Source organism: Notothenia rossii, assembly GCF_949606895.1.
Source record: "Notothenia rossii genome assembly, chromosome: 3".
NCBI classification, from domain to species: Eukaryota; Metazoa; Chordata; class Actinopteri; order Perciformes; family Nototheniidae; genus Notothenia; species Notothenia rossii.
In genome coordinates this window covers 84990665-85134843 of record NC_136901.1, presented here as the reverse complement: position 1 = coordinate 85134843, position 144179 = coordinate 84990665, and the positions used below count along the sequence as shown (strand labels likewise).

Here is a 144179-nt window from a genome sequence, read left to right as displayed (position 1 = left end):
CTGACTTGGTTGTGTTCTTTCCCGTAAACCAGACTGCATGTCACCTGTGTTTATAAGCAGCCTCAGCAGCAGTATTCCTCAGTAAACAAGGAAGTGCACGCCAAGTGTCAAGTTGTTTGTATGAGCGGTTCTCAAGAAACCTGCAAGCAGCATTGCCACAGGCAAAGCATTTAGCGTGTTCCCACAGGCCTGTGTGGCACTTAGTCAAATCCTGCTAAGTTTTAAGTATTTTCACAGGGACAATTCACAAATCATCTCAGCAGCTGTGTCTCTCTTTTTTCTAAATTGGCATGATTTATGACTTATCGTATATCTTTATACTAAGACTGAGCTGCGGTTTCTAGGACTTTCAATCATCACAATACAGTTTATTAGACAGGTTATAATAAACATACATACAACAATAAGGTTGTCAAGGGTGTGTTTGTCTCCATATTTATGTTGTTGTGAACACACCTAACTCATTATTGAACATGAAAGGTTTTATGGTTTAATGATTGCCCAATGAGAAATGTGTATTCCCATGTGATTCAAACTTTTGAGGCATGGCAAACTGTCACAGACATGCACATACAAAAACATTAACAAATATAAACCCTCAAACTAAAAACAGGTAAATAAACGTAATTTAATAGTATTTGTATTCAGCTGTTCTGGGAAGATACCTGTTATATATATATATATATATATATGTCTTTAAATAATACAAAAGAACAAATGTTATCATGGTAAACTGTTTTACGGTTGTTAGATGACAAGTTACTGTCAGACCTGCCACGTGTTTTCAAGCAGTTATTGAAAAATGATTCAGCTTTATAAGGAGTTTATCAGTTACCAAGTAGAGCCTCAAGTAGTATTTGAAGACATGTAATCCTTCCTAAGGCAATTTCTTTAAAGCAACAAAAAATTTGTGCAATTACTCTGATTACTCGTCATGAGGAAAAGTCCTCGTGTCACATTTACAGTGTTTTTTCAACAGAATGAGAGAAGACAATCCTTATGGAATCATTGATGTCTGTACAACTTTTTCTGAAAGTCCAATCCATTGTTGAGATGTTAGTGGTGAACAATTTGATAAACTTACCCATTCAGTTTGTATAATTGTATGAGCATAACAGGCTAATGAATGTGTTTGAGGCAAGTACTGCGTTTAATAACTTGCCCAAAGTGTGTGCAGTATGTTTTGTATACACCTACTGTATGACAGTTATTTCATTATTTTGATTTAATAATTTTCTTTTTATTGTTTCATAATTCAACATAGTTTTTGTGTTATTTTGTTATCTCATATTGTTGATTTATAGTGTTTTCCATGCATTTTGGACCACAAGCCAAGTCATTCAATCTTTGACAAAAGGGACTCCCAGAGCTTATAATGACACTAAATAGCGCACACTGCTTTGTCCTGCACACATAGTTACTTATCACTTTCATTAGCAGGAGTGTACAGGCTAGAGCCTCATGTTTGAATACTTCAAATATCAAATCATGTTTTGCTCATTTACATTATACTGTACCGGTTATGTATCATTGGAGGTAATGTGGAAAGAAGACGATCTGATGAGCGAAAACAGAAGTTAACAGCATGAAGTGAAATCACATCTCTCTCTCTCTCTCTCTCTCTCTCTCTCTCTCTCTCTCTCTCTCTCTCTCTCTCTCTCTCTCTCTCTCTCTCACCCCAGGGCAGTGCCATCTGGCCTCTCCACCACTCTGCTATCACACACATACATTACATTTGCCTGCCTAATCTAACTCCTATATGCCCGTGTTATACTGTATTTCATATAAATAAATCCATCATCTCTAACATCTTAATGGTGCTTAATAGGATTTCCTTTTTTCTTTCTTCATAACCAAACAGATGTAGTATCAAATGTTCTGGAGCTCTGTGTTTCTTCCCTGTTTCCACAGCAGTGCTCTCCTCTTGCCGTCGGCTCTGTCTTTAATCACAGAAACATGCACATGTATCTTGTTACTGTTTCTCTATCGGTACAAAACAGAGCTCATTACGGTGCTGCAGCCCAGACAAGAGCCTGTGTGTGTGCATGGATGTGAATTGTGAAACCAGAGGACATTATTCTCAGTGTTTGCCAGTGTGTTACGGCCTGGTGGGTTGTTTTTCCAGTGGAAAAGTTGTACAAAAAGTTATTACCTTCTCCCTGCAACAGGTTAAAATAGCTTTGAAGGTATTTAATAAGCCAAGGATCAAAACACAATACCGGTACTGTTGACCGTGATTGTTTTTGATGACGCAGTCTAATTTGTGGCTTCAGTTTTGAATTTAGGTCCTCCTCAGAGATCTCAGATGAAACTCACATTACAGTGTGCTAGCTTTTTGGCCCTAAAGTCCCATTTTGTTCACAATGTTACGTTTCTTGATGTTACTGCTGCCTGTAGATCAGTTAAAATACTTTAGGCTTTCCATGTTATTGTAACAGTTAATATACAGTAGTATATATTAATATTGTGTAAATAATCCAGCGCCTAAGCGTTTTTCCTCCCTTTCATCAGACAACACACAAACTCTCTCCTTCTCTCTCCAGCTCCCTTTACTTTTAATCGGAACACATTTGCAAAAAATAGAAAAAACCCACAGTAACTCAAGTTAAAGATTGATTTTACTGATAGTTATTTGTTCACATGTCCTATAGATTCAGAGATAATGTAATGAACGTGAATTATCTAACACTAAATAATTACAAATCTGATATTGTGACAGCTGAAGAAATAAGCACCGTACAAATGTAGCACTGCAAGAAATAGGTTTGGGTTCGTATTGCAATCCAGTACATGCAAACTTCACTATAGAACATAACTATTAACAAGGACTATTTCTTTTTTAGAAAGACAGATGACAGAAACCAACAATAAGAAATGTCATCGAGTTACAGAAGCAAATGTAACAGCAGCACTTCAGCTCTCTGTCAGCATGCACTGATTGCTGCCATGAGCATTCAACCCAATACACATCCTTTTATCTTTTTGAGATACAGGACAAATACAGCTCCGGGAAGACTATAATATCTCTGTTAAAACGTTTTTCTTTGACATCACGCAGCGTTTAGTCTTGTAATATTTCCTCAGCAGGGGAGAGGGTCTTGTGTCACATCAAACAACCTCTGAAGTCAGACGATGAGTTACATAACAACTGCTCCGGATCCGAAGTGTTTTCCTCGACTGTCATCACTATCTGGAGAGGGATTTGTAGCCAGACGATGACACAAATTTGCAAGTTTGTCTGCACACAGTATTTTTTCATGTTTACCTTTTATCCTTTGTCTCGTGTGTGTATTTGCATCTTGTCAAGAGTGACACGGCATCCAGCAGGATTTGTAAATGCAAATTAGGAAAACTAAGAAATGGAAAAGTGTTGCAGAGCTCCTGTTTTAGTCTCTGTGTGCATACTGCGTGTTGTGTTCATTCACTTAAAGGTCAGGCTTGTAGAGGAAACTAAACAGGAGAAGGTTTTCATAACTACTGGTCTGCCTTGGAAGTTGGCAGATGGATTACACAGCTGCTGTCAAGGCTCCCTTTCCAGTTTTCCATGTATTCCTCTCTCACAAGCTCCTCCGACTTCATTTACAATATTTGTTCTGGCTTCATTTGCATGTGTAGTCTGTTTACATTTGTCCCAGATGAGCGTTCGGTAAGACAGCTTGGACCACACACACACGCGTATCCAAGAGGAGAAGGAGAATAAAATAGAATTTCAAAATGTCAGAGTATCCCTGTCATTTTCAACAAACCACCCAGTTGGAAAAATACAGATATCAACATGTCACTGCCTTCAATAAAGTGTGATGGATTTCAGTCTGACCCCAAAGCTCTCCTCCTCCTCCTCCTTCCTCCTGCTTATCAGAGATCTTTTCATCCATTTCCAGAAGCCTTGATGGCCTGAATGATGATAACAACTCTTATTTACCGGGAAGAATATCTCATGACTGATTACTAATGTGAAGATTGAGTGTGACTTCAAGCAAACATCCTCAAAGAGTGCGAAAAAAGTCAATTTTAATCTAAAAGGAATGTTGATGATTTCAGCCTGTATTTCCAGTTTGAGCCGCAGCTTTATTTAATCGTTCAATACATTTCACCCTGTACTAGCTGTGAGTATTTCGCACCTTTTTAATGCTCCTTACTTATACATAAATATTGCAAAGTATCGGTGTAGAAAACCCTGATAAGAGGTGGAAAACTCTTTGAGGGATTATTGTTATTGTGATTAAACCATAGAGTCAAGAAGGAATTAAAAAATATACCTTCCAGTTCAAACACATGTCAATTTAAAATGATTCAATCACAATATTAAAACATCTAGATCGAGCAAGATACTTTTCAGGGGAGGAAAAGGTTATAGTTTCTGGTTTAAAAACAAGGCATATTCACCCACTTCTGGCCTCACCAGAGTTTGTATTCTCACTTGTTTCTCTTTGTTTATGTGTGTTGCCTAACCTGTGTTTATGGCACAACCTGTTTTAAAAATGGCTTCTAAAGTAAATCAAACTCGACGTGATTGTGCAACATATTGTGCAAGCAAACCAGCACTGGACAGTTTATCCATCTCTTGCCCGTCCTGTTTTCACTCTCCTGCATCTGTCTCTGTATCTGTGTGTCTCAATAAATGTGCTTTCTTGCTGTTTGATTGTTGTTTATATCAGTCTGCAAAGTGAAGCTGAAGCATACACATCATTTATTTTAGACAGTCACATTTCTTTGGCATATGAACCACAGAGAAATTATGATTTGCTGTACCAGATTGTAGTCATCAGGGCCCAGGAGTTCAAAACTTTGAATCCCTATCTGATCAAATCAGATTTGGATTTTGGGGAGTTCAAAACCAAACAACAGGATTAGGATCACTTTTGTATCCGATCAGATCAGGGAATCCAATCCAAGCTTTAATCTGGATCAAATCTTCAAAATGGGTAGTTCAAACCAACAACACAGGATTGGGATCAGTTTGATCCCAAAAAACTGGATTATCCGGATCCCACCAGAGGGGTGGATTTCCAGTGGATTACCAGAGCAAAATGTACAGTACAATTTATTTTAAAATATGTTTCAATTTAAATAAGATGGCAAAGTTACACAATTTTTAGCATTTTTTACATTTTATTTTTCCATTTTTGCTCACGTTTTTGGTGGCCTATTTTGTTTTCACAACACAGATTGTCAATCACAAATGTAATTTAGATTAAAGTAAATGTATCTTCAACAAAAAAAAGTCCATCATCTGTCATCACTTTTCAATTTAAAAAATATAATTAGACTTTATAGATGTCTCTGCGATGTGGTCTCTTGTCTTCCTTGTATTATTTTTCATGTCCACTAGATGGCGATCGGTCGGATTAAAGCACTGATATTCAGGATCTAGTAATCTTGAAAAATCGTAATCTGGATCAGAGTGATCCTATCCTGAATTGCTTTGAACTACAGGGACAAAATCTGTCCGATTTGTCTGATCCTGGATCACAAAAAATGGGATTTCAAAATCTGATCTGATTGAGATTCAAAGTTTTGAACTCCTGGGCCCTATTACAGTCTTGGTCCTTCTGTATTAGCTGATACTGTGTGGAGTACATACAATATTAAACTCATAAATGATGCGAACAAATGCAAGCTTGTGTTTGATAAATAAAGGTTTTCTCTCAGACCATCGGGCATTTAAAGTTTTAGCTGGTCGATATTTTATTCAATTTTTTCTATTGAAAAAGAAAGACACACTGAACACAGGGTGGAATACTTCCCACAGTTTACAGACAGAGAGAACATCTCAAACTGGAGCAAGCTGTCTTCGGCAGGCTCTTAAAACTCAACTTTATAGACTGGTTTTTGTCTAATTACTTCTTAATCGGCCTCCATTTCTGATCCTACTTTGATGTTTCCTCGCTCATTCAACACCTTTTTCTGACTATTTAGGTGCTGTTTACACGGGAACGAAACAGGTTTTATCCGCTTCTTTTCTCCTTCGTATAGCCCGTTCGTTCACACGAGGCCATAACGGAACCGCGGAAACAAACCCCTAAAACGATAACGGGTCCCAAGGTGGATAGATCTGCGGACGGAACGCTCTGGGGGGCCAAACGGCTCTGTGTGTACGTCCTATACGATCATTTTCCTGATAACGATGAAGCCATAGCCCCGCCTCTCCCCACCTCTGCTGCTCACTGCTGTGGCATGGTCAGTAGCTACTGTCCAGGGTTGGGTTGTAACGGAATACATGTAACGGCGTTACGTAATCAGAATACAAAAATCAAGTAACTGTATTCAGCTCGCGTTACATTTGAAAAACGAGTAATCTGATTACAGTTACTTTCGTAAACCTGAAGTGAATACATTTTGGATTACTTATTGGAATTATTGGTGGAAAGATTTCCTCACAACATAATATTCATTACTAAAGGTACAGCCGAATCATCACAGCGCACAAAACCTATTACCGCCGCAGATGGACCAAAAAGGGGAGCGTTTGAAAAAAATGTGCGGGTCCGCTCAGTGAAACAATAACAACGTAACATGGAGGAAAAAAAGTCTGCGTTTAAATTGTGTGTGTGTGTGTGTGTGTGTGTGTGTGTGTGTGTGTGTGTGTGTGTGTGTGTGTGTGTGTGTGTGTGTGTGTGTGTGTGTGTGTGTGTGTGTGTGTGTGTGTGTGTGTGTGTGTGTGTGTGTGTGTGTGTGTGTGTGTGTGTGTGTGTGTGTGTGTGTGTGTGTGTGTGTGTGTGTGTGTGTGTGTGTGTGTGTGTGTGTGTGTGTGTGTGTGTGTGTGTGTGTGTGTGTGTGTGTGTGTGTGTATAGAGGTGTGTGTGGTTAAATCACATCAGCCTGCGGTCGCCCTTTAACCTTATGATTCTGAAGGTAAACACAGTGAAGGCGGTGCGTGAAAGGCACTGCGCGCTCGTCTTCTCAGAGACTGAGTTAACCCTCCCGCTGCCTCCTGGTGCTGCAGAGATTTCAGGAAGTGAAGGAGGTTTTCCGTCTATTAAACAGCTGTGGGCTGCAGATACTGTGAGAGTCACAGACATGAATACATCAAGGCAGACTGGTGCACACACTCTCCTGTTCTGCCAATTCGATGCTAAAACAAATATAGCTCTACACCCCTGGCCGAAATGTCCTTAAAATGAAGTCCGAGTTCGACATTTTAATTAATGTCCTGCCTGGCAGGACAAAAGGCGACACGCCGTTTCTAAGCCATGTCCTCACATCCCAAGCTGCATCCCCAAAAAGTTTATTATGTTGTTACATCGTTTCAGATGTTGTGTTTCAGTTGTGCTCTTGATAAGCCATTAAAACAGTAAAAACACGTTCAGTTACCTTTTGCTTTTTGTGTCTCCTGTACACCAAAACATACCATCTGTGATGGAAAAAGAAAGTAATCCAAAAGTAATCTAAAAGTAATCTGATTACGTTACTTTTTTAAGACATGTAACTGTAACTATAGAGCTCCTGCGGATGATGTCACATATGCTGGTCACGTGACGAGAAACGAAGGGGGCAGCCATTTTGGCAGTAATCGCGTCAGTAAATTCATTGGCAGGCACTGGCAGACTGTCGAGGATGGTGGATAACTGCTGTGCACCAGGTTGCACAAATAGGCGTGGGAAGAAGAAAGGTGTATCTTATTATCGCATTCCAAAAGACGCGGAGAGGAGGGAAAAGTGGATCGCAGCGATTAAAAGAGCCAGGAGCCGTCTGAACAAGACTGAAAGATGGGACCCCCGGCCGTTTGCTTTCGCTTATGCAGTGATCACTTCATATCAGGTGGGTGAAGGAATACAGTACAATGCTACAAAAAGTTTTCAAAAAGCAAAAATACAAACTAGTTTCAGACGCACTGCAGTAGCTATCCAAGCTAATAAACAAACATGCTAACGTGACACTGCCGTAGCTAGACAAGCTAATAAACAAACAATGCTAACGTGACACTGCCTATCAAACTGGAATAATTTAATACTTACCCTTACAGTGATGATGCCGAAGTTTTTGGATGTAAGACTCCACAGTTGAATGTTGTTTACGAAGCCGGACTGACACCATTTGTAAGCCTCCAAGCTTTTGTAAGCTCTGAGGGAGTCTCCTGAGTACACTGATGGAAAGCTTACAAGATAGCTGTGGATGTCCGCGTAGCGCAAGTCGGGTACATCGTCTTCAGAGCAGGAGGTTATGCTCTTGAAAAGCACACCGGGTGCATTATATGGGTCGCTTATATTTAATCTTTCTAATTTTGTACTATAAAGCCGAATTTCACTTGAATTAAAATGAGATGTATACTCGCACGGCAGGAAAACGCTGGCGCCGGTCGTCATGTTTACTGCCAAAATGGTGGCTGATAACCAAAAGTCACGTGACCGCAGGAGCTCTATTAGGATTACTTTCAGAGCCATGTATTCAGTAATCAGTAACTGATTACATTTACAAAGTAACCCTCCCAACCCTGCTACTGTCAGTAGCCACTGCTACTGACGATGCTACAGATGCTAGTGCAAAATCTACAGCTCCTCTACCACAACCATTAGCAACAAGTGGACATGGAGAACTACATGAACTACATGTTGCTAAATCTACCGCGGAGGATAAACAGACGGGCAACCAGGAAACCATGGCAACCATGCTCGGGGGTCTTCTTCGCTGCTTTTGGTGTATTTTGTGGCGGAAGTGCAGCGCCACTTACAGGCCCGGCATATGTACTACAGCATCTCCAGCAGGTCAAGCGGTCCGTGTGAACAGAAGATTTTGTTGATATCGAATTAGGTTAGTTTGCAATTCGTTTGCGTTTGCGTTCCCGTGTAAATGGGGCCTTACTCATTCTGTTTAATGAATGCCAGAGGTAGTGATTTCTAAAGGTTAGGTGTGGCAATGCCACTCATGAATAACAATATTCTGTCAGTTTTTATTATGGGCACAAATACTTCCAACCCAAAAAGGAAATTTAATTTAAATAGTAGAATCAGAATGACGATTAAAGAAAATGGAAAATGACAGTTCATCACAGTACAGTCTGGGCATGGGAAGACATACATATGCATTTTTAACAATACATGTACTGTAATGTTAAAACTAGTTTAATGTTAATACATTCAAACCAAATTAACCAAATAAAAACAATAGGATCAGGAACTAAAAATTTGTTAGCTACACAGAGCTAACTAATAACTAAAGAAGTAACTAATGTTCATGCTCTTTAAAGTCGACTTGTTAGAAGATAGATTGTTTAAAGTTTCTCTGCTGTTACTTTAAAAAGCAGAACGACTGCTGGGTGTCTTTGGTTCAGATTTTTCACCTCCTTCTAAAGGCCGTGAAGCAATGCTCTCATTAATCACTTAAAACTAGACATTCTAGCTCAGACAGTAATGTAATGGATTCTCTTTTTTCTTCTTGGATTAGTCCACTCTCTCAACATATTGATGTATACAGACAATCAGCACAATAAAGGTAGATTTATCCACATGGCCGACATCAAGCATGCAGCCTTTTCTTTGGCTTTGGTGTTTGGATGAAGCAGAGTTTTCTGATGCTCTCACTTGGAGTTACCAAAGTGTACTCACTGGTAGAGAGAACAAGACCTGTCCATGTCTGACTTCATTCATCTCAAAAATATCTATGCAGTTTCTAAACTCAGTGGCGGAAAGCTTGTCTCAAAACATCTGAGTATGTGATACCTGAAATATACAGTATCAAATAAAATACAGTAATCTCATGAGCTAATAATCGTATGAAAAAAAAACACAATGGTCATTCTCATTGGCACTGAGGCTTTATTGACCGTTGAAAAATGTAATTATGTATATGACAGGAGATTTTGAAATTATATCCATCTCTATGTTGATGTGGTTACAACTCCAAGCAGGAGGACAACATCTTGTTTCCCAGCCATTTGGGCCAAACAAACCACAACAAAAAATAAAGACAGGAAATGCCACAAATAAGCAGAAAATCCTGGATTATGAAATGCAAGCCACAGTGTCATGAGCCAGCGTTTGGTTTGCACTTCAGTAACCATAATCCTGCGTGCATTGTTGTCTGTATGTCCGTACACTGGGTCTAATATAGAAGAAAATAAAATGAGAGTAGTGAAGGAAAGTGAAGAATATTTGAAAATGATTGGAGAGGACATAACAACAGCAGAGGATAATAGGATAATGATAGCGGGAGAGGAGTATTGTGGTGATGCCGGGGGGGGGGGGGGGGGGCGGAGGCGCTGCTCAGTGCACGTGAGACTGCGTGGGGGGCGCTCAGAGAGGATGAACACGCTTCCAGGCAATAATCTGTAAACTGCGTGTGCATGTAGGGAAGAAGTGGACAGCATCAGCGTGTAAAGCTCAGATCTCATGGGACGGGGGGACGGGGGGGACTGATGTGGAGGCACGTGAGGTGGGCTTTTATTTATTTATTAATTTTATATTTCATGTTCAAAAAGTGTATTGTTTTCCTTGTAAAGAAAATATGTTATTGTTTTACTTCTTGTAGATGTCTATGAACTTAAAAGTGCATTCCAAATGTATATTAATGTATAGATGTTGCAATGTCATTATGGTCATACTGTTTGAATTGAATTGAGAAGAGAGTAGAAGAGAGGAAGCTATTGAGGGAAGTGGGGAAGAGTAAGGCTCACCATGCTTTCTAAACTGTGTAATGTCTTGGATGAATATGAATTTACATAATGTGCCAGAAATTAGTATTTTTCTACTTTATTGTGTTATAGATTTGCTCCAATACAAAATAAATCAATACAAATGTTAATCCATCTTTATCTTCCCTTGTGTATCATAGCTGAAAGTAACATGAGCTCTTCTCTTTGTGTAAATTCATTAGTCCCTCTAGGAGAGGGTTCCATAATTACTGACCTTGTTATCGTTCATAGACCAACAGATGTTGGATAATTGGATAAATTCAACAAAAGGTTTCTGCCTTAGAAAATCTTTAGCAGATCCCAGGTAGCATCTTTCATGTGGGGCACTTACTGAATGTTTTTAAAATCTTCTTTTGTATGGACTTCCTTTCAATCGATCAATCAATCAGTGTTTAATTATATAGCCCAATATCACAAATGTTACATTTGTCTCAGTGGACTTCACAGTTTGTACGGAATATCAGTATGACAATACGACACCCTCTGTCCTTAGACCCTCACATCGTACAAGGAAACACTTCCAGAGAAAACCCACAGTTTAAAGGGGAAAATGGGAGAAACCTCAGGGAGAGCAACAGAGGAGGGATCCCTCTCCCAGGACGGACAGACGTGCTATAGATGCCGTGTGTAAATCGAAGAGATAATACATTTACAACATAGGTAGACCAAATGTTTGGAAATGCGTGTGTCTATAATAAGAAGATGAATCCACGAGGATATCCATCCAGGACTTATGATCCAGGACCACAGCAACAGGCACAGCCACGACTCAAGTTCCAGGGCTCACGATCCAGGACTCAGGACCACAGCAACAGGATCAGCCACGACTCCGGATCCCGGCGTAGATAGACACCAAAAAGAAATGTGGGGAAGCTGGGTTATTCGGAACATGAGAGTACACAGGTACAGACAGACAGAAGGAAGAAGTAAGGTGTCCCCCGACAAACTAAGCCTATAGCAGCAAAACTAGGGGCTGAATCTAATCAGCCCTAACTATAAGCTTTATCAAAAAGGAAGGTCTTAAGCGCACTCTTAAAAACGGATAGGGTGTCTGCCGCCCGAACACAAACTGGAAGCTGATTCCACAAATATGTCTCAAAGTGTTTGCTCATACAGGCGGATGTTTTCTTACCTGAACATCTTAGCAACAACGAAAACATTGCCAACAACCTCATGGAAGATATCTAGTGGTATAACCAACCAAGCGATAGGTAATGAAAAGGTGGATAAAGTATAAGCTCCTTTAAGTACAAGGCAGTTATCTGTGTGCGTCAAAGACATCTACTCCTGTGATGGACTTTTGTCTTTTCAGGAAAAAAAACTCAGGAAACAGGAGAGTGGGTAATTATCTGCATTCAGACATGCGTTGACGTGAAGTTTTTGGAGCAGCTCTGCAGAGTCATCTCGATGACAGCTCTGCTTAACGGCAAGACTTGAATATAATAATAATAATAATATATAATCTCAGCCACTCTCTCACGTTGTTTAAAGATGAAATGCCTGGTGGTTAAACCGTCAGCAGCTTCTCATTATGACTGCAACCTGAAGTTTATAAAAGTTTGGCTTCTTCACATTCCAATGCTTCAAATCAATCCTTTCTTTGTAAAATAGATTATTTTTCTACTTTGCCTTCAGAACAAATATTCCATTGTTCCTTGGTCTCCAGGATTGTAGCTGACATCCTCGTGGATTCATCTTCTTATTACAGACACATGCATTTCCTAACATTCGGTCTATATGCTGTATAATTTATTATCTCTTTGATTTACACACGGCATCTATTGCACGTCTGTCCGTCCTGGGAGAGGGATCCCTCCTCTGTTGCTCTCCCTGAGGTTTCTCCCATTTTTTCTCATACTGATATTCTGAACAATCTGTGCTGTTGTATTTGCTGTAAAGTGTCTCTACTGTGGGCTATTTTTATTATATGTACACCACTTTGGCTTGACCAAAAATCGTTTATAAATGTGCTATATAAATAAAACTTGGTTTGATTTGATTCATATTTTCCATATATGTTGATTTAACTGTCATTTTAAAAGGTAGCAGATTATTTAGCTCTAGAACCTTATATCAATATATCTTGTTTATAGTTGTTTGTTTAAATCAAACAACATGGAGGAAAGTGCATTATAGCATTCCACAACAATTCACAAGCATACCATCAAATGTTAAAAGGATCACCACCATCAGTTGTTTTTATCTACCTTAAAGAGCATGTTGCAAAATATGCATGCGTTTAGTTTTAAATGCGGTATATCCTTTTTGTGGGGGAAACTTCTGAAGCAATTGGAAACAGGACTCAATAGGCACAAGGAGAGCTGGAGCTTTGATGGCAAACACTGACAGTTTATTTGGAGCTTCTGCCGGAGAATTCACAAGACATGTCACGGGCCACGGTTTGACCACACGGTCGAGATTGCCACAATCAATTCTGAAGAACTCTACCCCGGACCCATGTATTGAGCTAGTTCAGAGACAATAATCAACATTGAGCATAACAAGATAGAATGATAACACCTCTATCAGCTGACGCCAACAGGCAGGAACAGGGAGACAAAACACTGAGAGCATAGCAGCCAAGGTTACAAGTGCGTGTGCTCAGTCAGGACAGTATGAACTGATAAACTGGCTCAAAGTTATGGGCCTTGGGAAATATTTCCCCAACACTTTTAATTATCTGTCATTTTCTCTCATCTTTCTAAATGTTCGTACAGGTCCAGGCATCTCTACCTACAATATAAGAGACAAACAAAACTCATGTTAATCACTATTATTATCTCCATAATGTCACACACACCCTGACTACTAGGTGGATATTTTCAAACACTGTCTCTTCTTTGTAAAAAAACAAGCCGAGTCTCTTATAAGAGTCTCTCTTGAACTCAGTCAGACATTCTTACGTTTCCATACTCACTAATATTAGATTTGTATTGACATAAATGTACATATTACTCAGGATATAAAAAAATATGATGCATATGTCAAATGTTAGATGTTGAATACGAAGTCACAACACAAAATCGACAATTTAGTTTTTATTTGCTATTTTGAATCAGTATATTTTGTTGTGGCTGGCTTCTCTCAGTGTGACTGTGACTCACTTTTTCTCAGATTTATTCTGCTTGTTAATTATTCATTGGCATTTTTCTTTTGGGTCACAGATGGTCATGATGGAGTAAAATATGGCATCTTTGGATTTTGATCATACTGGAGTACTGATCTGGCTCAGAAAAATGTCATATTTTAGTCATTATAAAAACCCATGAATCTGAAAATAACCAATGCACTAAAGGTTGTAGATATCCAACATATTGTTTGTAACATTTTCGTTTGTAGTGATACATTTCTGAGACCTTTTTCTGTAACTTTCGAAAACCAACACACCTACTTCACGCTGTGATTTGCCGGCTGTGTGGAGGTGAGAAAGTATGCTGGGTTCTTGAACCCTTAGCAACCCTTTTCATATTTGAAATATCTGTTCCTTTCACTTTTTTACACCAAGTAACACCATGAATGCCTTTGGAAGAGTGTCTGAAAATAAGCGTTATAAGCCCTTTATTTAACTGATATTTTCTCTTATATATATATAAATATATATAGCCATACTGATACACTCAGGCTGACAGGTACACAGCACATGTGATAATAAACTTCAGTAGCTGCGGTAAATCTCTGATTCTGTGTTAGGAAACAAAACCTCGGATCTTTACACTAAGAGGATTGGGAGACTGTAATATCTGAGAATCACTGTGAGAGATTACAGTATATTCATTCATCCCTCAGTGCACGAGAGGACTTCCAGCATGTAAAGTTCATCCAATATTTTCCCGTAAAGGCTAAAATGAAAAACACGTGGCAGTGCAAAGCTTGTAAACTTTGTAAACAGTAGCTACAAGTGCTCTCTTCTTTCAGGGTGACTGTGGCTGCGACAGAATGCGGTCGACTTTCAACCAGAAGGTTGTGGGTTCGATGTGTCCTTGGGCAAGATACTTACCACAGATAATTAATCCTGAGTTGCTCCCGATGGCATGGCCAACTGTGTATGAATGTTAGTTCCCCAGGCAAGTGTTAGTGCTGTGTGTGAATAATGTGTGCATGGGTGAATGACTGTATGTAAAGCGCTTTGAGGGGTCGAAAAGACCTGAGAAGGCGCTATATTCTGAAAGTACAGTCCGTTTACCTTTTCAGGGCTGCACTCTAATAAATGATTTTATTGATTATTCTATAAGTTTTCTGTCTATTAATATAATTTGTAAAATTGCGATTTTTCATTGAAAAATAACTCTTATAAAAGTTCAATATTTGTGTTACAGATCTACAAAATGTAGTCTACAATCCAACATTTTAATCGGAGTAATAATATTTAAATACAAATTAACAGGATGAGTATCCATTAATATATTAGGTGATTAAGTAGCATATGTTAACTAATATATAAGTAATTTCTTATGAAATCTTAAATAATAAAAAACACTTTAACAGCATTTATACATATATGACTGTGTGTTACTGCCTTTTTTATGTAGTATGATAAGTAACGGGCAGAAAACATCCCTATGATCAATACAACTGAGCAATGTTGAACATGACAACTGAGTTACACTCTTTAAAACAAAGGAAATCATCTTTATTCAAACGGGGCAGAACATGGATGATGGATGTGAAATGGAGGGCCGTCCTCTCCTCATGCTGCAGCTCCCTGAGGCGATCAAAGCCCCCGTCAGGTGGCGTCCTGCTCTAGCAGCCGCCCCCCCTCCCCCGGGACAGCAGGATGGATGGAGCTGTCTCCTCACTACCTGGCGACTTCCTTCACCTTGTCTTGTTCCCCAGAGCCGACTGTGGTGTCTCTGAAACGAGGCAGTGATGCATCTCGTGCGCCTTCTGTTTGGAGTCATGGTGTTGTGGTTGAACTCATCATGTGTCTCTGCGGTGTGCTAATCAACAAGAGGGATGGGAACTTATTCCCCTCAGTCATTTCGCCATTCAACTAGAAGAAAGTCTACTTTTTCTGACCTCGATTTGGTTGCATGATATACTGAGAAACCTGGAAGTTCGTCAGCTGTTTGCATTCTTCCCATTCTGGTTTCCAAGAATTTGTACCGTGAGCTCATGGCCTCTGTTGGCTGAATCTGGCTGATATCGGATATTTTAAATCCCACTCTGCAATGAAACTCTCAAGAATTCTCTGCAGGGTTTTGTCTGTCAAAACCACATGCTCATGTGGGTTGAACTTCCTTCCTTCAGTCAATACCCTGAATGTCGACATGCAAATATGGTGGGAATATGATGACAGAGATAAGACGGTGAATGACTGCGTTGCTATTAAACCCACTGTGACTCAGCGAGCAGCTATAAGTGTATCATGAAAAGCCATGCGTGCTGAGTAGGCGTGGGCCGATTCTGAAGAACGTCAATCGCTTTACACGAACGTCGTCCCCAGGGGGAAATAAAAGGGCACTTTGTTCTACGATACATTGTTTCCTATACAGCAAGAAGCCACATGAAAGCATTCAATTTAATAGAGATGCACAGCCAGTCATAAATATCAGAGCACTGAGTCAACACAGAGGCTGAGTCTTTTGTTCGTCCGCATTCTTCAGACCTTTTTGTGCTCTTTTGGGCCTCTCATGACTCATGGTAATGAACTTCAGCGGCAGATTATGGCAATGTTGTGCTCTTTTGGAGCTTTTGACTTATTTTGTTTTAGATTTTTGCTACTTCCAGTGCAGCTCTGTGGAGTTAATTAAACCCAGCAGGAATTATTTATTATTAAATCCCCGATCTCAATGATTTTGCTAATCAGAAGTAATAGCCCTATTTAATATAAAACACAAATCCAAAACACATCACTGAGGCGGTGGTGGCAAAGTCCATAGGGACTTGGCTTGGCAACTGGAAGGTCACCAGTTCAAGTCCCGGCAAGACCAAGTGCTACCGAGGTGCCCCTGAGCAAAGCACCATTCCCTACACTGCTCCCCGGGCGCCGTACATAAAGTAATGGCAGCCCACTGCTCCTAACACTAGGATGGGTCAAATGTTATGTTGTTACATAGTACCTGTAATGTGTAGTGATAATACAAAAAAAAGAAAGAAGGATTTTTGCCAGGAAATATGGTACCAAGTTTGCAAGAGATAAGCGGGGTATTAAGTTCACCATCAGCCTGTGGAGCAGACCGCTCAATCTTTAGCGGCCCCTGGTTGGGGAGATATTCAGAATGTGATTGAAGATTAATTGAGATTGATGAAAGTAAAGAAGTATTTAACGGAGCAGTGGCCTATGGCTTTTTGCTTTTACTTTTAAGTTATTCCCAAAGTCTGTTTTTCTTAAAGTTTGTCTCTCGATTAAAGTTGGGGTAATTCGGGTTTTTGCCAGTCTAGTGTACAACAGGTTTATTTAAGGGAGTCCTGTACTGACACTGCTCTAAAGCAATATGACAATTAAAAACATATTGTGTTTGATTATAAACTGAGTGATGACAATTTACAATTCACTCTGTTACTTTGGTTCATCCGTCTAATAGGTGAGTTTTATTTAAGATGAGCATTAAACCCTAACAAACCCGCCAGTGGACTTATACTTTATTTACCAAAGTTTCCCCAATCTATCAAACAGTATAGACAGTAATGCCACATGTTGTATTTCCTAGTGGTTATCATTGCTGCTGCTCTTCCTCTCCTCCTGTCTCAGACAAACATTACTGGAAGTGTTCAAAACATCACTTTCTGTGAACCAGAGGCTACCTGTGTATCCCTGGAAAAAGCTACCTGTCACCAGGTTATGACAGAACAAGGCCAGATGCTCAGTTCACAGAGTGTGTGTTTTTCCACACGTCCGTCAGTGTACACATTTCTGTCGGTGAGTTACCGCCGTCACAGTGAGGCCGGAGGACATCTGCCCGGCCCGTGTCTGCAATCCCAAGTAGCCTGAGCCTACCAGCCACATAATGAGGGGACAAAGCAGCTGGGCCCTGTGTCGATGTGTGAGTGCGTCCTTGCTTTAAAATGTGGACACAAAGCAGTCATTAGGTGTGTGTGTGTGTGTGTGTGTGTGTGTGTGTGTGTGTGTGTGTGTGTGTGTGTGTGTGTGTGTGTGTGTGTGTGTGTGTGTGTGTGTGTGTGTGTGTGTGTGTGTGTGTGTGTGTGTGTGTGTGTGTGTGTGTGTGTGTGTGTGTGTGTGTGTGTGTGTGTGTGGGGGGGGGGGGGGGGTGGGTGTGTGTGCGTATTTAGGAGATAGTCAGGACACAAAGCAGCCTTTATAGACAGAAAGCAAATTGTTCCATTCCCTGCTGAGGGGCTTTCTCAGGACAAGGGCCTGTGTGTGTGTGTGTGTGTGTGTGTGTGTGTGTGTGTGTGTGTGTGTGTGTGTGTGTGTGTGTGTGTGTGTGTGTGTGTGTGTGTGTGTGTGTGTGTGTGTGTGTGTGTGTGTGTGTGTGTGTGTGTGTGTGTGTGTGTGTGTGTGTGTGTGTGTGTGTGTGTGTGTGGGTGGGTGGGTGGGTGGGTGTGGGGGTGTGTGTGTGCAGTTAAAACTAAATGTCTTCGCAAACCAGACATTTAGATGCAGTGTGAGTTTCAGCCGTGCAAGCATGTGTCGATGCGTACATGTGTCAGTGGGGGGGTTGATGTGCATTTTTGTGGGTTTCTCCATGTGAGTTTATGTAAGTGTGTTTGTGTGTTTGTGTGCGTCTTGGGACTAGGTGTCTCATTCACAAATAGTTTCCACCATTGGTAAATAGCAGTTTCTTGGATGCAGGTTGAATTTGTCCGCCAGTGGACACACTCTCTCTCTCTCTCTCTCTCTCTCTCTCCTTGTCACACACACACACACACACACACACACACACACACACACACACACACACACACACACTCACACACACACACACACACACACACACACACACACACACACACACACACACACACACACACACACACACACACACACACACACACACACACACACACACACTCACCTCACTCTGACCCTGAGCAAGGAGCTGAAGTTTAATACACACACACACACACACACACACACACACACACACACACACACACACACACACATACTTGCTTATAGCCCAGGCTGAAATGTTTTATGCCAAATAAAAAATGTCTGCACAGCAAGTGGTATTAGACTTGTTTCAAAAACAAGCATTTCTGCAAGTCCAACTTGTGTGTGTGTGTGTGTGTGTGTGTGTGTGTGTGTGTGTGTGTGTGTGTGTGTGTGTGTGTGTGTGTGTGTGTGTGTGTGTGTGTGTGTGTGTGTGTGTGTGTGTGTGTGTGTGTGTGTGTGTGTGTGTGTGTGTGTGTGTGTGTGTGTGTGTGTGTACACACATACAGTATGTCCTCCGTGTGTGGCCATGCTTTGTGTGTGCATGTGTGTGATTGACATGTTCAATAGGCTCTGAGTGACATCCATCTGAAGTATGACTCATATACCTCAAGGTCACTGTGGTCACAGTTAATAAGAACTAAATAATTAACCGACCTCATTAATATCTAATGGATATATTGCAAAGCTGCCACATGCCCATCGGCCATAGATCACACTGATCTGTTTTCTCTGATGAATTACATGTTCAGATTTCGAGTGAAGTTTCTAAACGCCTGCACTTGAAGTATTTATTCATTTTGTAAAGGCAAAATGTGACACGAAGCTGTCAATATGAAGATATGACAACAAATGCCAAAAAACGTTTTCTTACTTTTTTCCGGATAAAAACAAGCTATGGAAGTCATTTGATCAGTTATTACGAGACCTACATTTGAGACGACATGTGATTAAAAGTGATTTTATATATATATATACATATACATATATATATATAAAAATATGCCTTTGAAATCTCTAAGCAAAACATGATGTGTGGATCACAAGGTTTTTTGTCAACTTTTTCCCATAATAAAAACCTTTCGTAGTTATTTAATCATTTTTCTGTCAAAGAAAGCATTTATTTTATGATTAAGATGTTCACAATTTGTGTTTCATTCTGAAAAATAGGTAAGACTGTGCTCCAGTCTTAGGAAGCTGTTTTATTCCAATATGTATGGAGTAGAAAGCTATATAGGTGGACCTGCAGTACATCAGAGATCTTCCTCTCTATCCATTCATTTTCTATGGTCTCATCTTTGTCAACAATATAACGTATATCCCAGGGCTCCACAACGAGCATCCTTTATGTGCCGGAGATCCCGGGGCGATCCCTTTACATGTAATGTTAATTATTCAGGAGTGCGATCACGTTTCCATGGGTGTGCACCTCATCTCCTGCCAGCATTAGCTTAGTGACCTATATTGTGTTCCCAGCCCTTATGTTCACCATGAAAATACATCTGACATTTTTGTTGAGTATGTTAGAGCAGATGAGCTACTCCGACTCTTCTCCTCATGTTTGATAACCTTCACAACTCCTACATGTTTTTGTATCTGATGCCTCTGATTGTCTGTCATGATGGTGCATTTCACTAAAGATACCTGGAAGTAACAAATACAAGATGACACATGTCTTTCCGGCTTATCTCTAAGCTCTTGCGAGTTGTGCAAAGCAGTCAGGAATGTAAAAGGATTTTTGGAAAATGGATGTGTTGGACAAATCACCAATGGCTCCATAATTACACTTAAGATCAGACTGTTGTCCTTTTACTGCTGAGGGCAGCTTAGAGGTGTTCCGTGTTCTTTGAGAAGTCAAAATCTGCTAGATTTCATTTGTTGGGTTATCTTTTTCCACTTTTATTCTGAAAGCAATTTAGGATTTGTCTTCCCTACATGCAAAATGTATTGACATAAAAATGATCAAGTCTGTAAAAATACTGCATACTAAAACGACACTGTATTATTAGAGGAAAATAAAAATTATGTTTTTAAAGACTTGATTTACTTGACATATTTTCAATACTGAATTTCGGATATTTAAATAAAGTTCCTCCATCAAAAAGTTCAAAAATCATCATAATCTCTACAAACCCCATGTTGAAGAACACTGAAGATAATATTTAAATGTGTTGTAAAAACGTACATAAATACAGTATATCTACGTATTAAACGATAAGTACCCTAAATTATATTCTAACTATTGACACAGCTGCTGCCTTTGACGTCTCACTGTGTGACAAGCACTTCCTGGTTATTACTCACCGAGTCACAGAGAAAACATAAAATGATTTTGTTTGATTTTGAATGATGGGGAATGACCTCAGCCGAATTACTTTTTAATCGGCATCAATCACAGTATTTTGGTGAATCGTGGACTTGGCATACTCGAGCCAAACACTGACACATCTGGTTACTGTTGAAAATAACAGATCAGACGATTATTGATTGTAAACTGGAGAATTGTGAACTACAGTGATGAGGGCAATTTGATTCTGACACAATATCTTTCCTGTTATCGTGAAACTGAAGATGTTTTAAGGGAGAATAAGGAAAGGAGTACATGCTTGTCTTGTCTAAATCATGAATACTGTAGAAGTTTAAGAAGTTCAATATGGAAGGATGGCCATTAACCTCCACCTTATTGTAGTTATCATATCTACGCATCCAAGGGATTTAAAAGCTCTCAAAACTCTTGTGTAGATGAAAGGAGTTTGTATCATGTAACAATAAATGTTGCCAAACTCTAAATCTAGCAAACAAGATCATCTATGATTCCTGTCACCATTTTAAAGTGGACCAGGTAAAAGTCTGCGTCCATTGTCAACAAGTTAGAGCCGTATCAAGGTCTTGCATCCCTTCTAAGTTTTGAGGACTAAATAGACTGGCGCAATGATGACGTATTTCTATAGGCCCGACCCTTAAAGTGGACCTGTCATGCTATATTTGAATAATATAGTGTAGGACCATATAAGGCATATTTATACTTCATGCATTTTAGCCATTCCTCATTTCGCTCAATTTAAAGGTCCCATGTCATGCTTTTCTGGTTATTAACCGTGTGTAATGAAGGTTTTTCTGCATGTAAACGGTCTGCAGAGTCACAAACCCTCAAAGGACACCCTGTAGCGAGTAAAACTCTAACACAGAAAATACCTCCCCAAAACGCCTCGTTGGAGATACGTCATTGTCAATTTGATTCTTCCGGGTAAGCATGATGTCAACCGTACCCGGAACGAAATGGACCAATCCGTGGAGCCATTACGCTAAGCCCCCGCTGATTGGTCCAAATTGACCAATCCACGGACTTCCTCACACACACACACACTCAGTGCAGGCAGCTCTGCTGATTTCTCCTCCCTGGCTGCAGGCTGATAACAGACAGTTGGGATCGCAGCGAAATTCTCTCTGCAGACCCATTCTCACAGCGTTTATCCACCTTCTTCTTACTCAATATCAAGCCACACTTATTGTTTTTACTTCGGCTGTGACTTTGTGTGTGCTCAGTATGAGTTTGGCTGTGTTTCGCTGTGTATCGCTAAACAAGGAAATGGAGGAAAATAAAGAGGGTTGTGTTTTCTGACACTTGGTGAGTTCCCTGGAACACCAGGGACACATATTCATGTATAAAAGACGTACAAAAGTGCATTTTGCATGATAGGTCACCTTTAAGTTAGCATCGCAAGAACTCCCTCGACCAAAAGGAATGGGAATTTCCCATTGGATTCCTTCATATGGAAGAAAATAAGCTTTGTAGCAAACACACGTTTATGATACCTAACACGTTTTGTTCAGCAGGATACTATCCATACAGTATATTGTGATGAATGCAATTGGCAGAAATAAAAAGCTAACATAATGCTATAAACGCACTACTGTACATCAAAATTGCATGGTTGTGCTAACCTTAATCTGTTGAACCCCATCCCCCCGCATCAAATGCAGGAAACAGCGTCTGAGGGCTTCTTAATATTTAATAAACTGTGAATGTTTCATATCCATGTAACGGGAAGAAACTCAGCTAACTGACCTTTTTTTAACGCTGAGCCTCTGAATTAGCCACGGGCAAAAAAATGCTAACGGCGGTTGCACAGAAAACACGGTATAACACCCTTATTACTTATCATAACTGCAAATCCAACCCATCGATTAGCATTGTGAGAGTACACAGAATCTATAAGTATCTAGATCATCACTCCGTGATAAGAACTCGCGACTTTATAAACAAAAACAGACATCACAACACATGGCGCTAGGTAGCGAACACGGCATTATGTCTTACGTTCGTCGTTGTCTGATCAAAAGTTGTCTTCAATGGCATTAAAACGATAAAAACGCTGCTGAAGGTTAATCCATAGGTTAGTCCAATCCAAGCCTGTGTCACTTTGAAATGATTTCTGATAATCCATCAGCAATAAACCTACTTTTAAGTTTTCAGATTTCAGAGCGTAAGACAGGTTTCGCTTCAGGCAAACTGCATGCGCGTAGCCCCCACTTCACAATGGTAACGTTGGTGTGTATGTGGAAATTCCCCTTTGATTCGATTGGCTCTAACGGTTAAAAAGAGATGTCAATCATCAAAATCGACCAATGGGTTCCAGAGAGGTGGAGTTTATTTTGCTAAACCTCTCTAAAAAGGTCAAATGTCACTTGTTTTGCATCAATCTTGATACAGGGGACTTATTATATATTGTACTTTGGATTCCTAAAGCTTTAAGTCTTCCTTACCATCATCCAAGGGTGGTTTTCACTATACGTAAAAAATATTTTTTGGACAAACACTATAATTTACAGTTTTTTACTATGTTCAATCTGAATTTTTTTTTAAATAAAAACATCTATATTGATTATGAATCTTCTACATCCAACTCACAGGTTTATCATTACTTTGAGAAAAAAGCTTATTAATTTTCCCCTTTTAGAAGTGTAGTTAATATGGTCATTTGTTCTGGAAATGTCATTTTCGAGCCTGAGACCTGAAAAACAGGGATGGGGTTTAACAGGGGGTCTAGTGTTGACGTAATAACATCTAGTACTTTCATTTTCTAATTTGTTAGCAACCGCCGTTTTGATGACACACAGAAGCTACGGACATTCAAGTGGAGTATTTACTGACGTATTTATATTTTTCAAATCTCTTCAGCATGTGTTAACCACACACCTTATTTCAGGCTTCTAGCCACAAACACTGTTGACTTTGATACAAGCGAACAAGATGGTGAGATGCTAAGTCTTTTTCTGGTTTCAGGACTCATTACTCTACCACTTAATTATCTATAAATAATATTTCCTTGGAGTTTGATTGGATCACCGTTCTCAATATATAAATCTCTTTACAGCTACAGGCGATGTCAAATACTTCAAATCTTCTGCCGGGCTCTTTTTTTATATAAAACATATTTTTAGCATGAAATGTCTGTGTGTGCCATGTTGAGCAACATGGGTCATGTGAGGGCATTTTATTATTTTCTTTCAGGGGGGGTCGTCACACAGGAAACACATGGATAACATCTCGCCTGCATCTGTTCCCTGAAATCTTCCATCTGCCTTGGCAACAACAGAGAGATCCAGAGGAGGGAGAGATGGGAAGAAGCAACTCCACGGTATTAAAAGTTAGAGAAAAAGAGTGTGAACTGCAGTTCATGTCAACGGACATGCCTTTATCTAATATGTCTGCCTCTTACTGTGGAATTACTTGGCGTGCAATCGGCAATATTTCTATCTGCCTTTTTCTGCTATTTCTGCCCTCAACTGTTTGGATTATCTGGCTTACAATTGGACATATTTCTAAAATAATATAATAAACTATCAAATAAAATCTGAATAATTGTCTTTTGTTTCAATATTTAAAGTTATCTGCAAACCCTTCAGCCTAAACAGCCTGTCCTCCTACAAAAAAACACCAAATAGGTCGATTGTTTAAGCACCTTATATTACGACCCATAGCCACGTTTTAAAGTGTAGCACCTCTAGTGTTCGTGTAAGAAACAACATGCTCCCGTTTATTCACAAATAACCCTCTCTGGAAAATCCTAAATTGTAGAATAGTTTGGCCATTAAAATGCTTTTTGATTAGATTTCTAGCGAGAAGTGTATATTGTACTTTTAGAATCCACGTGGAGTGGATGTGTAGGATCTATAGTTTGATAGATATTACGAAGATGATTTGAGGTCTCGCCAGGATAACGTGTATATGCGGCAGCTTCCATGTAAAGTTAGCGTGGGTGAAAACAGTTTTTCCGGTCTTGAAGTTTTCATGATAAAACCGGATATATTCCCCTCACTTTCAAATGATTACACAGTGATATCTGCATTACTCATCCACTAAAAAACATCAGTTTATCCTGGTTAATTACACAATATTGATTGGTTTAAATTGTGTACAATGCTTTTGTGTTTTTAACCTTTGATTCAGAGAAACAAATAGTTTTTAGGAGTTTAGACACTACAGTTTCTGAAGACACTACACTACCCAGAATCCCCAGCTATCGTTTGGGACTACATCCGCCTTGCTTTACAAACCCCGTGATTAGTCATCAAGCCCTGTGATTGGATGTTGGAGTGGCAGTGCGACAAGGTTACGCTGAGCGTCAACAGCTCTTTGAAATGGAATGAAACCACGGCAGACTTTCCAAAACTGGAATTGGACGGGTCCAGCCCCCGGCTCCAGGCTGCCCCCCCCCCCCAGAACTGTGACCCCTCCTGTTGTTCATTGATAAGCCTGAAACATGCACATGTCAAGGTTCAGAGGCAAATTTTGCAAATGTGGCAGTAGCCATCGATCATCTTAAGATAAGATAAGATATACTTTATTGATCCCAAGTTGGGAAATGTTTTTGTTACAGCAGCATACTACTTTGTTCTACTCCACTACAATTCAGAGGTTAACCTGATATTTTTACTCCACTACATGTATTTTAGTTACTTTGCAGATTCTGATTAATGATGTGAAATATAAACAACCCGTAAATCAGACTTTAGTTACACCTGACTCTAATTCAGGTAAGGTGATTGTAAAGTGCCAAAATAAACTATGCAATATATTGGACGTTAAGTACTTTGTCAGACTTCATATTTATCTGTGGATAACCCCAACGTTTTTTTCTTATTCAAAAGAAGACTTTAACTTAAAGTAATCTTTAATGTTTACATAAAGCCTAGTTAGTCTGTTTTGCACATCCTCCTGTTAATATATTTGGAAGTCCTGCACTAAACTGTTTTATTGTAGAGATCACTACAGTATCTTCTTGATATTTTCAATTTTGTATGTAGGCTACTCTTAATATTTAAATGTTTTCATCCAATAAAACGTATTCAACAACAAAATTCAATAACGTGCTTTAACCACTAGGCGGCGCGGGTTAAAAAACCAGTGGTGTAGTTAATAAAACATAATAATATCAAACATAATATGACTATTAACTTTATTGTGAAATTAAAACAGAACGGTAAAGGAAAATACAGTTTCAGTCTCTCGATTTGAAGCTTATGCATTGTACCATGAACCTGTATAGACCTGTAAAAGTCAACTGCATGAGGAGTTGTAAAGGTAATGACTTAATTAATTAATTAAAATGTCGAACTCGGACTTCATTTTAAGGACATTTCGGCCAGGGATTTAGAGCTATATTTGTTTTACCACCGGATTGGAAAAACAGGAGAGTGTGTGCACCAGTCTGCCTTGATCTATGTATTCATGTCTGTGACTGATTGATTGATTGATTGAAAAGTTTAACAGCTTGTATATTGGGTACAGTACAGTACAGCTCAAAACATACAATTGTTAAGGGGATGCAGACCAGAGAAAGACTTTCGTCTTGTTTACATCAGGGTCTCCCATTTCCAATTCATCATATCATTTAAGACATACAAGACATATTTGACATACAGATGGCTTATTTACAATTTACATACAGGTGTTTTTTTACATACAGATGGCTTATTTAAAAATTTCATTTTAGATTTCGTTCTAACAGTATCTGCTGCCCACAGCTGTTTTATAGAAGGAAAACCTCCTTCACTTCATGAAATCTCTGCAGCACCTGGAGGCAGCGGGAGGGTTAAGGCCCAGATACACCGGCCCGAAATCGGCAGTAAATGGGAGACGGGCCGAACATGAGCGTGGGCACGCCCTATTCGGAGTGGTGTGCGCCGCACCGTCGAGTCTTTTCTGCCGACCTGACGCCTTTTCTTGCCGATTCAACATGCGTCTGGAACACCACCGGAAGTCGGACAAAGGGATAACACTGATTGGCTGTTCAGCTAGCGAATCAGTGCATGAGAAGCGTTAACGGGAGTGAGGGAGGTAAACAAATGATTTAAAATGGAAGATGGAACACACACGGACGGCTATTTCACCTCATCGGTTTATAGAGCTCCTGTTCGTTCATGTTTTCAATGGACGAGAGTGAATATGGATAGAAAAACGCTATTTGTTGTTTGTTTATATCACGGAGTCTGTTCTTCTTCTCTGTCTTCCGGTTGTTGCCTCTTTTGAATGATGAATACACACTACCGCCGCCTGCTGGTAAGGAGAGTTATTGCCACTCACGCATACGCAGTTCATACGTGCTCGGCTCGGATTTGCGGTGTGTTCCAGTGCACGAAGTCGGCAAATACGCAGGAGAGTCCGGCGACGCAACAGTCGTGTGTCGGCGTCGGCGACTTCTCAGGTGACTGGCCGGTGTATCTGGGCCTTAAGAGCGACCACAGGCTGATGTGTTTTAACCACACACACCTCTACACACACACACACACACACACACACACACACACACACACACACACACACACACACACACACACACAATTTAAACGCAGACTTCTGTTTCAAACGCTCCCTTTTTTGGTCCATCTGCAGCGGTAATAGGTTTTGTGCGCTGTCTATCAAACTATATATCCTACATATCGACTGGACGTGGATTCTAAAGGTACAATATACACTTCTCAGCCTTCGCAGCCTAAAATATGAATCAAGTGATTTAACGTATATTCCATGAATCATTTCAACATTTAATTGATATTGGATACATTTGTATGGCAGGACTGAACTCTCAAACTGTGAGGCACTACGTTGAGGCACCTACAATCGAAAGGTGTGATTAACTATGCGTAGCTGTTAGCTTAGTTTAAGCATTTAAACTGAGCCACCATGACAACAGAGGAACTGTTGTTTAAGTCACCAAATATCATTGTTTCTCAAGCAGACAGTGAGGCGTCATGCTCAACACAGGTACTGGGTCACGAAACATAACACTGTAAAGTTTGCATTTTTCAGCAGAAATGCTAATCTTTTCATGTTCTAATACTCTGTAGTAACAGAAAGATAAACAAAGGGTTATGTTAGCTGCAGCTGTGCCTGCAGCTGAGAGTCATTTAGACCTCAGGGCGAGTCGTGACAGCTCTCTTGGCTCCAACTTTCTCACAAACAGATTATATTTCCACTTCTGGCTTTGATCTAACATCCATGATCCGTGCTCCAATCACATTCATTTCATAAATCATATCAGTGCACGCTGTGTATGTACACTTTGCGTGAACTTGATCTACCCTCTCCAGATAAGACTTTTAGATGTATATCATGTTATAATACAGGGTGTGTGCACAAACATGAACTGGTCATAAAAACTTAAAGAGCAACATAAATTAATTTGCACATACCGATCAGTTTCATGGCATAGGGAGTACTGCTCAGGAGATTAAAACAGCCGAAACATACTTGGATGTGGAGGAGCTCTGGCAAATCTAAGAAATATACCCTGAAGATTGCAGTTACCTTATAGCCTGCCTTAAAAAACAGGGGCATAGAGTTTATAAGATGAGGGCATTAACCGGGCATGGAGGGCTTAACAAAAGCTATCATGCTGTATGTATGGGATATGTAGGAATCAAGAATCTTTACAAATTCAATTGTATTTCTTAATCGCATTGTTGGAGGAGCCTGGAACAAATAATGTGTCTCTACTCTGCAGCTGTTATCCCTATGACAATAAACCTTTGAATCTCTGCAGGCAGACCCAGATTGATGCCATGTCTGTACACCATCTTCTCTTGTATGATTTGCTAAAACTAATTTTACTTCAGCACAAACCTTGTGCCTTTTAGAATAAAATATAAGTGAGGAGTGACAAAAATCAGACCATAAATGTCGTGTCATTTTGTGGTATGTATTAGTGGACCCAGATGGTGTGATGAACTTCTGGTTAGTTGAAGCATTACGGTGTTATTGGAAATAAAAAAATAAAAGCAGATCAAAATAGACATTGTGGCCAGAGCATTGACAGCTTAATATATCTAAAAACCTCCAAGGGTCATGGACAGTGAAAATAAGGTGACATTAAATCCTAAGAAGTTATTTTTTGGTACATTTTTTGTGGCTTTCCTTCAGCTCACCATTGTGTTTTTCATAATTGCATGTCACATTTTGACAACATTTCTCTGATTATCAACTTTAACAGAGATGAAACTTTCATCTGCTTAAACTCTTCGCCCTCTCATTGCTCGCCTCACAACATTGTTGGCAAACCACTAATAGTTCACTGGTTTCCTAAATTGTCATTGTAACAATGGAAAAGCAGCTCAATGAAAGCATGAGGGAAGTTTAATTATATGGTTTTTGTTCGATTGTCAAACTCTTACCCGGCTTGTTTAATACCAAAAGTCAGACTGGCTTGATTTCTATATTATTCAACCCACAATGCTTATTAAATGTCACTCTTCAGTTTCCACTCTTTATCACCTCAGTAAACCTTTTCCTCGTCGGTTATTGGTCTAAATCTTTAGTTTCAAGTGTTCTTTAATACAGTTGGATGTATGTTGAAATATAGAGACCTGTGATTACAAAAAATATCTTCAGCAGGAATCATGTGTTCAAATGTATATGATTGATTGGGGTCAAATGAAATAAAACAAAGCCCCATGTCCATGTACATTTTCCGGCCCCTAACCAAGCAGATAAAGTGAAGTCAAATGTTTTCATAAAATCAATGTCGACTGGATGAATAAAGTGAAACAACATGACGATTTAGACTATTTAATAAAAAGCAACAAATATATAAATGTATTTGTGTTATTTTATTTCTTTAATCTGCTGTTTTGCTATTTGTTATATAAATTAAGCCAAATGCAGTTCTTGTAAACCATTTTATTGACAACGCTATGGATCTTTCATTTGAATACAAATTACCTTATTTAGTCCATGTTCTTCTATCTTTTTTTCAGTGGCACTGCTTTTGTTTTATATTTGTGATATCCATGCTCCATTTGCCGTTTCATATGTAACCTAGATGTTAGTGAATTGAGCAGTCAATTTTAAAAGCTGGCCTTAATGTGGTGTAAAAAAATGACATAAGCCAGGATCAATGTCATAAAATATCTGAAAATAGGACACGTCCTGGGACCTAACATATGCTGCCTTCATGTGAACTCGATTTGCTTTCCTGTTGACCTAACATCACTGTGATCAGGGACCTTTAAACACATTGACACACTTACAGGCATGTGAGTGCGCTAAGGTGTCTTTCACATCTCAATGGTTGCATAACATGATGTGCCATTATCTGTTCAGGCAGTTAATTCTTAAAGGGAATAGGTCAACATGATTCCTTTCATTGTAATATTACATTTTGTTATGTACGGATTGCACAAACTAGAGCTTTACAGCTTCTGGTCAGGTTAGCTGTTTCCAGTCTTTATGCTAAGCTAAATGGCCTCTGGCTATAGCTTGACATTTGATTGACAGGCATGAGAAAGGTAACGATCCTGTATTCTAACTTTCCCAAAATATCCAACTCTTCCTTGAACTGACTGTAATTGATTAGTTATTTAGTAGAGTCCTTGTTTTACTCCTTATTTTCCATGAATGATAGATAGTTTACTGTTGTGCTATGTTTCTGTTGAATCACCATAGTGGGCTCCAGCCTTGTCGACATTAAGTGCACTCACATACTTTTCTAGAGGTGTATGTCAAAACAGATCGACAGAGAGAGCTCAGCTAAACACTAATGGTCCGTCTGTTTACGAGCTAGCTGTAAGAATCTCTTCATGCTCTCACTCTCTCTTTCTGTAAAACCATTTACTGGCACTTACTGTAAGTCTATGTTAAGTTTCTCTTGTAGAAGCCTTGCAAATCCAAACAACATCTGATGGTATGTGTTTGTCTCTTCTCTTCATGTCCTAGCAGGTGATTTTGCGTCACTGCCAAAGTGAAGCCTGCAAAATATTATTTATACAGACTCTGCACGGTAGAGAAGTTATCAGTTTTGACAGCCACATGACTTATTTGAAAGTCAAGTCTTTTAAGTGTCTATAGGCAAAAACTACATGAGTAATGTAGTAGTGTAAGGGTGGGTTCAAACTGTATGTAAAGTGAATTATAGACATTGCACAATTACATGCATTTTCAGTGTAAACATGAAAGTGAATTCACCCAAGATTGGTCAAATTTAGCTGAAGATTCATGACGCAAGTTGAGAAGTGTAAACATTTTAGGGACAGGAGCAAAATAACAAACATCCTTTTAATTCTGAGATCATTCCATACCTTTTCAGATAGATAAAGACACACCCAATCATGTTTGTGTACAGTATATCTTAGCTGCCAGTACAATTCTGCAAAAACAATCATGTGCAGCTAACAGAAAGGAAGTGGAAAATCTGTTTCAGTCTAAATGTGCCTTAGAAGTGTAGGTGATGTTGTTTCCTTTTCAATATAAATTCAACAATAAACTTCAATAGACACAAAATAGAAAAAGTCCAAAAACATGGCTAAACAAATACTTATTACAATGGCTTAAAAGGGAACAAGAAGTGGCCACAAGAGAAAAGCAATGGCGCCCTGGAGTACAAGAGGGAAAAGATCCAACCTCCAGTTAAACCTAGCTTGCCGCCACTACTTAGCCTGATGGCTGTGAACTTATGAAAGCAGCATGATGTGAACATGACCGTTTAAACAGCAGTTAAATCTCCGCCCGGGGCCATTAGCCTCGCCCTCCTCCTGACTTAATTCGCTTGTGAGGAATTATCCTCTCACACCTGTCTGCCTCTCTGCACCTTTGCATACCTTCCTGTTGGTCTGTCCACTTTCCTGTGTGTCCGCCTACTGCTCACACACACAGATGTGTATATGCACAAAATGGTGTGCTTTACATAGAGAAATATTCTGGTTCTTCTGGTTTATAAATGGCTTCTGGAATAACCAACAGCAGGGAAACGGCCCAACATAGTCACAGTTAAGCCTCCCATTAGTACCAGCAATTATTTCCCAGTATCTGCCCACCCACCTGTGTGTCTGAATACATTGTTCCTACATGCCTGTACTCCCTAGTATAGAGCGTAATTATTTTCTGCAATTACCTCCAGCACCTGCCTCCCTGTCTGTCCACGAGCTGACCTGTCTGCATGCAAATCTCAGAGTTGTTTTTCTCTCAACGTCCTGTGGGAACATACGCTCCTGAATGAAACCCAAACAAACAGGCAAATACCTTCTTTTTTTTTTTTAAAGTTGAACTATACGATAGATATTGGGCAACTTTCTGAAGCTAATTTGTGGAAAAAGTAACAAAATATTGGGAAAATCGTGTAGATAAATACGACATTTCATCAAGAAATTACATCCTGTTATTTTACATGTTTACATGGTTTAAAGCACAATATATTAAGGCTTAATTTCCACCTATTTAAAGTCACTTTATCAAGGGTTTTATTATTGTTATTGTACTTGAAGCAACTATTCTTGATAGCCCTGTGATTTATCTGAAAGCTTTGCTACAAAAAAAAAAAAACAGTCATTCACACAGGTTAATGTCATTTTACGTTTGAGGTGTTTTTGTTTACATCCTCCTCACACTCACTTACCCCTCTAATCTCAGCCCTCAAACTACCCTCAGAAGTGACATAGATACCCTCATCGTGAAACAAGATAACATGTTGGCTCCTGAGGATCCGGCCTCCATGTCTTCAGACAGATGAAATCCTTCCTTCATGATAGATTTCAAATATGTGTTCAGTCTAGCTTGTTTAAACCTCATCATTAAGTGTATAAGGCTCATGAAGGTGTTGTTCATTCATGTCTAAAGTTAATTAAAGTTAATTTGGATGCTTTGGAATTGACTTCTTAAGCAAGATGTATGAATAGTTTTTTTTCTTTTTTTTTTTTGAGGGTTTAGGGCCATGGTTCATTCTTTACAATTATTCATAATGCATCCCCAGTCCAATACTCCATAATCAGACTATACAATTTATGGCCTAGCTTTACTTTCAGTGCTGTTACGTTAGCTAGTTAAAGGAGGCAGGAAACGTTTGTCTTGAGACATGTTATTTTTGACGAATTTCTGGTTATGGCTGACACTGTGACAGAGTTAGCAAACAAATAGAGAAAATAATTGAACAACAGAGGTTATAGCACGGATAAAAACAAGAGTCTTCCTTTATAGATCATTCACAAACAGAAAGAATTGTGGGATATAATGATCCTTAGTTGGCCATTTTCTTTCTAGACTGGTCAAAACATATAACCACAGCATATATTTTTAAGAAATATGCTATTCAAACATTATTTTTCCCTGTGCTTCCTGAACAATTGCATGTGCTGGGGGCGCCAATGTCGACATAAAAAAACGTAATCGTAGTTTAATTATGGGTTTTGTTTCGCAGCAGTTGCATGCAGAGATAGTTTATGCACTGATGGTTATAATCAGCCCGACAAGGTTTTTGTGTGTGTTAGTTAGACTGCAGCCTGTATTTATATACACTCTGTCCGGTTGCAAACACATCACTCAAAATGTACTCTCCTGTCTCTCCTCACATTTTCCCAAACATCCTTACAAAGTAAAACAGCCCCAGCATATTTTACACCCCCTCTGCCATGTTTGACTTTGGGGTAAACTGTGCAATTTCCTGTGAATTAGCTCTGCACCTACGCCGCTGCCAAGTGCACTTAGAGCCACCACACACTGTGCAGGTGGGAGAGGCAGATGGAGTCCAGCACGCAGTCCTTCTCTTTGTGATAAATTCACATTGAAAGACTTAGAGAGACTCGCAGCTAACCCAAAGTATTCTGACAACCACTTTCACAAAACAGCTGTCTCACTTGATGAAGTGATGGAAATATATTTTTATTCTGCAACATGTCAGGATGTGAAGTGTTTATTGGCTAAATGACAATGATCTATTTTCAATTTCTCGCTGATGCCTCAAGCTGCCAAAAAGATTTAACAAGAGTTTTTCTGTGTTTTTTAAAATGACACCTCGCCAGCAACAGACAGCAATATATACTGTGAAACAAACATATACATATATTCAAGTATTGAGATATTCCTCGTGATGTTCTGTAATTCAGAATTTTCAAAACCTTTTTCTGAACCAGCACCATGACTGATTACACATTTCTTTAAAGTGATGTAATTTTCGTCATCATTTCAAGGCAGATTCCTTCAGGATGCAATCCTCTGTATTTATTCAACATCAATTTATTTCCTTTCTCTAGTATTCAGTGAGGCTGCAGTGATCTAATGGATGGAGACAACAGGCGTCAGACTGATTATCAGTCCCTGCAGCTGAAGACTGGAACAGACAGCTCACCGATGTCTTTTATCTTCAGAACAAAATGAGTAGAGATGGATTCACGCAGCATCAGTGTCCTGCAGCAGTCACATATATCTTAATCTCTCACAGCTGGCAGTAAATGTCCTACTGATGTTTGCTGTTTAACCAGAGCACCAAAGGAAGGGAAGACAGGCGCTGAAGTCAGGACAGATTTCCATTGGATTCTTCGCTGATCAGGCATCAGCATTTTACAAATATGCTCATACTCACGTGCATACACACACAAACATGAATATGTAGGGCATGAACAAACTGTATACACACACACACTAAATGCATGGTGCAGACAGACATTTCATGGCCACTGGTTTGAGTAATGACAGCAGCTGATTGCATCAGAGTTCAGGGCAGGGAGGTGAACACACACACACACACACACACACACACACACACACACACACACACACACACACACACACACACACACACACACATGATGCAGGACTGTGATGAATCCTATTTAATCCTGTGGTCAGAGTGTCCCAGGTGGGTGGGGTCAGACCTTCTTCTCAGGGCTATCTCTTACTGTTTCAGCCTGATGGCATCCTCAGATACAATGGTGGCTTTTATTCACTTTCACACAATACAGTGACACTCTACTGAGGAAATTATTATTGATTATATGATTGGTTATTCAAAGGAGATTCTTAATGTTTTAGGAAGTTTGGTTAGGTTCTTCAACTAAAAATGTATGTTGCTACTTTTTGTGTGAGATAATGATAAAATTAACTTATTTTGTACATATTTTTACAATACTTCTGATATCCTTCTTTTAAACTAGTCAACATTTGTAGAGTATATATGTTGATTTTTATATGAAAAAGACTACTGATCCACTTTTTCCCCAGGTTATTAACACTCGATAAAACACCGCTGCTAAGCATAATAACATAATTGTCGCTAAGGAGGATCAAAGAACAGAAGGAAAGAGGTTAAAAGACAGCATTGGATGTCAGATATATCAACAGAAGAAGACAGACGGGAGGTAAACAATGACAGGAACAAGGTATGGGCTGCTCTGGGATTGTTTAAGGACTTGTTAATGGAACAGAAACTGTGAACAGACTTCACTCGGGCTCCATGATCAACCTGTCGTTCTTTTTTAATCAATGACCGCTTCGCTGCACATCATCCCCTTACTTATTTACTTACTATAATTAACTTTCAACTAAATATCCATTCAGAAAATGTGGCTGAACCTTGGATGTTAAATTATTACGTTTGCAATCTTCTCTCTTTAGTACGGTGGCTGGGAAGTGCAATGGACAATTACAAAGTGTGAAACACTTTAACAAAGCTTGAGACAAATTTACATTTTATAAAACAAAATTACATTAGCAAAAACACTTTTACCAAGGATAAAACAATTTAACATTAACAAAAACAAATTAACAAAATGCAAAACACTTTAACATTTCCCGAAACACTTTAACATTTCCCGAAACACATTAACATTTCCCGAAACACATTTACAAACCAGAATTAAACCGGAAGTGACGTGACGTGACGTGACGTAACCATAGGACGTGACGTGATTGGCTCAAATTTAAATTTGTTTTGGCGGAAAGACCGAAGGTACGAGTGTGTTTCATATACAGTCTATGGTGTGTTTACGTTCGGTAAACATGTTTTGTCCGTTTTGTGGAAACAACCTGGAACAAGTGACACGGTTTTGCCTTTCGTGTGGAGGATCTCTGGAGTGTTTAAAGGACACGGGTCAGACAGAAGGACCAGATATCTTGCATCATTGCGTGCAATATTTTAATGAAGGTCACTCGTATGCTGTAATCGTGGACATTTTGTCTACCTTTCACGGTGTAAAAATCAGTTTGCGGACTCTTAAAAGCAAACTGAATCAAGCCGGGTTTTACCGCAGAAAGGGTTATTCCTCTCAAATCGCTGTAATTAACGCCATCAGGTTGGAACTTCGTGGACCTGGACAATTGTTTGGATACCGAACAATGTGGCAGGCACTAAAACAAAAGTACAGTCTTCGAGTGAAGAGAGATGATGTTATGAATTTGCTCCGGGAGCTTAACCCTCGAGGCTGCGAGAGGAGATCTCGCAGAAGGTTTATAAGGAGAACCTACCACTCAATGGGACCGAACTATATGTGGCATGCTGACGGTTATGACAAACTTAAGCCATTCGGTGTGGCCCTTTCAGGATGCATAGATGGATTTTCACGTAAAGTACTATGGCTTGAATGTGGTCCAACAAACAATAACCCAAGAGTTATCGCTCAATATTTCCTCAAATGTGTGCGAACCCTCGGTGTCATCCCCATGAGGCTGCGGACTGATTGTGGCACGGAGAACGGAATTATGGCTGCAATTCAGTGTACCCTACGTCACCATCACCATGACTACTACTCTGGAGCGTCCAGCCACATGTATGGCACATCCATGACTAATCAGCGCATTGAGTCCTGGTGGTCCATATTAAGAAAGGGAAGGTAAGTGTTTATCATTATTTTCTATTACTTGCCAACCCTGTCAGACAAACAACATTTGCTTAGCTAAAGTGTATCAGTTTTTATTATAATAGATATAATATATAGCCTGTAGTCTATGACCCAGACTATACAAGGCCTTTCTTTAGAACTTCTTTTTGGCAGAAATAAAGTTAGAAACTGTGAACATCTAAGCGTGGGTTTTGGATTGAACAGCGGCCCCTGAGGGGACGTAGGCCCTATAGGTTGTGAAGCAAATAAATTATGAAATAGACACTCAATGATTTGTTGTTGATTTTACTGGTAACCTTTTAATGTAATTTGTAGAATTGTTGTATATTGCTTAATAATTCACTTGAAAATATATCAATTTCTATAGGTCTCAGTTCTGGATGGAGCTATTTGCAGACCTCCGAGATGCTGGATACTTCAACGGGAGTCACGAGCATCAGTGCCTTCTGAGATTCTGCTTCGTTGATGTTATTCAGAAGGACTTGGATGAGTGTGTGAGACTGTGGAACAGTCACAGGATTCGCCCTTCCAGAACAGCATCATGTCCAGGAGGAGTGCCCAATGAACTGTACTACTTGCCACACAGGTAATACATTGGTGATGGATTGATACTTCTTTGTGTTTTTATCTTAAATGTAAATAAATACTATATCTTCTATTTAACATAGATTTGGCTCCAGGGACTGTGGATTTGAGATTGAACAGGCAGAATTGGATGCTGTTCCTGAGACAAGCCTGTCAATAGCTCCATGTGGGGACCAAAACATGCAAGAGTACTTGGACTTTGCTATGGAGCGCAATGACCTACAGAAGCCAGAGAACTGGGAGACTGCATCAGAACTGTACATGAAGCTGAAAGAATATGCTCAGTTATAAAGTAATCGAAAAGGTATTCAGAAGTACAGTAGCACTGTTTCACCACTCCAAATCAGATTTCAGGGCTCAACAATGCTTGGTTTCATGGTTTGTCAGACTGCATTTACTCTTTCCCCTGTGACGTATCCAAATGATTATGGTACCTGTTCATCCGAAGACTGGTCCTATTTAGAAAAAAGATATTCCCATACATTTTTAAATAAAAACAGCATTTTGAAATGAACATTGTTTCCAGCCAATCACCATATTTGTTTCAATGTCATTTATACAGCACCAAATCACAGCATAAATATCTTAATCATTATAAAATATAACCGGAATAACAACAAACAACGCTCCAATTAGCAAGCACAAACAAGGTTATGTTGTGTGTGTAATTGTGTGCAGAAAGAACATTTCTGTATAAGTCTTATTTCAACCATGTGGACTCACTGGAAACCTGAGAATGAATGACTGATTTACAACAAAGAAGCTATGGGTGGCAATGTGAAATATGTATAGCAAAGTTCAGAGTATTTATAAAAATTGTATAGGTATAGAACAATACTTTGATTTTGTCCCAAACTAAATGGACAACATGAGCTGTAAGAAGAAAAAAAAACACGTTCACATCCAACAACAACTATGAACAACCTTTATAGAGTGTTTACTCTATGAAAAACCTTCATAGAGTCTGTACTCTATGGGTCATCCAGTCACATGACTTAAAAACAGCCAAATCCTGGAGAATTTTGCATTCCAAAGTCCATTTGGGACTTAAACGCATTGTATGCGTCAAGGAGAGGTAGTTTTAATGTGTTGGAACATGTGTTTGCCATTGGGAATGGAGAATCATCAAGGAACTCTATTCCTGGCGATGGTTCAAATCCAGATGGGGGAAGTGAAGTCAGCCCAGTCGCAAACATCAAAACATCTTCCAAAGACACAGCAGTCTGGCTTTCTGCAAAGAAAACATGTTCAGATACATTTTGGCAATGTGTTTCCTGAAATAGTTATAAAAACAGCGATTTACAAACCTTCACAATCGAGGAGATAGTCTGCCCAGTAGCCCAAAGTTTGACTTTCCCTAAGCCTCCTGTTACTCCCTGGTGGACTGAGGTCAGGCTTGAAGAGTCGCTCAAGTTCCAGAGCAGTAAGTCGCTTTTCAGAGTGGCACAGGACCGGGGCCAGCAGAGTAGGGTGCTGCTGTAGTGCGTTTAAAAACTGAAGGGCTGAAAGACCCTCCTTGAATCTGAAGAGTGAACAAAAAAAATATTTCATCACAAAGTCACATTTAAATAACCTAATACCTAAAACAAGGGGGGGGTGGCATGAGCACTTAAAGATTGGCACAAGACAGGCAGGGAAAGGAGAGACGGACGTCCCATATCAGTTATACTACACAGGCACACATTTTGACACTGACTAATTGCTAACAGATAAACATAGAATAAACCAAAGAGGGGGACCATGAGGAATTTTAAACAAAAAATTCTTACATACATTAAAAAAAAATCATATGAATACAAATATGATCTTACCTCTCAATTACAGAGGAGTTTCGGCCAATAATGTACCACTGGAGGTAGTCTGACACAATATCATTCTTTCCTTCAACAGAAGCCACATGTCTCAGACAACCTGCTGTCTGTAACATTGTGCTGTGTCTCATGGTCATTTCTCGCAAGGCATCCACTGAGGCAGCATTCTCAATCTGAAGATTATAAAATGGATATAAACAATCCAGTCAATAACTGCATGTACTGTATATTCTTGCCATTTTTTTTCCATTGCAAGATTTATATATTACTATTACTACTATCCTTGTACAATATATACCTGGCTGCTAAATCCTCTATTACAGGATGTGTTTTTTGTAAATTGTGTTTGTGTATCTTTACTAGTTTTTTATCATTCTTCTTAGGTAACATTAAGTTGTCTTTGGCTCTATTCTGCTCCAACAATGTAAATGTCCCCTCTGTGGGACTAATAAGGGTATTCTGATTCTGATCACAAAACAAAAAATGAAGCCAATTCGGTGTATGTGATAAAGGTAAAGTAAAGATGTCTCAAAACACTGCAGGAACTACATAATAATCCACCCTACCACACTGTTGCTGTATGCAATTCTCACCTCTTGTAAAGCTTTCCCTACTTCTTCATCAGTTATTAAATCAACTGTTGCTTTGAATGAAGGCTGGCCTGCAAGATAATGTACAAGATCTTCTGACAGAAAATGTGGCCCTGGACCTCCATGCACAACTGACACTGCAATCATCTTTCCTGCCAAGTAGTATTCATCCTCCCTAACAGCTGTGAATAAAGGTATTCATATTGCAAAATTAAAACTTTATTTAGTATATACTTTAATGTACTGTAATGAAACTCAACGTTTTGGAAAAAATTGTTCAAGCAACAAATCATATGTCATGTGATATATATGGTTAATGATCATTAACAATTGTATTAGTACACTTCTAACCGTATGCATACCATTTGCATTGTAGACCAAGAAGCGGCGTCCGTCTGGCCCATCAAAAATGGGCCGGTCTTTCAGATTCTTCATCAGTAGAGATAACAACTCTCTCCTGGGACCACCTGAGTCAATTCCTTCTTCGAAAACACCAACATCATCAGTGAATTTTACCAGCATGTCACAGTTTTCTGAATACGATGTACGCTTGAAACCTCTGACTGCTCCATCCCAAACATTAGCCCTTGAAATGTTGAACCGGCTGACTCTTCCATGATCAATAGGCTGTGAGAGGTTAGCAATAATGGCAGGTAATGTAATGTTCATCTCCTCCCTGTAAAGGAAAAAAAGTGACCTTATTAGTGGATATTCCAGAGAGTGCACAAACAGTTTAAAAAAAAAAATGTTGTACCAGAAATATTGTACAGAGAAAAAAAATGTAATGTCACTGTAATAGCTGTCCGTTTACATTTCAGTGTCCAATAAACTCGTCATGTTGACTGCAACCAGCTCTTCGTCCTCTTCTTCAACACATGGTGCATACAGGTCTGTGTATGTACTGTTAGGAAGTGATCATTCCCATGTTAAAACATCTTACAAACAAAAATGTCTTTCTCGTGTAAGTGAGTTACTAACATTTGTACTTACCTGTAGCAAGTAGTCTTGTCTGTATTTGTTTTGGGTGGACCCATATCCTCAGCATCAGATATTACTATCTGAAATACAAATACAAATTTCTGTAACAAAACAACACTGAACATTAGAAACATCAGGCTTCCACAATCTGCCTCAATACCTGTCCAGGCTGAGTTGTGGATGAATGTCCAAGTGCCTTCCTGAAACATGATAAAATTGATAAAATTATTAACTTCATGATACAGGGTATAGTTGAGTTTTAAGTAACATTTAGAGGTAGGAGGAACCATAAGATTTATAAATAACAGATTATTTTTGTTTGAAATTAGATTAAACATGACATGTATGGTATTTTTGTATCCATGTTCACCAGAGAAAATGCTGTGGCCTATTCTTATCATCCACTTAAAGATAAATTACTTATTTTGTAAAAATAAGTACAAACTTACCCTTCATTTTCCGGTTTGTGTTTTGGAGTACTTTTGTTTCGTGGTTCAAATTCAAATACCTGAGAGTAAAAGTGTACAATTATCAACAGCTTCCATTATTGTTCCCTTACCACATATGTCTATCAACAGTGAAACGTTGTGAGTGTTTCTGATAGTAATTGTAACTGCCAAGTTGGTTCTTCTAAAATATTTACCAGAATACAGATTTCCTGCTTAAAATCAAATGTATATGAAAAATAAATAAATGAACATTAAAATAAAATCATTTACGCACCACAGTGTCAGCCTGATTGAATTCAGCTGTGCTCCTAGATGTGATGACAATATCCGAATCAGAGTCTGAGGTATCATCCCCTGTAGTAAAAGCAAAACGTTCAACACATTATTATGTATGCTGCAGTAGAGGATGTTAACATGTAAACAATTAAAATATTGAATAATAACATCCACAAACCTCCTCTAAAATGTTTCTCAAGGCAAATGAAAAGGGTGATCCTGGCATATGCCTTTCCTAAATCCTTTTTATATTCTGCCAATGTGAATGGCTTTTCTGAACCAGGCACATTGACAACCTCTGAGCAGTCTGGATACAAAAGGACGTACGGTCCTTCATCCATGTCCTTGTTAAAGGCTTTCATTTTCTGGACAGCTCGTTCCAGTATAGCAGGTGCTGCTACCTCCGGGTCTGTAAACAACGGGAGTGTTTTCCCTCTCCGAGGCTTTAAATCAACTCCTTGTGGCGACATCATTCCTATGTTTATCTAGTAAAATAGCAGAGATATAAGTAATGACACACACAGAGACACTGAGATTTCTATGAAACGGTTAATGCAGCTTACCTGGACTCGTCTCTTTTCTTGTTTAAGTCTTCCTTTCCCACAGTTAAAAGACTGTTTCTCTTTTGACTTTGAGTTTCTGTACTCCATGAAAAGTTTATAGGATCGGCCTGGTTGTTCTGCTATGAATAGTTCCAATAAAAATATAATAATTAGCAGCTCCAACAATCAGCAAAAGCAAGTGTGCATTAAAGTTTACGGAAAACCTAAAAATAAAAACTAGCATATTAGCTCAATGCGTTGCTATTCCGTTAAGACATGGATTGGTATTTGACTGATATGAAACTGTGATTGAACTTTTATTTACTGCATGTCTTACATTAGCATCACAAAGCTAGCGCAATACTACACTTACTTTGTTTCGCATTTTCCGGCTGTTTCGATGTCCCCTGTGCGCTTGGTACACCCGTCTGGTCCGTGTCCTTTAAACACTCCAGAGATCCTCCACACGAAAGGCAAAACCGTGTCACTTGTTCCAGGTTGTTTCCACAAAACGGACAAAACATGTTTACCGAACGTAAACACACCATAGACTGTATATGAAACACACTCGCACCTTCGGTCTTTCCGCCAAAACAAATTTAAATTTGAGCCAATCACGTCACGTCCTATGGTCACGTCACGTCACGTCAAGTCACTTCCGGTTTGATTCTGGTTTGTAAATGTGTTTCGGGAAATGTTAATGTGTTTCGGGAAATGTTAAAGTGTTTCGGGAAATGCTAAAGTGTTTTGCATTTTCTTAATTTGTTTTTGTTAATGTTAAATTGTTTTATCCTTGGTAAAAGTGTTTTTGCTAATGTAATTTTGTTTTATAAAATGTAAATTTGTCTCAAGCTTTGTTAAAGTGTTTCACACTTTGTAATTGTCCATTGCACTTCCCAGCCACCGTACTTTAGCCAATCAGAAACGACTATTGTATGTGGCCATGGTAACCCCGCAAAGTGCTAATGAACTGATACCAAACCTGGACTTATCTCATGAACTCTTTCAAAACGTGTGCCGTTTAAGTGTTGACCAACATAACTACACACAAACAAACAAACAATAGAGCAAATACATTCCGTTGTTGTAGCATTCAAACTATGCGCAATGTAGCCAATGGTCCTATTATGACGTTACTCAACTTTCGGATAAGGTTACCGACCGTCAGTTTTAATCAGGACAGAAGCGGATCTGTTACAGCATAAACTGGTCTACCACAGCAGACGTCATTCTACCCTCTTTTTGGGGAACAATATGCGCATTTCCCCCTCCTACCTCCTTCTGTCTCTTTCCATGTTCTCCACTTCTCCCTCTCCGGCCACAAGTGTTTGATTCGCTGTCTGGCCGTGCATATTAATGAGGAGGGGACAGCGGGCTGCTTTTAAAAGAGCAGGCGTGAGAGAGAGAGGAAGAGAGAGAGACCTAGAGGATAGACAGGAGGTTCATCCATGCTCAGGACGCACAGACGGAGTTCCGATCAACTCCAAGGAGACTTAAAGAAAGCACCTCCTCAGCTCCTTCACTTCCGCACCCCAGCAGACACTGCATGTGGATGTTATTTCGAAAGACTTTTGTCGATTGATTTTCGAGGAATCTGAGTTTTAGGAGTTTGTTTTTAAAGAAACATTTGTGTTTGTTTGTTACCTTTGAAGATGCATCGGTGCACGGCGGTGCTGCTTTTGTTAGTGGTGGCCTTATACGTCTTTAGCGCAGAAGGTAAGTTATCTTTGTTCAATTTTAGTAGAAGTTTATTTATTTTTTTAATTGAAGGTGTTTTGGATGGAAGATGTGGTGATGTAACTGACTAGCAAAGATTGGGTGGAGACAGATTTACATAATGTACTTCGTTGTTGTGTGCATGAACGTTTAAAAGTAGGCTAGTCTTTCCATCCAGAGTTATTCTAAAACAAGAGTAAAGTTGATGCCAAAGATCCCCAAATCTCCAGCACAGTTTTGGAAAACAACAGCCTAGCTTAAGTTTCTCAGTGGTGTGTTCACTTGCATACTTGTGCTCACAAAAACACTTTATGTTGATAATATGCCACCTGCTGCATGCAAACTTGTAATTCAGCAGTCTTTGAACAGCCTTATTTTACCATACACTTTTATACAAGTAATTATGAATACCATCATAGGTTACATCATATTATTGTACTTTGAAAACTATGCCAGTTTTCATGGGGCCATGTGGAGGGGGGGCTGTTGTTTTTTGTGAATAACATATTTAATGAAAAATAAATGTTGAGCTTAAAACACCAGCTAAACTTAAACGTTATTGAAATATACATAGGAAGACAACAACTTTTAAGGAAAAAAACGATGCATGTGTTTACAAGGGCACTTTTCTTTCTTTGTCAGCTCTTTTGAAAGCAGATATTTCTCAAATGCACTCAACCAGCTTCATAGTGTTGAGCAAAAACAAGAGAAACCAGTGAATTACAAACCAATAACTTTCACTCTGCTACTTATAGACGGTTAGAAACCATATCACACAGGATGGATACATAACCTTCAGCATTATGAGTTTGTGTATAGTCCGGGGTGTCTGTGTGAATCCTGACAGATTTAGTGGTCGGGGTGAGGACAGTTAGACGTGATGGATGAAAGAAACCTTGGACTATCCAGGTCATCACCCGCCATCACAGATTTACAACCAGGAAAAACTATATTCTGCAGCGTAAAGTCACAATAACTTGAAACCTGCAGGAAGGTGTTAGGCTGAAACAAATAGATACAAATATCTAAGAGGTGTGTTACCCAAAAATAAAATGAAGAGCGTTTTTTCCATTCAATCCACAGGTTCTCTCTGTTTACCTTGAATCCATTCAGTGTGAACTGCTGCATTGATACACTGCTATTGTAATAATTGGACAAACATTTATTTGGAAGTGGCTTTAAACGTATGTTCAGTTCAACATTTGCAAAAGTTTTACATGCAAATTAGAATAAAAATCTACTAATTCTCATTCAGACTTGAATGATGTATTTATTCTTATTTTTCAACATGTTTCAATGCGACCTATTGTACTATTTTGTACATGAACTAAGGAGTTTGTTAGAAGCAGTTTTTGTAAAGCCTTTGATGATTAAATATTGGTTCTGTCAATCTCCCCTTGTCGGTCCCCCTTGCATTTGCAGTCAAATCACACCTACCTCCTGTCTGTAGAGGTAGTGTTTAATCTAACTGTATTAATTTGTCGGACAAAAGACAGTTTCCATTATGTTTTAAACCTCCAGTATTACAAGTTCATTGTGTTACTTGTGTCAGTCTAACTTGTGTGTGTTTGATTTCTCTGCAGCCTACAAGTGCAAGTGCACCAGAAAGGGACCAAAGATCAGATACAAGGATGTGCAGAAGCTGGAGATCAAACCCAAACACCCGTTCTGCCAGGAGAAGATGATATTGTGAGTGAGACATTTCCTCTCTTTCACTCTCTCATTCTTCCTTTCTCTCATCATTTCCTTTTATTTCTTCTCTTTATCTTTCATGTCCTTTATATGATTTTTTATATGATCATGACCTCTTTCTACCCATCTTCTCTATGCTTGTTTTTCTCTACTCCCCTCCCACCTTTTCTCTTCCAAATCTTCTTCCCTGTGCTGGCACGCACTACATGTCACAGTATTTGAACCTGTTTGACTCCCAGGTATACAACCGTGACTGTGCAAAGGCCATAAGAATATTTGGCGTCCGTACAGGCTTTATCAAAACACTCAGTCGCCTGTGCTCAAAGCACTTAGGAGTATTAACAGTGTGATGACTAACTGGTGATTTACACATACACATGCTGTCAGGAGCATGAAAGTATTTATACGTTGGAAATGTGGGGAGAAAAGAAACAACTCTTTCAAGAACTTTAAACAGATGACAATCTATACGAGCTTTAGTGGAATTTCCAGGCATTTAATGATAGAATATCAAACATTTTACATCCTACTACTCATATGTTGTGTTCAATGTATCACATACACATGCATCTTTGGTGAGATACAATAAGATGTGATAAACCTCTATTCATTACGTAAGAGTAAACATCCATGATTGGACAGGTAAGATTTTGCAAGAATAATTAGAATATAAATAATAATGGAAATGTAAGTAACAGTGTAAATAAAAATAACAACAATAGCATTATTTAAAACAGATTATTTGGTACATTGCCATATCGAGTATAAAATAAAGACCAAAATATTTGATTTGTTCACTTGTCTTCCCCTCTATTTTTGTTTATTGGAATTATTACATCTCAATGGCAGGGTCAGTGTGCAGTTTTAGCATATTTGTTGATCCATACCCCTATACTCTCACTCTGCTGTCTGACCTTTGACCCATACAATCAGAGCTGTAGCAGACAGACAGCTAATAGTTAAATGTTAATGTTGTGGAAACCAGCTTGATTGTTTGGTATCTTCCTCCAGAGGGATTCAAACTCAAACCTTTGAATAAATAACCTTTACAATTATTTATATATACAGTCTATAGTATATCATTTTTACAATGATCTTGGGTCATCTCCTGCGAGCTGAGTCTCAAACATACAGTAGCTAGAAATTTCCTTGAGGGATTCATTTGAAGTTTCATGTCAAAGCTTCATGGAGGAGCTGCAGATGGGATGTTATGTCAGCCTCCCTGGAGACCGTGTTATGTTTTTAAATACAAAACTCTGCTGCCATCTGCTGGCAAGTTACAAAATCACAGAGAGAACACGATGTGGTCAACAGCATTGAGAACCGTATTCTGAGAATGTGAAATATATCTTGTTTTGGTTTATTTTAGGGACAACAATGAATTTCTGTACAACATTACATTATAAAGTGAAGACTTGTTTAGGGTAATGTATTAAAGTGGATTAAGGTCAACACCATGAGCCCGTCAGAGAAGGAAATCTTTGTTTGGGCTTTATGATGACATGTTTAGAAAGACCACTGACTCAACTCCTAATGTTTAAGATATGAACTGTACAATTAACACTAAATCTATGTGAATTTTTTTATATTATTTTATTATAATTATTATTTATTTATGTTTTCTTCCTTCTCATTTGCTGCTTTTAAATGTATAGTTTTAACTACATTTCATCTTGTTGTCTATGCCCTGAAATAACATAATTTCTTAAAATGAATATACATTTTTTTATGAATAAACGTCAAACTATACTATGAGACTATTTAAAACATTCAGTTTGGGTAATCTTTGTGTCGGGGTTAACAAAACGGTGCTAGAATTGTGTGTGTGTGTTCCCCACGACACAGCCAGTATTTAAGGCCTCTATTAGCATGAGATGGGTGAAAAACGAACCTTAGCGGGCTCCGGAAAGCTCCGGAAAGCTCCAGAAAGAAAGAGAGCGGGAGATAAACGAGCGAGCGAGTCCCCCTCTGGCCTCTGCTGCGGCCGTTTGGCTTTCCGAGCTCAGTTTGGCATTCAGAGCACCCTCTCCCCAAATTGCCCACAAGCCCGGAGCCACAAAGTGTCCCTGTTTTCTCCGAATTTCTCTTTTCTTCTCTTTTCTAATCAGTCTTTTAACTACCTTTTCTCTTTCATAACATTATTCACCATCTTTTATTTCTCCTATCACATTTTTGTTGTTATTGTGCCCTTTATTTTTCTAGCTGCCTCTCTAATAATGCCTCTATTATTTACATTATTAACGGATAATAACATGACAAGAACAAGCCCTTCAATCTCTAGAGAAGTAAAAGTATTATCAACAAAATGCACTTTTTATCGAATAAAAGTTATGCAGGATAGCCAATGAGTGTATATATATTATATTATATACAGTATAACTTTTTTATTTTGTTGCTATGAAGGTTAAGCTTATGTTTGTTACAGCAAAGTAACTTGTTGCAGCTGTCTAATACATTTGATTCAAAATAAATGGATGATTTCCCCTTTAAATGTGGTGAAGTAGTGGTTTAAAGTAGCAGAAAATGGAAATACCCCAGTAAAGATCACCTTCTTTCTCTTCCCTTTTGCCCTTAAATACCTCCTTTAGCTTTTTCCCTTCCTTCTCTTCCTGACTCTGTGCTTATGAAACATTTCACAGACCAAATTAGAGCCAGTCTCTGCAGTCAGCCACCCAGGTGAATGACAATGAGGAGGAACTAAAGCAGTAATAAGGATTACATTTCCCCTCTCTATGGATAAACATCCTGTGTGTGTTTGTTATTGCAGCCTTGCAGATATGAGTCCATTGGCGTGCAAAAGCACTTTAATGTTCTCATGCACTCAAAGCACATTTCTTCACTAACAAAGCATGTACCGCTGCCCCTCAAACCCACACAAAGGGACTGAATGAGCAGGAGAAAAGATGCAAAACTTTTTAACTTAAAGCCTTATAACCACTGAATGCTGTGTCTTTATTTAAAGACAGGTCTTTTCTCCCCCAGTCAACTTATTAAGCATTCATGGTTTGGCGAGCCTTTGAGTGTGTCACTGGATGGAGAGGCCCCCCGGCATGCTGGGTGTTTTTCCCACAATTCACTTGTTTGGCCTGAATATGCCACATGCGGGCAGACTGTCTCTACCATTGCCTTTAGCAGAGCAACTGATTCAATGAGCTTGGATGTCACATTTTTAAGTGGCAGCTCCATAATATTACTGCTTTGCCAAGTGGCTGTCGGCCCTGTGCTTTTCAATGGGAAGGCTTTTAACTGCGGGAATGTTATTGAGGGCGATTTACAATTGAATCTAAGATTTGCTGCAAAACATGTCAAATGTGCTACGTTTTGATAGCCTCTATTCAAAATAAATCAGAGTCCCTTTCAGATCATTTAAATACCCCCTTAAATCTGTATTTCTACTTGATGTGGTTCTTTGAAATTCATTCAAAAACATTTCTCCTGTAGCTGGACTCAGACTTCTCTCAGACTGTTAAAGATTACATGGTTATGTATTACTCCAAACATATAATGCAGCCTGATAAAACTACCTTATGTAGCCGAATGATTGCACTGAATTTCAAATTTGTATTGTTTAATCTTCACATTTTCTTTTCTTAAACATATAACTTATTATGTCATAACCTGTGCAATTCCATCATATGCGAAAACATTTAGATTTGATGTTTAACGCAATATATTTTGGTTTTCAACAGTTTACTAATTCATTATAATGTTGTTATTCTCTCATTGTTGAACTATTCATTCAATGCAAATGTACCTGTTGCGACACTTATAAATTAAGGATTACCTTATCTTATTACGGTAGCAAGCATATATCGCTGTCCCAGTTTAATGAGTGAATATTTGACATTTTGGCTTGCTATCCTCTTATTAGTAGAATAATGGTGTATAATATTGGATTATTATTTGAGATGTTAAGCTCCCTTTGAAGAAGGCTTACATGAATGCATAAGGTTAAACATTATTTTAATATTTTTTAATAATAACATTTATAGTATTCTTTTTAACATATGTTGGTTGTTGTTTCCTCTCAGTGTGACGATGGAGAACGTGGCTCGGTTCAAAGGGCAGGAGTACTGTCTTCATCCCAAACTTCAGAGCACCAAGAATCTGGTCAAGTGGTTCCGCATCTGGAAGGACAAGCACAGGTAAAACTCTCATAATTCACGACTAAACTAGATACAATATTTTGTACGCTTGAGTTTTAATTCCTGGCATTTTTATTTTACATCCTATAATTATAATGTTGATATGTCTTTCCGGCTGTTGTATTTAGCTCTATTCAGCATGTACTGCAGATTGCAAAATACCTGTCTCCACCAAGGCTGTTTGTGAAAATAATGTGTGTACCTTCCCCCTGTTGAGAATCTGGTTCAAACGTTTATGCTGTCTTCCTTGGCCTATGCTGCACCCTTGACCTTGTTTCATATAATCAGAGCAGTTGAAGTGCAATCTCCTCTCACCTTTCCTCAATCACAGGAAGGTCAGAAGTCAGGGTTAGCTGTATTTTATTGAGTAAAATTAACATTTTCTCAGGGACTCTGTTGGATACAGACTGATTAAATGTCTGTCCTTCCACCTATATACACAACAACATAATAACAAGGAAATGAGACCAAAGGAAAACACCTTAATGGAGCACGCTAGAAGGAAGCTAAAGGAAACACTTATCAAGAGTATTTCATCACAACAAATAACTATGTGTTTCTTCCTCAGGGTGTATGAAGCCTAAACCCTCAGCCATCCAGCACACGTGGATCAAGTGAGACAAGAAAAGACGATAGCACCACCACAACTGTTTTTGCGGAGTACAAGATGTTATCTACAATCAAACTGTACTTCTTTCCTCTTCTGCCTGAGACCTGTCAAGCACATTAAGAGATATCCTTAGTTCTTATAAATATATATATGGTGTTGGGCTCGTTGTAGTCGGCCATCACTGTAGTTACAGTCACTCACCACTCCAGTCTCTTCAACTGTAGTTAAACTTGTCCAAAAGTGGAGGAGACTCCACCATTTGTGTTCAGTTGTTACTTAAAGGGATTTGATTTTAGGTTTCTTACAAAGTTAAGAATGTGTAATTCTGAAGAAACAGGAAAACTTTCCTTAAGAATACACAGTGGGGGTGTTTCAAATGTTGCTTTTTTCAATCCTCTGTATTCAGTATGACAGGTAGGACATTTGTACAATGCCAACATTTAGGATCTGGCGTTTGAGAGGTTTTAGTCAAAATGTAGCCATAACTTTTCTAAATGTGATTCTCTGTATTCGCAGAGGAGCGGCAGTTAGTGTACAGTTACATATAATACAGACGTTTCTATTGTTCAGTCAGATAGAGGCGATCTACTCTCGGCGCCCATTGTGTCAAATATTATCTTACTAACCGGCAGGGTGTAGTTTCAGTTGATGAAAATACAAATATCAGATGTGTGTGCCATTTATTTGTACAGTACAGTCTCTGGGTTGGAGGACAAATTTGTTTTTAAAAGCGTATCATATAATTAATAATTATACTAAAAAAGCAATTCTGACAAATAAACTATATCTGGCAGGGGATACCCGGACACGACTGTGTAGGATTTATTCATTTTGGGGTTTCTTTTGACAACAAGCACTGTACAGAATATGTTCAAACTCATCCTTCAAAGTAGGCTTTACATTGTGTCATTCTGGTATGAAAAAAGCATTTGAAGGCGTCTGAAATACTCCTCTAAATACATTTTAGTAATTTTATCTATAGAAAATCACACAATATAGTGCAACTGTCTCTTAAAATCCTACGTTGCTATTCATACTCTTTTACACCTTATTTCTTTTATTAGATCTGAACAATCGAAACATGTTATTATTCTGTAAACTGTTGATACACTTGGTTATTATATAAACTGCTGGGTGTTGATTTGTTGCCATGGAACTGAATTCACACACAAATATATATCTGCATATATACAGAAACAAAACATTTTATTTACATTTTAAAGAATGTGTATTTCTCTTGTTTTATATCTTATGTGAAAAATATATAAAGAAGCATTTTGTAAATGGACCAGTATAGCCTATATGTTAGAGAGAAGGATTTCACCTTAAGACTTTATAGTGTCGTGTATATTGTATTACTGCATTATTAGTTATGTTTTTGCTATTTAAAACTTGGTTTGGTAACAGAAATTGGGAGGGGGAGTGTTTGGTCTGGCCCAAGGGTAAATATTGAGTGTAAAAACAATAAACAGAGCAATAAAGTGTCTATAGAACAGCTCCTGTTTGCATTCATTCACTGAAGTCACTTTTTACAATCATACAATTCTGTTTCAGATGTGTGAGGAGGAAGATGTTTAAAATCAACTGCTGTGAGACAAGCAGTCCACCAGGTGGGGGCAAATACCAACCAATATTTATCATGTGAAAAGCAGGCAACAGTATTATTATGCATGTTTACAGTAAACAATGCAGGGATAGTTTACCTGTAAACATTTAAGCCGTTGGGATTTAAAAGTGAATGATTGTGCATATTAACATACAGATTCTAAAGTTACTTTCCATACAAAGAAGGACACCAATTCCTACTTGCATATTGGGGGGCAAAAAGGCAAAAATAATAATATTTTCTCAAGTCAATATCATAAATGATATTTGTGCATTGATCAAATCTTGAATCATAGAATGGTGCGAAGTTTCACAATATAAATAAATATTGAAAGTTTTTTTAAAAAGGGTTCAGGTAAGTACACACTTCAGTTGAACCAAAACCAAGCCTCACAAAGCGTGTTTAAGACTGACATAAAGACACTTTCGCGATATCTTAATATATTAAAATGTTGATGTCACAATGGCAGCTGAGCAAACTCGTCTGCAGATGAAGACGGTGAGATGAAGATTATCTCTATCTGATTATATTAGAATTTTGAGAAATGTAAACAAGTTCAATTGTGTATAAACTGTATGCGTTCTTCTAAAATAATTGGTAAGAAGCCCCTTTATTAATCCAACTAAAGGGGAAATTCGGTGTTAATGCAAATTTGGAATCAATATTATGCCATGCCCTCTGTCAATCAATACCTATAAAATGGTTGCCATAAAAAGCTTTTCCTCTGGGCGTGATAACGATTTTTTTCATAGAATGTATAACATATATGTCAATACCATTTATCATCACAAGGGATCTTGGTCGCACTTTTTTAGGTTACCTACTCTACATAAATTACGACATAAAAATGGAGCTGATTAAACTAGTCAATAACGACAACACAAATCATTATCAGAGATAATTAAAGAAACAATTATTTTCAAGATTCAAAGGTTTGGTTTTCATGTGCACAGTAGCTACAGTGTCGTTATGGCAACGAAAATGTTTAGTCCCAAGCTAATTTAACAATGCAATATGAATAAGACATCAACAATAAAATAATAACAAATAGTGCAAGAGAATGTTGCACGTGACCAATATACTAAATGCGTAGGAAGATGTCAAATAGACTAAGATGAGCTACAAACAGAATGTTACATAACAAACGTTACATGTAGTAGTAAATACACATGTGAAAAGCAAACAGATGAATGCTTGATGTTTAATTATCATATGTTGTGTCTGATAAATGCCACCGTCTGCATTTCTGCTGTCTGCAAGGCGGGGTCAGTATTTGGCAGCCGTCCCCCGCTGTGTTGCTAGTGAGAGAGGCGGGGCCAGTATTTGGCAGGTTCGTCCCTTGAGGGTGTGTAGACCAACTCGCTAAGCAACGACCTGCAAACGGGCATCCGAGCAAAAAAAACAGGAACCACATTATTATCGAGTGTCTTTGCAATGTTCCCGACGATATTTCTGCACCGTCTTAACTGATTTCATCGAAGTCACCGTCTCTCCAGACATCGGCTACAGAAAACAAACAAGAAATTAATGCATCTTGCTGCGCGGTGCTGTTTGTTTTGACCTGGTAAGATATTGACTGATTAGCTTCCCTTTGCTAACAGCGCTTCCTCTGGTTCACTCACAGCATCTCAGAAGCTAGCTGCTAGCATGCTAAAGCTAACTGTGTCTGACGCTCTGTGTTGTCTTTTATGACCAAATATTTCCTACGGGTTTGTTTTGAATTTACGTGCTATATTGGTGTCTTGGTTTAGAGGCTATCATTGAAGTGCACAGTAGTTATTATAAAAGGTGTATTAGTTTATTTGTGTTCATTGGGAGCTAGCGGCTAACGGCTAGCTACGGAGGCAGTTCCATCACATCTGTGGCACCTCCACAGGCTCAGCGAGATCACTCGGAGACAGAAAAGGGGAAAACTGGCTTGAATAATTAAACATTTATGTTTCTTATAGGTTTTACAAGCAAAACTGAATAATGCCACTTGTTATCAGTTTGGCAGACATTTAATATTGTTGTCGAATACAAGTATTTATTATTTGCTTTTGCATCCGGACTGTAAGACACACTGTAAGACGAGTGTTTTTTGATATTCAAAACCGAGTAAAAATACACAATGTTGTCTGAAAGGGCTTTTGAATTGTGGCCGGTAGTTTCATTTTCTGTCCTGTTTCTGGAAAGCTTCCTAATTTTCACAGATGCTCCAACAGCTCGGTTGTATTAAACTGTCTGTGCAGGAATGTTCTGGTGTTTTCTGGCAGACAGTGTTTGCCATTAATCTGTTCTGTCTGTGCTTTTTTCTGGTGAATAGATTTTCTGTGTAATAATTGTGTCAGACACGTCGTTTTAAAGGATTGTACAGGCTGGCTTTTGTTTCTGGGTTATTTGAAATCTTCTGCTCATTGAATAATCGTATCCGGCCATTGCCTTGAATGAGGACGGATTGTTCTTCATATGGTGTATAATAGGCAGAAGTGTGTCTTACAAATATACTGAGTGTGCTGGGTGCCCACGTATAACATAAACATTTGTAGTAAGTACATATTGACGTTATAAAGCATACATACAAATCACTGTCAATAATTCATAGGAAGTAATATTGGAAGATTTTTTTGCAGCATTTTGGAACTGAAGCATTATATTATTGGTCGATCAATTGTTGAGTAATTTCTAGTAAAAAAATACTGTTCCATTGTTCCAGCTTTATATATGATATTAATAGGGAAATATGGATGTTAACTTAAAAAAAAGAAGCAATTAAAAGACCTAAGCATATGATTTCTTTCACTATTTTTAGACCTTTTGTGGACTGAACATTAATCCTATTTTTGCTATAACAATTGGCACTTCAATGGCTAATAAAAAGTAATTGTTCGCTGCAGTCTTACAACATTTCCAATATCAACACATCTATTAATGATTGCAGTTTTTATAACAATATCTTTGCATTTATCAAATCAGAATTTATAATATGATTGAAACATGAGATGCAATTCAGAAATAATATTATAAGGTGTTTGATGAAATATGCAGGGGAAAGGAAACCAAGCCAGTATTGGAACTGGAGTTTAAGTAAAAGCCCTCTTGAGAAAAGTACGTTCAACATTGACGTAGAGGAAGTTATTAATGTACTATAAATAACTGTCCTGGCTGGATTGTCTTGCTACAGCCTCTAGCACTTCTGCACTACATGCCTATTAGATAATGAATTTAACAATATACTAATGTACTCTATGGATCTCCCAGGAAGATTGGATTTTGTAATACAATGGGACTTTCCTGGCTAAAGAAAGAGAAAACAAAATAATACAAAGAGCAGGAACCCTTTATTATCTGAAAGAAAAAAATCACTTCTGCTGCCGCTATCAGGACATACTAATGACTCAAAGTGCTCACTGCTGACTGGTCTCTTTTGGACTGTGTGCTTTTGGCTTCCTGACTTCAGTTTCTCAGCAACAAACAAAACAATCTGAATTGAACCTGTCTTTGTGGAGTACACATGACCTGTGCTCTTATCTGAGGGTCTTATGCAAAACCTGTCCTATAGCTCACTAAAGTTTAACCTGTTAGCAAAACAACTGGGTTGTTGTGTAACAGACAGCAGATATGTCTATAGACAGACTCAAGTCAAAGGTCAACTTTGCAGTGATGCTGATGTTGGAAACATATTAGAAAAACTGTTGTTGAGTCAGCTGCTGTAGTACACTGGAATAATGGATTACACTTGCTTCAACTAATGCAGTCTTATACAAGAGTCCTGAAATACATTTGACCTTCATTTAGGTTTTAGTGTACATTTTTCATTGATTAAACCATTTAGAGGTTGCCGTTTTTGGTGCTGGCTCGATAGTGGATATCTGCTGTACAACTGTATTTGTTTTAGGAACTAGCTTCAACTATTTTTACTTATTGATTAGCTAGTCATGTACCACATAGCCTCAATGTCCTCGGTCGATTCCAGCTCTTATCTGCCTTCTCCAAAAATGACAAATCACAAAAGAGAAATTTGCATTCTTTTTTTATTCATCATTTGTGTGAAGTATATTGTGAAAATATCTTCCATATAATTCTTCATTTTCAAGTAACTTATTATGCTGTTTTGCCTGACCAATCAATCAAACCCAAAATATATTGAGTTTCCTTTCAATCGACAAAGACATTTGAGAACAATTGATAAGTTGTAAACGTTTTAAAGGATTATACAGTGAAGCTTTAGCTATGTGTGCCTAATTAACTGCTAACGTATGTTTTTGATATACTTTCTTGACTTCCCAGACTATTTAAAATAACAACCGATACAGATTTGTTTACATTTATTGGATCCCCAAACTCTGTTCCAGAAGAACATTGTTCTCCAAGAGTTAAATGATATATTAAATCCCTTTATCTCAGTGACCTTAATTACATATTGCACTGTAGTGAGTCAGGCTTGCTGTGATTCATTCTCATTAGACGTACCTCAGCTGAACCGGCTGCCTTTTATGTGAAGGATCTCACGTATGCACATACCAGTGGTGTCAAAACTCTCCAGCCTCCTGCCGTGTGAGATAAGACCGTGTACGTAAGACGACCCACCGTTTTTATATGGAGAGAAAAAACACACACAGCGGTTGCAACAGTGTCATAAGCACACAGCTGCCTGCAGTGTGGGATTGTTGTTGCCAGGTCAGTGAACGGTTGTTTTAGACTCTGTGGACCGGAGCCAAACCAAACCAAACGGTCCAAAGCTGGACCCTCAACGCCAGAAATTCACCAGATTGAATCCGTCTGCATGTGTTCACACCTGTATACAAATATGTTTCATGACCACCTTTTTTATTGGTTTGAATATAATTAGCTTTTTTACGATTTAAGCATTAAACCATTGCTAGTTTGCAGCGTATGATACACTGAACAAAATAATGAGCTGGCAGTCATTTCAAATATAACCAAGCAGTGCAATTATACAGAAATACAACAATGCAGACAACAAAGGAAAAGAGAGTATCTCGTTATCTTCTGGTGTAAATGAAGCCAAAATTGGCCCAAGGCTGTTTCCCGCCGTGTGGCGCTGACCCGGCCCAAAGATTGTGTAAATGGAAATTGTCTGTTAGGCAGCTGAAATAACAACAGCTTCTACAGAAAAACGTTTTTTTATTCATGTGTTGTTATTTTTCCTAACGAATATCAGGGGCATTCAAATCACATTGCAAACGAAAAGGCCATACGTAGAAATATATATATATACACAATATTTTCATTCATTATTTTATCTATCCAGGAGTTATGTAGAGCATCACTAGGTTAATCGATTAAATTAATCGGTAACTGTTTTGATAATCAAGCAATCGGTTAAGTCATGATTAGATTTTCAAGCAAGATTTTCAGCTTCACAAATGCAAGTATTTTTAGGTTTTTCTTGCCTTTTTATGTTATTATATTAAATAATGATTTCATTTAATTGAGTAATGATCTAAATAAACATTCACTTTGAAAATGGCAACTCGTGCTTTGTGATGTTGCATGTTTTGTTCTATTTTCTGAAATATATCAGCTTATTGACAAAACAATGGGTAGACTTTCCACAGTAAAAATATGTGTTGTTGTTAAATCAAATGACAGGTTTTTGTATCAGTTGTAGGATATTCCTTGGTTTGCCAGGTATTTAATAGATTGTGCAAAGCGACTGCCATCTGTTTCCGTAAATTTCTTTTCAATTAACACCCATTGCCAAAAGGATGTCACAGTGTAGTGACGGGGGATCTGGGGAAACAAGCTCTTCATTTAGCTGTAGATATCTAACATCATCTTTATTGTGCCTGTAAACTGCTGCAAAATGTTGGATATGTTTTGTGTTAAATTTAACAGAAACGGAACAGCTGTGCTTTGAGTGTCTGTTGGGTTGAAGTAATCGGGGGGGAGAGCATGTCCTCAGTATGGTCGAAGGCAGTACTCTAACCGTACAGCATCAGCTGAATGTGTCAGGCCACAGGAGAGTCTGCACAGCGATAAAAGTCACATGACTGGAAATACAGCATGAACAACTGTCATAGCCTTCATCTGTAACCTCAACCACCATTTTCCCCCTGGTTGGAGGATCTATGCGTTCGACTAAATCTGTGGTTTTCAGTTAAAAGATATTAAAAGTTATCGGAAATTCCCAAGCAAGCGCTAAATATGTTTCACACATTGTTCTCCATATCTTAAATGGCAAATGCCCACTCAAAAGTGAAAAAACGTAGTGAAAATGAATACCTTTTTAGATTGTATTTTGCAGATCAGGCAATTATTTGAATGTGTTATATATTTGTTAATACATCCTTAAAGGTGGGGTAGGTAATTCACTTCAGAAACACTTTTTGCTATTTTCCATGGAATGCTCTTAACATCCCGATAGCAATGAATATATGAAATGCTTTGACAATAAATACATAAAAAAAATGTCATCTGTGGAAGCCGTGGCGCTGTAAAAAGCACGACCAATCATCTGCCTCGGCCCGGCTAAAATAACTGGATGGCCTACCTGCCTGTCAGACTTTCATCTGTGCACAAACTTATATCGTGCCCTTATTGGTCATGTGCGCGCTTGTGTTGGAGGAGGGGCTCTATAAGGAAGTCTGAAGGAAGGGGCAGATTTTTTTCGGCTGCATACTTTCAAATTCTAGCGCACTCGAGCTGGTTTCTCCATTCTTACCTACTCTACCTTTTAAGTTTAAAATATCATTAAATGTTTTTATAAATTACCAATACAAAACTACCTACAGTGACCAAAAAAATAAAAAGACCACTCTGTTTTTCAGTTAATAACTTGTTTATTGTATATGTTTTATATAACCAAGTTGTCCTTGGCTGTATATGCGAATACTCTCACTGACAGATGGGCTAAAGTTAATGACTACATTTAAAGGTTCTTGTTCAATAAAGAAGAGAAAGGACGACAAAACAGAAATCTCATTAATCTAGTTTGTTTGATCTTCTAGTTTAATGATTTCCAACCTAAAGAAAACGGAGCCAAAATCTGTAGAAACAATCTACCCTGCCAGTCTCAGATCACGGTCTATGTACTTAGTGATCTGTTCTCACCTTGTTCCTAAAACTAATGCTCGGCAAATGCATGAGCTGATAGATTATTTCGACCTTGTCCTCAGAGCGGAGCTTGGATTTGTCAGTATAGCGCTCGTTGGCTTGAGTTGAAGAGAAGAGTTATAAAGTCTGTTTGCTGGCAGCATCGAGTGATTTAAAGAAAGCTGCTAACACTGCTCTGGAGCCATGTATCTCAGACCCAGGACTGCCCCCTAAAAGTCAATGTTTCCTGTCATTACTTGAGAGCAACCCAATCCCCAAAACAATAATTTAGTGCTTTAAACACTGCTCCTTTAGCCGTGTCATAGTACACAGAGGAATACAGGAGCGACTATATTGCGGGATGTTAACGAGACAAACCATGTGCTGTCATCAGCGTTTCTGCCAGGGGGGCGTCTTGCCGTCATTTGACTTCCAAAGAAATAAATAATTTGAGTTTTTATCGCTTGAAATGAGGGACAAGGACATCCCTCTGTTGGAGGGGCAAAGGAGTCTGGTGGGATTATTTTCGCCGCCAGCAAAGCGTGTTTCTGTGACGGAAAGTGTACTGCCGGCGAGCCTTGACGGGAGGTGCTAGTGGAGCACGCGAGTGAACTGCGAGCGCCGGAGCCACACAGCGGCGAAACTGAGGCTCCGTGGTAAACTGGTAACATGAAGAGCCGTTTAGGAGCCGAAAGAGCCGGCTCTTCTTAGTGAGCCGAGCCAAATGATCCGGCTTACTAAAAAGGGCTGTAATTAGAAAGGAAATAAATAGTAAAGGTAATAGGTAATAGGAAAGAGATAGAATCTATAACTTAAGGGACGGCTCAATTCAAAATTCAAGTCACGTGACACGGCAAAACCGCAGAGACTACAGCTCCACATCATTTAAGAATAGTGTTTCTGAATGAACCCAGCACATCCGAGATACTTAGGCCTCACAAATCCCTATGACCTACAGGCTTATAATCATATTTGAAAAAAAAAAACATCTGTAAAAACTAGAATACCCTGTCATTTCTGGTATGCTGAGACAATCCTCTGTCTGTCAGTCTGCTTTGTCACTGTTATGATGCTCTTCTGTCTCATTTGGCAGCGTGCTTACAGCTGGTGTTTTGATGTATTGTTTTAACACAGATGGAAATGACAAGACTAGTACTATCCTGTGTAAGCTTTTTGTTCCGTGTCAATTGAGCCTCATTCAATCCTCGTATAATAGAGCAAAGACAGTTGATTTAACAATGTTCAACCAGAGGCTTCGGGATTTCCTCATTCTATCTCTGTAGTCTTACTTCCTTATTGCACCGTCTCGGTTTCCAAAGCACCGTCAGAACATAAAGACAACTTATGGAGAGGGATACTTTACTTAATGCAGCAGAAGCATACTGTTTGGTGTTTTAGTGAGCAGTAGTCTGGACATTTCCATCAGTGTGAGACAGAGCAAGAGACGTAAGTGATACAGATCAATACTAAATCAATAAAGCTCAATGTCATTTCTCAGATCAGGCCGGCAAGCTCTGCTTGGGCCGCTCTGTGTTGTAAATAACATTTAAACACTTTGCACATTTGATGGCGAGGGAGAAATAAAGATTTACTGTAATTTTTAAACATCAGAGTATCATGATCCTGGATCCTCAGCTGACCCTCATTTTACATTCTTACTTCTAAATTAAAAAAAATTCATAGTTAATAGTGAAATGATTTATTTGTGAGATGTTTTACTGACAGAAACATTTCAAAGCCTTTTAGAAATGCCCTTAAAGTGGTCTAAAATGTGGGTCCAGAAAAGATTAGAGCTTTTTTAATTAATATATTAAGTTGGGCGTTAAGGTTATATATATATATATATATATACATACAGAGATTTTTCAAAACTGTTAATCCTGTTGTAACTGTTTCTTTAAACACCCTGTTTTGGATAAGACCAATGTGGGCAATGTTGCAAATAAGTGTGAATTATAACTTCAGTCATATTAAACTGGAAACAAGCTATGCATGAATGTGTTGAAGTGCGTTGAAAGAAAATGTACTATATCAGAATAATTCAAAATAAGATGAAATAAATGCTGCAGAGGCTTTGGCTGTAAAACAATCGCTAATTTATGCACAGATAATTCATGCAAACATATTCAGTGTAATCGCGGCCCGAGTGTCAACAACAACTCTGGTGCAACAAAAGGATGAAACGGCGCTTAATTACTTTAAGCCCTTATTTATAGTATTTATTAGCCATTCTTCATCTTTTTCCTTTAGTTTTAAGTCGTCTGAAACTCAACACAACATTATATTGTGAGAAAACCAATAAAAAAGGTTTATTATTGAAGCCGGTGAGCTTGCAATGATGTTTTGTAGTTGAGCGTGACCTCTGAAGAGCCAACAGAAATAATAACACATAGTTTTATTATGTTGCACATCAACATTGCTTATGAAGTTCACACAAAGACGATGACTTTAAAGACCAAACACAGAGCTCAATTACAAATAACAGAAACAGACATTTTAAAACGAGTTGCAATAGACATTATCTTAAGCTTTTCTTTTGACTCAGGTTCTTGTTTTCTGCTAACTATGTGCCCGTTCACCCAGATGGCAACCAATCAAACTTCATGCAAATGTCCGAAACAAAACACTCCACTCACACATTTGCCAACACAGAGGCGCACTTGTTTCCACTGTAGGCGTTCAAACTTTTTTTATGCGGAGTCACAGTCCTTCAGGTCGGCAAAGAATGGATCTTATTTTACCGTCTGCCCTTTGGAGCACTTGTATGGAATGACAGCACTTCGGTGAAAGGAGGTGGAGAGTGACGTGAAACCATGATAACCCGGAGTGCACTGAGGCAGGGAGAGAATATTGGACCACCAGTTCAGAGAAACAGCCTCCTCCTCAAGCCGATGCTATTAAACACGGCTCTGAACCCCGGCAGTGGAAGTGCACAGTGCCAATTAACCACAAGCTGCAGAAGTGGTGGTTGCATGGGATGAAACTACACATTATGCAGGAAGTGTGAGTTTACCTAATTAAAGGGCAGGCATATCTTTCTTAAATGATTACAGAAACTTCAGAAATAGACGTTAATGTGCAACCAACATAAACAAACATTCGAACATTCAGTACATTTAGTTCTTTAGTTTGCCAAAAGATGGAAGATTTCAATTTCCTGTCAATGAAAAAAAAAAAATCAGCATATCTCCGTCTTGAACAATGAAGAAACATAGACTGTTTGACAGTTTTGCATGCGTAAATAATCAATTATTCATTATTTAAATGATGGACGATTATTTTTCCTGGAAATCCTATTATTTCAATGGTACATAAAATATGGTCGGCTGGATTATACATAAAACAAGCTTCAGCTCTGTTCCTTCCCTTAGGCATATTGATCAGATACTCAGACTTCAAAGAACTTTCCGAATAGAGCTTTAAAGGTGCAGTCCGTTTACCATATCACGGTATAAACTAAAAAATAAGTCTTTAAAAAGGATCATTATTTTTGTTTGACGGTCCCTTCATCTTTGAAAGTGAATAACGGTACGTCTACACTACAGGCATCAAAAAATGCTTTCAACGCTTCGCCCATTCACTTGAATGGGGTGACGTAGAAGATTTTTAATCTTCGCCGAACTGCATTGTGGGGAGCATGGCTTTGCAAGCATCACGAGCATCTATCGGCATCAAAAGTTGAACAATGTTCAACTTTTGAGGCTCGATGCTTGGCATCAGCCAATCAAATTCCGTTTATGCAAATCCCGCCAGTGCAAGCGCAGCCAATCAAACCGCGTGCAAGCTGGGAGAGCCAGACCGCAGTTCATTTCCTCATATTCCAAACGAGATATTACGGTAGCAAATCACCCGGTTCTTTACGACCGGAACTATTTACCGGTATACAAACCGGAGGAACCAGGCATGGAGGGAGGTGGCAGAGACAGTGGGTGAAACTGATAGTTTTTTCGCCTGTTTGGAGAGTTTATATCCAGTTTACTTCGTTTTAACATTGCTATTGCTTTGTATTTCGGGGGCGGGAGATTCATGTGATTGGTTGCTCGCAAAAAATCGCCAAGCTTCAGACACGCCCAGCTTCAAGATTTTTTCATGCCTGTAGTGTAGACGGGCCGTAATGGGAAGATCCTGATAGTTTGGTCGGAATAGAAGATGGCAAGGCCGGAAAAAAGCCTATGCATGTCCCCCGAAGACATGTGCTTATTAATTTATCACTGACAGCACTGAGCGAGGCTGTGGCAGCGAGCTGCTGCTGCTGCTGATTCAAGGGCAAACACCGGCTTTACTACCCCCATATTTTATTCCCCCTCTCTTCACCTCATATACTCCTCTTCTCCTGCCACCTCCTTCCTCCCCACTGCTTCCTATCTTCTAATCTTCATCTGCCATTATCGTTCTGATGCTCTTTGATTCTCCGTAACGCTGCCTTTCCTTTTCTCATTTTCCCCCTTCATCCATCTGCATTCACGCCCCCCAGCCTGTCTTGACATGCTGCTGCTGTTATCTGCCTTTAAGATACAACCAAGGTTTTAAAAGTGTAAGCAATAGCCGCTTTCACACCAAGTACTTTGCCGTACTTAGTTCCCCCATGGAACTAAAGAGCAGATCGCGCTCACACCGGAATAAGTCCCTGAGGGAAGATTACGCACATGAAGCCGCTGACAAAACACTTTTCTGAGTTTTACGGGGCGTGGTTTGCAATTCGCCCAGCCAATCAGAAATTGGAACTTTTTTCTCCCCTGGAAAGTACCACCTCTCTAGCAGGGACTGAAAAGGGGGGAAAAGTTCTCATGAACTAACTTCTCTTTTTGGTGTGAACGCAAAATCCCTGGAACTATCGGAACTAAAAGGGAAAAGTACTCCGATGTGAAAGCGCCTAATAATGACCCACTACATCCTACAAAGCCTCAGAGGTATCAATTGTAAAATAAATGTGTGCAATCAAATCAATAATTGATTGTGTAATTATCAGTAGCTTCATTTCATTGATCAATTATTGACCCTACATGACGAAATTGCTGACTTGATGCTAATTGTGCTTTTAATATTACTGAATTATTTATCTGAAATAATAAAGTAAAAGGCAGTTGTAGTAACTGAATTTGTAGCTGTATGTCAATGGTTTCCTAAGATCTTTGGCGTGTGGTGCAGTGGGTTGTGTGTTGGTGTTCGGATCAGGGGGTCACAGGTTCAAACCCCACTGCAGTCAGCATGTTGTTGTGTCCCTGGGCAAGACACTTCACCCCAAATTTCTCAAATTGTACGTCGCTTTGGATAAAAGCGTCTAACAAGGGACATGTAATGTCATCTTTATTGAATTATGGTATTTGCTATTTATATTGAAGTGTCAACCTTGCTCCGCCCTTTTTCCAACTTCATTTCCACCGCTTTTTAGAGGAATTGCTCGGATGAAGCAATCCCCATGACCTTTAAGCCAAAAAAAAAGGCATGTGTCAGAAGGTGGCCAAGCCATAGCTTTAATGCATGACTATGGCTGTCGTCTGTACGCTGACCTGCATATTCTATCAGGAGAATCTGCATTATGCATCATGAATATCAAAAGACAGGAGTAAGAACCATTAGTCAGTCAAAGAGAAACATGTTAGGATATCAATGTGAACAATTAGGACCATTTAAACTTAAGTCTACTTATCTTACTTATCAAGCTCAGTGCCAACGTCTTACAGTTAAAAATGTGCACCAGCAGGTTTTAGCTCGACTTTAGGGCGTGTTAGGTGTGTTTGTGGGTTTTAACGGGTCAGTTTCCTCTTTGTATTACTCGCTTTACACCGCAGTCTCATTTGCAAACATTTCCTTCTTTGAGCGCCTGTCTATAAGCTCTTAGTCCACAGAGAGCTGTTTATTCGCTGCTCACACTGTGACATTAAACACTAGTTTCATATTAAACTTGTTATTAATAGACTTCCTGTAACTCAACTCCTTGCAGTTAGGCAGTTTAACATCCGGAATGGCTAACCACCTAATGTCAGCTGAAGATTAACTATCTTCCCATCCGGTGACACTTTAAGAAGTGTTGTAGCCTACGTTTGAGTGAATGGGGAAGTTTCAAGGTAAATGCCACTATTTTGTGCACAGAATGGCATTGTGGTTTCACATTTCAATTAAATATGTTTACCATATTGCCCTCAATGTACGACAACCTTCATTACAGTTATTGGCTGCTTTAAAGATGAGTGGTTGTTGAGTTAAGTCCATGCCTCATATCTGCAGATGCATGCAGGCAGTAAAGATTTCTTCTTATTTGGGATCTGATTGTGTCTGTTTGTCTCTTTGTTCATTCATATACTAGTCACACTCCCACTTTTGCACACTGTGTGTTTTTAAAGGTGTGTCATTGTTTGGATCTGACCAGTCATACCAGAGAGAACAAGGAAGTCATTTAGTCGAGTCACAGGTTGTACGTGAGGTTAGTGCTCCTAATAACCCAACACAGAGTAGACAAATACAGAAATACATTCGATCTGCTGTGGACTTTACGACCAAAGGTCAGTGAGTTTATGTCTGTTGCTTAGAGCTGTTGTTCTGCTTGTTCAAAGATTTAAGTAAACACACTTAACTCACTTCTCTATGGATTTGTTTGTTTGTGAGGTTCTCGTTTGTGAACTGATATACACTTTTAATCATCCCTTTACCTATATATTTATTACCCTCTGGGGATCGTCCTCTTTGAAGCAGGAATGTGATCGATGTTGACTTCTGAAGATAACTCCTGCGGTCCGACCTTTCTCTCTTTGACTTTAAACTCCTCTGATTCAAGTTGACCAGGACAGTCAGCCCACTGATGATAAACTAGGCAGAGTTTAACCGCTTTGATCTTTTTAGGATTTCATAACATGACCCAACTCGGAGGAAATTTGATGATTTATTTATGACCTCTTTTTGAATATGTAATCTTCCGTTTTTTGGTTGTGCACATTGTTGTGATAGCACTGAGGCTATTTGGCAGATCTCAGATTAATCCCAGCAGGGTTTGTATTCTCATATGACTCTGACTTTATTCTCATAAAGCTGCCTTCATGAAATATGAGTGTACTCTTGTTTGTTCATGCAGAAGAAGGTATTGCTTACTTCTGCAATGTTTTTCTCCAATAACTAATATTAAGTGAATTAGTAACGGGATCACTCAGTTAAATTAAATTATCGAGGACGCCAGGGTATGTTTTTGTTTTCTAAATCGGCTTGTTTTGCTGCTGTGTGTTTAATATTAAGTATTTTTTAAGTATACCTCACAGGTTCAAAGTGTATTGTAGTTATTGAATCAGTGACCTCTCCGTTAAAGCACATTTGCGCTAACTGCTGCCACCCTGCAGAGTGCTTCATCTCCGGGTATGTGCAGGTGCCGCTTTTAGAAGCAAACTGAAATCTGATATACGGTAGGCTTATTTAAATTGACTGCCGCAATTACTGTGGTTGAGCCATTATTGAAAACTTAGTGCGAATCAACATCAAGAATCAAGATACAGGTACCCTTCCATACCAGACAATCTGCTTTCTTTCGTCAAGGTTTTTTTCTGTGTCCTTCTACCTCTTAGACCTAGAAAGGTTTATTAACGCCTTTGTTACCTCGAGGTTGGCTCTGTACGTGGGTATGGACCAGGCGTCAATTAAACGCCTGCAGCTAGTGCAGAACCGAACGCAGCTGCACGTCTACTCACTGGCCACAAAAAGCGTGACCACATCACCCCAATTCTGGCCCCACTGCACTGGCTTCCAATTCGGTTCCAAATTGATTTTAAACTCCTTTTATTTGTTTTTAAAGCACTAAATGGGCTGGCTCCGGCCTATATAGCTGAACTCCTCCATCGCCACACCCCAGCCAGAGCTTTAACGTCTGCTGACCAGCTGCTGCTGACAGTGCCCAAGACCAGGCTCAAAACCCGAGGGCACCGAGTCTTCGCAGCAGCTGGCCCCAGGCTCTGGAACACTCTGCCCCTCCATGTGAGGTCGGCCCAGACCCTGGGGGGTTTTAAATCTACTCTTAAAACACACTTCTTCTCCCTGGACTTTTAGTCAGAGCGGAGCACGACTCCTGACTTTTCCCTGTTTTTTTTATATATCTGTTGTAATTGATTGTCTTTTATTGTGACTGTAGTATTTATTACATGTACAGCACTTTGGCCCAACCAAAAATCGCTTTTAAATGTGCTTTATAAATAAACTTTGATTTGATTTAGAAGCTCAAATATCATATATATATTTATTTTTGTCATAGACTGGAACAGGATTAAACAAAGCATTTAACCTAAGACTATTGGAAAGCTTGCACTAACCTGTGGTGTCTTTGTTAGGGGTAGAGAATCAGAAGTTTGACACTGTAGTCCTACTGAGTGTTCAGGCCAATATCAGCACTGTGTTTAGAAAAAAGTGAGTGTCGTGTATTGCTTTATTTCCGGTGAGACAAAAAAAGTTTGGAGTTGTACATCCAGGAGATTGAAAGCTTATCAGATGCCAGAACACAGCATAGCGTTTATAAAGCTATGAGCAAACATTTGACAGCTCTAGATGTCTTGTGACAGTTTATTGAGCTTTGATGATTGCTATGTAAAGAGTAGAAGAACCCTTTACCTGGTACAGAGTAATCGAACAGAAATGAAGGAGGTTTACAAACCCTTTTTACAGACTTATGTCTGAACATTCTTTAGTTATATGTCTTCCCTTATAAACCTTTCTCCGTATTCTCAAATTCCCCATGGGCTTTTTGCTCTTCAGACTTTAGGTTTTCTCTTTCTCACTTACTTTCTCTTTCTCACTCTTTAGTGCACCGCCTCAACTTTCTCAGTTTCCCTTCTAACAATGGGCCTCATTGTTGAGCGGGAGGTCGTCAAGCATGATATCGGGGATTAAGACACACAGACAGACAGAAGGAAACACAGACAGAGCTATTCTAGACTGTTCCATTACTGACCTCACTACACAGGCCTTTTTAAGGTCAGTTTTCAATGCAGACGAGACGCTGGTTTGGGAACATTGAGTTCCTTAATCTCCGAGTGTCATTGTCCTCTTCTGTCTGCTACAGCCCAAGTGTGTCATGTTTTAAAGTTAAAAGACCACCCTCGCTTAAAAGAAGTCTGCACTATGATACTGTGCTTTTTAGGTCCCTTGTTGGCTGTTATAATCAACAGTATGTAGTTATCCTTTTTTTCTTATTTATTCAGTTAGCTGAGAACAATGCTATCTGGTCTGTGGTACCTATTTTGGGTTTTAATTGTAAGGGACCTCACAAATACAAGAATTTCTGCTCCAACAGTGGGATTTTCTTTAGCTTTTTTAAAGAGGCTCAGGACCCGGCAGTGCCAGTTCAGTTGGTCTTGGAAAGAACAGAGGCAGCTGAAGAATGGCTTTAGAGGACTCAGAAATCCTCATGAGCAAACACAACATTCTTTAACCCCCGTTTAATAAGCTTTGGTATTAACCTGAAAATGAAATTCAGTTCTTCAGCCGGCTAAAAATAAAAAGTTTGTTTACTCCTTCTTCATTTCTCAGAGTTCAGTAAGAGGCCATATCATTTATAACACTTCTCAGGTATTCACTGAAAGGATTCACCATATAAGACCGCGAAATGGGAACATAGCGAAAAGGAAATATTATCCCAGAGATGGAAAATCACCCATATTGGTGAGAGGTGAAGATTAATCCTGCTCGGGTTAAGTTAACTTCATATATAACACACCGTGCAAAGCAATATATGGTCCTAACTAGGGCTGATATACTAAACGTGTATCTTCCATTACTCAGACGATTCTTTTCTAGACTGATGAAATAATGGTTGTAAACAATTTTCTCAGAAAAAATAGAGAACATTAACTATTTCGAGTGTCTCGTAGTCCAATGTGATTTATCTACAGTGAATGTATAAAAAGGTCAAAGATATTCCAGGATTTTGTCCAAACCGGGTAACAGGGGGGCTGCACCCTCTTACTTTCAATGTGCGCCCTCATACCGAAATGCAGATTTCCCCCGTAAAATGTTAAAGTGATGCCAGTAAATAATATTTCTGCTGGTCAAAAACTGTATGATTAAAAAAGAATATATGAAAATCGTGCCGAATAGACCGTCAGACAGCATAGACAGCTTTGTTCTCCGACGACACGGTGTTGTTTACGTCTGCGGCACCATTTTGTATCCGGGCGCCATCTTCTCTCGAGAATTTATATATCTTATGTACAAGATCAGTGCCACAGTATTGCCCTCGTACTATATTTGTCAAAAAAAAGAAGATATTCGGCATTTCCTGCCACTTTCGCATGGAAAAAGTATTTTTAATATCATTTGTAATTTTTAGCTTTGAACAATTCAAATCACTTGATACTTAAATACTAAATCAATATGATTTTTCTTCACTCCCTTTTATCACATTTCTAAATCACTGTCTCTCTGACTCTTAGAAGAAGTACTGTCACTGTGTCTTTATTATTTGACCATATTATGGCCACACTCTCAAACAGGCAGGGAGTGTTTTTCTCTTCATGCACACTGGGACCACCTTTAATCTTATCTTGCATATAACACCCTTCTACAACGCACACTTTTGACAGCCTTATCCATCAAACACATGCTCATTCACAGGTATACCGCTTCCATATGAAATAACACACTCTCATTCAATTTGCAGCAAACAACACACCTAACATACACGGATCCGATGTGACAGTTTTCCCCCACATTCACAAGGGCATGTACGGACATGCCCATGAAATGCACAACTCACACACACTCACACACACACAGCGATCACACTTTTTGTTGTTTCTGGTAATTATCATTTCGATGTTCGCCTCGAGCTGACGCTGAATTCAGACGACATGATATCTCGTTCCTCGAAGTAGGAGGATAAGATTAGATCAGAAGGAGAGGAGTGGATAAAGGAAAAGACAGGATGGTGCTAATGGTTTAGTCATTGTCGGATCAGAGGCTTTTTTTCTACTTATCTATATTTTGCCATAAATACCTTATGTTAGAATTAAAATGTTGTCAACGCTCATTCTGTGATGCAATCCTTTGGCGTTATTTGTTGTCTCTTTGGTCACCTGCCTCCAATTTGTATAAATGTTTAATAAGGTTTTGTTCATAATTAATTGTACCTTGCCAACTTGACAAAAGGCGTTGAGAACAGAACATATATCTACATGGAACATCTTTAAAAACTGCATTTTATTACAATAGAAAGCACTAACTAAGCAGATGTTTGGAACTTAACAGATGTCTTTTTTTTCTCCACCTCTGTCTACCCTCCCCACCTTCTTCTTTTCACCCTATTATCTCCTTGTCTTTTGTTCCCCCTCCCCTTTCTCGTCCCCCTCTGTCTCTCCTCAGTGCAGATATTAGGGAATCCTGCAAGGGGGATTAGCGGTCCGTCAATGAGGAACTACCGGCTCATCTTCTGCCACAACCTGAAGCAGCCATAGAGGGTTTGGTGGTTCACTGGCTAGAGGGGGAGAGCATAGGATACACTTTCACTGCTGTACGGTGAGTTCACACACACACACACACACACACACACACACACACACACACACACACACACACACACACACACACACACACACACACACACACACACACACACACACACACACACACACACACACACACACACACACACACACACACACACACACACACACATAATTTGCTATAAAAACGATTTGTATATTACAGTTAGGGATGCTCCGATCGCCAATTTTGGGGCCGATCGCCGGAATCAGTATCGGCCGATACCGATCGCGTGGGCATCCATTTAATGTGATGTTTAAAACAAAACACAATATTTTATCTGAGATCTTGTGTAACCTTAATTCAATTGAAATGAGACCAAACATTTGCTAATTTTCCTCCTGGACTCCATCTGCCACTGTTTGTTTTGCGATTACTCACCAAGCGACCATCATCAAAGTCAAACTGAAAACTGAAATGAATGTTGCCAATTCTTTCTCGCTTTGCATCAATTTACGTCTCATTCTCTGACTCAGCTTTCACAGCATCGCCTTTGCATGGTAACTAAGGAGTGATGATGACAAGAGGACATGACAAATACTGTATGGATAAGACTTCAATTAAAGTAATGGCCTTTGTATGTGGATTATATAACAACTGACTTTCACCCACACTGATTCATGTTTATGTAATTAAATCATCCACTTTGAGAGCAAATGGTTGTAAGAAAATGAAATAATACTACCTTGTGCAGAGGGAAATCAGTGTGTGCAACTTTAGCCAGATAGTGTCAGGATTCAGGAAAAGGTAGGACCCAAAGGCAGAATTAAAAAAAGGTCAAGGAACAAAAGGCGAGCTTTATTTTGTAAAGCTGATGACTGAAAAAACATGACATAAAATAAACAGGTAGCAGCCAAACAAAAACTGACCGTGAGCAACATGGAGGGAGACAGGAAAGACAATGAACCGACATGGAGCACAGGGGAAGACAAGACTAAATACAAAGAAGGGTAATCACAGGACAAGACACAGGTGGGCAGGGGAGGCAGAAACACAGGGGCAACAGGTGAACACAATCAGGCACAGGAGAGAAAACACAGGAAGGAAGACGAGACACAGGGAATTGCAAAAATAAAACCCATGACAAGACATACAAAACTAAAATCGTGACAGATAGCTTATCAATCAGACTTCCTTGATAAAGCACCCTTCAAACAAATGAGGATGATCAAAGTAGTAACAAGTTAATAAAACAATCTAGAAAAAAACAAGTCACAATGTTCAACAGTAAAGTGTAAAAGTATACGTAATGAAATAAATAAATGATCATTTAAAACATGACGTAAAAGCCAGACCAGGAACATAGACAGAATTCCTGTCAGACAGCACCCCCCCCCCCCTTACCTGATTCTGTCTCCTTCTCTTCCCGCCTTCTTTTCCCGCCTGCTCCCAAAATGCAGCACTACATTAAGTCTCGAGAATGAATTTTCTCGTCCCACACACTGGACCTTTGAATACGAGAATGTCATTAGGGCGTTGTTCACTATTTTAGAAACAACTTTTTTATTTTGTTATTTTATAACAGCCATAGACTTCCCCATTCCCAGACACATAATTAACTTTGTTTTGCACTCCTCCTCCTCCACCTGTTCTTCCTCCTTTAAATCATTTTTTGGGTGCTCTCTATTCTCCGGTTTCCCTTCCTCCTTTTCTTCCCTGGTTTAGTGTGAGAAAGGTAGGTTCACACACACGTAACAGTGTGTAAAACATGCCACTCCCACATTTTTGCCGGTGCTGTTTCTAATTATTTTGCTTGTGAATAGCACAGCAACTTGCACGCAATAGGTTTCTCTTTTCCATTATTTGTGCAAATGACTGAAATGTCTTTACCACGCTGCACTTTCGAATAACCCTCCTTCTTTTTTCCTGAAGACGTGAGGTCTTGGCGGGGTTGTGGTGAGGAGGAGGCCATGAGGAAGAGCGTGTCTCCGTTGCCAGGCAACGAGGGCGGGAGCTCAGCAAGCACTACGCGTGTTTTTGGCGTTCCTCTGGAGGATGTGACGCGCACACACACCCTCAGCGGCCATGAGGTTCCTGCGCTGGTGAAACACATCGTCGACTACATTGAAGAGCATGGTGAGACACACACACACACACACACACACACACACACACACACACACACACACACACACACACACACACGAACAGACACACGTATGTAACACATACTCATACACAGTGAAGCTCGAACAGAACATTCAAGAATTTTTTTTGCTGGGATTTATTCCGTTTTAGGTAAATGTAGATTTTTTTTTTACTTTTGGGCATTAGAGTAGGTGTCACATCATTAAATATCAAATATCGGATTCATTTTGGAATTATTTCCACAAAGCATTATTCACCAACCTACTGTAAAATAACAACACTAACATAGCTGATGATGCCAATGCAACAATTTCAGTAAATGTAAATGCCTGATAAACCAATCAAATCACTATTGTGATATATTTACATGACTCATACTCACCAATGGTGATGCATTTGTTTGCAGACATGTATATCAGTCATTTGATTGTTAGATCTTCTTAAGTAATGTCTGTAACATAATGGTCATCTGAAAACGTATACACAGTTATTGACCCAATACTAAATTAAACACCATTTTAATTTGAGATATATTCATTCATCATTCACTTGTATCAAAGCAACACCGGATTATGTTTCATTCATCAAGTGAACATTTGTAATTTTTAATTGAAGAGGTTTTTGTCTCATTTCAACAAAGCGTTGCATTTATTCTTTACCGCCTTATGTTCAGTATAGTTACACAGGACTTTGGTTTGACTGAAAATGCAGAACCATAATGACATTTCACGACACTTCACATTGAAATGGGAAAGCAGGAATAAGGCTGTGAGCTTCAGCCCTCTTGAAGTCCTTAATTGGTGTCCCACTTGAAGAACATACTTCTAATCGCTCAGTTACATCTGATTGCCTTCTGAAATGTTCCGGTTTCCTAAGCACGCCCTCCAGCTATTGATTGCATCACGATAAACCAAATATGTCGTTGGGGGAGATCCAGTTTCTGCGATAAGATGAACTCTGAATGCACCACGGTCCGCTTCCTCCTTCATTGCATAACACTTCTGTCAACTTCAGTTCTTCTAGTGAAAACACAAGAACTGAACAGTGACAAGAGCAACCTACCATAGCCTGGCTCCGGGCCGTTCCCACATCAGTTCCCCTGGACACTTCCCTTCAGGCCTGGCAGAGCAGGAACTTCAGTCTTATGTCACCGTCTTTATACCAGCAGGTTGGCAGTTCAGACGTCTTGCTCTGGAGGCTGAGATGGATAAACAAACAGCCACTTTTGGAGCCAAATTTAAGTTCTTAAACTAACCAGTCAGCGCTCGAATTAATCATTTGGCTCGCATTAATGCTGGCTGCGTAACACCCTCCGTACCAGTGCTGTGTTGCATAACCCACACAGCCGTCAGCCAGACACCAAACCAGCCGATCCTCTTTGTGCTTAGGACGCATTGTAGGTGCAATCCCTGAAGAACTTAAAGGGGACCTATCATGCAAAATGCACTTTGTGATGTCTATTATACAGAAATATGTGTCCACGGTGCGTCGGGGAACTCACGCAGCGTCAGAAAATAAAACCCTCTCTCTTTTCCTTTTAAAAACGGGTGTGCAACGAGCAGACACAGATTCCATCCGAACTGACGTCAAATCGGCAGCGGACCCACAGAAAGTTGCTTTCAGAAACAATGCCTGACGTGTTTTGGACGTAATCTCGTCTTTGTTTACATTAGCAAGCCTCGCTAACACTCAGAGCTAAGCTGTACTGTAGAGCACATGTGTTTAAAAAGCAGGAAATAAAAAAAGGAACTCACCTTGTGATAAACCCGCAAGAGAAAAGAAATTTGAGCTCCATACTATTTCAGAAATATCCTTGACGTGGTTTAAACAGGATGGCGTTTTATCACAGCAGAATTTAACTTTATCTCCGGTAGAATTCTGATCAGGCATTAGCTCCGCCTCCTCTTCTTTCTTTTTTTTCAAGCTAAGGACCCAAAATCTCTAATTCTCTAACAGGGCTGCAAAAGAGGGGTTTGAGCAGTAAGAGGCATGGCTACAATGGGAGATCTGTTTGGTATTTTGAAAAAAAAACTTCACAGACATGTTTTGTATAGGTATGGACCTACAATATATTTTTCAAATATCGCATGTGAAAAGTAGTACAAGTGTGTTGGATAAGCATTTTAATAATACCTGAGGGTTGTGAGTCTTAATCAGAGCTTCAAGAAATGATTTCAAAAAACATATCTGCTAACATAACCAGTTGAAGTTGGGTTAAGCCAATTAAAACCTTCCCTTTTCTAATTTCCTTTCTCTTTTATATCCTGTCTGACATAAAATGGTCTTGTTAAACCAGTGTAGTCAGTGGATATGTTTTAATGAAGCTTCACCTCGATCCCCCTCAACTGACCAGTGAAGCAGGTCGATGGTTGGTGTGCCCCAGGGAGCGCTCGATCATAAGAGGTTATGTAATAAGTCTTTAATCCTCTCCGGGCCTCTGCTGGCGTTTAATTAGAGTGGTGCTGCCAGTCCAGAAGTTATTCAGCCAGTGAAAAGGCCTTAATCCCTCTTATTTGGTTTGTGTGTGATGTCGGAGGTCTGAGAAGGAGCAGGGTGTTGAAAATATGAACTGAAAAGGTAATCTGATGTTAAACAGAGATTGGAAATGTAAATTACTTGAAGGTGTATCAACCGAAGTTGTGGTATTGATTAAAGATAACATCGTCTATTCAATTCAAACAAGGAACGGCTGCTTTGGTTGATATTTAACAGTGTTTCAAAGAGCTACAATGTTTTAATTTAATATTTTCTCAAGTATATGGGGATGACATTTGAATGTTTATTTAGCTTACATTGTAATCACTGGATGATTTCCTGTAAGCAAACTATTTTGTATTGACTTGTAAATGGGAATAAGTCCCACGGGACATTGTGTTCCCTGGAGTCTGATTTTATAATCTGAAAAGCCACAATATTAGCACTTAAACATCTTGAAGCATTGTCTTTAAGCTTCCTTTGGGTGGGACTTCGGCGATAGCTATCATGACGATATGATGATAATGTCTTGATATGCGAGAGGATTAGTCAAAAATAACAGCACTGTGTAGAAATGGAGAGGAAACGAGCACGCTGGGCCCGCCTAAGCTGCTTAATGCTTCAAAACTAAGTGCTTGTTGGATTGTCAAAAAGCTTTTTCTCTGGCAATTATTGTAACTTTCCCGAACCGACAAGCGTTCCTCCTCCATGCAGCGATCGGCAGGTGTTCGGAGGAGTGAAAGTATGCAGACTACAAACTTCTTTTTCAAGCTATCCTTTTTCAAATAGGGACCAACAGCATGAATTCCTTTCTGGGAACTCTGTCCGACAGTGTGCGTCATTATTCCCATTTGTACGATTCATCACATCTCTCCCCTGTCTACTTTGGCAGGCTCTTTATGCCCAGCTCTGAGTGTGGTGGTTCAGACCTGGCATAAAGACTTTAGACATGTTCAGTCAGCTCTCCGTTCAATCTAGTTGGTTTGAATCATAATGGACTCATTAATACTTTATTGGAAAATACACCCAAAAACACCAATCAGTCATTGTTTGCACACTGATGTATCGTAAGGACTAAATCAATCCAAAAACAGCTTGGAGTTTATTGGAACATCGGCATGATTTTAATTTGAGGACATCTGACTAGTAGTTGTTATAGTAGCTACCAACAGCAGTATTTGTAGCAGAACACATGACACAAGAAGAACAGATGGCTTATTATCTAAACGTAGATAAACCCAATAATATAAAAAAAAAACTGGTTTAATCCCTGAGATAATTTGCTGATGCTATCAGTTTGTCTCTTAAATCATAAACGCTCAACATTCAGCAATGTTGTCACACAGGAAACAGTCAGTGTGGTCAGGCCTCTTGTTTCATACTGATGAGGGAGGGGTTCACCTGCTCAAATGTATTTGTATATATATACACACACACACACACACACACACACACACACACACACACACACACACACACACGCACGCACGCACGCGCGCGCGTTTCCCCTGCAATACCGTGGTGACCGTATGTAAACTTTGTTTTAATATTCAAGTCAGCATTTCTTAACTGAATAAGCAACCAGTTGGACCTTTGCACCTCCCAGTTTGCCATAATACCAAAATGTTAGTCAGTTATTTATTTTTGACAGTCCAGAGGATTTTACATTAAGTCCAAAGTTTAGAAATATCACATGACAAATACCAGGTAGTAACTGGTTGTAATTATCACTAGAACTAGGCAAATGAAACAGCCATTGCAGGCTGTAAATAATTGTCTCGGTAATGGAGTTTAGTTTGATCAAAAATAATTTGACGTACACTAAATAACCACATCAAGCTCAGAAAATATTAACTAAATATAAATGATGTGATGATGTAAAGAAAGTTTGTAAGGTTATTAATGATAGCTGTGTCCTCAGGTCACCTGGACCTGGAGGGGCTCTTCCTTGTGAATGGCAACGCAGAGCGCGTGGATTGGCTGCGGCAGCGCTACGACAGCGGGGAGGAGGTGGCGCTGCAGAAGGAGGCGGACCTGGCGTCTGCGGTCAGTTTGCTGCGGCTCTTCCTGCAGGAGCTTCCTGAGCCCGTTATCCCAACAGCGATACAGGGACACATCCTGCAGCTCCACCAAGGTGTGTGACACCCCCTGCTTTGAACCATGTCACTTCACCACTCAATGTTTTTGTTATTTGATCCACTTTACCAACATTTTGTGTTTTCCTTTCTTTCTTTTTTGCTCCATTCAATGTTAGTTTGTGATTTTATTTTTGCCTGTTGCAAATAACAAAGTGTATTTTTTCGTATTTGTCCATCTGTACAAAACACACACCATTGTATCCCATTTCTGGATTTTCATCAACATTGATTTGGTGTTCACATGTTATGTTCACTTACTGCTCAGACTTACTGTACTGCAAGGACATAAATGGTGTCTTCCGTCAATATTAAAACCTAATACACAAATGTACCTTAAATGTACATTGTCATTTTAATTTATTCTCAATAATTATTACAATGCAATCATTTCTACATTTGCTATTTTATTGTGCTGTCCCTCCTCCATGTCTTGTCCTCTTTTGCCTCGGTTTCTATCAGAGATAATCTTTTCTAATCCTCTTGTCATGATCATGGTTGTCTCTATCGCTGTCCTGCAGATAACAGCTGTGGGGGAGTTTGCAGGGACTCTCCATGTCACGTCATTCATTTTTCATTCTCTTCTATTTTATACGATATGATACAATATTATGATTTATTAAAAATATAACTACATTTTCCTCCCTAATGCCATCTCTTTTTACACCCCATTGCATCTCTACCAGAGGAATATACATTGTTCTTTATCTGTGTCTGCATTATGTATTTTCTTCCAGGTCAACTGTGAGCAAACACATAGGACTTGATATCACATTATTTACTGCTCAGTATAAGTAAATATACAGAAATGAAACGGGGCATAGAGAGGCGAAGTCCCCCACTTTCCGGGGACCACCATGGGACCGTATTTCGGAAAAATAATGTATTGAAGTCAATGGAGAGAGAAAACGTATCTTTCAATCCCGTTTCAGTTGTGCCATGAATTACACATATGATGTTTGTCAATCTTAACAAAAATTTCCATGTCAAAAAAGTCACTGTTTGTCGTAAAATTGTTGAAATATAAGACTATGAAAAATATGGAACTAGAAAGACTACAAATCCCAGAATCCCGGTCCAGCATGCTGGCTCTTACGGAACCGACTAACCCCCATTTTGTGTATGTACAGCTCTCAACGTGCCCAGACTTGGAGTTATTTTCACCTCTTGTAATACTTTTCGTCTCATTCTGAAAGAAAGAAGTGAAATGTGCCAACGTGACGGCCGTCTTGGTGTGTGGTGCAGGAAGGGAGAAGTAGTTCATTGAGCGGTTTCACACCAAAAAAAAGTGTTCCTTCACAGTTTTACGACACATTTATATTTTTTTGACTTGCAAAATGATCTTTTAAATTGACAAACATCATATGTGTAATTTGTCGCACAATTCAAACGGGATCGATAGATAATCTTTCTCTCTCCATTGACCTCAATACATAATTTTTCCGAAATAAAGTCCCATGGAGCTTCCCGGAAAGGGAGGGACTTCGCCTCTCTATTGTAGCAAAATGAAGTGCAGCATTGTACTAGTTCAATAAACAGCCTATTCAATAACATTAATGACAGTAAGTAAGTTATGTTGAATGCAATAAAGATGTAATGATATTCTACTCTTAAACATCCCCAGATTACAGCAATGAGGAGGACCTGTTTAGAAACCTGAAGTACCTGCTGCAGCAGCTTCCTCTGCTAAACTACGGTCTGCTGCGCTTCCTCTGCCGCTTCCTCACCAGCGTGGCCTCCCTCCAGCAGGAGAGCTGGAACATCGGGATGCTGGCCGCCGTCTTCGGGCCTGACATCTTCCAGTAAGACGTCTCTTCAGGGCTGTTTAGTTATTAATAATCACAGTCGTTGTCCCTTTGCAATAAAGATGTACTAATTGATTTCTTTGCTGATTCAAATTTCAGATTTCAATTTGCTTTCTTTTTCAGAACTATTATTAACAGCTTACAAGAAAACTTTTAAAACTTTTATTTAATGGATAACTTACTTGTATGGTTAAACGAATCATTGAAAAAATATAAATATACACTGTGTTGGTAGGCCCTGTTATAGAGAATAAACTATTTATTATATGCCCCAAACTATTTTTGTTTGTTTGTTTGTAGCCTTTATTTATCCAGGTGAAATCCCATTGAGATCAACAATCTCTTTTTCAAGGGAGACCTGCAGCACATTGGTTACACATGTAAACATAAATACAACAGAAAACAAAAAGGACGTCAGACAACATAATTACAGATGTACAATTTAAAAACCTATTCACAATGACCGGTACCATGAGTATCAAATATCATTTCATCCAGCCGAGCTTTAAAATGATGCAGGGGAACCAAAATGCTCAGTTTCAAAATGTTTTGCAGAGTGTTCCAAGCTAGAGGAGCTGCGCACATAAAAGCTTTAGTGCCTAAAATAATCCTAGCACTTAGCACATGTAATAAAAACACATCCTGGGATCTTAGGCAATAGCTACTTGCGACTCTCTGTGAAATCAGAGAGCAGATATAAGTCTGTAGTTTACCCAGCATGGCTTTATATATGAACGTGTACCAATGACTGAGCCTCCGAACAGTAGGTGATGGCATACAGGGTAAAGTGATGAGTAAGTGCTTTACAGTTAGTCACAAATCTCAGCGCACTGTGATAGGCGGCATCTAACTTGATTAGGTAATGGGCTAACTTTATGGGCAGGTATTTGTTTATTAATACAAAACTGTTAATGATTCTATGTGGATTTACAAGAAAGTAAACATGTCTGTATATTATATTAACTCCCTCATCTGAAGCAACAGCCTCTATAAATATATGAAAAGGTATAATCTTTCCAAGGAACTTAGATGTTTATATATGCATTTATTCAGCTTTGGCAATTGTTAAACATCCAGAGGCAAACATTGTACTAACAACACACTCTTGTTTGCAGTCTGTCAACAGAAGGAGAGGACCTCCGAGACCAGGAGTCTGTCAGCAGAGTTTTGGCCGAGCTGTTAGACAACCAGGAGGGCCTGTTCGACTCGGAGGAAGATGACGTCTCCACCACCAACGACTACAGCTCCATCAACGAACAGGTACCGCTAATCACTTCTGTTTCTAACTGCTGTCACTCATTCAATCGGTCTTATTTGGACAGGATGTCAGTATCCTCTACTAAATCTGGTAATGGCATACTATGCGAAGGATTTTGAGTAAGTATAGGGTGTCCGCGGGGTCTTAAAAAGGATTAAAAGTTGATAAATCTATTTAGCGAAAGTTAAGGCTATTCAAAAGTATTAAACGGCATTCTCCAAGGTTTTACATTTTGTAGCTTGTTTTCAATAAGTATATCAATTGTCCAAAGAGGTTGTATTCTACAGTGTGCCTGAATGTAATCATTGCGTAGATGTGTAGTGTGATTCTGTGTAGTTTATTGATGGCATCCCGTTGGGTTTGACGTCATCTGAACAGGACATCGCACGCTCACTGCTTGATAGCGCGCGCAGGCCCGTTTACGCCGGTTGTTAAGCAACATCGTTATGGGGAAATGCAAGTTTGCGCCCAAATGGTTGCAAGATAAGGAGGAAGGACAATCAATACTGTATATAGTCAATGTGAGGTAAAGTGTGTCGCCAAGGTAACCAGTTAGAACTCAAAGTGGCAATGAGGTCTTAAAATGTATGGAAAGGGTCTTAAAAAAGGTCTTAAAAGGTTTTACATTTGACTTCAGGATTCCTGCTTATACCCTGAATGTATAGATATCTCCAAATGTGCCAGTATGTAAATGAAAAGAAGGTATGAATGTTTTTTTAGCCGTCAGAGACAAACATTGGTTATTCATTCGAGCCTTTGGCCTTGAGCCTACACATCTCCCCTCCTGCTGTACTGGTCTTCCCTCAGGAATAAATCAAGTATATTCCATCTATTTTTGCGCACCCCGCCCTCTACCCAAAGAGGTCTTTGTATTTGTTCTTTTCCCGCGGTATAGTCAGTGTTTAGATCTAGTGTTTTGCATGATTCATGCCTAGAATCTGGTGATATAATAGATTTACATTTTGCAAAAAAAGAACTCGATACATTACACCAGGGAACCAAGCATATTCTACACAATGTTCTAAGTCTCTTAGCGTAAAAATAGATATAATTACATGAATTCACTGTCAACATTACTGAAATGATTGTTCAATTACAAAACCTGTCAAAAATCCTCCTCTTTGTCTCCTCCTCTTCCTCCTCCTCCTCTTCCTCCTCCTCCTACTTCCTATTTAAAGAGACTCACATAGCACAATGTTGCATTTATCTCTGCCAATGTTGGGGTTGAAATTGTTTCTAAGGGGGGGAAAAACTGGAAATCTTTCTAAGAAATCTGAAAGCCATCACCGTCAGCAAGACACAGCAAAATCACACGTGAACAAGCAGGAATCAAAATCACACGTGAACAAGCAGGAATCAAAATCACACGTGAACAAGCAGGAATCTAAAAACATAATGACCTGCTTGTCTTTATTACCAAGAATATTATCTCAGAGGAACGATTTTAACGAAAGAAATCTGCTCTGTTTTTCAAAATGATTATCAATGGACGGTACTTGGGTCAATCATACTTGACCTGGTTACATTGGGGGAAACATTGGTATTAAATGATTACATCATACCTAGAAACTAAAATCTCTTCCAGTAAAACAAACCACAGTGAATCGTTCAGGCTGATAAATATTAATTAGCTGCAGAGAGAACTTGTGCTGTCTAGGAATGTAAGTACTCACTTCCTCTGTCTATTGTTGTACATAACAACACATTCTGAAAAGGTTTTACATATTACTTTAGCAGAAGACTCTCCAAGAGCCCCACCCAAACAAACACACCCAAACACACACACACACACACACACACACACACACACACACACACACACACACACACACACACACACACACACACACACACACACACACACACACACACACACACACACACACACACACACACACACACACACACACACACACACACACACACACTGTGACAGGGCATTAAATAAACCCTAAGGTGTGTTCAGATCAGAGTGTGAATGTGGCTCAATACCAGCTGTGTGACTGTGTGGAACTATATGTGCCTTCTTAAAACAACATTAAACACACAGTACGTGACCAGCAGACTAAACAAACTCAAAGGCATTTCCCCTGTTGCTCAGCAACACAGCGTCTCTACTGGACCAACAGCACAGAGTTAACATTTCATTTTACAGTGGACTGATTACACAGTGTTATTGTACGGTAACATATACTCAAGCACAATAATAACCCCTGATCCATATCTGATGTTGCCCTTCTGCTATAACTCCTGCCACATTTAATAGTTCATTCTCCATGACAGCTGGGGGGACACTGTAAATATCATGTTTAAATGTTAAAGGCGACACACAGTCATTGTGAAAGTCTGGCATTTAGAGGAACGACAGCATCAACAGTAGGTCACCTGTTCAGTTACATTTATCCGCCCAGGCTGATTCCGTCCTTTCTTTTTATCCTCGTCATGTTTCTCTGCTGCAAGAAGCTTGGCCCCAAGTTTGCTTGCCTTGTTATCTTGAGTTTTTATTTTCATTACACGTCACATCCTTTCCTTTATCTGGCTAGTAATTTCATTATATTGTCATTTAGATCAGCAGTGGAATTAGAAGTAAAATCTCCATGTAACTCATAGAAATGTAATATTTCCAGATCCAGTTTCTTTAACTTTGTGGTGTTTCACTGCACGGTGTCTCAGCTGAATGGGGTTGTTTAACACAGACAGAATGAGAGAAACAGCAGCAGGAAGCAGCAGCAGGCACAGTGAGAACAAATGAGTAAATATAAATCATCTGTGCAGTGATCCCTGGGTCTTATGTAAGAGAGAGGGCAAACAAGTGGGAGGTTGATAAAGGAAGAGGGAGAAAAAAAGCAGCCAGGAAGATGGGGGAGAAATGGCCAGAGTGCAGAGAGAACAGGGAGAGATGGTGAGGGAGGCGATGGTAAAGATAAGAAGCTGTGGATGATGTAACCATGAAACTCACACCTTCTGAACTGGGGACGCCTCTCTGAGCGCACAAACCCTCATGAAGGGAATTTTATCACAATGGCGTCTCACATGATCACACAAACAGACGTAAGAGGAAGTTAAAAATGTCTCGCTGAGCTAGAACGATCCTGAAGAAATAAAGTAGAATGTGTAGAAGATACAGTAGAAGGGGAAGAAGCATATGAGAGATGGGGTGAGTGAGAAAGAGCTGCGTCATGTTTAAGCATTACTTTTAAATTCAATGCGTCTGGCTTGGAGCTAAAAAACGAGGAATGCCAAACTGGATTTTGGTCTGCTTTGTTGGCAAAATTGGGCGTTGAATTATTGTTTCGGTTAGAGCGGGGCTGTGCTGAGACTTGCTGTTGCTATGATGACAACAGTGGGTGCGTTCGTTTTGAATTGGTGTTGGTAGATGTTTGTGCTAATGTACCAGACAATGTAAGAAAGCTAAAATCAAGATTCTTCTAGATACAAATATTAAATGTCATTCTATGGGTACGCTCATTACTGAAATTTCCCCGTGGCATTTTCTGCCTAGCTTTGACAACGGCTAGACTGTTGATAGTCACTTTTTATTCCTCAGCAGATGTTTTCTTGCTCACAAGGCAGAAAATTAACTTTTGTATACCACAACCACATTGCATCCTGTGACATTAGAAAGCAGTATGTTCTGTTTTGAGCTACAGGGCAGAACCGGTTTCGAGTGAAATATGAAATGTAAGCAGACTGTCCCATCTTAATAAGATAGAATCTTTTTTCAGGCTGCTGTTGACTGTAGAGAAAAAATATGCCCTGTGGACTTGATTATAATTTGGCCTTGAATCTCATGCCTCAATGGGATTGCAATTTGAGCCTCATATCTGAATAAGACCCAGAGTCACTTTGACTTGGAAGTCACATAAATCTTACTGGTGCGTATTTATGGAAACTTCCAGGATGAACACATCTGAAGTCTGAAAGCTGCTGTAATGGAAAGGAAAGGAGCTGTAAAGGAGCATTTACCCCTTGGTGGCTATTCATCTATTGAATTTTGTTAGACCAGCGGTTTTCAAAGTGTGCGCCAGAGAGCTTCAGGGGAGGCGCAGCGTGAGAAAAAAATTACGAGAAACGGTGAAATCTAGCTCGTTAACTTCAGCTAACTTTATGCGAGCGGCAACATGGATCGATTTTTCGTGAAGTTGCCTAAAGTTAGAGAGGAGACAGCGTCTGGCAGAAAACGTCACTTGGCTGTCTGTGGAGACCGAGTTCCCCCACCTCGCAAAAAAGGCTGTAAAAGTGCTCATTCCCTTCCCCTCCACCTACCTGTGTGAGTGTGGGTTTTCCGCATTGACTTTGATCAAAAGCAAGTACCGGTCAAGGCTGCAGCCAGAGGATGATCTGCGTTTACTCCTGTCTACATTGCATCCCCGCATCATCCACCTGTGCGCATCAAAGAGGCAGACTCATTGTTCCCACTAAAGTAGGGGTGAGTGTAATAAGGAGGCAAAGTTAGCGTTCAGTGTGTTGCCGGGAGCATACAAGGATTCATCCACGATGTTGAAAATGTTAAAAATGTTTAAAAAAACATAAAGATAAAAAGTTATTGTTTAATGTTTTAAGGAGGTGACGCTACTCAGCCAATCAAATCGGTGCAGTTAGTGAGTCAGTACGATAGATTCAAACACAGAGACGAGACAAGAAGAGAGAAACAGTCGGAGTCATTTCAAATGGCGTGCTCAAAAAGGAGAAAGGTAGACAGTGAAAACAGAGCATTTAATGACATGTTCTCTTACTGGACCTCTTTCAAATGCAATTGAATACCCCTGCATTATAGCAACAACAACAATACTAATAGCAATAATAATTGGGAGGGGGGGGAGGGCGCGGCTGTTCTTATGTTCTCTGTTATGTTCTCTGTTATGTTCTCTGTTCTTATGTTCTATGTTATGAGGCTAACCTTCCCAGAGTTGATGGCAGGTAAACTATATGTTGCATTGTGGTGTACCTCATCTTAAAGCTGGAAACCTCAAGATTAATTTAAAATGCAGATAAGCACTGTGTGTCAAGTTTTTGTTATCATAAATCTGAAATAAATAAGTGCTTAAAGGGCCTGCGACACGATTTCCCCCATCATCCAAACCCATCAATTTGAGTAAATATTGTCCCCTTGAAAACCGTTACTGAACTGATTTTGGATATTTGTACTTTGATAACCATTAATCTGCCCTTCAATGTTGACCATTTTCTGGATCTTCTCGGGGATTCTTCAAGTCCCGCCAAATTATGTGTGACGTCATTGTAGGCACAGCGCTCCAGCTGCACCGTTCAGGATCCCAGCATCTGCATGTAAACGATGGCGCTCTCAGCAGCAAGCTCAGACAGCGATGACAGTTTAATTTTGAACGTGTCTGAGAGTTCATATGAGGCTGAAGGATCGGTTTATGTTGTATCTGTTAGAAGTTTAGGAATTAGGTGCGTCAATATGGGCGATCATACGGTCATGTAGCCAGTGGTGGACTGGGACTAAAAATCATCCCGGGACTCTCGACCGGCACACTTCGGTACCGGCCCATCGGGATTCGTCCCGATGGCCAGTCCGCCACTGCACCCAGCCCAGCCCACGTAAACTTTCAACGGGGGGAGCCTCGCTGCAGGGAAACGGTAGACCTAGTGTCCTCATCGGAGTGGGAATTATAATAATAATAATAATAATAATAATAATAATAATAATAATAATCTGTGCATTTTATCCATTAATTTCCCCAACATTGTGGTAAAAAAACCACACGTTTAATCCATGTTGGTGTACTACAACTACAAAAAGCATCTGTTTGTTTTCTCATCGGGAAATGCAGACCGGCTCAAACAAACGATTTTTAAATCATCATCCTCACGATCATTAAATGTGTCATATGTTCGCCGAATTGACATGAAAGCACTAATAAATGTAGTTTCATCCACTTGAGTTTACAACTACAAAAATAATCGATTTGTTTTTATATCACATCCGACGGGAGGAAATTCAGCAGCTCTCACTACCGATTTGTAATCCTAATTTAATCATCATCTTCACCACCATTTATGTTTATGTTTGCCGAATTGACATGAAAGCACTGACAAATATAAATATACTGTAGTCAACTTCATTAAAACGTTATTAACGTGCCTAAACTCAGTAATTCACCATTTCTACGCATGACAACACACTTTGTCCGTGTTTGGCTCTCTCGCCGCACAGTGAAGCGTTCCCGCATTGACGTCACTTCCGGCTTCCCCCAAAACTTCAAAATGAGTCGAAGGAATTTCCCCGCGATGTTCGAAATTATTGATATTTATCGGAACGGTATCGCACCTTCTTTTTTAAACTGACGGTTCGAGATGACTAGTAGTCCAATATTTCATTGCACAACAGTTGTTGGGATGCTGTCACAGGCTCTTTAAGGGCTTAGAACATGAATACTCCCTTGCCCTATTATGTAAAATACGTTTTTGCAGCAATTCTTGGTTCAATATAATTTGTAACACCAATTATAGTGTGTTAATTTAAACGTGTTTGTTAACTTGAATTGATGAATATTCTCAAAAATCCCTCCAAAACACCCCATTTGGTTATCAAGAACACCATATCATCCCATGATTTGTTAACAAAGACTGTAGACATTTCGAGATGTTTGCATTTTTAGAAATGACGGTCCATCTGTGAGGATTCTGTGGGTCTCAAAGGGTTAACTTTCACAGATTTAATGAAGCCGGCAGTGTTATTAATATTATATTCAAAAAGAGCTTTAGTGGCATCTTCTCTGTTCTGCTGACTGTGTTGGACAGATTGTCTGCTGTCTGTCTACTTAATGAAATACTCTCTTAATGCCTGCCTTATTTTCCAGGTCTGTTAGTGTTAGCAGATTTATGAATCAGGTTGTGTCTTATTACTCGGCCTCTGCCAACTTAGTCAAGTGCTTCTGGAGCCGAGCCATGCTTGAGAGGCCACAGTGAATATACAAGATTATAAATATTAATTGTAACTGAGTGAATGGAGTATTTCTTTCAACACCAGAGCCAGAGGTTGCATGATTTTCAGCCACAGGGAGCAGCATATATAGGTTGAAACACTTCCTTTGGCAAAGTTATGTAGTTATTTAAAGAGGAGGTGATGGCCTCACTGGACGGTATGGGAGATGTATAATGTCTTTATAGGGACATGTGATAAGAACTCACACACCTACACACTTGTTTTTTACATCAAGTAGTTGGAAATATATAGCCTCAATGTTGACTTATTATTAGCCGCTTTTCACACCACTTAGTTCCCCCATGGAGTCAATATATGGTTCACACCGGAATAAGTTCCCTGACCCTGAGGGAAGATTACGCAAATGAAGCCGCTGACGTCCCTTCTTCTTCTTCTGCTCCTGCTTTGGGTTTACTGGCAGCCCGCAAACAACTTCACGGCGTATACTGCCACCCGAAGTCCCCGGCCGGAAGTCCCCGGAGTTAGGGACTGGCTTCAGCTTCTACTGAAGCCTTCCGAGTAAATCGCCAAAACGCCGACACAACCTCATCTCCACCGCTCCCATGTTTTTTTTTGTCTTGCCATAAGTTATTCTCTCTCCGTTGGTGCGCGAGGCTAATGCTAATAATGCTAATGCCAGCAAATACAATGGTGGCTTCACAAAAAAAGTGTTATGGGGCGTGGTTTGCAATTCACCCAGCCCATCAGAAATTGGAACTTTTTTCTCCCAAGGAAAGTACCACCTCTCTAGCAGGGACTGAAAAGGGGGGAAAAGTTCTCATGAACTAAGTTCTCTTTTTGGTGTGAACGCAAAATCCCAGGAACCATCGAAACTAAAAGGGAAGTACTCTGTATGCATTTAATGCGTGGTCGGAGAGAATATGGACATCTGTAAATCAGTTTCTAACACATTTGTAGATCACACTTCCCACGCACTGCAGGAGCGTAAGGCCAGAGAGCTTTTCTACAGAGGCTCTGCTGGAAGTTAAAAGTGCCATCACACAAGAACGAGCGAGAACACACCAACAGGAGGGGAAATAGAACAGTTTGGACCTTTGTACTAAGCTTTTTTCAGGGCTCTACCACTTGAATGTTGGATTGTTTTTTAACTCTCAATTGTGAGGATTCCCTGTTCTATCTCCCCTCAATCTCTAAGATATGAGACAAGCAAATATTAGCAGTGTATTATCTCGCTCATTTTTGAACATCTCAGTGTTTTTCCTAATTTTTGTGATTGAAGATTTTTTATCTGTATAGTTTCTCAGTTTCATATTAGTTTTCAGTTGCCGTGTTTCTAATGTAAACAATTAAGGCAAATAAAAGCAAATCCCGCATTTTTACATATAAAATCACTGATAATAGCCTCAAGAAGAAAGCAACTAGTGGCAATAGCATTCAAAAAAATGAGATGAGATTTGAAAAACAATGTATATTAACAGTTAAATGTTAGCCTACTTATTTTACCTACAATAGGCGCGTTTACTCCGGAGTACTTTTCCCGCTTAGTTCCGTTAGCGGCTGGAATTTTGCGTTCAAGCCAAAAAGAGAACTTAGTTCCGAGAACTTTTACCCCCATTTTTAGTGCCTGCTAGAGAGGTGGTACTATCCTGGGGAGAAAAAAGTACCAATTTCGATTGGCTGGGCTAATTTCAAACCACGGCCCGTAAAACCCATTGTATTTGCTGGCATTAGCATTATTAGCATTAGCCCCGCGCACCAACGGAGAGAGAATAACTTATGGCAATACAAAAAACTCCGGGACTTCCGGCCGGGGACTTCGGGTGGCAGTATACGCCATGAAGTTGTTTGTGGCCTGCCAGTAAACCCAAAGCAGAAGAAGAAGAAGTGACGTCAGCAGCTTAATTTGCGTAATCTTCCCTCAGGGAACTTATTCCGGTGTGAACGCGATCTGTACTTAGTTCCATGGGGGTACTAAGTGCCGGGCACTAAGTGCTGGCACTAAGTACGGCAAAGTACTTGGTGTGAAAGCGTCTAATACAATCTGTTCTCCTAACTCAAAACACCTGGAAGCCAGCCTTACGTTTTGCAAGTATTAAAAAGCTGTTTGTCTTCCTTGTACTTCTCCATTTGAAACATAGTAAAACCTGCAAAAACATCTTGCTCATCTTGTATAGCAATGCATTGACTGAATAAATGTTTCCCAATTTAACATCCAAACATCCTCAGTTGAGACTTGTAATGTCAGTCCCGGTTACTTGTGATTGTTCTTTGTTCTTGGCCCACTAATGATGTCAGTGAGGCTCGTTGTTTTTCTCCGCTTTCCGTCCCCAAACTCTGGACCGCTAAACCAAAGCCGAGGCCGGGACCTTTTGTTCCAGGGCGCTCTCTGCCCCGTCTTTTCACCCACTCGGGCACGCAAACACACTCTCCACACAAAGATGTACTCTTTGAGGAAAAAGACATCAGTCCAGGATATCCTGACATGGGTTTTAACAACAGTTAGTTAGTTACATCACCTCAAAGACTCTCTGATAACTAACTCAGCTGGGCATCAGTCATATTCTGTAGCTCAGGGGATGGTAAGAAGTTTCATTGTTCCGCAGGTAATCTCCTGCAGTTAAATGGGTATACACCAGGGGGACTCCTACATTTAAGGTGTTATCCAGACTCATTTTATATAACACATCAGTGGCCCAGTATGCTCTTGGTGTTCAGCCCAAGTTCTATTCATGGCTTTCTACATTGACATCAGTGGTGAAATGAGTTTAACATCAAGATGTAGATCTGACTCTTTTTGATGGTGGATGACAAATTAATTACTGGGAGATTTGTATCCACAAAAGGAGGACTGTACTACTGCAATTACAACAATTAGTACAACTGACTACATCAATGAACATGGAACACTGGCGAAGCAAAATGGTTGTGTTGGGTAAAGCAAGAGGTCGTGGTGATAAATGATCATTCCACAGCTTTTCGTAGCATTTAATCATTCAGTTAAAGGCAGAATGTTTGTTGGTTTTGGTTCGAAAACAGAGCATTCGAAGTTGCCCTTTTCCCCACGCCGTTTTAAAAGTTTGCTCTTGGTTCTGTGGTAACTATCTGGCACCTGTGTGTTTGTTGTTATAGAGGTTGACTCCCTGAAACGCCCTGACTAGAGCAGAATAAGAACATACAGAAAAAGGCCAGAGGCTGTGAAGATTCAGACACCCACCACATGCTTCTAGTGGGTCCTAAGTGATCATTAAGAGGCATTTATTCCATACGAGTCTATATATTGTATGCCTTTAACATTTTTACAGATGCATAAGTTGCATTTTTTTACAATCTCTATGTTGTTGTGCTCATAAGAAAATGAAATAAAACATGAGCTTTAAGTTGTCTTGTCTAAGAGTAGGATTGCTTAGTTCAACACGCACGCACGCACACACACACACACACACACACACACACACACACACACACACACACACACACACACACACACACACACACACACACACACACATGCACGCATACACACACACACACACACACATGCACACACACACACACACACACACACACACACACACACACACACACACACACACACACACACACACACACACATACACACACGCATGCACGCATACACACACACACACACACACACACACACACACACACACACACACACACACACACACACACACACACACACACACACACACACACTTGGAGGAGTCTTGTGAGTCATCCTCTGTAAGCTGTGCATGTGACGATGCAAGAATTCCCCGTCAGCCAATCATAGCTCTTGGAATAGAGGTGTTTCCGTAGCAACGGCACAGTGACAGCAGCAGATGTAGATGCTGCTGAGAGGAGAGAGAAGGAAAGAGAAATCAGAGTTTTGGAGGAGAAGAAATCCTCACAATGACGTATATGTTTCATGACCTTTTAACCCATACTGCCTCCGGGGTTTCCCCCAGTTCATTTTTACATCAAGGAATGTATCAATTATTTTCGAAAAACATACCACTCAACAAAACGTTAAGAAATGATTTGCATTATTATAAGTTAACTACTGCTCAAGGATATAGGTTTGTGTCTTCACATGGTGTCAGCTGTCACCATGAGTTATTTCTGTCTACTTACATGTTTACTGCCCCCCCCCCCCTCCCTCGCTAACATCTCCTCCCCCTTCTTCCCCTCCTGCATCACTCGTTAACCATCACATTCATTACATCCTTTGGATCTCTCTTCAGTTCTTCAGTCATCTTCACTTCCTTTATTTATTGCATTGACCTCTTGATTTTAACGAGGTTACAAAAAAAAATAACAAATTGCAATTGTTCTCCATATTAAGTGAGTTAAAGTGACATCTAACGTTGCATTATCCTACTCAATATATGGATATTGGAATGTCAACAAAAATACTTCAACGCTATTAATAAACACTTCAGATACAGAATTCAAGACGCTTGTAACCAACTTTATGTCAATCACGTTAAATTAGTCATAAAAACAAATGCAATATCTTGTACAGTTTCATTTGATGTCAAGCGGTAACAATTTATAGATATTGCATTGTTTTGGGCCTATTTTGTGTCTGCATTATTTATATTGTGACATGGCGACTCCCTGTGGCCTCTCAAACATGGCAGCTCTCCAGAAGCACTTGACTAAGTTGGCGGAGGCAGAGTAATAAGACACAACCTGGTTTATAAATCTGCTAACAGACCTGGAACAATAAGGCAGGCATTAAGAGAGTATTTAATTAAGTAGACAGACAGCAGACCATCTGTCCAACACTGTCAGCAGGCTGGAGAAGATGCCACTGAAGCTCTTTTTGAATATGATGTTCTTAACACTGCCTGCTTCATGAATCTGTTCAAGTTAACCCACCTATCGCCGATTTACTGTCTTATTAAGGCAATTCTATTTCAAAGGTCTGCTCAAAAAGTAAGCAGGCAGCAACCACAACATTACAAAAGATAGTTTCTGATTTCTAACCTGATATGTTTTTGCTTACTCCTGTTCTAGACAGTCCATCTAACCTTTGTGTGTCTTCTGTATTTCTGTCTTCAGATCACAGAGCTGTTGGACGATGAGAAGTGTGAAGCTGAATGTGAAGAGCTGCCTCAGGACGGAGAGGAGGGTCCTGCCTCCTCTGACTCACCACAACACACACTCACTGACGACAGCCCCACAGACAGGTGCGTCTCTGGCTTTTATTCTTGGATGAGATGGTTTATCAGATTTGTTTTCCTTGGGTCTTGTCCGAATGAGGATGTGGTCTTAAGCAACGGTATGAAAAGTGACAGAAGTCCCAAACTGGATTTAAAAAAAAAAAGAAAAAAAAAAGAAAACTAGTACACTGCTGCTTTTCTCACTCTGATTTACTTGAATTGTATTTGGTGTATATTGAACACCTTATGATAACATTACATCGCTCTCTTGTGATATTCATATATTTCTAACCTTGATGGGGGTTTTCCTACATTTCGTGTTAATTTACTTAATTGTGAATTTTTCAGTAGTTAAGCTCCGTGCAAAGTAGTTTTCTTGATAGTGTATCTTAACAAAGCATAGAAAATAAATACTGAATATCATCGATTTCCGTAACTCTAAAAGAATAACAATATTTGATAATAACGATTAGAAAGCTTTAGTAATATCCTGGAATTTGTCAAAATGTTGATGGAATTTACAAAAAAATAAGAGTTTGATGTAGAAAATGTTTCCGCATTTGAATCAGTCATTCACTTTTATAGCCGGTGGACCAACATTATGAGATAACAATCATCCAAAAATGATGTTAATTTGTTTTTACGGTCACAGCATTTTCCATGTGTTCGCACCAAAGAAGGCTGAGCTTGCATTCTGAGCTCACACACATGCAGATGCTCGGGTTCATCAGATAATGAGTTCAATCCCTCGGCAGGAACATGGAGATCTTCTCAGGTTCTTCTGATCTGCTGATCTCCTCTAAGTTCATTACTGAGAACTAAGCCCAGACTCCTGTATACAGACAACAAACAATGAACCGCCCGTACAGTTAATCTGTAGCCTATATCTAAAGGGAACAGTCAGGGTTGATCATTTATTTGACATATATACACTTTGGAGAGGATCATGCTAACTTTTTTGGTTTTTTGTTAGATTAAATCTGTGATAGACAAACTCAAAAACTCTTTAACCCTTTAGTCATCCTGCTCGTGTGTGTTTAATTCCTGTTTGAGTCACAACTATCACTTTGTCATGTCTTCACTTCAGAGCACAGAACAACAGTGTATTTTCTGTAAGCCAGCGATGTGCTGTGTAGGTAAAGTAAAATCAGAACAGATCACACAGGAAGTGAGTTTATAAAGATTTGTTTACAAAGCATTTACCAAGGAATATCAAACACTAGACAGCATCAACAAAAGAGAAAGGAAATATTACTCAGTTTTGAGATTTTGTTTCTATTTAAATATCGATGACTTAAAGGTGGGGTAGGTAATTCACTTCAGAAACACTTTTTGTTATATTCCATGGAATGCTCTTAACATCCCGATAGCAATGAATATATTAAATACTTTGACAATAAATACATGAAAAAAATTCATCTGTGGAAGCCGTGGCGCTGTAAAAAGCACGACCAATCATCTGCCTCGGCCCGGCTAAAATAACCGGATGGCCTACCTGCCTGTCAGCCTTCCATCTGTGCACAAACTTATCTCGTGCCCTCATTGGTCATGTGTGCATTCGTGTGTGTTGGAGGAGGGGCTCTGTAAGGAAGCCTGAAGGAAGAGGCAGATTTTTGCCGGTTGTGTATTTTCAAATTCTAGCGCACTCGAGCTGGTTTCTCCGAAATTACCTACCTCACCTTTAACAATACATAAACCGGCTTTACTGTTAAACATTTATGTGAAATCTTCATTTTGTTTTAAATTAGCATGGATATCTGTGTCCAGACGCCACAGCGGTTAATGTTCTGTTTTATGTCCGCACTGCTGCACTTTATCATGACTTTATTGCTGTTTCCTCCTTACTAGTGGCTGTTTGATGTGTCCAATTACACAGAGTGAGTCGCACTGCAGTTTGTCCCATGAGTCATGTCCCATTGACCTTTATTGGTTTCAAACATGTTTTACTTTTAACATTTTTCAAATATTTTTTATTTTCTGTTTTGTTATAACTGTCTCTAGTTAGGGGCCTCATATCGTTTTGGATCCTGACTTATTACTGTTTAAAGCAGATTTGTTGTAATAACCTGCACCGTGTGCTCTGTGGCGTTCTGTTTGCTCTGTAGCTCGCTACCTGCTAGATAAAGGCAAGGCTGTAAAGGAGTAAAGGACAATACATCAGCCTGCTGTGACTTTTTTAGTGTGTGTGGGGGTGGGGGTGGGGGTGTGGGTGGGTGTGTGTGTTGTCCTACTAGCTGTTAAGATGATTATAGAATGTAATCCATAATCCACCCTCGCACACATAAACTCAGTTTCTTTCACTATACACGCTCTTATTATTAAATATGTCACTTTAACTCGGAGAGAAAGGACAATTGTACCTAAATTATGAAATGTAAAATGATGGCCAACAAAAAAATGCAGTCTACTACACTATTTGCGTCCTCTCTAATGGCCGTCTGCATTGTGTCTTATCTATATAGTTAGGTTAGGTTGTGAAATTCCTTGTTTGCGGGGAATACAATGGTGCGAGACCATTATGGTGCACTTATATAATGCAGGAAAAGGAAAATAAATACGTATATATGCAATAAAATGATATGAAATAGAATGTTAGATTGAATTAAAAGGTGTGTTTGTGTGTGTTTACTGTTAGAAAGCTTTAGGTGGCAGCTGTTGTGCATTAGGACCGTTCCAATTACTGCTGATGTACGGGGGTTTACGTGTAGCACATTATTTAAATTAAATGACACTGCCTAGCCTAGTTTTTATCTGTAAGTCTAATGTGATTGTTGCAGTAAGTATCCTCCCTGTGACCTCTAACCTCAGTGTCTGGTCTGGGGGATCAATGCTGTGTCTGCAGACCCTGGAGCTTTCACCACAAAGCCATTTAAATAATGCATGCCCACAACTTAAAGAACATTTCTGTTTAAATTGCAAAAAAGAATATTGCTTACTCTTGAAAGGTTTAATCTAATTACTCATCCGATTTAATATGAAGTCAGTCCAGTCAGTCCAGCACAACCTATAAAGATGAGAGAAAAATTGTTCTGAAAATTGAGTAATCCTCTGATTATGTGAACGTAAAAGAAAAAAAAACTATAAAATGTACTTCCATTTTAGCAGTGGGCACCAGTTAGTTATTTGGGAATGCATTTTAAATGTCTGTCTACAAATTAATCAACAAATCATGTCTAAAATGTAGAATATATTTTGGTTTCTAAGTGTGAACATTTCAGATACTTTGAAACATTTCCCAAACCCAAAGTTTTAAGAATGTGTGATTGACAGCTTTTAAAACAATGCACTTTTGATGGAAAATTAGTCGGGGGTGTTTTTTTTCTCCCCCCCCCCCCCCCCTCAGTTCGTTACCCTTCATGTATTGTCTTCCTTTCAGTAGAGCATTTACTAAATGTAAAGTTGCTAAAGTACTTATAATCTTGAGTACTGTCATGAAGTTTTTGATGAGTCAGTGTACATCTGCATTTTTTCCTCAAGCTCACTGTTTCATGTGTACATCAGGTCATATTTGACACATATTGATTCTTGCCTTGTGACTCATCATTTACTGTGGCTGAGTTGTTTGTCCTACTCTTGACTGACAGTGCAGTCTGTCTTCTGTGGCTGCTGCAGCGCTCCCTTAATAGACTCTGTTTGCACACACACACACACACACATTACTTGCTGACAGCCTCCGCTCATTTCAAATCCATATATAAAATCCCTGGTATTTTTTCTTCTGATCCCTCTGCTTCCCCCGTTACTACTCTCCTTCACTCTTCGTATATCTTCTCTCTGTGGAAAGTATTTTTTCATGAGGCCAATGAAAGGTTGAGGAAAAGGACCCTTGAGATGCCCTCCTGGCTGTGGTGAGGAGGAGGAGCAGGGAGGATGGATTAATGGAGGGAAGGAGAATCAGAGGGCAGGGAAAGGCCACGGGGGGGCAGGCAGAGGGTGTGAGGATAGTAAAGCGTCCCCACTTGTGAACTATTTATTGATTTTCCGTCCGAGTGAAAACGCAATGTCACACCTCTGGAAGGAAAAGGTCAACCGAAGATAGAATTTCGACATATTTCAAACCACCTCATTACTGCTAGTCATACCTCAGTGTCACAAGCATCATCATGACATGACACACGCAGTGTCTCGCGTTGCAGATATCCAGACTTCCCTCCCGGTAAATCCCCTCATGATATTTTCCCTCTGTTATTTTGATGTGGCTGTGGAAATGATTTATGTCCCGCTGTGCCACTACACAGTGCTGGAGAGCTCTCTGTGTTCCTGGCAACAATGTGTATGTGAACACCAACGCTAAACAAACACAAACAAATATATACGTAAACTATTCTCTTCTAGGTCAAGTGCATTTGCTTGTTTTTCCATAGGGATCACCTGGCTGTCCATGCACACTCAGGGACAGAGGTGCATGTTTGTAAACTCGCTAAAGGCTGCGTGACAACATTATCATTCACATTTTTTGCAGGTCACAAGATCTGTGCCAGAAGGTCAGAATGCACGGCTTGTCAGATTGTGAATGAAAAGCAGGTGATACTTTGACGCAACCAAATCTTGATTGTTTCATTCTTACTTGTCTTCTTCCCTACTTTTTTTCTTAAAATGGACTCAATGGATATTTCCCATAATAGTCTTTGCTAAGCAGTCTAGCTCTTTCGTGGTACATTGTAAATGTTGGGGTAAAGTAATTCATATTGCTGATCATGTCTCAGTGTTGACCCCAGTCTGTTTTTGCTTTACTTTGTTAAGAAGGGCCCAAAAATCTTTCAAGTATGTATTTGATGCCCTGCTGTTGCTTTTAGCTATGAAAGGTGTTTTACAAATACCATTATTATTATTACTTTAGAGTTGTGACTTGTCTACAGCTGAGCAGTGCACATACTGTACTTGTTTACAGTTCATACGTATGTTGAATATAATACGTCTGCCTATACATAGACATAAACACATTATCTAAGTCAGCGTGGGACAAGAATATCAGCTGTGTGCTGTTTGGGGTTTTGACATGCTCGTAGACACCCCTCCTTTTCGCTCTATGACACACAAACAGGTGTGTGTGTATATATATATATATATATATATATATATATATATATATATATATATATATATATATATATGTTTTGTGACCTAAATATTGTGCAAAAAATGCAAAAGTTGCAAATTACTAAAAAGTTTTACTTAAATAACCAATACATTTCATTGGCCAATTTAATCTCTGCTCTGTGATTTATCGACGTCTTGGATACAACTGTTAGGAAACTCAAGCAGGTCAGCTTTAACCCCACAGCAGTGGCTGAAAGGGTTGTGGGATTTTTGTCGGTTCTCGTGTTTTAAATTCTTATTTTGTGGTGTTCCTGAAGGCAGGGAGAGTTTTTTAAAAATAGTCAATGATTACTTTATAATACATACTGTATTAAAACTGCTTTATAATATATTTAGTACAGAAAACAAACTCTCGAGAGAATCATCCATCACTTTATGGTCCGTTTTTCAAACTAAAACGTACCACTTTTTTATTGTATGTGTAATTATATACTGAAATAATCCTCCTTGTCAATCCTTCAGTTAGTCTCACGTCATGCCCTCCCTTTCCTCCCTCAGCCTTCACATCCCGGTTGTGCCGCGGTCTGTGCACAATGTGTAACACGATATACTAACTGACCCAGATAACACCTCTCACCACGTGTGCTATCACTTCTCACCCACAGTTCTGGTACAGTTGTAATATCTGAGTTTCTTTGAAGCACTTGCAGCCTGAAATGGTCACAATAAAAGGCTTTTCTTTTAATCGTTAGCTCTGCTGCTGAAGCCTCTGTTTATCTACACCTAGTTCTTTGTGTAAGTCACAGGAGATTACGTTCAAATGAAAGATAAGGGTTTAATGAAACCCATTGAAGTACCAGGAGGTGTCGTTTTTCTTGGTATGTTTTGCTGAAACATTATCACAAAATCTTGCTGTGAGCCAGAGCCGTTGTGTGCCTTCTCTTTTGTATTATTTTGACTCATTATTTTATGTGATATTGACCATTACTCAGAAGTTTATCCTTTTTACAATGTGTGTTTACTGTTCAAATATTCTTTCAACATAATGTAGTCCTAACTTTAACAGGTCGTTTTGTGGAACGCAGGCACTTTGAAGGTGGGGTAGGTAAGTTTGAGAAACCGGCTCGAGATACACTTTTTGTTATATTCCATGGAATGCTCTTAACATCCCCATAGCAATGAATATCTGAAGTGCTTTGACAAAAAATCCATAAAAAATGTCATCTGTGGAAGCCGTAGTACTGTAAAAAGCACGACCAATCATCTGAGCCGGCCCGGCTAAAATAACTGGATGGCCTACCTGCCTGTCAGCCTTCCATCTGTGCACAAACTTATCTCGTGCCCTCATTGGTCATGTGCGCGTTCGTGTGTGTTGGAGGAGGGGCTCTGGAAGGAAATAGCAGATTTCTTCCGGCTGTGTATTTTCAAATTCTAGCGCACTCGAGCTGGTTTCTCCAAAATTACCACCTTTAACTGCTCTTACTAAATCTCTCAGAAGTCTCTCACAAACATGTGAAAACATCTCTCAAAGCCATGACTTGAATTTAAGAAGTGGATAATGCAATTTATTCTGACAGAACAGACTTCAAAGCAGCTCCTTTTGAAGCGGCTAGTAACACAGATTAAAGACGTCATATTGTTTAGATTGGAATAGTTTATCAAGCATTATCAAGTTATTATCGTTGTCTTTATCTTTCCTCATATGATAAAGCTTCAAATTAGTATTTTATCAAAGCCCTATTTGCTCGTCATCTCTTTTTAGTGCGTGGTAGAAACCTGTGTAATCTCCAGTCTGATATTGTTTCTTAATGAGATTCGAACAAAGTTGACCTGAAGTCTCGTCCTACTGGAAACACATTTGATACACAGAAACATCATGACGACAAAAAGTGACGTTATCTAATACATGCCCGTCATTTCCTAGACTAGCCTTGTAATTGTTGGTGTATGTCAGAAAATAGAGAAAAGGCACATCTTAGTTTCTGGGTGTCCAAAATGATGTAAAAAAACTCAAAGATATTTAGTTTAATATGATGTAAAACAGAGAAAAGCTATAAAAGGCCCATATTTTGAAAGCTGAAAAAATCATCTAAACTATTAATAACTAATATAAAATAATACCAAAATAGTTGGTGATTATCTTTCCGTCGATATTTGCAGTAGAAAAGCATCAGATACATTTGAATAGCCCTCGCCCTCCTCTTTCTGTAGCCTTTTCTCTGTTTTCTTTCTTACCTCCCCACTTTTTGGGTTCATATTTCTCCCTCAGTTTCCCTTTATACTCTGCTCAGCTCTCTCACTGTGACTCATCCACATCCCTTTGTGATAAATAATTTGTTAAATATAATGATGGCTATATTTATCTGAGAAGCTGCTATTACAAAACGCTCATGTAGAGGGACATAATGGCATGAAGTACACTGGTGTGTGTTTCTGTGATTATGTGCATTGTGTCCCAGTGTGTGTGTTCCTGTATTACACAGCCCAGTGGACCAAAAAAAAAATCCAGCTCCCTCCCTCTTTGCTTCCTGATTGGCTCGCAGAAGTCTTTCCCTTTTTACGATTGGCTCCCAACTTCAGCCCCTCCCCTCCCATTGGTCCTCCAGGGGGGTTGTTGCCTGGTTACATCAGAAGCTCATATATTTGAGCAGAGCTGTGGATGTTTACTGCAGCACTTCTTCAGACAGTGCAGACTGAGACCACCTCACTAACACACACTCATATACTCATTCAGAAACACACACACACACACAGTTAGAGGACGCCGCATTATGCACCCAGGCTCTGACTCCTCAAAGTGCTCAACTGAGATAACCGACCCGCTGGATACCAGGCCGGCCCGATACTGACAGAGGAGAAATCTGCAGGAGAGACTGAGGAGAGCGAACAGCTGGATTAAAAAGTTTGGTTAAAAAAAAAAGTCAAAGCCCATTCTCTGCTGGGTCTGAAAAACAAAAAAACAGACTTTAATAACCTACAGTGCCTGGGCAGGAGAAAAAGCAAACAGCCTACAGGCAGAAGAGACGGCCTTCAGCCTGAAAAACCTTCAGGAAAAATCTGAAACAAAACAAAAGGGACAAAGAAAACAGCTGGGGAAATGAGAATGGCCTGTGACATTCTGCTGCAGAGGTAAACATCGGGGTTTTGTAACTCCTCTTGTCTAACTGGCATAAATCATTGCGTGGATGAACTGATGGAGGTGAAAGCAAATATGTGGTTGGATGATAGATAAGTGAATGAATGAGCAGGGTGAAAGAGAGGGAAAGGGCAAGACACTGGATGAATGACTTGGATTGATTGACAGTTTAATGATCAGGGGGAAAGCTACAATAATGAATTAATTTGGTGAATCAGTCAATCAAGTGATGTCATTGTTTTGGTGAATTGAAGAATGGAGGGAACTTGTTGTTGTTGTTGTTTTGCTCATTGTTTTGATGAATGGCAGATGAAAGAGAATACAGGGTGTGTTGTCTTGTACAGGAATAGAGACAGAGCAGTTAATGAGAAAAGAGGCATAGCATTATTTAACAGCTGATATTGTGTTATGAAATCTTATTAAGTACGCAGAAGGGGGTCTGGGAGGGAGGAACGTGTCAGCCTTATTGTTACGTAGAGGTGCAAAACAATGTTGGCTGTCTTTGTGTACATTCTTAACATTACTGATCACCATAAGGAGTTCCTAGTAATACATTTTTACATTTTATGTCCAAATATGTCAATTTGAGAAGTGAATTATTGCTGATGGCCATTTCCTCAATTGTAAGGATTTATTTTAGGGTTGCAATTAACGTTTCTTTTGTATGTAAGAAGCAGCCTTTTTGTCTCAGAAGTTGTGGAAAATTTCATTATTTAGTTTGACATTTCAATGGTGGAAATAATCCACAGATAAATAGCTGGACAATATTTATATATTTCACTTATGAACTGAAATTTGATTTGGCACCAGAAACCGCAATAACTTCTAACACCATCTTATACATGCACACACACTTTGTTTACATGCTTCCTCAGGCAGTGCCAACGAATACTGTAAGAGCAAGCTATCTGCGATGCTGCTCCAGCTCCTCATGACTCTGCAAGAGGAATGAATAATTATAGGGTTGAGAAAGCAGAGAGAGGAGCTGAGGGGGGTTTGTCGAGTCAACTAAACAAAATACATCTTTTATCAGATGGTCAAACGTCTTTTGGGTAATTAAAGAAAAATGAATAAAGGACATTTCACGGGTCATTAATCGTCCTAAGTGCACAGAAACTGGAAACAATCAAGTTATTATACATGTTGGTTTGAGTTGTTTGAATGCAAAACTGTGCAGTACTGCTCTGAGAGTTTCTTGGCCTTAATATGAAGCCCGTCAGAAGCAGCCCAAAGTGGTGTTTTTATGAGATGATGCATAGGTGTATATGTGTGATGGAAAGCTTGAAGTGTGTGTGTGTTAAGTCAAATACGTGGATGCTGACATGTGTGTGTGGTATTAATTTATTTGTGTGTGCGTGCGTGGGTGGACGTGCAGACTGCAGCAGTCTAAAGGAGTCAGGTTTGCTGACAACAGCTCCTCTGTGGAATCACAACTAACCTCAAACTCACCTTACACACACACACACACACACACACACACACACACACACACACACACACACACACACACACACACACACACACACACACACACGCTCACTTATTCCCTTTGTGTCCTTTGTCATAAATAATGTAAGGGTACTCTTCATCTACCCTTTTCCTTATTGTCATCTGCACTGACTGCACAAAGTTGTCCTTGTTTTCTTTTTCTTTGGTACTGTAATGCATCAGACATTCATTCTGAGATGTCTTGGAAGTTTAGTTTATTTATTTATAGTGTCGTGGACAGTCCCCATCGATGAACTGTCACAAAAAAGGGGGGGGGATGCTAGTTAATACATTTATTTATTTAAGTTTTCCGCACTCTCGTGGGAATATCTCTCCAATGGAGCGAGCTTAAGTTTCACTTTTGATTGCATGTTATAGCCCAGCGCATCACCTTCGTCACACATGTTGCCACTTGTTTGTACCATTTTCTGGCGATTTTTAATCTGTTCTAGAGAAACTGTGTTTTTTAGGATTTCAAGAAGCATATAGAACAAACAATGGATATATTTTATGAACATTTATCCGTGCTGAAAGTAGATGTTTTAGGAGTGAGATAGAGATTATCATCTAATATATGCATCCGATGAAGCATTGCATGAAGTCTGTTGAGGATCAGAGGCTGTTGTTGGGGCTGCATAAACGTTTTTTTATTTTTGTTTTGGCAGACCATGCAGGCTAGCCTGATGGTCACCAAGGTTCATGTTTTAATAGCATTTTTACAAAACATGTGAAAACATTGCTTAGACCTCTGAGAGTTAAACTTAGGCCTGCAACCATAGTTTTACTGTATTTTGTTTGGAAAATCCACTGCGGAGGTATGTGTCGTACTACATGCGGTGTATTTTGCATATCTCTCAATAGCCAATGATCTGTGAGTCTCTTGGCTCGGACATAAACTCCGTAATAAATGAGGTTTAAAACCTGAGCATTTTAAATCGCATTTGAACTAAATGCTTATAGAATCTGTAGTTGTATTTATATTGTTTGTTTATGTGTGAATGAGGCGATATACAGTAGAGAAGGTTAAGCTGTCATTATTAGGCTGTTATGTACTGTTGTTTTTTGGATATTTGTGGAGTTAGGTGGTCCGTGATTGTTTTTTTATTGGTTAAGTGGTCCTTGGTATGAAAAAGTTTGAGAAACACTGCGCTAGTGGATTATCAACAGGGGGAGCCTCGCTGCTCGGAAATTATACAGATGGCCAGTCCGCCCCTGAAAAATGTCTATGCACACGTTATTATAAATAATAATTTTGTAATCATCTCGCGACCCCTACTTTGGGAACCCCTGTATTAGACAATAAGCAGAGTGGTGCAGCTCTGTTTATTGATCTTTCCAAAGCGTTCAATACCGTCGATCATCAAATCCTGAAGCAGAGGCTGGCCAGTATTGGCATATCCAGCCATACAGTGGGGTGGTTTGTGAAGGTTCTACGTTGTCTGGACCAGCCAGTTTTTTAGGATCTAACTTGGTTAAGGCTTCATGAACAACATCAATAGTAAAAGGAGAAAAACTGAAGGGGTTTTCCAAACCACATTGTTCAGAGTCACAGACTGTGGCGTTCACTCTCTGAAAGGTCCCAATGTGTTCAATGTGATGGTCTCACTTCTGAGTGGTTAAACATTACAAATGGTGTACCACAAGGCTCTGTTTTAGGTCCACCTTTAGTTCCCCATCTACATCAACAGCTTAGGTCAAAATGTGGATGGAGCAACTTTACATTTTTATGCAGACGATACCGTGATGTATTGTGCAGGTCCCTCCATTAAGGAGGCTGTTGTTAAATTACAGGCTATTTTTAATAATATGCAGACTCAGCTCTCTGAACTAAAGCTTCTTTTAAATGTTGATAAAACGAAGGTAATGCTCTTTTCAAAAATCCAAAAAGACACCACAGACCGCTTTGGATATTGTAACTGCGCAAGGAAAAATACTTGAAGTGGTTGCCTGTTATAAATACCTTGGTATCTGGCTTGATGATTGTCTCTGTTTTAAACTTCAGGTCAATAATCTGCTTGGAAAGCTGAGGATGAAGCTAGGTTTCTTTTTCAGAAACAAGTCCTGTTTCTCGCTTGAGGCCAGGAAAAGGCTAGTCAGACCTTTTTACCTGTGCTGGACTATGGTTATCTGATCTATATGAATGCACCTGCCCATTACCTGATCAAGTTAGATGTCGCCTATCACAGTGCACTGAGATTTGTTACTAACTGTAAAGCACTTACTCATCACTGTACCCTGTATGCCAGGGCAGGTTGGCCTTCACTAACTGTACGGAGGCTCAGTCATTGGTACTTGTTCATATACAAAGCCATGTTGGGTAAACTCCCATCTTATATCTGCTCTCTGATCACACAGAGTTGAAAGTAGCTATTGCCTGAGATCACATGATGTGGTCTTGTTACATGTGCCAATTGCAAGGACTGACTTAGGGACGAAAGCTTTTATGTGCGCAGCTCCTCTTGCTTGGAACAGTCTGCAAAAATAATTGAAACTGAGCAATTTGGTTCCACTGCATGTTTTTAAAGCTCAGGTGAAATGCTCTTTGATACTGTTGGTATTTGTAAATGTCGATAGGTATGTAAATGTAGCCCTGTAAATATGATGTCCTTTATTGTTTTATGTTGTTTTATGTTTCATGTGTAACCTGCTGCCGGTCTCCCTTGAAAAAGAGATCAATGATCTTGATGGGACCTACCTGGTTAAATAAAGGTTTGAAATGAAATGAAATCCATGATCACAACATGTAACACACACGCCATATTCAACACAGATAGTGTGTGCAGGTGTAGTTCTCACTTTACTCACTTATCAGCGAGACACATCCACTGTTACAAGAGAGCAGCGTTTCAGCTCAGCAGTAAATACGTTGTGGAACTGATACTCAGGCTCTGTATTGGGATACGACACAATAATGGACTTTCTCTTGAAATGCAGCAGAGCCTTTGTAAGCTGGACTGAGCCATGCATTTTTTAAAGTACTGAGTCTCATATACAAATTGGAAATTCACACTACAATAGTCATATAAATAAGCAGTCATGTCTCTCTTTGAATGAACTATTCACTAATAAATGAAGGTGACAAACCTAAGGGGAATTTAAAATGCTATATTGGAGTATGATATTACGTTTTAAATTATACAGACTTACTTTTATTTAACTATAAACATATCCCCAAGTGTTTCATAACCTCTTAAAACATTCAGAGGCAGAAATTTGTCACCAGTCTGTCAAAGGTAAATTGACAGTAGATTTGTAGATTGGCGAGTCCTCAATAAATAATCTATCATGTTAAAATGATGTATTTGTGCAAAAGTGTCCATCATTTACAAGCATTTTAAGCGACTCCTGTATACAACTGTAATGGTTTCAGTTAATGTCGTTATGAAGCCGTATTCAAAACAGGATAGTACAAATCATGAAATTAAATAAGACCATAATTGCAATTTAAGAGCGTTATCAACATCAGAAGAGGTTAAATATAAAGAAAGATGCTTTAATGTTAACATTTACTTTATACTTCTTATTAAAATACAATTCCAGGTGCATCGCTCTGCCCTCAGGTGATGCTTTCTGCTAATGCTAATCTGCTAAACGCTGGAGGGTTGGCAGATGGGATCTGAGTGAATCTGGTTAGAATTTGTTTACTCCGCCACTCGCCTCAGATGCCTTGAGGGTGTAGTCGATAAAACATTAAGTGAAATTTAAAGAGTAAACTAATATTGATTAAAGTGTTTTAATGTCTTTCTAAATCAATTCAAACCAATTTCAATATATAAGCAGGGGGAAAAAACACCATCAGTAATCATCACAAATTGAAATATGAAAACAAACAGACCATTTGTTTTGTACGCTGACGTTAGCAGAGCCGAGTGACCGTCTGCCTCTCAGGTCACTTTACAAGGCTTTACGGTACGTCCACACAGCAGCGTTAAAAAAATCTTGGAGGTGGGCGTATCTGAAGCTTCGGGATTTTTTGCGACCAACAACCAATCACATGAATCTCCAGCCCCCCTGCTTGCTAGCAATGTTAAAACGAACTAAACTGGATATAAAATCCCCAAACAGGCGAAAACCTACCAGTTTCACCCACTGTCTCTGCCACCTCCCTCCATGCCTGGTTCCTCCGGTTTGTATCCCGGTAAGTTAATAGGGACCGTTCATAAAGAACCGCAATAACTAATTTCTCCTCCAGCTTGCACGCGGTTTGATTGGCTAGCGCTTGTACTGTCAGATTTGCATAAATGAGATTTGATTGGCTGATGCTTCCACCTCAGCTTCAAAAGTTGAACATTGCTCAACTTTTGAAGCCTGAGATGCCTGGAAATCTCCGCTTTGCTTCCCACAATGCAGTTCGGCGAAAAGTGAGGCAAAGTGACGTCACCCCATTCAAAGTTAATGGGCAGAAGCGTTGGAAAATCGTTTTAACGCTGCTGTGTGGACGGGCCGTTACAGTATCACCGCCAACAAAGGGCTAGTGAAAGGTGTGACCCTTTAAGATGTTATCAAGGTCTTATCTCTGTCTTTAGCTACCGCTGCAGTCCGGTCTGATCTAATCCGACCTACTTGGAGCACTTTAGAAAGACAAGCCTTGATTCACTAGCCAGTGCTATAGTTTTGCTCCCTTGTAGAATTGCAGTTTCAGGCAAAAAAACAAGAACAGAAAAAAAATGGTACTTACATGTTTTCAAATGGTTTGGAGATGCCTGGTTGTTGATACGTTTTTAAACATGTGCACAATGTTAGCTGCAGTATAACAACATGGATTTAACTATTTCTAACCCTTTTCAAGAATAACTTGATGAGGTAGTTAAAAGCTTTCCTTCCCTCTATGATTTTGATACTCTGTAATCACACCCAAAAGAGATGTCACAGTGTACTGATATCTACTAGAGTTTCGCAAACACAAGATATTCAGTGTGTGTTTAGTTGCTCTTTAAAAAAGCAAAAGCAACATTGTAATTGTACCTAGCAGTGTATCCTTTCTGCTCGTGTCTGCTATACACATGCATATTTGTCAGAGCAACAACCAGTTTATTGTTTTTCACCTGGATGTTTTGCATGCCATTTTCTTTGCAAAGTATTGTTTGTATTAACTTAAACAACCACTTCCTACAACATCAGAGACCTATCTGTCCTTTATGGTGTCCTCTGCAGTGATATAAGTAATAAAGGGTGCCCTATAGGGGTAAATTGATAATAATGTTTTCTCTGCTGCTGCTTAGGGACCTTCAAAAGGTGAGAAACACCTCAAAGGCTGCAGAAGCCATTTTAGTTCATGTCTTCAGGGGGAAAATGGTGTAAGATCAGATATGATCTCTGCTCCTTGAGGCACATGGAGATTATGTAATGTCCTGGAGGACTCTATCAGTGATCTATTGTTAGTGATGCAGCCACCCAGCAAGGCCCCTCAAGGTGCAGCTCAGCGGGAGAGCCTGAGCTGTCAGATGGTATCAGAGCTAAGAAAGGGACATTGCTGGTGGAGGGCAGTCCTCCATGTTGACTAACAGGAGAAGGAGCAGAGGAGCCTTTCAGATGACAAAGGATCTCATTTAAACCCAGTTTGGATAATTATGGATGCAAAAATATTTTGTCAGATGTTGGAAAGAGATTGACAAAATAGATGTGGGCTTTACACAAAGCTTTTCCCATTATGTTACATCACCCACACCCACTGCTTCTGGGTTGTTTGAACACTACAGCACTATTCTTTGTGTTCTCCAAGGTCGAGGTTACAGTGTCAGAAAGGGGAATGTTGCAGCTTGTAGCATTCAAAACCAGTAAAGATTGAGGAAGGACAGGAATAGATATGAGAGAAAGAAACAATTCAAAAAATATAGTGGCAAAAGGACAAACTTGAGAAAAAGATAAACAAAGGGTGGTGATAATGAAAAATGTTACTTTTTACAAAAAGTGATGGGGTGAAAAAAGGGTAAGTGAGGAAAAGGATGTTGCATGTCAATAGAGACAAGTTTAAGATAATACATATGAAGTGTGAAATATTGAGATGGAGGCAGAAAAGAAAGTTGGATTGCAAGAATAAAAGGGAAGGATCAGAAGAAAAGATTGAGAAAGAAAAATACTGCCATTAATAATTCAGTCTATCGATCTGTGTGTGTGTGTGTGTGTGTGTGTGTGTGTGTGTGTGTGTGTGTGTGTGTGTGTGTGTGTGTGTGTGTGTGTGTGTGTGTGTGTGTGTGTGTGTGTGTGTGTGTGTGTGTGTGTGTGTGTGTGTGTGTGTGTGTGTGTGTGTGTGTGTGTGTGTGTGTGTGTGTGTGTGTGTGCGAACACAGAAAGGTTGCGTAACTCCAGTTGCTGGGTTTCTAATAAGATGACTTTGGACGTGTATGTTTCTCACTCACACACACCCTTGCATATCCACTGGTGACATAAAGTAAATGACCTTGTGTTCTGTGTGTAGCAGTGTTATATAAGTCTGGAGTCCTTGCGTGCCTTTCATTGTGCATTTGTGTGTGTTTGTGAGGCTGTTGGGCACCTCCCTGTTTCATGCCACACACACACACACGCTTGGTTAAAAGTGAACATTGGAGAATAGATATGACACACACCCTTCTATCTGATCACTAGAGCTCTGTAGTCTAAATAACAATCTGCCCACCCAGAGTGGCGCCAGTTACCCAAACTTTGTGTATTTTGGTCCACAGGGAATTAGGAGACAAATGCAAAGAGAACATAAACTGTACCCTTTAGTGTTTATTCTGCTCTACACACTGATCACTGGGTCTTTGTGTTCAAGGTTATCGTCATTCTTCTTCCCTGTTTTGACTCTTGCTGCCCGACACCCTCCGAGGTTATTTCATGTCAGTAAGTGAAGGGAGTCCGGGACGTGATGTTCTAACCATGACATCCTTTCTCTCTCTATCTCTCTCTCTCTACAGCTCCCACCTCTCCCCCATATCCATCCTCCCTGCTGACTCTGCTCAGTAAGTACACACACACACACACACACACACACACACACACGCGCGCGCAATTTATCCACTCACCACCATGTACATTGGCACTTTTGTATATACACACACTGAAAGAACCTACAGGCACAATCACCTACAATTCCAGCCATACTATGCAAGTCATTGTACGCACAGTTCATTTAAACAAATCTTCAATTCTTTAAGAGAATGAACGAAAACATTTAAACAATAGGTAAGAGAGAGACAACTAAGTTAGATGACTTTTGTAGTGCAAGTGAAGTGCCATCTGCTCAAGACAAAATAACAGGAATCAAGAAAGAAGAAGTGAAGGCAGCGCTGAGAATATTTGAGTTAGAGGTTAAGGGGAAATGATTAAGAGGAAAGCCAGCCTGGTGTTTTCATTATGAAGTTAAACTAAAGCATTTTGCATGACTTGGTGCTTTCGGTACCTCAAGGACATGAACTCAGCAAAATCACATGACTGTCAGGCCTCCTCACAGCGTGACGCAGAATCAAATAGTTCTCCATGGTGCTTTACATTTATATGAGTGTACTGAACTAAAAGCCTGAGGGCAGAGATGTCTCAGATCACAGTAATAACTCGGGAACACTGAGGGTCAGTAGTCTTATTTAATATAACAGCAACCATTATTGCGTACCGTGCTGCGAATGGATCTGGCCCTTCATGCATCCAGGACATGGTTAAAGCGTACACCCCAGCACGTGCACTCCGCTCTGCATCAGCCAAACAGCTCGCTGCACCCGCACTGCGAGGGGGACCCAAGTTCCCATCAGCAAAAACACGTGGGTTTGCTATCCTGGCTCCAAAATGGTGGAATGAGCTCCCCATGGACATCAGGACAGCAGAAAGCTTATACATCTTCAGGTGCAGACTGAAAACTCATCTCTTTCGACTCCACTTCAAGCGATAGAATTAATAACAAAGCACTTATATACTAATAAGTATAAGTATGAGTATCACTTGAAATGGTTTGGCTCTATGAAACCTGATGTACTTATATGATTCTGTTTTCTTCAAGTTTGTAGCTTCTTGGTCGCTTTGGATAAAAGCGTCAGCTAAATGCAATGTAATGTAACATATATTATCAACTAATATGATGATTATTTTCTTAATTATTGGCTGAATCACTATCAAATATCCCACACTAACTTGTCGCTTTAATTGAATTCTTTACCTGTCTTCTGGGTGTTGTGCGAGTATATAAACGTTTTACTTTCCTATGGTTAATCAAGTGTGTCTAAAATCGTATACTCTGTTGAGGGGCATGATAGGATTTAGCCGAGATGTGGATGAAATCAGCTAAAAACTGCTTCTCTTGGCCGTGTTTTGTTTGTAAGTAGAGAAGAAATCTGCAAGCACATAATCTTTTACTGCTTATGTGTTATTCCCAGTTACTTAGTGTTTTTCTAACAGGTCTTCAACCTATGATGCTGTCCAAGCTGTAGGGAAAAACAAACGCTGCAGGAAGCCAGAGTAAATAAGGGAGGGATAGTCCGTGATACTAGGATCACACACACTCGTGATCGAGCAAGTTAAATAATATCTCAGTAGAGTGTGACTGCTGCCGTTACCTTTTATAGTCCGTAACGTCCTCTCCTCTCTCCTGCCTGGCTTCCAGTTGAAGCTTTGTTAATCCTTTCAGAACTGCTCCAGGTTTTTGACTTAATAAGGACTGAAAATAAACCAATTTAGTGAATTTTAGGCTCTGACGATGTTGATTTGTATGAACCTTTAAGAGCAGATAAAGATGAACTTTGTTGTCTTACACAAGGGACATGAATTCAATTTCAAGGGCTCAAACAAACAAACAATTCACATTGATAAACATAAAAAAAGGGCTAAAAAAGGACATTGTTAATAGGTAAGTACCACAGTTCCTGTATATACCGCACTGTCAGATACATTAAATCAATGTTAATTTATGTTGATTTACCTGGACTTTTCTGTTGGCTGTGCTGGGTTTTATTACAGTCAAAAAGTCCCAATACTAGCTAAACAGAGAAAACACAGTCCCAGGATCTTATACTAAGTAGTAAAGTAAACCCAGGGAAACATTTGGCTTTGGTCTTTTGTAAAAACAATCACTGACAAACTGAGCTGTTACAGTTCACCCTCTTTACAATTTAACTAAACTCATTCCATGTTCATGGGTATTAAACACAGACTGCCATTGATACATAACAAATTGGACCATCTTAAATACAACTTGTATAACAACATAACAAGATAACATTTTTTTTATCCTAATAAAGGAAAACACTGAATTTCAATGTCAGAAAAAAAATATGTCCTTACTGTTCAAAACAGGTGTTAGAACCCTGTACTACACTTCAAAACATCTGAAATCATGTGGGGAAAATACTGGTTTTAAATCAAACCTAATTCATAATCAACATTGTAAAAATTAAATTAAAAAAACCCATATAAATAAACCATGTGTTCTTTGTGTTTTCCCAGGATAATCCATTGCACCATCAGGGCTGCAGTGGAGCAGCACTTCTTCGATCTGAAGACCTCCATCGACCAAGACCTCAGCAACTATGACAGCCAAGGGTGAGAGACAGTCTACACACACATATACCTTAAATACACACACATTAAAATTGATTGCACTTGGAGCAAGTATAAGATCATATTCACACTGAAAAAACAACCTGTTCCGTGCCACCGCTGCTGGCGTGCGTTACACAGATTCCTCTGTGGTCGTATGACTTTAAAGATCCATATTTAGCATACTGAACATTATGTACGAAGGCCCCAGAATGCTGTATGGTTCAGGTTACCAGTAAACATGTTGACAGCTGTGATGTTAATTAGCAAACTCGACATGTTCGGGAGGAGCAGCTGTTCAGCGGTCACTCACCTCTCAGACTAAACAACATGTCCGGGGGTTTAACGTTGCATAAGGGAGGCTTAATGTTTGCATGCACCACCACCATACAGACACAAAAGTGTTTTTGAATTAATAAGGTTTTTTATTTTTGTTTTTCAGGGTGAGTCCCGGTGAGCCTGCAGATCAGGGTTGCCAAGGACTCGAGGATCAACAAACTGACCCTGAGGACAGCCCCTGTGACACAGAGGGGGAAACCCCACTCTCAGAAACCGAACAGATCATGCAACAAAGTCAGACACACACCCAGGTCCGTGGGGAAACACACACGCACACACAAATTCATCACACACATTCATTTGAAGTTTATTGACATAGGGACAGGTGATTTGTAATGTCTGTCACTACATGGGCCTTTTTAAATACATGAAATTAAAGACTAAACTGCAACAGACTGAAAAAAAAATGATTAGGTTTAATAAAAACGCTTATATTAGACCCCAATAAATAAATACCAACAAACAATATAAGACACAAACTGTCAATACATACAAACTAAGCACCATCAAAGAAAAGGCACAGGGTAATTTATGAGTAACTGTTTCTTCCAAAACGTTTTCAGTTTGTGTTTAAAACGTTTGAAATGTAACTATTTATTGATGCGTTACATTACATGTCATTTGTTAGACACTTACATACATTCAGTACTGTGGACAATCCCCAAAGGAGCAATTTGGGGTGAAGTGTCTTGCCCAGGGACACAACTACATGCTGACTGCAGTGGGACTCGAACTTGCTATCCCCTGATTCGAAGCCCAGCCGCTACCCACTGAGCCACAGCCACATGATGCGTTTAAGATTATCAATTGTAATAAACTGATCAGAACTAAAAACATGAAATAACCTTCTCAAACACACTTCTCAAACTATCAACAGTTAAGCCTGCACCCTGATAGATGAAAAACAGCTATGTACACACACACACACACACACACACACACACACACACACACACACACACACACACACACACACACACACACACACACACACACACACACACACACTGGAGATTTCCCTCTCAAAGTGTCCACAGACACTCAGCAGTTGCTGTGTTGGCTGGCAGCATATTTCCCATAGCTAACCTCCTTCCTGTTTCAGTCAGCGGTTCATTCCAAGGCTGAATGTTTAGATGTTATCAGCACTGTCCATCTTTGTTCTGCTACAATAGCTGGATTCCTGCCAGGGTAGCAGAGGGGACAACTGAACCGCTTTACAAATGGTCAACAGATTAACAAATACGCTGAGACAGAGAGGCAGTGGTTTTGTCTTACTTACTTATAGACATGAGGGATTGATATGAGGCCAACAAATACAGTAAGGTTCAGCAGTGTCCACTTTTTGTAACTTTCGGAATTCTACAATCATATCAAACTGAAGTGTCCAAATTCTCCACATTTTGGTGGAAAAGGTAGGACCTAAATTGGATTCAACGTCAAATGTTTCTCTAGATTTCTAGTCGTTGCCATGAAGGAAAAGTGTTTGTTACATCATTATCATTTTAGTAACCCCTGTCTCAGCGGAAATCAAATCCCCTCAATGCCACTACCACTCCTTGAATTCCCCTTGAGCCGCAGTGGCTTTTCTCCAAAGACCCTTTTAGCGTCACATAGCAGGAAGACGACTTGCAGACAGTGAGGTGTGTCCTGGACCGAGGAGAAACCTGTCACCTCTTTAAACAATGATCCAGGTTTTTAAATAGATCAGCCAAGAGACGCTGAATGACAGCAGCACCTGTGTGCCAAACTACAAAACACACACACGTATATTGAGTAATGATCCTGTTTCCTTTTGAACTATATATATTTATTTCTATTCCTATAGTTATTTTTGTGAAAAGCGCAGACACACACACACACACACACACACACACACACACACACACACACACACACACACACACACACACACACACACACACACACACACACACACACACACACACTGATCTGGATGTGTAAAGCCCTAAGTAATCTCAATTGCTATAGTATTAATTCTGCCTATTAAATCAAACCTGCCAGTTGCTGCTTGGGGAGTCATAAAAGATAGAAATTGTGATTTTGCCTTTACTTTTTTTTTACTTGGAGGTTTGCATTTTAAAGAGTGAAATCGATAATTAATCCCTTACTTTAAACTATATATTTATAAATATATTATCTTATTGTTTTCTTAGTTATTGCGTTTTTAGTTAAACCAAATCTGACAGTGTTGCTTTCTTGCAGTTCACTTATATATTATGTCTTGCTTTTGTCCTGTTGTTGCACGTTTACTCTTATAGCACTGCAAATGCCCCCACCCCCCCCCTGCAGGACCAATGGGAAATCATTAAAACAATCAATTCATTCTTAAATTGTACCTTTTGCTCTCTCCCAGGATCCATTGGCCTCTGGCGCCACCCTAGAGGAGAGCTCGGGGATGGACCTTGATGCAGAGGCCGTCAGAGACACTGAGAACAACATCAACACTGCCAGGTGGGGGGGGGTAGTAGTCTTTTATCAAGTTTACTTTCACCCTATTTATAGAAAATACAAACAAAGTTATAAGAGATGGAAATTTGGAAACCAACATTTTAAGGGATAAAGAAACATTTAGGCTTTATTTGAAAAAGATAGATGGATGTGTCTGCTACATGTAGCCTTACGCACAATGCATTATGGAGAGTAAATACATTTTATATAAATAACAGTGTCTTATAAATAGGACTCTCCTCTTTCCCAGAGACCATTTATTTAACATGCAGTGATATTGTCTTGCACTGATCACTTGACCCGTCATGTTTACTAATCACTTGGACATGCTACCTCAGCGTTTATCCTTAATCTGAGTCTGTCCGGTGATCGTGCAGTTTTACACTTTATACTGTATCATGCCTCTCGTTTAGGGCCGTTAACAATTTAATTTACAAACAAGTGAAGTTAATGCACTGCAGTTGATGTGTCACACAGTATACATTTGTTGTGCAGTCAAGGCTTAAATGCTCATTCACACCTATTCAGGAAAAACGGGTAAAAGTTAATCAGCGGGATGAAACGATTATTAGACACCACATTGATTTTAATTGTAACAAATTAGTGATTTTCCAACCGTTGACGTTTTTCGCACAATACAACATTCACAATGTGGAACGGCTTTTAGTTGTCTGACGATTGCGCAGCTGTTCGGATCTGCCACAGGCGACTACAATGTCCCAGGAAGACAACAAGGGTGGAAGGATTATGGCTGAAGCTCTCAAAAGTATTTTCATTAAGTCATTCTAGTTCAAAAATGCTTTTGGTTTTGCTCAAAGCGAGGGATATCCAAGGTCTGTGAACGGTCAGTGTTTAGTCAGGCATTAGACACAGCAATAACTAACAAGTTCTCCATATCTAAATATATATATGTCCCATAAAGGTTTAGGGAAATTGCTCATGCCCTGCTCCAATTGAATGTTTTTTTAGTATTTAGTTAATCTTACATTTCTTATCTTTGTTTTCAGGCAGGACAATCAACCCTGTGACAACATGGAGCAAACTCAGATTGACATCATAAACTGTGTAAGTAGCACTAAAGTGGATTTATTGTATCTAATTATGTGTTTTACTTCCAAAGGTTTCTTTTAAATGTAACTCAATTACAAGCACAAAAGAGTCGATTGTCGAAGTTGATGTTACACTATTTGTCTCTCTTTTGTGCAATCCTCCTTTATTTATATTTTAAATCATTTCCACCTCCGTTCTTTTGTACCTTTTTTTTTACTGAAATGGTGTCCCTTTATTCTCTCCGTCCCTAAATTGTTTCTTTAATCTCTCTCTTCCTGCAGGACCCGGGTTCATGCCGCTGTGATCAAAACGCCAACACCAGCAACACCAACCGGAACCACCTGTCGCCATGCCAACCAAACTCTGGCCAAAAACCCCAACTGCAGCTCTTCCCCGACAACCAATGGGAAGGTAGGAGAGAAAGTGTCATGTTGTTTTAATGATTAAGAAAAAAGCAAAGCAGTAAAACCATCTGTTCTCATATAAAAATATGATTTTTTTTAATGAATGTTTTTGCTAAATTAAAGTTGATATCTGTGTCATCCATAAAAGTAAAACTGTTTTTGCTTTGTTACTGTTAAAAAGTATGATTGACTGAATGAATGTTGGAGTTGTTATGAACGATTGACCTCGTCTCTGCTGTCTCTCTCCCTGTCCCTTCCTCCTTACTTCTTCTTCTTCTTCTTCTCCTATCTCACCCTCCTACCCTCCACACAGTGTCCCCCCCCTCCAATCTCCACCTCCCTCCCATAGATTTCTCATGTATGCACCTGCAAAAAGAAGGGGATGGTAAGTAGTTTCACTTCCACCAGCAAACCTCTCCTCTCTTACATCCTCTCTTGTTGCTGGTTTGGAGTACTGGAAGCCTACATGATAAATGCTCACATATTACGATGTGCTTGTGTGATTTTGATGCTTACTAAAACCCTGCATGTGAGGAAACTAGGGATGTAACGATATATCGATTATCGCGACATCGATTTTTTTTTTAGTTTAAAAAAAAAATAAACTTTATTTAACCAGGTGTAGGTTACAACAAGAACATGGCAGCAAGTAGGTTACAACATAAAACAACAGATAACACAAAAGGACATTGTATTTACAGGACTACATGTACATACCTAGAGACATTGACAAGTACCAACAGTAGATTTATATCTCGCCCTGTCAATAAGCCTCACCTTCTTGGCAAAAACTGTATTGTTTTTGAAGTGGTGGAGAGACAACGCACAGTTTTACCCACTGCTGTCACCCATGGCCAAAGCATATCTCTCTGTCCCAGCAACATCAGTACCAAGCAAGAGAGTTTTTTCCACAGCAGGGGATATTGTAAACGCCCAAACATCCCAGCTTCTACCTGGAAATGTGGACATGCTCATATTTCAAAAAAAAAAGTTAGTGAGTTTGAGTTGAGTTACTTGAAAAACTAAAGTGAAACTTGATTTATTTTATTGCAGGGTCAGATTATTATATTTTGGACACTTTAAAATACTACTATCTAAAATGCTGTGCAAATAATAATAATAAAAAAAAAAATGGCCAGATAAAATGTTAAAAAAATAAAATTGTTTTTTTTTCAATATCGCGATAAATATCATACGGTGGAGTTGTTATCGCGATATTATCGTACCGTGAGTTTTTGGTATACATCCCTAGAAGAAACTCTTCTAACAAAGCTGGTGAACTCTTCTTCTCCTCTTATCTTTGCTCCTCCCTACTGTGCAGGGTCACTGGGCAGATTGATCCGGACATCTTTTCCTCTCTAAAAATGGTTTTCTTTCTTGACTCTGCTTCTCTGTTTCTCACCTCTGTCTCGTTATCGCTGTGACCCTCCTCCCCCCTCTCCTTCCTCCTTATCCCGCTTGACTCAGCGCTCTAGCATAGCACTGATGGTCAAAGCAAGGCGTGACTTGGCATGGAATCCAATGAACAAATGAACTTGTTCTTGAGTGTTTCAGCTTAACCTGCTCACAGGCAGCTTTTGTGTGTTTCTTTTGTTTGTACCTCGCGTGTATTGCTGTTTATAGTTAACATTAAGTATTGAATGAGTTCTTTTCTCTCTCCCTCCTGACCTCCGTTAACCTCTTCCTTTCTGTCCTCCTCTCTGCAGACCCCGTCCCTGCCTTTAAATCGTGGCGGGACGAGGGTGATGGTGGGGAGGCGCAGCTCTCCCCTCTGGCCGGTCGCATGGTCCGCCTCCCCCCGCTGCTCCTGGAGGAGGAAGGCGAGGAGGAGGAGGAGGAGGAAGAGGAGGATGGAGGGCAGGACGACGCCTCCCCCTCCTCCTCCCGCTCCCACCCTCCCCTCCTGGCTCGACGCTTTCTCGATTTCGGGGCGCACGGTGCTCAGAGGTTTGTCCAGCAGGACCCCGACGCCACCTCACCGACCAAAGCACAGAGGTACGCTTCGATTCATGAATAAATATAAATAACTATATTAATATGTTCAACATAAGACATAGCCACGTTTAAAAGACAATACATACAAATGGGTAAAGTGACAACAAGCACATTAATAGCAACAGATTAGTAAACAAGTATATTTATATTAACACGGACAATATCATTTGTTCTCCCGGTTGGTCGAAATACAAACATTGTGATTTTGTCCTTTTTAATCTGGTCATTTTAGTTTAAAAAAGTGTATACGGCTCTATTTCTTTCGTTCTTTTCGACCGTTTTTAATAGTGACAAAATCTTATATTGTCCTTTCCCTTCTCGTTACAAACACGTTTCAGCTAGATTCTCTTTGTGAGTTTCCAGTCTGTAATCAAACCTACAGTCATCTTCCTTAATCCAGGTCAGAGCGTATCGTGTGTAGGGATGGGTACCGAGCCCCGGTATTAAAGGGGCCCCGAGGCTGAATTATTAAAGACCGTGGTACCGTTAAGCTCCGACGTTATCGGTCCTTTTATCGGTACTGGAGACATCTAAAAAATATCTATTATGTATTATTGCTACACAAACATTATATTAAAGTTATAGGGTCGCCAACTCTGTTTCTAATATGCAAAAAGACTGCAAAATGCCTCTATGATTATTTTTAGTATTTTCGATCTTTCCAATCCATACGAGAGAACTCTCTCCCCCGCCTGCTTGGGAGGGGGCGGGGCAGTTTACACACACACACAACAGCTACATCACACACACACACACACACATGGAGGAGAGTGCTCCGAGGTTTGGTTAAACTTGTGTGGACAATGCTCGTTGCCAAAAGTGCAATAAGAGTTTAGCATGTAAGGGCGATAACACGAACAATTTGTCTAAACATTTAGCTAAAGTGCACTACATTCGAGGTATCTGAGTTACTCTTTATTTTGTTAAAGTTTCAACTATTCTGTTTATCTGTTGGATCATTTTTGGCCTTTCATTCACCTTTCTCTATCCTCTGTTCCTCCAGGCCGCGGCGAGCGTCGTTCGGCTCCAAAGAGGCGACGAGAGGAGGAGACTCGGTGACGCACCAACTCACCAAGAAGCTCCAGCACCTGAAGAAGAAAATCAAGCAGTTTGAAGAGCAATTTGAGAAGGAAAGAAACTATAAGGTAAACATTGTGTATGTATTTAGTATTCTTTATTCTGACAGTTCATGTTAATGACCACTGCAACTTTATAAGAAATAATGAGCTCAGCCCAGCTCCTCTGAAATTCCCAATTTTCCATAGTTTGAAGTCGTTCTGAGTTTGTGTTCATGTGCTTTAAGTCATAGTGTGGAAACACCAAGGACGCAACAAAGAAGATGTGTCATATTTGATTACGTGTTGAAACAACATACTGATAGCATCCATTTTTTCCCCCAACTTGGAAAACATTTATCCCGACACCACATGCAGCACAAATGCCCTATCTTTAATTTGAACAATGTGTATCCGCCCCTTGCTTGATTAGGATCCAATGGCTTCTTCTTTAGATCATACACCATCCTTCCACTAAGGTTTATGAAAGTCAGGCCAGGACTTTTCTTGTTGATAACAGTGAAACAAACTGTACTAAAAACAGGACGTTCTTGTCAGAGGCCATAATAAATAATAAAAGACCTATCCAACCTTCAAGTGATTGCTTATTATCAATCACTTGAAACCTTCATCCTCCTCCTCTTCCTCCCTTTAACTAGCCCTGACTCCTCTCTTTATCTAGGAACTTTTTCTTTTTTTGAACTGTTTATTTTCCTTTTAACAAAACAAGACCAGACATATCAAATGACAGATGGTTACATGATAAAGCAAAGTAAGGAATTAAATCAAGCAAATCCAGTACAAATTGAAATAATGAAGTAAATAACATAAATAAATATAAACTGGGAAATAAAAATAAATATTATTAAATACAAATTATGAATAATATTAAAGTCAAATCAAATCAATACTAATAAAAGCAATGACATCTTTGTATATAGGAACTTTAACTGATGAAGGTCAGATGATCTGAACGATGTGAATAAATACTACACAAGATGCTTTTTGGGTGTTTTGTTGGATGTTAGTTCCTGTTTGCAAACATTAGCTGTTCTTCAGTTTCATGACCTCATCAGTGAACCCCTAACTCCGCCCTCTTTCTCCCTGCAGCCCTCTCATGGAGACAAGGCAGCTAACCCCAAAGTCCTGAAGTGGATGACAGACCTCACAAAGATCCGCCGGCAGATTAAAGGTACAACCGCCTGCTCTTTCTCCTGTGAATGTGCATTTGTGTGTGTGTGTGTGTGTGTGCTGTGTGTGTGTGTGTGTGTGTGTGTGTGTGTGTGTGTGTGTGTGTGTGTCGGGGCTAGAGTGTCTGCGTGCCATCCTGTTCAACGCTGGACAGCTTGACCCTCCCCACTCCTGACCTTTGTAACACCACCGCATGTCTGCTGGTCTAACACACACGCAGTCACGCACATGCCAGGGAGTAGACGTGGCTCTCAGGCGTAGCTTCACCCTCCAGTGTGCTGGTGCGTCCTTGTGAGCCCAAGTGGAGTCAGTGAGGTGAAACGGTGGGGAAGAGTTGATGTGTAAATATCAAGGAATAGTCTTTTTTTTCTCAGAGTTAAAACTGCAGATAGTTTTGTCCCCTTCTAAACTGCTGTTCCTTGTAAAATATGAATTGTCTGATGTGTAGAAATATTTTTTTTTGTCTCTTATGCATCGTTTCACCAAACTGACCCCCCCCCCCCCATGACTCTCGTCACCCTCTCTACGGGAGGTGTCGGCTCTCCTTGAGATCCCAGTGGCCGAAAAACATTTCTCTCTCTGTGACAAAATCTAAATTGAAAAAAAACAATAACGCGAGCAACCGCTCTCCACTTTCCTCCCTCCTCCTCCTCCTCCTCCTCCTCTTCCTCCCACCGACTGATTGATTGATTGATTGACTGATGGGCCAACCAGGACGCCAGCACCACCTTTTACCCAGAAGCACGCTGAGGCACCAGGCTTTGCTCCATTCATACAGACGCCACCATGCTCCCTCCTCCCCTTCCTACTCTTCCTCCTCCTCTATCTGCTCCCCCCCCAACCACACACTCACCTCCCCGCTCCACCCCTACTCAGGCCTGAGCTCTAAAGCGTTCCTCAGTAAGTACCAACCCCTCAGTAAGTAGACACTGCAAACACTACCCACGTCACAATGAGGCGGCATTGTGCGAGCGTCTTGCCTCTCTTCTTGTTTTGGTGTATTTCCTGTTGAACTGCATGATGGCACGAGACATTTGAACTAAAGGCATCTTTCTAAGCGTGAAGTAATGTGAGGAAGAAGTGGGGATGTTTAAGAGGGTATCATTTATGTTTTTGTTATCATCATATCGGTGTCATCTTGTGTGAAATACAGAAACTGCTTCTTATTTAGGAATGTCTCGAGGCAGTTGAAAGCATATCAGGAGAAAACTGCACTTTAAAAATGATATTTTCATTCGGGCCTTATTTGCAATGTTTATTGTATTTAATAGAAGTATTTTGGAAATGGTTGTATATAAGCAGTATACAGTTTAGTACAGTATAGTAGCAGAACCGAGTATACTCGATTTTCTGTTTATTTTTTGCCTGATATATAGTTTGCGTATGCTTTTGCCCGGGGCAAGTTGATACACTGAATGTGATCATTGCATCTAAATATTACCCAGAAGGCAGCAGGAAGTCTCGGTCTGTAACAATCTTTTCTGAGCGCCTTTTTATTTTTAAATTCTCAGGCGCCATAGAGAAATGGTTTAGGATTTGTGTGTGTTTGTGTTTGGATTGGGTTTGGTGTTTGTGTGCCAGTCGGAGCATGTTCTGGTTCTGTGACCGGCTGACTTTACCCACCGCAGCATGTCTGACCGTAAAGTCCAACACCTTTAATGTGAACATTTTCTCCACATTCTCTCTTTCTGTAACCGCCGTTCTTGTCCTGGTCTCTCTCTCTCCCCCTTCTCTCTCTCTATCTCCTCCACTTTTATATCCTCTTCTTCATTTTGTTCCTCATGATTGTATCCCTTCTTCCCCAGATGCCAAGCACCGTGCAGAGAGCGAGCTCGGCCCCCTGACTCGGCCCCGCAGCAACACTTTACCCAAGAGCTTCGGCTCCACGCTGGACCAAGGCGCTCACGACGCAGAGGTCAAAGATCAACATCCCACCAGAGAGGAAACGCTGGAGCTCATCCAGCAGCGCGTCAAAGGGAAGAGGCAGGAGGACGGCTGGCCCGACGACATCAAGGTGAGCCGCAGACACACTCAGCAGGACAGGGACAGCAACTATGAACAGTAGAAGTGGATTAGCGAGTAAATAGATATACCCTTTTCCCACTAATATAATCATGTATGTATAGGGTTTTTTAAATAATTCAAAACCTCCCTTTTCTGCCAGTATATAAATGCATCATTTGTTTTTGGCCATATCCCATTTAAAGGTCCCATGTCATGGCCATTTCTACTGATCATAATTCCATTGTTGAGGTCTACTAGAATAGATTTACATTGTTCAATGTTCCAAACTCACATTGGTTTCTCATACAGCATCTCTGTATAGTATGTGTATTCACTCTCTGTCCTAAACGGCTTGTTGGAGCTCCTGCCCCCCCCCCCCCCCCCCCCCTCCCTGTGAGCCCACTGTGCTCTGATTGGTCAGCTCGCCCACTCTGTTCTGATGAGTCCACCACCGTTACAGCGGAACATCAGTGATTGTGTGTTTCAATGGCATTAGCAACCAGGAAATGACACCAGTAATGACAAACAGATAAGAATGCTGTGTGGGGTCTGCGAGACAGCGAAACGGCACGAATGGACGCAGGAAGTGGGGGGTGCTGAGGGGGCTGCAGCACTCCCATCTGCGAGGCTCCACTAGCACCCGCAGCCCCCGGGTTAATCAATGGAATAAAAAAAGAAAATAAGAAATACACATGATATAAGTTGTCATTAGAAATGTGGAAATAGGACAAGAAGTATTAATGCAAGGAGCCACCATGCAGCAGAGATAGAGATAAGATAATGATAACTTTTTGTTTCAGGGTGTCGAGGGGGGGGGGTCTTAAAAAGTGTTAAAAGTTGATAAATCAATTTAGAGAAATGAAGGCTATTAAAAGTATTAATATTATTAATAGTATTTTACAAGGTATTACATTTTGTAGCTTGTTTTCAATAAGTATATAAATTGTCCAAAGAGGTTGTATTCTACAGTCTGCCTGAATGTAATCATTGCGTAGGTGTGTAGTGTGATTCTGTGGAGTTTATTTATGGCGTCCCGTTGGATTTGACTTCATCTGAACAGGACATCGCACGCTCACTGCTTGATAGCGCGCGAAGGTCCGTTTACGCCGGTTGTTAAACAACATCGTTATGGGGAAATGCAAGTCTGCGTCCAAATGGTTGGAAGATAAGGAGGAAGGACAATCAATACTGTATATAGTCAATGTGAGGTAAAGTGTGTCGCCAAGGTAACCGGTTAGAACTCAAAGTAGCGATGAGGTCTTAAAATGTATGGAAAGGGTCTTAAAAAAGGTCTTAAAAGGTTTTACATCTGACTTCAGGATTCCTGCAGATACCCTGTGTACCTGCACTGTAACAGATTTGACACAAAAGACTACACTTTATAGCAGTTTGACTTTGTTGTGTTGCATAAATGTGACATTGTAAGATGTCAGCTGGTGTAGCCACATCTGCTTCAGGTCACAGCTGTGAAACAACACATTAGTTCAAATGCACAAGGCGTCACAATATAAAAATAGCTTATATCACAATGTCTTCATGTCCCGTCTCTGCAGAAGATGACCAAGGAGCAGCTGTCCTGTGAGAAGACGGTGCTTCAGAAGAACCTGCTGCACTACGAGGGGCTGCACGGCCGACCTGTAAGACACCAGACATCCTGAATGCTGTGACCAATTCAAACTCTGTATCAAAGTTGTTTTAACCGTCTTTGCTCTCCCTCAGGTGACCAGAGAGGAGCGCATGGTGGTGAAGCCTCTCTACGACCGCTACAGATTAGTCAAGCAGATGCTCACCAGAGTCAGCATCACACCCATCACAGTGCGTACACAGAAACACAACATTTCATATCTGTACACATGAACACATCTACTCCTGACCCTAGCAAACTTACTATTCATAATTATCTTCACTTATATTTGTACCTGGACATTTACACACTTACTGTAAATCATTGTAATCATATTTATTATGTCAAGTGCGTACATATTGTTCACCCATCTACAACTGAGACATCTCAGGGTCTTAGATTAGATTAGACTTATTGCCCCCAGGGAAGATGTACTCCTTAATCCTTGTTATTGTTATTTATATTTGTAATCTTATCATCATTGTGTCGTTTGAACTCGTACCTGTGTTCACTCTCCTCGATGTTCCCGCTTGAATCCTGTGTTCCCTTACGGGGTTTCATACTGATTTATATTACATTATCTTATCTTATGTTATTACACAAGGACACCAGGCTCTCTAGTACAGATTTGGTACATGTGCTATCGTAAACTACGTTAGTAAATATCACAATCTTAACTGTATCTTGTTTGTTATTAAGAAGTCCGTCTAACTTCAAGTATTTCAGTCTTTACATGAGATATTAATTCACTTGTGCATTAACCGCCCCCCCCTCAGGTGTCCCCCTCCAGTAAGAGGCGCACTCAGACCCTGCAGCCCATCATCGAGGGGGAGACCGCTCATTTCTGGGAGGAGATCAAAGAGGAGGAGGAGGACGAGCGGAAGGAAAAAGAGGAAGGAGGGGGAGAAAAGGTGGAGAGGGAGGAGGAGGAGGAGGAAGATGAGGAGGACGAGGAAGAGGAGGGGGAGAGCAGCGGGGGGGAGATGCAGAGCTCCGAGGTCATCATGGCCGTGGACCTGGTGACCTCTTCTGAAGGGTCGAAGACAAGGAGCCACACCCCCCCCGACCCCTCCCTCAGGGGGAAGATGGAGGAGGGGTCCGGGAAGCTGGCCCTCGACCTGCGGCTGTCCAGCTCCAACGCCTCGTCCATGTGAGGACACACTCACACCCACACACCCACACACCCACACACCCACACACACACACACACACACACACACACACACACACACACACACACACACACACACCTGCGTCATACACACTCACACACACACACACGTCATACACACACACACACACACACACACACACACACACACACACACACACACACGTCATACACACACACACACACACACACACACACACACACACACCTGCGTCACATACACACTCACACACACACGTCACACTCACATACACACTCACACACACACGTCACACTCACACACACACACACACACACACACACACACACACACACACACACACACACACACACCTGCGTCACATACACACTCACACACACACGTCACACTCACATACACACACACACACACACACACACACACACACACACACACACACACACACACACCCACCTGCGTCACATATACAAGATGGTGTGTTAGCATTAAAAACAAAGGAAAACTTCACTAAAGTTCCACAGCAAATAACGTATTCTCTATCCGGACGGAATTATTTCTTAAAATCCAATAAATTCATTCTGGTTTCCCCGCATCTTCTGAACCACTCCACTCCAGAACCACTCCACTCCTAACACCCTGATTAAAGTGTATTAAAGTGGACCTATCATGCTATATTTGAATAATATAGTGTAGGACCATACCTATATAAGGCATATTTATACTTTTTATTTTTCAAAATACCAAACAGATCATGCATTTTAGCCATTCCTCATTTCGCTCAATTTAACACTGTCTTTGCATGGGCTGATTATGTGAGAACAGCACCATCTACAGGCCTGGCATAGGTACTACAGCGTCTCCAGCGGCAATGTCCGTGGCTGTCTCCTCCTGATTGTTGGAGTTGGCCCAATAGCCGTAGCGCCACTTCTGTGATGTCATAGAAGTGTTCAAATCTGGATCAGTCTGTATCAGTCAGCAGGATTAATGAGAGAGAGAGAGAATCAAGTCTGTAATCTGGTGAACGTGTCACAGAGTTTATTGCTCTCTCTCAAAAACACACACACACACACACACACACACACACACACACACACACACACACACACACACACACACACACACACACACACACTCCCCTTTAATCTTCTTCATCAGCTCAGGTGCATCTTGCTCTCTTCAGGTCATGATCCTGACAGCTGATCCTCTGCACACGCTCCTTTTCTCTCTTGACTCTAAATCAATGGGTCAAGATCCAAATGATGTTAACAAAAAACTCCATGTCATAAATAAATGTGTGCTTCAGTCAGTGTAGAGTCAAGAAACAAAGGTGGTATAAAAGCATCTTAGGAGCAAGACGTTATCCCTACATTCTCTGTGGGATTTCCCTTCCACTGCAGTTCAACTGTAATGAGCATCAACGTTAACCCTCTCTCCCCCCCCCCCCCCCCCCCCTCTCTTGCAGGCCAGAGCTGCTGGAACAGCTGTGGAAGGCCCGAGCCGAGAAGAAGAAACTGAGGAAGACCATCCGAGAGTTTGAGGAAGAATTTTATCAGCATAATGGAAGGTAGGAAGAAGACAGCCAAAATAAATCTATAGTGAACATGATGTCGTTCAGCTGTCAGGTTTAAAGCAGTCTGAGGAAGTCAACTGAAATCCAATACTTCTAACCAGGAAGGCTTAAAGTCAGTTAGTGTACAGACACATCAGACGAGATCACTTCACTCATGACCTTGGCAATCAAAGAGTAACATTTGAGTTCTGCGCTTCCTTCCCGCCTTTTGCTGCTCTATTCATTTCTCTCAGTTGATAGTAAAGATTAGGCTTCAAAGGCGTAACCTATATCATTTGAAATGTGATTAGGCCGGAGGGAACCACAAACTTCTGACATCTACTGTGGTTCACCGCATCATGGAGTTTGTCGTACATCGAGACATGGCTGACATCACGCCGCTCTTTGAAAGGCCTCCTTATAGCCGGCTCTGATGTCTTCTGCTATTAAACACACTATCAGCGATCATGTCAGTGATGCTGTCTGGGGAGAGCTGATTAACGCTCAGTGAAACGGCCTTGGAGCAGACACAACTTATCTGCTGGTGTCTGGCTGTAACTCCCCCCTCTCCCTCCCCCCTCTCCCTCCCCCCCCCCCCCTCTCCCCCCCTTGCAGGAACGTGCAGAAGGAGGACCGGGTGCCGCGCCTGGAGGAGTACAGGGAGTACAAGAGGATCAAGGCCAAGCTCCGCCTCCTGGAGGTCCTCATCAGCAAACAGGACTCCTCTAAATCCATCTAGCCCCGCCTCCTCCACACCAGCTGTCACCGCACTCATCTGCAGGGACGTCATCCCATCGGGGGAGGGGGGGGGGGGGGGGGGGTCCTCAAACACATCGCAGGAAGAGGCACACACACCTCCACTCAGTGTGCTGCATTTATGTCATGGAGGGAATTTATTCAAAGTGACTAAAGTGACAGTTTGCCATGATTTAACCTCAGGAAGCTTTTGAGCTTTTGAGGGACGAGCAGCATCCCGTAGAGAAAGGTCTCTGAGTTTCCCATGGTAGAAACGACTTACCTAACACTGACCGGTCGAATATACAGACAGCAGCTGTGCGGTCATTTAGACACGACGACTGCGTGTCTCGTGATGTAAAAATATCAAATCGTTTTTAATACTTTATCAGCCCAGTTTGTTAAGCAAAAGTAATCATGAATGTAATTTTAGCTGCTTCAGTTCCTGACAGTTTAGCAGAGGAACTACTTTGCTGAGAAGTGCGTTAAAAAATCTAATTTTAAGCATTTTGATGACTTAAATGATTATATTAGTTTGATAAATATTTCATTATTTATATATGTGGCTGCTGATATTTTCAGCAATGTGTACATATTGGGGTTCTTTGACTTTAATGAACCACATTTAAAAGAGGACATTTTATTCCTATGACATGCATGCAGCACCAGACAACTTAAAATCACTTCGTCAGCCACACCTGAACGCCTCGCCGGACTGCATTTCATCTGAAACAAGGAAACGCGGTCACTCATATTCGGAGAGAAAAAACATTTTTGACGTTTTAATTTCAGGACCTTTGTTTTTGTTCTTCACCTTATTCTTTTCCTCTTGCTGAGGGATCTTATGGGACAGCTCGTGGACTGGCATTTTAGACGCTCTTCACTCAAAACACTCATTGTTTCTTTGGGACGTCGCTCTGTGGGAAAGTCTTTCGCCTCTCGTCAAAGGGCGCGAGGCGATACGTTATTTTATCGTCGGTTAAATTATGTCCTCGATGCTTCACACCTTCTGACGGATTTTAGAAACGGTTCACATGTTTAAAATCACACATTTTTGCGTGTATTGTTAAAAGAAAAAGGGGTATAAATACATGTTTGTGAGACACTGCTGTCCACGTCTTTTCTTAAATGAAAATATGTGTGTTGTATTCCAAGGGGAAAAAAGATTTGTCCTAACTCTTAGTGTGACCTTGGAGCTGATCATGAAATACTGAATTTCCTTTTCCTTGATTTCTATTTTTTGGCTTTTTGTTTTATTTTGGCAATATTTGTCAGTAAGATGTACACAACTTCCTTTCCCATGAGCCTCTTGGGGAGAAAACTCTGCTTTTAAGTCGTCTTAAACTCAAACAAGTTTGCGCTTGTGATTTTGTTATTTCTGACGGCACCTAAAGGCAACATTGGTCTAAAGATGCTCACAGGAATGTCAGATGTTTTTCAGGATGTAGATGTTACGGAAATCATTTGGAATATTCTGCATTTTCTTTGCTTTTACATTTTCTCTCTTCACTTGTTCAGTTTGGTGCATGGAGGTCCTGAGGGATTATGGGTAATAAGTGATGAGGAGAGGAGCCAGTATCTGGTCCACGCTACTGCAGTTTCTTTGAAACCAAAAGCATGTTGGCTACAGGAAGTTGGCCGGAGTTTCCTGGATGTCAGTCAGCAGTTGCCGTGCAGCTGACCGTCTCTGATATATTTCTGGGGTCACAGTGTGTCGCTTTTATTTGATCTCTGAGGTGCCAACTCTGCCAGCATTGATTTTAGATGCAGAAACTGTGTGTGATCTTTTTTCATGACCTGTGAGTCAGTGCTGAGGGCCTGTTAGCACGTTAGCATGATGTCCTCACTGCTGAGGAAGGGAAGGGGTTTCTCTGTGACGTTTCATTGCCTGCTGGCGGGTGAAATGAGGGCAGGTGAAGAGGAGGAGGAGTTTCTGTCTCCTATCAGACAGACGTCATGATGTCACAGTGTGATTTGAAATATGGGGCAGAGACATTTCCAACTATCGCTGATTGTTTCGCTTTAGCGTGTGTTTCTGCAAGTGGAGTTCTATTATCAGAACCTCTTTGGCTTGTTATGTGTGAGACGTTTAAGGACAATAAGACACATTAATGCTTTTCTGTGATGTACTTTTACCTGCCTGAATCAAAGTTAACTGCAGTCTTTTCTCTGCCAGTGGACGGCAGATGTGATGGTTTGAAATCACAGTTTTGAATGAGACAGGAGTTTTTGTGAGTGCTTGTGGAGAGGGAGGTTTATCAGGACGTTAAGGTCGGTAGGGTCGATGTAAAAAGATGTTATTTGCACAGCATTCACAGAATGCAGCCCTTTGTGTTTTTTCATTTGTTATTTCTAAAAATGAAGCACTACTTCTATACAAATATAAATATAAACTGTACATATATAAAAAAAAACATCCGAAGGAATGAATGTCAGAAATATTTAAATTATTTCAAACATTATGTTTGGCCCCCTTTGGTTCATTATACTTGTGATGCCCTGAGAATGTGTTTTTTTATTATTATAAATATTGCTATTACTATCATAACCATAATTTTGTGTGATAATGACAATAATAACCCTTTTGTATCTACTCACAATCTGTAAAGCAGCTGTAGAAGTTAGTCTGGCACTGTGTGGCTGATCGACCTGAACATGCTCCGGTTCCTCATTTATTTTTGTCGCTCTGTGTAAAATAAGCTAATCTAGAAGCAGTACTGTAGTGAGCTTGCATGGCAAACAGAACATAATAGTATGAATAACATGATGTATTGTTTCTATTGTTTGTGCCATGAAGGATCAGCAATAATAAAAGTTTGAGTGGAGGTTTTACAGTATCGGGTCCTGGGTAATGTGTGGGATCGACTGTGTGAATATTTGAGGTACAACACTTTTTCAGCCTGACACACACCTGGTCACACACACTCTGCTTATACAGCTTGTTTTTACCACTGCTGTCAGCATAATGTTCATGTTGGCGCTGCTGAAAAACCAAAATAAGAATTTCAAAGATGGAGGGACTGAAAAGCCAATGACAGAAAACATTCCAGTTTTTATCTTCATTTAAAAAAAGTGGAAATCCATCGTTGATCTCTGAAGGGCTTTTCTTTCAATTTGTATCTTTTTATTAGTCAAACCAGACGAGCAGTTGATATGTTTGGCGCCTCAGTTTCTTAAAATAAACTCTGTTTTTACATTGTGCCTGCAACACAGTGGTAAAAGTCACGTTGTGAACTGTAAATGTATTCTGTCAGTGTACAGTTTCATCACACACACTTTCCTCTCTGACATGCATGTTTGTTTTACACACCTGGAGCTCACAGCAGACGTTTCTGTCAAAGGTGTCCTGCAGGAAATGTCAAAGAAATGATCAGTTTTTTTGGTCAAAACGGCAGAAGACGAGCTAAAAGATATATTATATATTATATAAGTGTGTAAAGGGATTGTTGAGTCTTTAAATCTTTCAAATTTAAAGGAGAAATCGTCGTGTTGCTTTCAGGTGTGATCGAGAAAGTAGGAAATCAGATACTTCTTGACATCTTTGATCCTGAGTTTGCTGTAATTTGCTTTAACGTGAGAGTTCATCTACATGTGATACTGTGTTTTATCACATCAATATATTGTATGTGCGTATGTATCTATAAATGTTTTCTTACTTTGTGAATGCTTTTTTCTGTTTTTTCTCCATTAACAAAACAATGAGAAAATACAATCAGTAACAGACATTTACACGTGAAAAATAAAATTTGCAAGCTTGCCACATTCTCTCGATTCTTGATTCAAAAAAAGTAAGGTGTTGGTTGAGTAGGTAGAGGGACCTGCACTGTGGAAATAGAGGTTACATTAATATAAATACTTTAATAAATGAAAACAATTCTAAAATAAAAATGTGAAGACTCAAACAACTAAGAGCTCTAGTCTTTACAATATATAATAGGGATATGCAAGTTTTTGATAAATTGATGGATTCTTGATTCATTACAAGCAGCCTGCATCTCAAATGTACTCACCGTATGTTGTAATATTCAGACTTTTGACTACACTTCTTAAACTACACTTATATACTTCAGATAATACACTACAAATTATCAGACAAATCGACATAGATGTATGTCGTTCTTAAAACTCATGAGTTTTTTCATAGAATACTAATATGACTAGTTTAATAATATTTTATGACAAACTATACTATGACTATGTTATGGAATAGGCCTACTATTGTATTACTTTTTTTAATGATATTTTTTATAGATAGATACATACTTGTTTGCTGCTAGTTTGCTTTGAATTCAATAAGCGGTACTTCTGATTTTATTAAACGTCTTTCCCATGAGGTTTTTTAATGTTCTTTATTCACTGTGTCAATAGGCGCTTTCACACCGGAGTACTTTCCCCGGTTTTGTGAAGCCGCCATTGTATTTGCTGGCATTAGCATTATTAGCATTAGCATTCGCCCCGCGCACCAACGGAGAGAGAATAATTGATGGCAACACAAAAGAAAACATGGGAGCGGTGGAGATGAGGTGGTATCGGCGTTCTGGCGATTTACTCGGAAAGCTTCAGTAGAAGCTGCTGTGAGTCCCAGCAGCTTCTACTGAAACCAGTCCCTAACTCCGAGGACTTCCGGCCGAGGACTTTGGGTGGCAGTATACGCCGTGAAGTTGTTTGGGGCCTGCCAGTAAACCCAAAGCAGAAGAAGAAGAAGAAGAAGTGACGTCAGCGGCTTCATTTGCGTAATCTTCCCAGGGAATTTATTCCGGTGTGAACGCGATCTGCTCTGTTGGTCCAATGGGGTAGTACCAGCGCCATATAGAGAGAATATTCTATTATACGGCTCAGGGTAGTACTAACTGCTGGGAACTAAGTACGGCAAAGTACGGCTATTGAGATGAATGTGAGCGTAATGAGACTGTGTCTTGTTATCAGCGCCCTCTAGCGGACAACAGCAGAACAAACTAAAGGATTTAGATCACATTACGTGTAGTGTGGTTATGATTTTGACTACCGAGATATACAGTTGACCACTGTCCTTAAACACATCACAATGTTTTTGTATTGTGTGTGCTGTCATTAATGTGACATGTTATATTGTGTAATGAAACCAACATATTCCTTTCAAAGAAGCATATTGTTGAGATTCAAACCATCTGCATCCATGTTCACGTGACAGAAAACCTCTTAAAGTTCTCAATGTATCAAGTTAATAATTTAAGCAAAAGAAGCACGAGTCAGTATTGGTGGTTCATTCAAATTATTTCAAGTTTGAATGTTTACAAACCACTTGTATGTATGTCAGTGCACAATCTTCACTATGAAACCGTCACAAACAATACACAATCAATGAGCTCAATATCAAATGTTTTTAGTTCACAATTTCCACAGTTTATGATATTAAAAATATAACATTTGCACTTAGTAAGAACATTATTCATTTGAAAAATTCCAAACCATCCCTCTTCACAAAGATAATCTGACAGAAAGGTTGATTTAGTTTCTGTTCTGGAGCTTTTTGATCGATGCTTCACTAAGTTGATCCCACATCACATGTCAACATGAGATGATAAATCCTCGAAGGACACTCAAAACAGTTTTAGAAGCTCCAGGACAGCAACTAAATGGAGCTTAAAATAGTTTATTACCATGGCCAATGAACTCCAACCTCAAGGCTGTATTTGTTTGCATGTTTTAGCCCCTCTACAATACATTGCATAATAGTTACTTCCTGTTGAGTTGTTTCGTATAACAGTATTATTAGACTGACCAATGAATACTCCAGGGAGCCACTGGTTTCCATTTCATCAGGTTATAGCGACTTGAATATTGACACCGTTGTGTCCTTGGGCAAGACACTTTACCCGCATTTGCTCCTGTGGGTAATGTCCACAGTAATGACTCTTACATGTCTAATATGTGTAATGTGTATTTGTAAAGCGCTTTGAGCACCTGTAAAAGCGCTCTAATAAAAAAAAAAAATTTAATGCATTATTATTATTATTATTAATATTTAACTGTGAGCAGTTTATATTTAAAGGAGCAGTAAAGACAGTGTAGATCGTTCAGAGAAAGGTTTTCCTTTGGGTCCAGAAGCAGAAGCTGTTTTTCAAATCACCTTCAGTGCATTTATCTACTTCTGTCATTTCAATTGTCATGTCATGTCAATGTCATGTCATGTCATGTCAATTCTGAAAGGGTGTAATACTCGCTGTATTCAGTGCCCTCAAAAACTCCTACAATGGAACAAAAAGTAGTGTTCATGGTACGATAAAAAAAAAACTTTAATTAGGATCATTCATACAGTATGTGTTGGAAATATCAATGTAATATGTGTAACTAATGAGTCTCTTATGTAGGAAACGTTAATAAATGAATACACGAATGTCAGGGTTCTTTCAAACATGGCACAAGATGTTTAAATTGAATTGAAAAAGAAGGGGCTAATATAACTTCAATATTTCCTGTTGTTCAGTCTTTTTAACTGTGATCTCTGACTCCTCTGCAGACACTTGAACGCACCACACAATCCAGGGTTTCCTCTGCATTACTGCACAGTCCTAGATGTCAGCAATGTATCGTGATGGTGGTTAGGAATTTCCTTAGTTAAACATCACAAAGTATGTCATAATGTTGCTGTTGCACTGATTATAACAGTGAGCTCCATAGGTCCATATGTGAAGAGTGTTTCTAGTAGTTTTACACTGTAGTCATCTGTGGTAAACTTCCTGCAACTATGACAAAAATACATTAAACTTAATATAAGATGTGGGAGTTATGTAGTTGACATTATTTAGCTAATCATACAAAAACAAACGCATGGTCGGTGCAGTATTTTGTACATTTTTTGCCAGAGGGCGTTGAGATGAGGGCCGCCGATCGCCCCATGATTTATGGAAGACTGCAGGCAGAAAACTCTCATAAAAGCAGCTTCTCTAAATGTATTTTTCTTCGAAAGCTATGGCACCAGTGAGTCATCGAAATGCACCCACCATCATCTGCATGAGTGCGAGCGGAGCACAAGTGTTACATGAGGCGGAGGAAATGAGACCCTCCCTTTGAAGCAATAAAAACTATGTGATCAAATGTCCTTAAACAATAAATAGAAAATCTTAAACCGGCATCTTTTACATTAGAATTGTACAGTTGTTTCTTCAGTGCATTTTGACACTCCTTTAGGCAAGAAACCTCCAGCAGGATTCGGATCAGCAAAACTGGCACTTTTTTTTTTTACAATTTCTGATGAAATGATTGGCCTTTAAGCGGTGAGTTTAAATTCCCCCATGAGTTTGGAGGACAGCAGGTCAGTCATTGCATTGATCAGTGCATCAGTAGTGCGTCGACAAAAAAAAAAAAGTCCTCCCGTCCAATCAGATCACCGGGGCCTCAGCGAGTGGTTCTCAACCTCCTTAAAAACAATCTCAAACATATTAAATATGAACGCTGATTTGCATATAAGATGTTTTCTACATTCTTTACATTGTTCTGTAGCTCTTTAGGTTAATTCTTCAAATGTTGCTGTCTCATAATTAAAAAAAAAAAGTCTCCAGCGGCGAGCCCAGGCTTCCAGGATTTTGGATAACGCTTCGTCTCCTGATGATCGCAGCCACACTGTTAACACTGAAGGTGGTCTGAAGTCAGCTGGTGTTCAAGTGCTGGATCTGATGCATCCCATGAACATCTAAAGCACACAGGTTGGCCGTTAAAGTCAGAGCTGATGCAGCCGCTTGGTATGTGCTCGGCGTTTTAAAAAACTCGCCAAGACAACGTTTGTCTGTGGAAACCGTCTCTTATCCAGTGCAACTGTGTTCTTTAAAAGTCAGGATGGAAACGGACCTAGCAACAAAGTCAGGATGTGGTAAAGCGCCAGAAAAACTCCTCAAGATGCATCCATGATTCAGGCAACTAGCGGCGCCCTGTCCATTCATTCCTTCCTGCTGAGCTTCAGTGGGGGTCTCTGTGGGAGGAGCCCTGTCATAAAGGCTTGTCAACCACTGCGACTCCTGGAGGGGTGAGGGCAAGAGAGAGTGAGGGAGAGAAACAGGGGGAGAAACAGGTGAAATGTGAAGACGGTGTGATGCTGGTGTTACCTGCGTAGCTGCGTCCGTTGCTCATGTTTGTGGGGATGAGGCTCCACTTGTCTATGGCCGGGTTGTAATACTCCACGGAGGAGAGGTTACAGGAGCCGTCGTCTCCTCCAATCACGTACAGCAGCCCGTTAATGGCACACACACCTTCAGGAGAGACAGTGATGGACGTTTCAAGCCAACAAATGTACAATGCTCTCACAGTAAATGGTATGTACGCAACAATATAGATCTTATAGATAAGTTTACATTGTTTTGTCATATGCACAAAGCTACAGTGTAGAAATGGCAATACAATTCTTCTAACCTGAGCTTCTCAAACAATGCAACTAATATTATAAAATACAAAAACACAAAATAAAAAGTTGATATAAATGTAGATTTTGTGTGTGTGCGTGTGCGTGTGCGTGTGTGTGTGTGTGTGTGTGTGTGTGTGTGTGTGTGTGCGTGTGCGTGTGCGTGTGTGAGTGTGTGTGTGAGTGTGTGTGAGTGTGTGTGAGTGTGTGTGTGTGAGTGTGATTGTTACCTGTACCTGCGTTTCGTCGGCACATGTTCATGTCGCAGACGAGTCTCCAGCTGTTGGTCGTGGGGTCGTACACCTCCACGCTCTTCCTCACCAGGGGGCCGTCGTGACCCCCGGCTGCATACAGCTGACCGCTCAGCACCCCCACCCCTGCAAAGAACACAAGGCCAACGTTTACATTTTAATGTGTGTTTATTTTACAAGAGCAAGAGGGTGGGTTGTTTCTTGGTGTTGTTTGGGTGAGTGTGTTTAATGGTTCCAGTTGCAGACCACCAGGGGGGGCTGTTTCTCTATAAGACAGGCTTTGTGACTGACACTGGATGACCAAACTCCTTCAGTATGATAATGATGATAGGACACACCTCCAGCAGCTATTAAGTACAACCTAGGCAATTTTTGATGACATGAAACATCTGAATTGTATCAATGGTCAAAGTCAAGATGTTAGAAAAATCCTAAATGTGTTCCAGAACAAATATGTTCTCCAATGCATATTTTAGACTACCTGCTCCACTGCGCCGTGTGCTCATGTCAGCCACGTAGCACCACTGATCAGCGACGGGGTCATACTCCTCCACCGTGCTGAGACACTGACGGGATGCTCCATCATAACCTCCCACTGCATACAACTTACCTACACACACACACAACAATTGTGAAATCAGAATTTCAGCTTTTTCATTGTAATGTCACATGTTGTCACACACACACACACACACACACACACACACACACACACACACACACACACACACACACACACACACACACACACACACACACACACACACACACACACACACACACACACACACACACACACACACACACACACACACACACACACACACACACACACACACACACACACACACACACACACACACACACACACACACACACACACACACACACGTTGTCTTACCGTCGACCACTCCTACGCCCACACTGCTGCGCCTGGTGTTCATGGAGGCGACGTACATCCACTCGTTGGTTTTGTAGTTGAGGACTTCTACTGTCGACAAACCTGAAGGAATGACACCAACACAAACATTATCTGGCGTGTGTGGATCAGTGTGGAGGATGAGATACATGATGTTGCCTCAAGCTGGTAGTTGTGAGAACAGAGAAAATCTCCCATGTCTCTTTATGTTTACACTGAGGTAGGCGGTGCTACTGCAAATAATCAGAATCTGTTCAAACAGATCAAGAGGCTCAAGAGGCTCCACCAGATGAGAGACAACAGGGGTGGAAAACGTGACAATGTCATTTAATCAGCATTCCACTCGTTACCTGTATCAACTGCACTCTTCAAAACTGTTTTTTGTTTTACTCTGTATGAGTGTGTGTGTGTGTGTGTGTGTGTGTGTGTGTGTGTGTGTGTGTGTGTGTGTGTGTGTGTGTGTGTGTGTGTGTGTGTGTGTGTGTGTGTGTGTGTGTGTGTGTGTGTGTGTGTGTGTGTGTGTGTGTGTGTGTGTGTGTGTGTGTGTGTGTGTGTGTGTGTGTGTGTGTGCGTACCTATGCTGCCGTTGAACCCCCCCACAGCGTACAGCAGGTCTCCCAGCACGGCGGCCCCCAGCGTGCTTCGTCTCTCCTGCATGCTGGCCACGGTGCTCCACTGGTCCCTCGCTGCGTCGTACGCGTCCACCGTGCGCTCCCGCAGAGAGCTGTTGAACCCCCCCACTGCAAACACTCGGCCCCCCATGGACACCACACCTGGACACACAGGGTGAAGGGATAATGTTATTCATACGGATCGTTTCCCTGCATGAGAATGGTTCAAGGTGGCAGGGTTTTTGTTTTCCAGTGAAAGTGATGTGTAGCTTTAAAGCAACATGCTTAACATTAGGTTCAACTTATTACAGTTATCTCAATTACTAATTGCAGTACAAGAAGAAATCAGCAGGGACCTGGCTCATGTTTAAGACAGGGAACATATCACAACATTTATTTTGCAGTTTGACTGGAGGAGGTACTGTTTTTATCATTTCTGGTGCATTCAAGGACAATTTGGAATCAAGATTTTATCAATATGTGATCAAATCTGATCAGTTGTTGCCTTTACTTTAGATTTAAGGAATTAGACACTTTGCTGACAAGTTCAAATGTATTCACAACCACCACTTGAAATCCATCTTTTATATTTTAAATTAATGTTGTGGAAATGTGAAGCACCCTTGGGAAACTCATTGTAATGCCCAATTGGTTAGAGTCACTTGTTTGCTGAGACATGTGGATTAGAATAAATGTTACTATAAAATGTTTGTGTTTACTCCCCATGTACCCAACTACTAACAAACTAAACACTGGGGAGCTTCTGGAGACTGACACCAAAAACCCAAAGTGTTTGTCCAACCAGACGTACGTCTAGTTTTTAGTACAGGTTGAAAACAATAGAATTAGCTGACTCCTCTACTCTACAGACACACACACACACACACACCTGAGCGGCAGCGTCGTGACGGCAGGTCGGCCACCTGGTACCACCTGTCGTCCTGGAAGTCGTAACACTCCACGCTGCGGATCGCCTTCGGAGCCTGACCGCCTACCACGATCATCACCTGCGCGCACACGCACACACACACACACACACACACACACACACACACACACACACACACACACACACACACACACACACACACACACACACACACACACACACACACACACACACACACACACACACACACACACACACACACACACACACACACACACAGGTCACAAAAGAAACAATTCTCATCTGATAGACGTTTTTAAACATGGAGCGTCTGTGTTTAATCTGACTTGCTGAGCATTGTGTGGTGTGTGAGTGTGAGTGTGAGTGGTGTGTGGGTGTGGTGTGTGGTGTGTGGTGTGTGGTGTGTGTGTGTGTGTGTGTGTGTGTGTGTGTGTGTGTGTGTGTGTGTGTGTGTGTGTGTGTGTGTGTGTGTGTGTGTGTGTGTGTGTGTGTGTGTGTGTGTGTGTGTGTGTGTGTGTGTGTGTGTGTGTGTGTGTGTGTGTGTGTGTGTGTGTGTGTGTGTGTGTGTGTGCGCGCGTGCGTGCGTGCGTGTACTTTTGGGATGCTAATGGGGGTCCGGGGTCGGGTCCGGTCTGTCTTGATGAGGTGTCGCTGGTCGGCTGGCAGCAGGTGATACTTCATGGCTTCTATGAGGAAATCTTTACAGGTGTTGTTGTTCTTTATCAAAGCCTCCTCCTCGACAATCTGAAACAGGAAGCACATTTCAGGACAGTTTATTACAGTACATGTCACTTGTTAGCTGCTTTTACCCAAAGCGACTAACATACACTCAATACTGTTGAGCAATCGCCACACAGCAATTTTGGGGTGAAGGGACACTATGACACGCTGAATGCAGTGGGGATTGAACCTGTGTTCCCCTGATCCGAAGATCAGCAAACCCACTGAGCCACAGCCTCCCCCTATCTTTATGTACCTTATTCAAATGGGTGGGTTTACATGCACCTGGAGCGTGAAGCAGGTCAGGTACCACATTACTATTAATATCATAGTACCCCACTTTTTTTCAACATGGTTACTTTTTATGTAGCAATTACAAAAGACACTAATTCCTGTTTAATATTTGTTTTTTGTGTCTGCGATGGATCAGAGAATAGCAGGCAGCGTTTCCTCACAGCGAGTGTGTGTGTTAAAAAAAATAGTAAAAGGTTAAGCAGTGGACTCACTTAGAGTTCAAGAAGATTATTTTTTTTAGGATGCAATTTAAGTAAGACTTATTTTTAATAGGATGCATCGCCAACATATTAGGCTGTTGGAGGACTAGCAGATCATCTTCAGGCCTCACTCACATATCCTTTGGTCTGTTACTTATGTAGTTTTACTCATAGTCTGGAAAATATTCTAGTGCCAACCCTTTTCTACAACTACAAACACATATGGGTGACATTCATAACAGAAAAGGGCAGTGAAGCGGGCTAAAGTAGAAAGTGTAGAAAGCAGAGCAGTATTGATTTTACCTGCACCAGGTAATCCCTGGACAGCAGTGGAAGTCTGACGTGCTCCATCAGTTTGGGCATGTACTCCAGACGAGCTGGCTTATCGGACTTTATCCAAGATATCATCGCCTCAAATACCTGAAGGAGAGAGAAAGAGTCGAGAGGGAACCCAAATACAGAAGGGGGGAATTGTTCAATTGTTAAACTGATCCAGAATCAGTCATTTGATCTGTCTTTGTATGGTTTTAGGTCTGTTACCTCTGAATACTAAACACACTTACATTACACATTTGGAAATGTTTCTACTCTATGTGTCTTTACTTTTGAAATTTTAGGTTTGGATTTTTTTTGCTATGTATTTTGTCAAGCACCAATAAACTTCCTTGTGAATAAAGAACACACATAAGCTTTCTGGTTCAGGTTAAAAATACGATGAAATGTCCGTACTCTTGTCTGTTTAAAATAAACTGTGTGTATATGTTAACAAGTTGGTTCATTGGGGATGCAGGAGCAAAACTGATTGCGTAATTAAACAGGTTTGTAGAGGGCGGGTTTCAGACATTGTTCAACGATCTGACACGCCGGAACATTTAGATGAATTTAACTCACTGATTGAATCAATTGCCTCGTTCAAGCTGTAGAAGCGGCTTTCTTTCATTGGGAAATACCAATATTGATTGCTCCCAGCAGGACAGCAGTATAACAGAGGTGGCAGACCTTTGTTGTGCATGTGTTCCTTCCAAAATCAGCTGCTTCAAATGAATTGATTAACACAAATTCACTTGAGCATCTCCTGAGGAACCAGGGTTTGAGTGCCCCCCCCCCTGCTGAGCACAAAGGAACGACAACGATGGTAGTTGAGGAAGGGGGCCGTTACTCAGCGACTGCCGACACCTTCTTCTAATTCAGGGTTCAAACTAGAAGACTAACAACAATGTGTGCACAATGTGTGTCATAGATAGTGTCTGCCATTTACTGTCTCTTTTATAAGACTTATATTGAATAAAAAAAAAACACTATATTTAAGCAATAGCTCACGACGGGCCGTGGTATATGGTCATTATATCACAGCTAAGGGGCGTGGTTCGGCCCGACGCGAAGCATGCAGTTTTGCTTTTCAGCCCAACTGTATATAGTTAAATCGACCGGACTTCTTTCTGCAGATGTGAGCGTCCTTAACAACGGTCAATAAGTCCTTGCTGCACATTATCCCTTACATGTTTCCATCTTAAGCTTTGTTAGTTAGTTAGATAGTTTCGTAACGGACGTAATGTAACAGTTGTAACGGTTGTAGCTTTTCTCAGACGCGGAGGGATACTGACTTGTTGTGTAAAGTAAGTACAATTCTACCCGTGATATACGCTCATTATATCACGGCTAAGAACCAATCAGATTGCTTGATTTGACTTGTCCATTTTATAAGATTAATTATATAACCACTTAAAGGTGGGGTAGGTAATTCACTTCGGAAACACTTTTTGTTATATTCCATGGAATGCTCTTAACATCCCGATAGCAATAAATACATACAAAAATGTCATCTGTGGAAGCCGTGGCGCTGTAAAAAGCACGACCAATCCTCTGAGCCGGCCCGGCTCAGATAACTGGATGGCCTACCTGCCTGTCAGCCTTCCATCTGTGCACAAACTTATCTCGTGCCCTCATTGGTCATGTGCGCGTCCGTGTGTGTTGGAGGAGGGGCTCTGTAAGGAAGTCTGAAGGAAGGGGCACATTTTTTTCGGCTGCGTACTTTCAAATTCTAGCCCCCTCCAGCTGGTTTCTCTATTCTTACCTAAGCTACCTTTAAGCTTATTACATACAATTTGTACCGAACATCTAAGAAACCCTTAGGATAATTTCAAGATGTATTAGAGTAGATAATTTTTCTGAATGTTTTTTACAATAATCAAATAAATAAGAAATCCAAGAATGTTCATAAATGATAATTTCTCGTAGTTCTTCCAAATATTTAAATGATTTGGTCCCGCATTAAAAATTGAGTGCCACAGATTAAGCTAAATAACTTTTGGATATTTTGACTGCATATTTCCTCAAGAAGGTCATTTACTAAATTATTATAACCCTTTCTTATGGAAAGTTTTAATATTTTATATTATATAAGTATATAAGTTATAAAGTTATTAAAGGTCCCATGTAATGCTTTTCCAGTTATTACCCGTCCCCTTGTGTGTTATGAAGGTTTTTCTGCATGTAAACGGTCTGCAGAGTCAAAAACCCTCAAAGTACACCCTGTAGCGAGTAAAACTCTAACACAGAAAAGACCTGTCTGTGCTGAACCAGAACGCCTCGTTGGAGACGTGACCGTACCCAAATCCGTGGAGCTCCTCACACACACACACACTCTCTCAGCGGAAAAACTGTGACGCGCTGGGGGGGTGCTAGTGGAGCCTAGCAGCTGAGAAAATTTGGCGCGCTTACACTGTAGGTGCGCCGCATTTGGGGGTGCTAGTGGAGCCTCGCAGATGGTGGTGCTGCAGCCCCCTCAGCACCCCCCGCTTCCCGCGTCCATTCGTGATGTGTCGCTGTCTCGCAGACCTCACGCAGCAAGCCGGAAATGAACCCAGCTCACACTGTCCGCTCCTCGCAGCAGCGAGCCGCGACACGGCACCCAGACCCCACTGATGTAATTTCCTGGTTGCTAACACCATTGTAACACATAATCAGTGATGTTCCGCTGTAACGGTGGTGGACTCATCAAAACAGAGTGGGCGAGCTGACCAATCAGAGCAGAGTGGGCTCACAGGGAGGGGGGGGGCAGGAGCTCCAACAAGCCGTTTAGGACAGAGAGTGAATACACATACTATACAGAGATGCTGTATGAGAAACCAATGTGAGTTTGGAACATTGAACAATGTAAATCTATTGTAGTAGACCTCAACAATGGAATTATGATCAGTAGAAATGTCCATGACATGGGCCCTTTAAGGGTTTGTTTTCATGTAGCTGATGTGACTACTAGGGCTAACAGTGTCAAATGTGTAAATGCTTCCAAGAGGTTTCCTTGTTCTTAGTGGCTTCAAATTTGGATCCACACAAACAAGACATTTCATCTATCACATTCCTATAAACATGAGTGCAATACAAAAGCGGTGGCCAGGGATCTAAAATGAAACAGATAACTCGGCAGTAACTGTTTCCGACAGTTTGACACTGAGCAGTGTGACAGTGTGGCTCCCTCTCTTTCTCTCTGCTGACAGCAGGACGAGTGACAGACTCACAGCAGACGGACATGTCGTCCTCAGGAACTCATCTGATGAGCTCACCTTAGCAGCTAGTGTAGGGGACGACATGTCCGTCTGCTGCTGGTCTGTCAAAAGGAAGTCTCTGTGTGGCATGATGGCGAGGACAATGTATTTTAATACGGACACAGATTGTTGTTTTGCGTATTTAATTAAGATCATAATTCTTACATTTTCTTTTACCAACAAGGGAAGAAACAAACTGCTTTTATTTAAGGGCTGAATTCAGTTTTGGCCAATTACCTCGATATTGATATTGCAAGGATAATGTAGTTTATTTGTATTTGGGTTTTCATAAAATATTTACACACCTGATTTTGATGACTGAGTGCATAAAGATAAATAAAAAAAGATGATGTTTTGCACTTAAGCCATTATACTCCATTCTTCCAAATGTAAGACGATAGTTTATAGTATAGTATATAATGTAGTCTCATAATATTAGTATAATATGGGTGTACGTGGTGCTGCTGCTGACCTTCTCCTCAGTGGACACGGTGAGTTTGTCGCAGGAGATGAGGCTGCACACCTGCTGCAGAGAGAGGCCCAGGAACTCCTCTCCCTGCACCACCTCAGAGAAGTGCTGCTCTGAGAGACACAAACCAGCAGGGTTACACACACACACCACGTGTTTGTATTAAGCTCTGTAACATGCAAATACCCAACAGTGGTCAAGTATCACATTTGTTGTGTGAATTTCAGCATTTAACGCTTTCCCTTGGAACATAACACATTCCTTCCAAAGAGGCATTTCTGAGAGCTGCTGTAACACACACACACACACACACACACACACACACACACACACACACACACACACACACACACACACACACACACACACACACACACACACACACACACACACACACACACACACACACACACACACACACACACACACACACACACACACACACACACACACACACACACACACACACACACACACACACACACACACACACACACACACACACACACACACAGCTTACCGGCGTATGCGTGGGCCTGGTCGAGGAGCTGCGTGCATGTGTGCAGGTCAGCGAAGGCTCTGATGCCCAGACAGTTGGTGGGGTGGAGCTGAGACTGCAGGAACTCACAACACACCTGACGCACGTCCATCAGCTGCAGGAGGCTGGCTGCCGGCAGCAGAACCTGACACACACACACACACACACACAGAGAAAGTGTCATTTTAAACATTCACTGGAAGGAACTGACTTAGGAACCCTTATTCTGGGTAATCTTATGGATTCAAGTGTTAAAAAACAATTCTTTATCATTCACAGCCAAGCATTTAGAAACATTTGATAGTTTGAAGTCAGATATCCATCTATTTTTTGTGCAAAATAATCAATACTTTAACAAGCCAGCCAATAACCCCTGTGAATATCACCTTGCTGACAAGACAAGCACAATATTAATACTCGTATATATCGAATAAAATCCAATACAGATTGTTTGTGGAAGTAAGCAGTCAGTGCAGTGTTAAAATCACAGTGCTACCAGACAGACACCCATAGCTCAATCCTGACACACAATCTTAACTAGGTCAGTGACAGACCGCCTGAGTCGGCACACTCATCATCCTGTGAGTGTGTGTTGTTACCGTCTCCTGTTGTCTGAAGCTGCCCTGAAGCATCATGTCTGCTAAAGGGAAA

General features: G+C 40.1%; 5 protein-coding genes and 1 long non-coding RNA gene across 15 annotated transcripts in view; 3 read left to right on the top strand and 3 right to left on the bottom strand.

The window, feature by feature from the left end:
• Window positions 1–35349: 35349 nt before the first annotated feature.
• Window positions 35350–37668, top strand: LOC307031660 (uncharacterized protein). Its single transcript, XM_079668944.1, has 3 exons — window positions 35350–36560; window positions 36937–37155; window positions 37238–37668. Exons 1-3 carry the CDS (start codon window positions 35707–35709, stop codon window positions 37443–37445), a joined length of 1281 nt encoding a protein of 426 aa, XP_079525070.1. The 5' UTR covers window positions 35350–35706; the 3' UTR covers window positions 37446–37668.
• A 24-nt stretch (window positions 37669–37692) lies between these two features.
• On the bottom strand, window positions 37693–42699 carry LOC307031659 (G2/M phase-specific E3 ubiquitin-protein ligase-like). Of its 2 annotated transcripts, XM_079668942.1 has the most exons (13): window positions 42174–42699; window positions 41822–41940; window positions 41437–41743; window positions 41257–41336; window positions 40983–41041; window positions 40694–40733; window positions 40546–40613; window positions 40367–40456; window positions 39918–40231; window positions 39559–39737; window positions 38966–39138; window positions 38462–38676; window positions 37693–38385 (listed from the first exon to the last, which is right to left on the bottom strand). In XM_079668942.1, exons 1-13 carry the CDS (start codon window positions 42346–42348, stop codon window positions 38150–38152), a joined length of 2055 nt encoding a protein of 684 aa, XP_079525068.1. In that variant the 5' UTR covers window positions 42349–42699; the 3' UTR covers window positions 37693–38149. The 2 variants fall into 2 exon arrangements, with proteins under 2 accessions (XP_079525068.1, XP_079525069.1); XM_079668943.1 differs by lacking the exons at window positions 41437–41743; window positions 41822–41940.
• Window positions 42700–43189: 490 nt separating this feature from the next.
• cxcl14 (chemokine (C-X-C motif) ligand 14) lies at window positions 43190–51460 on the top strand. The gene is made up of 4 exons (XM_079668945.1): window positions 43190–43516; window positions 45100–45205; window positions 49240–49353; window positions 49922–51460. The coding sequence occupies exons 1-4, from the start codon at window positions 43453–43455 to the stop codon at window positions 49935–49937; spliced, it is 300 nt and encodes a 99-aa protein (XP_079525071.1). The 5' UTR covers window positions 43190–43452; the 3' UTR covers window positions 49938–51460.
• A 1437-nt stretch (window positions 51461–52897) lies between these two features.
• On the top strand, window positions 52898–130451 carry fam13b (family with sequence similarity 13 member B). Of its 6 annotated transcripts, none has more exons than XM_079668383.1 (24): window positions 52898–53133; window positions 69944–70091; window positions 71991–72194; window positions 76603–76815; window positions 78441–78618; window positions 79737–79881; window positions 91860–91987; window positions 108521–108565; window positions 111036–111131; window positions 111571–111718; window positions 113842–113939; window positions 114944–115001; window positions 115268–115397; window positions 115704–115775; window positions 117097–117385; window positions 118389–118530; window positions 119551–119632; window positions 120346–120531; window positions 121437–121645; window positions 123189–123272; window positions 123355–123450; window positions 124036–124409; window positions 125873–125974; window positions 126575–130451. In XM_079668383.1, exons 3-24 carry the CDS (start codon window positions 72029–72031, stop codon window positions 126696–126698), a joined length of 3165 nt encoding a protein of 1054 aa, XP_079524509.1. In that variant the 5' UTR covers window positions 52898–53133; window positions 69944–70091; window positions 71991–72028; the 3' UTR covers window positions 126699–130451. The 6 variants fall into 6 exon arrangements, with proteins under 6 accessions (XP_079524509.1, XP_079524510.1, XP_079524512.1 ...); XM_079668384.1 differs by having other exon boundaries at window positions 69939–70091; XM_079668385.1 differs by lacking the exon at window positions 52898–53133 and adding an exon at window positions 65092–65110.
• LOC307031350 lies at window positions 84755–91967 on the bottom strand. Its single transcript, XR_013805932.1, has 3 exons — window positions 91829–91967; window positions 90510–90646; window positions 84755–85162 (listed from the first exon to the last, which is right to left on the bottom strand). It is a non-coding gene; the product is annotated as an uncharacterized lncRNA (long non-coding RNA).
• Window positions 130452–132040: 1589 nt separating the features above from the next.
• klhl3 (kelch-like family member 3) overlaps window positions 132041–144179 on the bottom strand; it is a 16625-nt gene continuing 4486 nt past the window's right edge. For 2 of the 4 annotated variants that reach the window (XM_079669677.1, XM_079669678.1), the window contains exons 5-15: window positions 143511–143673; window positions 142994–143103; window positions 139277–139393; window positions 138354–138503; window positions 137739–137856; window positions 136814–137011; window positions 136221–136322; window positions 135801–135929; window positions 135299–135445; window positions 134776–134919; window positions 132041–134688 (exon numbers count right to left, since the gene is read on the bottom strand). In XM_079669677.1, the coding sequence (XP_079525803.1) occupies window positions 134660–134688; window positions 134776–134919; window positions 135299–135445; window positions 135801–135929; window positions 136221–136322; window positions 136814–137011; window positions 137739–137856; window positions 138354–138503; window positions 139277–139393; window positions 142994–143103; window positions 143511–143673 (1407 nt within the window). In that variant the 3' untranslated portion in view covers window positions 132041–134659. The remainder of the gene's footprint in view (window positions 134689–134775; window positions 134920–135298; window positions 135446–135800; window positions 135930–136220; window positions 136323–136813; window positions 137012–137738; window positions 137857–138353; window positions 138504–139276; window positions 139394–142993; window positions 143104–143510; window positions 143674–144179) is intronic. The other 2 variants (XM_079669679.1, XM_079669680.1) reach the window with 1 other exon arrangement.

Bases quoted from the DNA above. Each gene is read 5' to 3' on its own strand.
- LOC307031660 (XM_079668944.1), top strand. From the start codon at position 35,707: ATGGTGTGTTTACGTTCGGTAAACATGTTTTGTCCGTTTTGTGGAAAC. The intron at 36,561-36,936 runs GTAAGTGTTTAT...CAATTTCTATAG, and splicing joins TCCATATTAAGAAAGGGAAG to GTCTCAGTTCTGGATGGAGC. The intron at 37,156-37,237 runs GTAATACATTGG...TATTTAACATAG, and splicing joins CTGTACTACTTGCCACACAG to ATTTGGCTCCAGGGACTGTG.
- LOC307031659 (XM_079668942.1), bottom strand. From the start codon at position 42,348: ATGGTGTGTTTACGTTCGGTAAACATGTTTTGTCCGTTTTGTGGAAAC. The intron at 39,139-39,558 runs GTGAGAATTGCA...TATAATCTTCAG, and splicing joins TAGGGAAAGCTTTACAAGAG to ATTGAGAATGCTGCCTCAGT. The intron at 38,386-38,461 runs GTTTGTAAATCG...TTTTCTTTGCAG, and splicing joins CTATCTCCTCGATTGTGAAG to AAAGCCAGACTGCTGTGTCT.
- cxcl14 (XM_079668945.1), top strand. From the start codon at position 43,453: ATGCATCGGTGCACGGCGGTGCTGCTTTTGTTAGTGGTGGCCTTATAC. The intron at 43,517-45,099 runs GTAAGTTATCTT...ATTTCTCTGCAG, and splicing joins ATACGTCTTTAGCGCAGAAG to CCTACAAGTGCAAGTGCACC. The intron at 45,206-49,239 runs GTGAGTGAGACA...GTTTCCTCTCAG, and splicing joins TGCCAGGAGAAGATGATATT to TGTGACGATGGAGAACGTGG.
- fam13b (XM_079668383.1), top strand. From the start codon at position 72,029: ATGAGGAAGAGCGTGTCTCCGTTGCCAGGCAACGAGGGCGGGAGCTCA. The intron at 72,195-76,602 runs GTGAGACACACA...CTGTGTCCTCAG, and splicing joins CGACTACATTGAAGAGCATG to GTCACCTGGACCTGGAGGGG. The intron at 123,451-124,035 runs GTGCGTACACAG...CCCCCCCCTCAG, and splicing joins TCAGCATCACACCCATCACA to GTGTCCCCCTCCAGTAAGAG.